General features: G+C 47.9%; 1 protein-coding gene across 1 annotated transcript; it reads left to right on the top strand.

Moving 5' to 3' along the window:
• The first annotated feature begins 66,093 nt into the window (after positions 1-66,093).
• Positions 66,094-135,969, top strand: TRAM2 (translocation associated membrane protein 2). The gene is made up of 11 exons (XM_065885537.1): positions 66,094-66,213; positions 104,485-104,548; positions 122,207-122,316; positions 122,791-122,907; positions 128,817-128,875; positions 130,024-130,108; positions 130,633-130,703; positions 133,224-133,328; positions 133,525-133,668; positions 134,434-134,597; positions 135,713-135,969. Exons 1-11 carry the CDS (start codon positions 66,094-66,096, stop codon positions 135,784-135,786), a joined length of 1,113 nt encoding a protein of 370 aa, XP_065741609.1. The 3' UTR covers positions 135,787-135,969.
• Positions 135,970-143,364: the final 7,395 nt, after the last annotated feature.

The following is a 143,364-nucleotide window of genomic DNA, read 5'->3' as shown; positions in this document are numbered from 1 at the left end:
CCAAGCCTGAGTTGTACACTATCCCTGGGATGGGGGTGGTGGGAGGCACTGCCAATGCCACAAAACCACAGGGGATGGAGGTGGGGAGGGGTGGTTCCCCACGAACATGGGAGGTTGTTACTGAAAACGGAGTGAATGGAGAAGGGCTGGCCAGGAAGCCACACACGTCCACCACGAGGATCTCGGTTCCCACATCTGTATTCCGTGAGGTCCTCGCACGGCCCAGGGTGCTGGTGTCAGAAGCCACATTCATCAGACTGCCCTCCAGATGGAGCCTGGGTTGGGCTTGGGGAGGAAGGAATCCTTCTTCTATTTAGGATGACTAAACTCATCCCCTTCAACAGCTCCGATGGAAAGGCTGTCCCTCCTGGCACAGCAGCCCAGCTTCTCGTTTCTCTTTGAGAGTGCCATCCACACCACACATCTGCTGGCCCCACCCCTCTGTTCACTGCCTTCTCCCTGTCAGCCTCCCTCTGTCCCCCAGCCTCCTCTCTCGACACATGTGTCTCTCTTTCTTTCTCCCTTCACCCCTGACCCCCTCTGTCTCCTGTTTGGTCTTCTCTGCTGCCTGTCTCTGTTTCTCTCTCTCTATTGCTGACTGGCTGCCTCTGTCTGTCTATCTGTCTGTCTCCCTGTCTCTATATATATATGTCTAGCTCTCTCTGAGCTCCTGTCTCTGTTTCTCTCCATCCTCTCTTGCTGGGATTCTGACTGTCTCTGTCTCATTCGTTCTTTCTTATACTGTCTGTTCTTATCTATCTCTGTCTATTTAAGTACCTTCCTGTCACTTTCTCCACCTGCCCGTTTCATTCTTTGTGTCTACTTCCTTTTCTCATCTGCCTTTGTCTCACATTTTTCTTTCTTTCTGAAATAGTTCCCACTGCTCTAGACATGACTCTAAAATGTTCACAATCCATGCTTACTCCAAATGTTTCTTAGCCAACAGACAAAGAGTTTATAAGGATGGAGCAAAGACCGTGAAGGGAGGGAAATTTAGAAAGAAAAAGGAAGCATTAATGGGGCACCTGAGGCATAGCACTGTGAATAAGAGGTTATTCAAGCCAAGAAATACACAGCACACACACACATTAAAGTCACAGGCCACCTTCAGGCAGGCATTGAGCTTCTCCACCACAGTTAGAGTTGAGTTTGGTTGAAGTCTTGTTTTTCTTAGTTTACTTTTTCTTAACGGAATAGTTGCTCCCTGGGTCTCTAAGCGGTCTGGATGTCCATAACTGATACACAGTCTCAGCCTTACAGCCAGCTAGTTTACAACAGGGGCAATGAATGTGACCTGACTCTGCTATAGGGCACCTTTGTGAGTCCCATCCTGTGGACAGCTCAGCCCTGATTTTCTTTGTGGTGGCCACCCAGGTCCTGCTCCTCAATGGCTAAATACACCTCTGATGCCCAACTCAGCAAGGGCTGACATTGGGCCCTTCTAACAATCTGCAATTTCCAATTCAGTAGGAGACATTGCTGGGTTTTGAAAAATAGAATGTTTTTCAAACATTAGAAGGAAATATCTATCCAATAGGCTTGGCACCCAGATTTTATTTCCATATACGTTTAAAAACTGGCTTCACATAGCATCCCGAGGACTGTCCTGATCTTCAGTGAGTTAGTCTTCATTGACTCATGTCTACATTTTCAAAGGTCAGACATTGGCTTCTGCAGTCACTAGCATATTTTTTAACTACTATGATGTAAATGGAAAAAAGAGTGTAAGGTCATAGGATCTTTTATTCTTTCCTTTCCAACTTCAACACTTAGCTGCTCTATCATGGTAAGCAAATCAACCTCTGTGAGTCTCAATTTCCATGTTAGTAAAATAAAAGATAACAAGTGCCCAGCACAGTGCCTGGTACTTAATTGGTACTGAGTAAAAATGTGTTTTCATGTAAGAGAATGATGCTCAGCTTTGGCTGCCCATTAGAATCTCCTGGGAAGCTTTTTAAAGCCTGAAGCCCAGGCTGTAGATTAGACCCATTATACAGTGTATAAGACTGGGTCTGAGACCTGGCAGCAGTATTTTTTTAAAAATCCTAGCACTCATTCCTACCCCAGGTAATTATAATTTACAGCCAAGCCTGATAACCACGAATTTAAGAGGAGGTTGACCTTAGGTTTGTGATTGTTTTGTGCTTAATAAAGGGTCAAAGGCCTCTTTTTTTCTTCTTCTTTTTTTTTTTTTTTTTTTTTTTTGCGGTACGCGGGCCTCTCACTGCCGTGGCCTCTCCCGCCGCGGAGCACAGGCTCTGGAGGCGCAGGCTCAGCGGCCATGGCTCACGGGCCCAGCCACTCCACGGCATGTGAGATCTCCCCGGACCGGGGCAAGAACCCACGTGCCCTGCATCGGCAGGCGGACTCTCAACCACTGTGCCAGCAGGGAAGCCCCAAAGGCCTCTTTTTAAAAAGTGTGTTCCTGGACCATAGTCCTAACGAATCAATTTCCCCAATTTCCAAAGATCGCCTGTTCCTATAAGCTTGTCTACAATAAAAAAAAAATGACCCCTGGGCTTCCCTGCTGGTGCAGTGGTTGAGAGTCCGCCTGCCGATGCAGGGGACATGGGTTCGTGCCCCGGTCGGGGAGGATCCCGCATGCCGCGAAGCGGCTGGGCCCGTGAGCTGTCCCGGTGAGAGGCCTGCGTACTGCAAAAAAAAAAAAAAAAAAGACCCCTAAAAGTTTCTCTTTGGTCAAGGGGAAGTACATGTTAAACACTCAGTTCAACAACTCACACTGAATATTTTCCAGGTACTGAGAATTGTGCTAAACCAAAAGCCTCTATCTTCAGAAAATAAAATCCATAACTTCAAAAGGCCCACCATAAGTAAAAAGCAATGTTTTGTAAAACAAGGCAAAATAAAACAAAAACTTCCTTTCCTTAGAACTTGATGCCTTTAAGCACACACCCTGCCAAGTTAATTTTCTGCTGAATATCAGCTCTCCTGCTGCCTGTAATGAGGGGCCTAAGAAGAGGAACAGGAAGTTTACACTGATGTGGGAGGTTTACTGGAAAATTCTGTGCTAAGAAAATAATTTCAGTGGTCAACATTGCTAACAAAAATACATTGGGCTGACCAAAAAAAAAAAAAAAATCAAACAAGCTTTTACTTGGTGAGACACTGTTTTTAATCGAAAAAAATTATATGTACATTTATGAATTTCTCCCTCATTTTGATGATACTTTTGACACTCTCTGGAAATGATATGTGTTTCTGTTTTCTTCGTTCTTCACTCTGCATTGGTTGTTCTCAGCCCAGAAAAGAGGTATAATCTCAGAAGGGAAATAAATATATGAAAGGAGATCCAATTCAAGAGAGTCCATCAGAAGCTCCTCTCATCTAGCGCTGAAGCCCTTGCTGTGGTGTTTGTGTGCAGCATCTCACATCTGCTGCCTATGTCTCCAACTTTCCCCTCACTCTCTGGATCCCCAGATTCATAGTCTAGTCTGGGCTAATTTTCCGCTGGCCAGTCAATAATAACTACTCTCAAAAGATTTCAAACTGTCATCTAGCATTCATGGACCATCTAGTGGGAAAAGATTTGGAGCCAGGAGGCCAGGGTTCTAGGCCTCGTTTTCTTCCTTACCACGTGTATGACACCAAGCAAACACACAACTTCTTTGAGCCTGTGTTTCCTTGTTTAGAAAATGAGTGATACATTACCAACCTCGCAGAATTGTTGTTAAGGTTTAGTCAACTATAGGTTCATTTGTACATGCAGTACAAATGTCCAGTGCTGTTTTGTAACACTATTTTCCCAGGTTTGGAAACATTTCACCCTTAATATGAAAAATTTATAAATGACGACTTAAATGAACCAACTGAACTTTTTCTACGAACGTTAGCCTGCAAACTCCCCAGCACACACCTTAGTGCAACCCTGCCCTTTTGGAACAGGTAACCCTGAATGCACCAGGAAGAAAATCAGATTTCTAAACACGTTACTTTGTCCTTTTCCCTTTTCTCAGGTAATTTATTACAGAGATCTGGTTCGGCTTCAGAGATCTGGTGGCTCTGCAGGGGGTGACAAAGGCAGAAATGGATCTTGTCTTTAAACAAAAAGGAAGGAAGGGTAGAGAGACCTCTACACGCCTGCCCTCCCTGACACACACTGGGGAGCATCGTTCAGGGTCTGAGACTCATCTTGGTAGCCTGTGCTGACGTGTCCCCACTACCAGTTCATGGGAAAGCTGGCCTCCCACACACCAGCTGGGTCCCAGATCAATGCTTTCTAGGGAGAACAACAACAAGAAATGGCTTTCCAAGTACACTTTCATCGAGAAGAATAGAAACTGCAGACAATATTTTCATCATTAGTTATTGTAAAATGTTTATGATGTTCTAGGGAGATAAAGGGCGAGGATTGCACAGCCCTCCCACTCCCACCTGCCTCGATCCACCTATAGCCACCTCACCTGTAAAACAGTTCAAACTGGGCTTGTATAAATTCCCCAAAGAAGGTCCAGATTTCAGAGTGTACCTACCTCTGAAATATGGAGGAAGGAACATTCTTCACTCTTGTCCTCTGCTAAGGAGTTAAGGGAAGGCAGTAATATTTACTGAGCTCCTGGCAGATGTCCAGGCATTTTCTCAGATGATATTTAATCTTCATTATGGCACTTTGAGGTACATATTCTTAGGCCTATTGATGAGGAGACTGAGGGTCAGAAAGATGAAGAAATTTATTCAAGATCACATAACAAATATTGTTAATTGGTAAAAACAGCATTCTAACCCCAGTCTACCTCATTCCTTTTATTAATTCATCTTCTAAAATATGAATGGAGAGAAGTACGGCATAAATTACCATTGTAGTTCTTCAGTTGGTGAAATAGAAAAAAATATTGACCTTATTTTAAAATCAGTCAATCAATCCTGGTTGTTTCCTCCTAAAGGCAATCTTGACCAGTTAAAAAAAAAAACCTAAAAAATGAAACCTCTCTGGTATTTGAAAATGACCACATTTTTTCAATAGATGTCAATGGGTCAAATTCTGACATTCCATTGAAATCCCTGAGAAGGCTAGAAAATTCTACCTTTCTAAAATTCTAGAAATTTCTCAAACCGTGAGACCTGACAAGGGAGGAAAAAGCCTTTCATTAGAAAGTCAACACACAGTCATTCTTGGCTCATGAACAAGTGGGGAATTAGTTGTGGTGTGTGTCTAAGCAATTTGTTGCCAGTAACAGAAGTTAGCAAATCATTACTCAATTATAATGGAGTACTCATAAAAGTATACTTTCTACTGTTTTGTATGTTTGAAATTTACCTTAACAAAAAGATTTGTTTGTTTTTAATTTTCCCCATTTTTATTGAAGTATAACTCATGTACAGTAAAAAGGACGGCTCTTTTTGATTTTTATAAATTTATTTATTTTATTCACTTATTTTTGGCTGCATCGGGTCTTCATTGTTGCACGCGGGCTTTCTCTAGTTGCGGCGAGCGGGGGCTACTCTTCGTTGCGGTGCGCGGGCTTCTCATTGCGGTGGCTTCTCTTGTTGCGGAGCACGGGCTCTAGGCGCGCGGGCTTCAGTGGTTGTGGCGCACAGGCTCAGTAGTTGTGGCTCACGGGCTCTAGAGCTCAGGCTCAGTAGTTGTGGCACATGGGCTTAGTTGCTCCACGGCATGTGGGATCTTCCCGGACCAGGGCTGGAACCCGTGTCTCCTGCATTGGCAGGTGGATTCTTAACCACTGCGCCACCAGGGAAGCCAGAGATGACAGGTCTTAAGTGTACAGTTCTGAGTTTCAGCAGTCACATCTGTCTGTGTAATGCACACCCATCACGATACAGAATACTGCCATAACCCCCCAGATATCCCTCAGGCCCCATCCCTGTCAACCCCTCCCAGCCCACCCCACTCCACAGGGAACCACTCCCCTGATTTCTTTTGCCACAGGTTGGTTTTGCCTATTTCAGAAGGTCATATAAATGGAATCAGTATGTATCTTTTTGTACCTGGCTTCTTTCACTCAGCATAAGGATATTGAGGCCCATCCATATGTTGTGTGTATCAGAAATGATTTTCTTTTGTTATTTTTTTTTTTTTTTATTGCTGAATAGTATTTGTTTGTATGGAAGGACCTGTTTTGTTTATTCATGCTCCTACCAGTGGACATTTGAGTTGTTTCTAGTTTGTGCTATTCTAGTTTTGAAGCCAGGGCTAGGAAAAGAAAAGAGAGAAAGGTAAAATTTTTTGAAATCTAATTTTCTTACTGGAACATTCTGTGTTAGGAATGAAACTGCTATGAATGTTCATGCACAAGTCTTTTCTGTATCCAATGTTTTCATTTCTCCTGGGTAAATACCTAGAGGTGTATTTTCTGGGTCATAGGGTAGGTGCATGTTTAACTTTACGAGAAACGGCCAGACCAGTTTTCAAAGTGGTTGTACAGTTTTACTTTCCCGCCAGTAACATATGAGGTTCTGTTGCTCTACATCTTGGCCCACACTTGGTGCTGTCAGTCGTGGCATCACCTGGTGACTGTAATTTGCATTTCCTTGATGACTAAGCATCGGTTTTCACGTGCTAATTGGCCGATCCTCATTTGTGAAGTGTCTGTTACAGTCTTTTGCCCACTTTATTGGTTTTTTAACTTAAAAATCATGTAATCTCAACACCCATAGATAACCATCATTAACATTTGAGGCTTTTTTCTATACATTTATTTATTTACACAAATATATTCTTTACAAAATTGGGTCCATATTATATAAACTGTTCTGTAACCTATTTTTTTTCATTTAACAATTGGTCATGAACATTTTCCCCTATCAATAAATACACTTCTATGTCATTTCTTTTTCCATGAATGATCCTTGCAGTTTTATTCACACTAATGGCCCAAATAGGATACAACCCAAATGTCTTTCAGCTGGTGAGTGGATAAACAAAATGTGGTGTATATCTGTACAGTAGAATACTACTCAACAATAAAAAGGAACAAACTACAGGTAAATACGACACACATGCAAAACCATATGCTGAGTGAAAAAAGCCAAACCCAAAAGTATAAATACAAACTATAGTGAAAATGCAAATTTAGTGACCAAAAAACACTTGGGGCTGAGAGATGGACTGCCAAGAAGGAAGATGAAACTTTTGAGGGTGATGAAAATGTTCTATATCTTGATTGCAGTTATAATTTCTTTGGTATATGCATGCATCACAACTTACCAGGTTATGCATTTAAAATGGGTGCATATTGAAGCAAATTATGGCTCACTAAAATTGATGTTGAGGGGATGCAATATAGGATACAGGCTAAGCACTGAAGAAAGTGGGGTAAGCATGACTGACACAGTTAAAGAAAGGAGCAGAATTAACTTGAGATAAGAAAGTAGAGTTTTGATCTCAGAAAAAAAAATAGTTTTAAGTTGAATTAGGGCTCTTTGTTAAACCCCATTAAAGTTTAGGCTAGAAGGGTGATTTATTCCTCACAGCATACAAAAAAAGATGGAACAGCTGGAACCAGACCCAAGGCTGTCCCTTTTGGTCCTTTGGCTAGAGCCAGCAGGCTTTTCTAGAGCACGTGTGTGTGTGTGTGTGTGTGTGTGTGTGTGTGTGCGCACAGCCATTGGCATTTCCAGATTGCTGGCTTCTCCAGCACCCAGTCTGGGATATATGAGGCAAAAAGAAAACCCAGGGAACTTACCACCTTGTTCCTCAATTCCTGTGGTCTAGCTGGTCTGCCTTTTCCCCACCTTTCGGAGTGTTCTTATCTTTGCTTTATATAGAATGTCCAGAGTTTTTAGCTGTACTTAGCAGGAGGAGTATGGGAAAAGTATGTCTACTCCATCTTTCTGAAAGTAGAAATCTTCTTGACTACTTTTAAAAAATTGGTTTGTTCATCTTTTAATTATTGAGTCATAAGAGTTGTTCATATATTCTGGATACAAGTTCTTTGTCAGATATGTATGTTGTGAATATTTTCTCCCACATATAGTTTGCTTATCCAATGCCCTTTTTTTTGGCCTCGCTGCACGGCTTGTGGGATTTCAGTTCCCTGACTCCCTGACCAGGGACTGAACCCGGGCCATGGCAGTGAAAGCCCAGAATCCTAACCACTAGGCCACCAAGGAACTCTCGTCAGTGTCTTAACAGGGTCTTTTGATGAACAGAAGTTTTAAATTTCGATTAAGTCAATTTTCTCAATTTGTTTCTTTTATGATTAGTGCTTTGTGGGTCCTGACAAAGAAATATTTGCAAAGATAACCCCCTGTGTTTTTTTCTAGAAGCTTTATGGTTTCTGCTTTTATATTAAAAGCTATGATCCATCTCAAACTATTTTTTGTGTTTGGTGTGAGGTATGAGTTGCAATTGATTTTTTTTTTTTTCCCTAGATAGCCAGTTGTTTCAGCACCATTTGATAGAAGTAGTTTTTTCCCTTATTCAGCTTCTTTAGTACCTTGGTCAAAAATTAATACATATGGTTTTACTCTTATACAATGTTCTGATCCAGTGATCTGTTTGTCTGCCTTTATGCTAATACCACACTGTCCTGATTACCATAGGATTTTAGCAATCTTGAAATAGTGTATATCCTCCAACTTTTTTTTTCAGAATTGCTTCATCTCTTTCAGACCCTTAAAATTTCCATAAAAATTTTATAGTCTATTTGTTAATTTCTACCAAAAAAAGTCTTCTGGGATTCTGATTACAGTTGTGTCAAATCTTTAGGTCACTTTTGGGGAATTGACATCTTAACAAGAGACAGTAAATATTTCTCTCCATTTGTTTTTGTCTTCTTTGATTCTCTTAGCAATATTTTGTAGTTTTCATGGTATATATCTTACATATGTTTTATTAAGGACATATCTGACTTTGGGTTTTTTTTGTTATTCTAAATGGCATTATTTTAAGCTTAATTTTTCAAATGTTTATTAGCTAATATATAGAAATACAACCGAGTTTTGTATATTGATCTTGTATTCTGAAACTTTCCTAAATTCACTTAATAGTTCTAGTAGCTTTTGTTAAGTTGTCTAAGGTTTTCTATGTATAGGATGATGTCATCTGCAAAGATAGTTTTACTGCTTCCTTTATAGTTTTATGCCGTTTTTTCCTTGTCTTATTACACTGTTGAAGACCTCTACTAGGAGTGGTGAGAGTGGAATACTTGTCCTGATCTTAATCTTGGGGGAAAAAGTTTTAATCTTTCACTAGTATGTTGCTAGTTGTAGATGTCCTCTATTGGGTTAAGAAAGTTTCCTATTATTCTGTGTTTTCTGAGAGGTTTTATCATGAATGAGTGTTATATTTTGTCAAATACTTTTCCTGCGTCCATGGAGATGATCACATGATTTTTCTTCTTTATTCTGTTATTGTATCAATTTGTATTCAAATGTTAAACTAGTGTTGCATTCCCAGAATAAACCCCATTTGATCATGATAATTATTCTTTTTCCATGTTGCTGGGCTCAATTTGCTAAAATTTTGTTAAGGACTTTTTAATCTATGTTCTTGATAATATTGGTCAGCAGTTTTTGGGGGTTTTTTTGTAATGTCTTTTTTTGGTTTTGATATAAGAGTAACTCTGATCTCATAAAACAAGTTTGTAAGTGTTCCCCCCTCCTCTATTTTCTAAAAAGGATTGTGTAGGATTAGTATTATTTTCTCTTTAAATGTTTGAGATAATTCATCAGTCAAGTTTTTTGTGTGTATACGTAACTTACCTTGTTTGTTTCCCTTCTTTCAGGAATTACAGTCCTCCCAGACTATTGTCCAGTGTCTATTTTATATACTGTACCTAGTTTTGTGGTTGTTTATAGTAAGAGGGCTGTGTGGTACCAGTTTCTCCATCATGGCTAGGTCAGAGGTATCTAGTAAGAAGCTTGTCTAAATTGATGTTATTATTAGGGAAATTCTAAATTCAGTAGATTCAGTATATTGCCCCAGTATTGAACCTCCCGCGATAGATTGTCGTAAATGCATTTCTATTGAATCTATCCCCAAATTAAATATTAATGTAATTAGTATAATTCAATATTAGCAAAGATTAGTACAATGAACAGAAGTCTAGATTCAATATTAATAACATTGCTTTTACTTACTTCAATATTGATATGCTTTCTTGTAAGGAGTGCAAAGTAGCAAAGTTATAGGTACAGTTATTTTGTATAACTCTGATATGCTTCAGGAGAGTGTTTTGCATTCCATCTATTATGCTTATTAATAGGAGATTAAAAGTTTGAAAGCCATTATTTAGAGACTTACATGTTTCAGACAGGTTATTGCTTAAATGTGCTAAACTTTTCTAATAAAAAAGTGTGTATAATTCTGGTATCTTAGCAGAAACAAGGTGTTTCCCAGTAGAGAACTTTGCCATTACATCTTCTGTGTGGCTTTGTTCCTGCTGCTTCTCATCACGGGATTAGACCATGTAGAAAACATTTTACAAAATGATACATAATATTTAGGTTAAGTGGATTTTTTAGGCTCATATCTCTCTGCATAAGGAACCATGCTGGAAAATGAACACTTTGCTTATGAGGCCTATTTTGGGCCTAAATCTACCTTCTTAGACAATCAAATTACTTCATCTTCCTTTTTGGAATTAAGTGGCAACATTAAACAAATGATAAAGTAAAATTAAAAACTACTTGGCGATTGTGGTTCTTGCCTTCAGTTAGGATAGGTGAAATAGTTTAGCCTGTGCTTGCTTAAAGCACCCCACCCTTTGGACAGCCCCAGGGTCTGAAGTCTGCATCCCACTTTTGGGTCCAAAGGGAAATCCTCAGGACTAGGAGTCACCATAGCTATTCCAGTGGGAACTTAGAAGCAGGAGTAGATTAAAAAAATAAAACCCTGACATTACAGATCGTACACATTGTTATAGTGACACTGTAATTAAGGGTAATGTTACATCCTTTGAAAAATCTTCTATGATATTGCAACAGGGAGAACATGTAAGAACAGCCAACTGATTAGCACTGGGGAAAACTGTTTTTTAAAAAGCACATTATAATGAATTGAAACAATATATCTTTTTGTTGATAGCACTGGTGAATTCTGACACTGGTAAATTTTAGCTACCATTACTCTAGACCTTTTCCTACCATCTGTCCCCATCAAAATTACCACTAGAGCCATGGAAGTTCAAAGAGTCTTGTTAATCTCTGCCAACAAATTCACAAAAAAAAAAAAGACTGATGGTTTATTTAATGCAGTGGATTACAAACCGCTGGTGCTTCAGAATCACCAGGGTGCCTTTAAAATTTTAAATGCCCTGGTCTCATGCCCAGATATTTGGATTTGATTGATCTGACTAGAGACTAGTCATCAGTATTTTTTCATAGAATTTTTGGAGATATAATTTCCATACCATAAAATTCACACTCTCAAAGTATGGAACTGAGTGGTTCTTAGGGTCTTCCCAAAGTTGTGCAACCATCACTACTCCCTAATTCCAGAACATTTTCATCTCCCCCAGAAGAAACTTGTACCTATTGACTCCCCATTCCTTCGTCCTTCTAAATCCTGGCCACCACTAATTTACTTTCTGTCTCTATGGATTTGCCTATTCTGGACATTTCATAAAAATGGAATCATACAGTATGTGGCCTTTGGTGACTGACTTTTTTCACCTAGCATCATATTTTCAAGGTCATACTTAACTGTAGCATGAATCCCTACATCATTCCTTTTTATGACCAAATAATATTCTATTGTATAGCTGTACCACCTTTTGTTTATCCATTCATCAGTTGATGGACATTTGGATTGTTTCCATTTTGGCTATTATGAATACTGCTGCTATGAGCATTCGTGTACAAGTTTTTGTGTGGATATATGTTTTCAGTTCTCTTGGGTATACATTTAGGAGTCAAATTACTGGGTCAGATAGTTACACTATGTTTAGCTTTTTGAAGAACTGCCAAACTGTTTTCTAAAGTGGCTGCATTATTTTACATTCCCACTAGCAGTGTATGAGGGTAATAGTTTCCCCACTTTCTCCTCAGTAACACTTGATATTATCTGTGTTTTCAATTATAGTTTCCTAGTGGGTATGAAGAAGTAGTATCTCATTGTGGTTTTGATTTGCATTTCCCTTGTGACTAATAATGTCAAACTTCTTTTCATGTGTTTATTGTGCATTTGTATATCTTCTTCTGAGAAATGTCTATCCAGATTTCTCATTCACTTTTCTATTGAGTTATATGTCTTTTTATTGTTGAGTTGTAAGAGTCTTTATATATTCTGGATACCAGAGTATAGATTTGTTGATATATAATATCTAATATATGATTTGCAGATATATGATATACAAATATTTTCTCCCAGTTTTTGGTGGGTTGGCTTTTCATTTTATAGTGCTCTTTGAGGCACAAAAGTTTTTATTTTTATTTATTTATTTTCTGGCCGTGCTGCATGGCATGTGAGATCTTAGTTCCCTGACTAAGAATCAAACCGTGCCTCCTACATTGGAAGCACAGGGTCTTAACCATTGGACCGCCAGGGAAGTCCCAAAAGTTTTAATTTTGATGAAGTCCAATTTATCTGGTTTTTCCTTATTGGTTGTGCTTTTGGTATCAAATCTAAGAAACCATTACCCAGTTCAAAATCATGAAGATTTACACCTATGTTTTCTTTTATAGTTTTACCTCTTACATTTATGTCTCTGATGTATTGGGGGTTAATTTTTTATTTATTTATTTAATTTATTTATTTTTGGCTGCGTTGGGTCTTTGTTGCTGCGCATGGGCTTTCTCTAGTTGTGGCGAGCGGAGGCTACTCTTCGTTGTGGTGCACGGGCTTCTCATTGCGGTGGCTTCTCTTGTTGCAGAGCATGGGCTCTAGGCGCAGGCTTCAGTAGTTGTGGCTCGTGGGCTCTAGAGCGCAGGCTCAGTAGTTGTGATGCAGGGGCTTAGTTGCTCCGCAGCATGGGGGATCTTCCCAGACCAGGGCTTGAACCCGTGTCCCCTGCACTGGCAGGCGGATTCTTAACCACTGGGCCACCAGGGAAGTCCTGGGGTTAATTTTTGTATGTGGAATGAGGTAGGAGTCCAACTTCATTCTTCTGTGTGTGGATGTCCAATCATCTTAAAATTCTGATTCTGGTCTTACTTTTGATCACCAACTACAATTCTGCACCTAATTCCAGTGTGTGAGTTTCCCCCCTATGTCACCAAGCAATTCTCTGACACCAACTGGGTGTCCTACAATTCAACTCAATATCAGACCCACAAGTTAAGGGCTCAGTCCCCTAAGACTGCCCCCTCCCTAATTTCAGATGCTAATAGCATGTCCGGATTATCACCTGGGCTCTGGCTATACATCAGAGATTCCCACAACGCCTGCTTGAGTTCTAGTAATTGCTGGAGAAGGTCACAGAACTCAGGAGGACATTTGCTTACTAGGTTACTGGTTTATTATAAAAGAATATGATAATGAAAAATAAAGTCCTCTCCATCTGGTTCTACAAGAATTAAATCACTAGCCACTGTAGTCACTGACCTTTAACACACCCTGAAAGGAGTTCAGGATGGAGATCAGAAATGAGGCACTCTTTGCTCTGGAAAAACTGGCAGAACGGGCCTTTAGATAGTTAGGTATTTTCAGAAGGAAGTTTTATGAACCCAATTTTTGCATCTTCTCGTATCAAGAAAAGCACTAAAATCACTAACAGAGACATCTGCTCCTTGTTACTAGCAGCAGCCTTCCACCGAGATCTGTGCTTGATGGCATGTACCCCCTTCACCAAATCATGAATATACTGACCTCCAACCCTACCTCTTTGGAGCAGTTCCTCAGAGGCATCTGAGAGGCTGTCTCCATGGCTGTAGTCCTCATTTTGCCCCAAATAAAACTGAACTCACAGCTCTTGAGTTGTGCACTCTTTTTTCAGTCAACAGATATAATTCAGGAATAGCCAGATGGAAGAGATGCCTAGGGCAGGATACAAGTGGAAAAGGGCATGGAAATTCTGTGCCCTCCAGGCGTGCCACCCTCCCTGCTCTCTGGATTGATCCCTTGATCATCATGTAGTGTCCTTCTTGGTCTCTTGTAACAGTCTTTATTTTTAATTCCATTTTGTCTGGTATAAGTATTGCTACTCTGGCTTTCTTTTGATTTCCATTTTCATGGAATACCTTTTTCCATCCCCTTACTTTCAGTCTGTGTGCCTTTAGATCTGAAGTGAGTACCCTGTAGGCAGCATATATACGGGTCTTGTTTTTGTATCCATTCAGCCACTTTGTGTCTTTCGATTGGAGCATTTAGTTCACTTACATTTAGGTGATTATTGGTATCTATGTTCTTATTGCCATTTTGTTAATTGTTTGGGGATTGTTTTTGTAGACCTGTATTTTTTCCTTTCTTCTTCATTTGTTCTCTTCTCTTGTAATTTGATGACTATCTTTAGTGTTACGTTTGGATTCCTTTTTTCTTTTTTGTGTATATCTATTAATAGATTTTTGGTTTGTGGTTACCATGAAGTTTTTATAGAGTAATCTATATATATATATATATAGGTGACTGTTTTAATTTCAAATGCATTTTTAAAACCCTGCATTTGATTTGTATTCTCCTCCCCTCACACTTACTGTTTGATAATCATATTTTTCATCTAATTGTTTTACCCCTTACCTGCTTATTGTGGATATAGATGATTTTACTACTTTTGTCCTTTAACCTTCCTACTAGCTTTGTGCATGGATTATTTCCTACCCCGTCTGCATGTTTGCCTTTACCAGTGAGCTCTTCCATTTCATAATTTTCTTGTATTTAGTTGTGGCCTTCTTTTTTGCCTAGAGAAGTTTCTTAACATTTGTTGGTTTAGTGAATTCTTTTAGTTTTTTTCTTAACATTTGCTGGTTTAGTGAATTCTTTTAGTTTTTGCTTGTGTGTAAGGCTTTTGATCTCCCATCAAATCTGAACAAGAGCCTTGCTGAGTAGAGATTCTTGAGTGTAGGTTTTTCCCTTTCATCACTTTAAATATATGGTGCCATTCCCTTCTGGCCTGCAGAGTTTCTGCTGAAAAATCAGCTGATAGTCTTATGGGAGTTCTCTTGTATGTTATTTGTTGCTTTTCCCTTGCTGCTTTTGATAGTCTCTCTTTATCTTTAATTTTTGTCATTTTGATTACAGTGTGTTGTGGTGTATTCCTCTTTGGGTTAATCCTGTATGGGACTCTCTGTGCTTCCTGGACTTGGGTGACTGTTTCCTTTCCCAGATTAGGGAAGTTTTCAGCTCTTATGTCTTCAGATATGTTCTCAGTCCCTTCCTCTCTCTCTTCTCCTTCTGGGACCCCTATAATGCAAATATTACTGCCCTGGATGTTGTCCCAGAGGTCTCTTAAACTGTCCTCATTTCTTTTCATTCTCTTTTCTTTTTTCTGTTCAGCGGCAGTGATTTCCACTACTCTGTCTTCCAACTCACTTATCTGTTCCTCTGTGTCATTTAGTCTACTACTGATTCCTTCTAGTGTGTTTTTTCATTTCAGTTATTGTATTCTTCATCTCTGGCTTTTCTTATATTTTCTAACTCTTTGTTAAAAACGTCTAAATTCTTGCTTGTGCATCCATTCTCCTCCCAAGTTCTTTGATCATCTTTATAATCATTACCCCGAACAGTTTCTCTGGTAGATTGCCTATCTCCACTTCACTTAGTTCTTCTGAGGCTTTATCTTGTTCCTTTGTCTGGAACATGTTCCTCTGCCACCTCGTTTTGCCTACGCTGCTGTTTGCATTTTTATGTATCTGGTAGGTTAGTTACGTTTCCCAACCTTGGAGAAGTGGCCCTCTGTAGGAGACATCCTATGTGTCCTAGCAGTGCACTCCTCTCTCGTCCCCCAAGATATATGCTCTCAGCGTTCCCCCAGGAGGGCTGCGTGGGTCCATCTGTTGTGGCAGGCTGACTATGTGGGCAGTCTGGTAGGCTTGGTTGGCCACTAGTCTGGTTGGTTACGAGGCCCTGCCTTGTGCAGAGGCTGCTGGCTGCTGGGTGGCGGGACCAGGTCATGAGGTGGCTGACTGCAGAACCTCTGGGGCTAGTGCTGGCTCACTGGTGGGTGGATTCAGGGTCTAGAAGACTCCAGGACAGTTTCCCACCCACTGGTGGGTAAAACCAGGTCCTGGGATTAGTGCCAGACTACTAGCAGGCAGAGCCAGGTCCTGGAGTCTGGCTGCAGGGCCCAGGGATTCCAGAGCTGGTGTCAGATCTCTGGTGTGGGGGGCTGATTCCTGACACAGTTGGGTGTGGAGTCCAGGGTGTCCCAAAGCTCGAGATCATGGCCCAGCTGGTGGCAGGGCAGGGTCTGGCCTGCTATGGGCAGGCTGGGTCAGCAGGCTGTGGGACTGTGGTTTTCTTGTGGTTTGTGTCTACCTCCTCGTGGGCGAAGCTGGTCCAGGGGCTAGGGCAGGCTTCCTGGTGGGTAGGGCCATATCTAGAGGCATATCTAGTCGTTGCTGTGGGCTCAGGAAGCCTTTGGCAGCCTGGATGCTGATGTGGGGTGGGCTGTGTCCCCTCCCAATTAGTTGTTTGGCCTGAGGCATCGCAGCACTGATGCCTGCATGCAGTTGGGTGGGGCCAGGTCTTGGTGCTAATGAGTATTTCACAGTGGCGCCTGCCAGCACCAGTGTCCATGCTGTAAAAGAAGCTCCCAAGATGGCTGCTGCCAGTGTCCATGTCTCCAGGGTGAGCCACAGCCGCCTACTGCCTCTCCGAAGACTCTCCAATACCAGCAGGTAGGTCTGGCCCAGGCTCCTATCACATTACTGCTTTTGCCCTGGGTCCTGGAGAGTGTGAAATTTTGTGTGTGCCCTTTAAGAATGAAGTCTCTGTTTCCCCCAGTCCTTTGGGACTCCCAAAATTAAGCCCCACTGGCCTTTAAAGCCAAATACTCTGGGGGCTCATCTTCCAAGTGCAGGACCTTCAGGCTGGGGAACCCGACATGGGGCTCAGAACTCTCACTCCTGGGGGACAGCCTCTGTAATATAATTATTCTCCAGTTTGTGGGTCACCCACCTGGGAGTATAAGACTTGATTATATCATGAGTATGCCTCTCCTACCCATCTCGTGGTTCCTTCTTTATGTCTTTAGCTGTAGAAGATCTTTTCTGGTAGGTTCTGGTCATTTTCATTGATGGTTGTTCTGCAAATAGTTGCGATTGTGGTGCGCTCGTGAGAACAGGTGAGCTCATGGTCTGTCTACTCCTCCATCTTGGCCCCATCTTTGCTCTCTGAATCCTGTCCTTTGGGGGTTTTATGGAGGCTTCATTGCTTAGACATGATGGATTAAATCACTGGCTATGGGCAATCGATTCAACCTCCCTGGAGTTCAGGGGAGTGGGACTGAAAGTTCCAACATTCAAATCACAGGGTTGATTCTCCTGGCAACAGCCACCATCCTTAGGTGCTTTCCCAAAGTCTCATTAACATAACAAAAAACCTTTATGGCTCTCATCACTTAGGAAATTCCCAGTGTTTTGGGAGTTCTGTTTTGTCCAGCAAATTATTCTCAGAGACTGAGATTGTCTTTGCCAATAATTTGTTTAACACAGGTTCAAGGCAGTAATATAATTTATAATAGTAATACTTCACAAGCCAATAGCATATAGGATAATGTCTCAATAAGCCAATAAAGAGATTTCGTACTTCAAACCAATGATAGATGAATTACACTACTGCCCCAGGCAGAGGGGAGGTGAAAGAAGTAAGTCCCAATTTAGTTGAGGTGTACCTTTCTACAAGCTGGTTCTCGGCAGAGTCAGCTTAGTCACCCAAGAGCAGGTATCCAGCTGCCAGCGCAAACAGAAAGTCCCTTTTGTTGCTAGAGCTCAGTGCTAGTGGAGTGAAGGTGCCAGTGTTGGCCAGTAAGGTGGGCTGCCCCGGGGACCCTTACACAGCTTGCACCAGTCCTCTGAGGAGTAGCCTCGCCAAGGCAGGAACAGATGTCCCTTCTTTTCCGGAGACTGCTGCATGGTTTAACACCACTGCTGACCAGGAGTGGCCATGGCAGGAGCCAGTGTCTTAAGCTGTTCGGAGAGCTATTTTGTTCAGCAAAGAATAGCCTTGCACAGACTGAATCCTCTCGGTAAACCTTCACAGATACTCGGTATTTAAAGTGTAAATGTCCATCACGTGTTAGCCACTCTTCCACATGTTCTGATCCATCAGCCCCTCAGTGACACCTCTCAATAGCTGAACTACTGCATGCTGATCCACAGCAGACGTCAATGACATCATCTTGGCACAGCTTCCTCAAGATAAACAAAGTCACCCTTAGATCAAACGACTTCACTTAAGTCATAAACAAGTGGATTTGAAATCATAACCAATCCACAAGTTTTGTGCCAGAAGTGGGGATGAAGACCAAACATATCTTAGTGTGAATCACAATATCACACGTCCTATCACCATTTGTTGAAAAGACTATTCTTTGCCCACTGAATGTCTTGGCAGTCTTGTCAGCCGACCATAGACACGTGGGTTTATTTCTGGACTCTCAATTCTATCCCATTGATTTATATGTCTAACCTTATGCCAGTACCCAACAGTCTTGATTTCTGTAGCTTTGTAGTAAGTTTGAAATTGAGAAGTGTGAGTCCTACAACTTTATTGTTCCTTTTCAAGATTGTTTTGACTATTTTGGGTCCCCTGAATTTCCATATGAATTTTAGGATAAGCTTACCACTTCTGTAAAATAGCCAGACTGGATTTTGATAGGAATTGCATTGACTCTGTATATAAATTTGAAGACTATTACCATCTTAACAGTGTTAAGCCATCCAAACCATTAACATGAAATGTTTCCATTTATTTACGTCTTCTGTAATTTCTTTCAATGGTGTTTTATAGTTTTCAGTGTACTGAAAGTTTTGCAGCATCAATTTTTTTAAAGCTCTTCAGATAGTTATAATATGCAGCCAGTGTTAAGGATCATTGTTTAATGTCCTGAAGATTATCCCCCCAAATCACGAATCTTAGGTTATATGTCCATGTGTGGCTGTGTTAGGCATAAGGAAGTGGGGTTTACTTTGACCAGGATGATCCACTTCTGAGAGATGTCCGTTTCATGACATTCCATAGGAAAAATGTGGTGGTAAAATTTTATTACACCCTATAGAGAATGATAGAGTTGCAAAATCTTAAGAGGCCTGAGAATTAATTTGTATTGGCCAAGTGGAGTGAGATTCTATCCTGTTTTAATGTCTGCTGAGAACAAATGTCCTTTGAACAATCTTCATCAATATAACCCATTCCAATGTTAACTAACTCTCTCCTCTGAAAATCTTACCCACTTCCCTATTTATCACTAGATTTTTAATCCCCTGGGCTCTCTATCGCATCTGTACCAAAATTATGATATGTCTAAATTCTGATTGTTAAAACTTAAGGCCATTTCTCAGTGATCTGAGGAAAAATCTGTTCACCGTCTCTAGTACAAAGACTAGAAGGACTTTGTTGCTTGTTTTTGTGTTGTTGGTTTGTTTGTTTGGTTTAGTTTTGTTTTTTCCTTTTGGCTCTTGATTGTCACCCTTCTGACACACACTGCCTTCTAGGCTTGACAAAATCACCATGAGATCTAAAGGGAATGAAGTGACCTCTCACTTTAATCCTACAGCTTATGATCCCATCAGTGGCTGAGTTAAGCTGTGTATAGCTGGAGGTTGTGGACTTAAAATGCTTTCCTGACAAATGGTCAGTCTATCTCTGGGGAAACTGGAACAAGTCAACACATCGACTTACTTGTGACTGTCATCTATTCCTGACTCCACACCTCTCTCCTTCCCATCACTCAGCCTCAGGGTCCCTCCAGGTCCTGACACCATCTGCACTTCCGAAAGTCCAGTCCACGTGAACTGCCTGGAGATTGAGGATCACTCTGGATTTCTGGGATACCGATGTAGAGATGATCTCTTCAGATGGGACTGAAATACAGGCCCAAGGTTCTCGTCTTTTTCCTACTGCAACATGAATGATGGGTGATGTTCACAACCATGCCGCTCTTTCATGATCTATCCAGATATTGAAAAATATCTGAAAATATTTTACAGAAAAAAAATAAGAAAGTAGTACTACTGACTTTTTCTTCTTGATTTGACATTAATACAATTTTATCCATCTGATAAATCAGTCATTTGGATTTTTAAAAATTATAATACAACATAGAAAACCACAGCGTTTGTCTAATTTTTAAACTTTATCTACAATGCAAGATGAGTTGTTTTTCAGCTCATTTCTTTACATGTATATTAACATGGCAAGGAAATCATACAACTGAAGAATAAGCTTCGATAAAACTTATCTTAATATGCCATATGTTGATTTTTTTAATTAGCATTAATATAAATAACATGAGGGACTTCCCTGGTGGCACAGTGGTTGAGAATCTGCCTGCCAATGCAGGGGACACGGGTTCGAGCCCTGGTCCAGGAAAATCCCACATGCCGCGGAGCAACTAAGCCCTTAGTAGAGCAACTAAGCTCTACTGAGCCTGCGCTCTAGAGCCCATGAGCCACAACTACTGAAGCCTGTGCTCCTAGAGCCCATGCTCCACAACAAGAGAAGCCACCGCAATGAGAAGCCTGCACACCACAAAGAAGAGTAGCCCCTGCTTGCCGCAACTAGAGAAAGCCCTCACAGAGCAACGAAGACCTAACACAGCCAAAAATAAAAATAAATAAATAAATTTATTTATTTAAAAAATTTTTAAATAAAAAAATGGACCAAAGACCTTAACAGACACCTCACCAAAGGACATACACAAATGTCAAGTAAGCAAATAAAAAGATATTCCAGGGCTTCCCTGGTGGCGCAGTGGTTGGGAGTCTGCCTGCCGATGCAGGGGACGTGGGTTCGTGCCCCGGTCCGGGAGGATCCCACATGCCGCGGAGCGGCTGGGCCCGTGAGCCATGGCCGCTGAGCCTGCGCATCCGGAGCCTGTGCTCCGCAGCGGGAGAGGCCGCCACAGTGGGAGGCCCGCGTACCGCAAAAAAAAAAAAAAAAAAAAGATATTCCACATCATATGTCATCAGGGAAGTGCAAATTAAAATAACAGTGACATACCCCTTCACAGCTATCAGAATGGCCAGATTCAAAACACTGACACCACCAAATGCTGGTGAGGATGTGGAGCATCAGGAACTCTCATTCATTGCTGGTGGGAATGTAAAATGATACAGCCACTTGGGAAGGCAATTGGCAGTTTCTGAGAAAACTAAACATACTTGTACCATATGAGCTAGCAATCATGCTCCTTGGTATTTACCCAAAGGAGTTGAAAACTTCTGTTCAACAAAATTCTGCATACAGATGTTTTTGGCAGCTTTATTCATAATTGCCAAAACTTGGAAGCAACCAAGATGTCCTTCAGTAGATGAATGGATTTGTAAACTGTGATACATACAGGTAATGAAATATTATTCATCATTAAAAGGAAATAAACTATCAAGCTATGAAAAAACATGGAGAAAGCTTAAATGCATGTTGCTAAGTGAAAGAAGAAAATCTGTAAAGGCTACATACTGTATGATTCCAACTATAAGACATTCTGGAAAAGGTAAAACTATGGAGACAGTGAAAAGATAAGTGGTTGCCAGGGTTGGAGGGTGGAGGGAGGGATGAATAGGCAGAGCATATAAGATGTTTAGGGTAGTGAAAATTCTCTGTATGATACTATAATGTTGGATACATATGGTTAGACATTTGTCCAAACTCATAGAATGTGCAACACCAAGAATGAACCCTAATGTAAACTATGGACTTTGGGTGATAATGATGCATCAGTGGAGGTTCATCAGTTATAACAAATGTGCCACTCTGGTGGGGGATGCTGATAATGGGGAGGCTGTGCATGTGTGGGAACAGAGGTATGTGAGAAATCTCTGTACTTTTCTCTTAATTTTGCTGTGAACTTAAACCTGCTTTAAAAAATAAAGTCTTTAAAATTAAAAAAAAAAAAGTAAAGCACACTACCTGTATAAGAACTGAATCTGCTCTGATTTTTAAAAATCCCAATCTGACTTTTTTTTGCACATACCCCTACCATTAAAAATGTGAGCATGAACATCCCATATGTGTATGTATATTTATTTTAAAAGTACATTCATGTACCACTGTGCTGATGTAGCCTGTACACAGGGGGAATAGAAATTTTTAAAAGGTGACATGAAAGTAAATACAAATCAAAACTCTAATATGTTCTTGCTCCATCTATATGGTTTGTGTTGCACAAACCTTGGCAAGGTTTCAGTAAAAATAAAGCAGAGAGAGAGAGTTATTTACGGATCCACCAGGGAATACAGGCCTTAAATTTTGCTCTTTGGTAAAGAACTTGCAAACTACTAAAGAGCAGGTCAGATGTTTGTTTCTTCTGTGTCATCTGTGTTCTGTGGGTGTCAGGAGGACTTTGGGTCCCATCCAGAAGCTTCCAGATTGGATTGGTTTTGACATCTCTTGTGAACTCTGGAAAGAAGATGAAAATGAGTCATTATAGAGACTTGGGATTTTTCTTTTATTTCCGCCTTTCTTTCCATTATAGGAATAGCACAGAATTTTATGTAGCTTTCACAGTCTTTTCCTTTTGACAAAACATTGAAATGATGAGCCTTTGTCAATTGTCTATAACACAAGGTGTGTCATGGGATTCTTCATAGATGTCTGCATTTGACTTTGATCTATCTGTACTTTGTTGTTTTTGTTATTTATGTCTCCATTGTAAATGATATGGGAATTGCAGTTATTTCATCCTCAAAGGAACCGAACCAATGATATTTGTTTACTTTCCTAACTTACTTTTTCTGATTATAGATATCATAAGATATATCTATATATCTACATATGTCTTTTTATATATATTCTCTACGTATATAATCGTGATTATAAAAAATTTGGAAAACATAAGAAGTAAAAGAACAAAATTAAAATTTCCTATATGTTTATCAGCTAGAGATAATACCAAGCTAGTTTTTTTTATTAATGTTTTTCAAAATTAGTATCATGTTGAATTTCCCATTTTATTTCATCCTTATTAATACCTAATGATTATGAGTATTTTTTCATGTAATAAATTTGTTAAAAACCTAATTTTTAATGATTGCAAACTATTTCATCAAGTATATATGTTAATATCTAACCATTCCCTTGTGATGATTACTTAGGCTATTTCTAGTTTTTTGTGTGTGCTTTATTTTTTCTCTGGCTTTATTGAGAAATAATTGACAAATGTAATTGTATATATTTAAATTATACAACATGATGATTTGATATACATTTACATCTTGGAATGATTACCAAGATCAAAATAATTAACACATCCATCACCTTACATAGTTAACTTTTAAAATTTTTTTTGTAGGGAGAATGTTTTGTTTAAGATCCACTCTCAACAATCTTAAGTATACGGTACTGTATGAATAACTGTAGTCACTATGCTGTACATTAGATCCTCAGAACTTATTCTTCTATAGCTGAAAATTTGTACTCTTTGACTTATATCTTTGCAATTTCTAATTTATTGAAAACATTTTTGCAGTAATGAGCATCCTTATATGTATATGTTTTATTAAATCTCATATTATTTGCTTAGGATAGACTCCAGGAAATTCAATTCCTTCCTTAGTAAAGAAATTTAAGAATTATGAATACTTTGGATAATATTATAAAATTGCCTTATAGAAAGCATCCACTAATTACACTCCTATTAATGATGTACAGAAGTGCGTGTCACACAACATAATTACAAGTATCGAGTATCAGCTCCAAAACATTCTCAAGAGGGATTGAGTGGGAAGGGAGCATGAGAGAGTCTGCCACGGTTTTGGAAGTGGTCTGTATCTTGATTTGTGTGGTTTCACTGTGTGTGTGTGTGTGTGTGTGCGTGTTTGTGTGTGTGTATGTGTTGCACATAGGGGTCAAAATTCATTGACTATTACATTCAAGATTTTGCCCTTTCCTGTATGTATATTATTTCTCAATATGTTTTTTTTACATTGTATTTATGTTTTAAATTTGAAAACTTGATGGGAATAGTATGTTTGTTTGTTTGTTTGTTTGATCTTACTAAGTGGGTCATTATGCCTGAAAGAGGCATCACCAAATTTCTTTGATTATCAATACATTTTTTTTTAACAATTAGAATTTCCCACTCTGGCCAGTTAGTGAAAGTCTTATTTGTATTGTATCTGCAAATCAACATTAAATCTCCTTGGTGGATGCTACTTTTGAACGTTGTAATTCATTGTCTCTTTCCATCTTATTCATTGCTTTGTTCAAACGTTGTTTTGTTATATTCTCCAGACCACATCTATAAAATAATTTTTAAGGGTATCAAAGCTTTGAAACTCTAGGTACAATTTCAGGGTTTTTAGAATGTAGAAGAATGCAACTCAAACTTGAATGCATGTACAAATCCACGTGGGTTTTTGTTTTCTGTTTTTGTTTTTCATAAAAGACATATAAAATTTACCATCTTAACCATTTTTAAGTGTACAGTTCAGTAGTGTTAAATATATTCATATTGGACAGCAAATCTCTATAACTTTTTAATCTTGTGAAACTGAAACCCTAAACCCATTGAACAATAACTTCCCATTTCCCCCTCCCCCTAGCTCCTGGCAACCACCATTCTACTTTCTGATTCCGTGAGTTTGACTATTTTAGATACCTCATATAAATAGAATAATACAGTATTTGTCTTTTTTGTGGCTGGCTTATTTCATTTAGCATAATGTCCTCAAGGTTCACCCATGTTTTATCATGTGACAGGATTTCCTTTTTATTTTGGCTGAATAATATTCTATTGTGTGTATATACCACATTTTGTTTATCCATTCACCTGTTGATGAACACTTTGGTTGCTTCCATCTCTTGGCTATTGTGAATAATACTGTAATGAACATTGGTGTGCAAGTAATTCTTTTGGATATATTATCAGTAATGGGATTGCTGGATCATAAAGTAATTCTATTTTTAATTTTTTGAGGTACCTCCATACTATTGTCCATAGTAGCTCCACCATTTCGCATTCCCACCAACAGTGCACAAATGTTCCAATTTCTCCACATTCTCACTAACACTTGATATTTTCTGGTTTTTTGATAGTGTCCATCCTAATGGGTGTGAGGTATGGTTTTGATTTGCATTTCTTTGATTAGTGATGCTGAGCATCTTTTCATATGCTTGTTGGTTGTTTGTATAGCTTTGAAGAAATGTATATTCAAGTCCTTTGGCTATTTTTTAATTGGGTTATTTGTTTTTTTGTTGTCGAGTTGTAGAAGTTCTTTATATATACTGGGTATCAACTCCTTATCAGATACATAATTTGCAAATATCTTCTCCCATTTTGTATGTTGCTTTATCATTATGAGAATTGTTTCCTTTGATGTGCGGAAGTTTTTAAGTTTGATGTAATCCCATTTGTCTATTTTTGCTCTTATTGCCTATGCTTTCAGTGCCATATCCAAGAAATCATTGCTATATCTAAAGTCACGAAGGTTTTCCCCTGTTTTCTTCTAGGAGTTTTATAGTTTTAGGTCTTACACTTAGGTTTTTTATCCATTTGGGTTGATTTTTGTATATGGGGTAAAGTAAGCATCAAACTTTATTATTTTGCCTGTGGATTCCCAATTTTCCCAAAGCCATGTTGAAAGGACAGTCCTTTCCTCTTTGAAGGGTCTTGGCATCCTTGTGAAAAATTCCTTGACCATATATGTGAGGGTTTATTTCTGGGCTCTCTGTTCTATTACATTGGTCTTCATATCTGTCTTTATGTCATTCCCATATTGTTTTGATTACTGTAACTTTGTAATAAGTTTTAAATTCATGAAATATAAGACCTCCAACTTTGTTGTTTTTTTCAAGATTTTTTTGGCTATTAGGGGTCCCTTGAGATTTCCTATGAATTTTAGGATGGATTTTTCTATTTCTGTAAAACACACCATTGAAATTTTAATAGAATTGCATTAAATGTATATATCGCTTTTGGATAGTACTAACACATTAACACTATTAAGTCTTCCAATCCATGAATGTGGGTATCTTTCCAGGCTTTCTCCCTTTTAAGAATAGTTTTTTTCATAGCCCCTGCCTTTTCCAGGCAGTGTTAATATCTTTCATTTTTCAGTGTTATTGAACTCTTTATATATTCAGAACATTAACCTTTTGTCATATTGTGACAAATATTTTGCCCAGCAGTATACTAATTTAGACTAAATTTGGGCTATAAATGAGGTCAAATCCTCTTTAAAATGTATTGGACAGTGGTATTTCCTTTTTTGCAAATTATGTTTGTATCATTTTCATTTTTAAGTTAGGGGGTGGCATTTTAAATAATTGATCTGAAAGAGTTAATTTTATATTGTAGCAGACACCTGTTAGCTTGTCTGCATAACACATCTCGTTAGGAATTGCCCTCTCCTCTGCCCATACGGTTGCAACAGGGAAGCCATGATTTCACGTGAACTTCTGACCCACCTCAGTCAATTGGTCACCTGGCCACAGTCAGTTGGTCCTGGGATAGACATCAATCCAACCAAGTTAATCACAGCCTTCCCCAGGGAGTTGGAATAGAACCAAGAGAGTCAGGTCATCTTCTCCCCAAGTAGCTGGACAAGTTATGGTAAAACTTGGGTGCTTCTGGGGGCTCTTTGACCACAATGTGCTCTGGGAAACAGAGATGGAGACCTGCAGGGAAACGTAAGTATGAAGCAGAAGAGAGAGAAAGAGAGCAGTCTCAGATTCTGAAAATGTTCTCATGCTGGTTCTAGTAACTGAGGTCTAGCTGCCTTCCCACCCTTAGTCAATTTTAACTTAAGGTAGCTCAAATGGTTCTCTGTTGATTGTAATAAAAGTACTAATTAATTAGTATATTTATTCTGAGTACTATATGCAGATACTGTTTGAGATGCTGGAAATAGAGACGTGATCAAAGTAGACACAACACCTGCCCTCACAGAGGGTATGTTCAAGAGGCATGTAGACAGAAAACAGAAGAACAAGTAAATATGTGGAATGTCAGTGAGGACTGGTGCCATGGAAGAAAATAAAGCAAGCCCCCAAGGAGGGGTAACCATTTTTAAAGTGACATAGGGGTCTGAAAAAAATGAGGGAGAGAGGCTTAGACAAAGGGAACAGCAAGAGCAAAGGCCAGGGAGTGGGACTGTGCTTGGTGGGTTCAGGGTACAAGATGGCCAGTATGGTTGGAGTGAGAAATAGAGGGAAAGAGTGGGAGGAGATGAAGACAGAGGTGGCACAGCCTTGAGGCCTCTGGAAGACTTTGGTCTCTGCTTGGAATGAGATGGAGTTCTTGGAAGGATTGAAAAGAGGGAGGTGGTCTCCTATGCTGTAAAAAGATCACTCCATCTGAATCACTTTGTCACGTATGTTGAAGAAGTGCTTTTCAGTTCTGCCTTCATTTCATTTGGATGGTGGTGGTTTGATATGCAGAAGCAAGGCTGTGGGGCTGGGCAAGCTCCAGCAGTCACCATTCCTCGTTAATCATGTAACTCAGAAGCCCCGTAAAAGTTTTACTTTTTTCTATGCTCAAAACATAATCTTTCCTCTTATGACCTCTTTTTTGTTTATGTTTAGAATGTCCTTCTCTCTAAATATCAATTATATCTTAATCTACATTTTCAAATAAAAATTGTATGTCTTATGGTTATATGGAAATTTTGAGGCCAAAATTTCTGGAATTAGGCTTGGCTTTATCATTCTTTTCATATAACCAATTAAAAATATATATCATCTGTTGAATAATCTTTCCTTTTGTCATTGGATTGTGATATTTATCTCACATACATATATTGATAGAACTGTTTCAGGACAGAAGTTCTATTCTGTTGTATTAATTCTTCTTTTCTTACAACAATACCACAACATTTTAAAAACTGACATTCTGTGTTATACTTTAATATGTAGTGGAACAAGAAAAAATCTTAATTTTTCTCATCATTCTGTTCTTTCAAGTGAATTTTAGAATCATGTCCTCAAATTCCAACAACAAAACAAAATTCCATTGGGATTTTTTGATGGGATTGGCTTAATCTTGTAAGTTAATTTGAGAAGGATTTGTTCATCCTTTCCAACAGTTTGTTTTTTTTTTTCACCCAGCAACATAATCTACCTCTCCATTTACATATTTCTTAATAAAGTTTTGGTCATATCATGCCTGTGTATTCTAGGATGCCTTATGCTCTGTTGCTGCTATTATGAACATAATTTTTTTCATTAGTGTCCTCCAATCAATAATTAATCGTATATTGGAAAACTAAGTGTAGCTCTGGATAATTTACTCAATTTCACTTTATTCTATGGGGGGGTGGTTCTTACTTACTTCTAAGTTTACTCATTAAGTATGTCCCAGTAATAAAGGTTTTCAGAAAGAAAGTCTTAACAGTTTCATTTGGTTACCTGTTTTGTAGTCTCAAAACACCAACTACTGGAAAACATGGTTTCTTAGTCTCAATAACACCAGTGGAAATTCTTCCTTGAGAAGTCTAAATTTCCTTAAAAATTTTTTGTTTTCTTTTTCCTACATGAATTTGGCAGATAGCTAAGTGAGATCCTCATATTAGTAACCCTAAAGCCTGTTCTCTTTCAAGTGAACTTATGATATATTTTATAATTAATACTAATTTATAATTATACAACAAATGCATGAATATATCTGCTTATAAAAACATTATAGGGCTTCTCTGTTGGCGCAGTGGTTGAGAGTCTGCCTGCCGATGCGGGGGACACGGGTTCGTGCCCCGGTCCGGGAGGATCCCGCGTGCCGCAGAGCGGCTGGGCCCGTGCACCATGGCCGCTGAGCCTGCGCGTCTGGAGCCTGTGCTCCGCAACGGGAGAGGCCACAACAGTGAGAGGCCCGCGTACCACAAAAAAAACCCCAAAAAAACATTATAAATAAAACTGAAGACCCCACTTTGCCCTCACCCCCTATCCTGTTCTCCTCTCCAGAAGCGATCACTCATCCATTTGCTATGTATCTTTCCAGAACTTTTTCCAATACATCTACTCTCAGAAAAGATATAGCATTACTCAAAGTTAGTTTTACTTTCTCTTTTTTAATACTTAAAGGTTGTCAAACTGTCCATATTATCCTGCAATTATCTTTTTCCACTCAACTGACAAGGAGACTTAGCCCCCTGAGTACTTATTAGTACCCATTAGTACTTCCTTTTCCTCTTTGTATGATATTCCACAACATGACCCATGATTAAAGGGTCTTCTCCCGTTAATGGATATTTAGGTTGTTTTCTGGGTTTTTTCCAATCACAAGCAATGTTGTGGTAAGCATCTGTGCGCTTGCTTCCTAGGGCAGATAGTAAGTAGCGGGATATCAACTGAAATATTGACTTCTCATTGAGTTGCTAACCTATTTTCAAGGTCTTGGATCATTTTCATTGTTTTTTCCATTGTTAAATAGTTAAACAATGTTGAAGCCCAGAGTTATCTTCTCAGACTGGAATTGGTTAACAAGCAGATTGGGCCGTTGTTTTCTTTATTGGGCAGGGTGATTCCTGGAAACCTCTGGAAGCAAGCTGCTGCTGTTTGTTTTTTACCCTGGGCAGTTTGACTTGGAACATTTCTGAAGTTGTTCAGTTCCTGCACATCTAAATGAACGGCTGTTTCTGGGTACAGGTTGGTTGGTGGTTTTTAAAACCTGGACATGGGCCTCTGTGTTTGGAGGACTCCGTTCTGTGTACTTGTGTTCCTCCATACAAGGGAGCCTTATGTAAGGAGCCATTCATCACGCCTCCCAAATGGGCCATAGGAGAGAAGCAATTTCCCTCCAACCAACTGGTTATTACTATAAGGTGTGGGCCTGAGTTGAAGTCAGTGGGGGAAGCATTAGTCCTCCTCATTTTGCATGGTTTAAATTCCGCTCACCTGTATCTCATCAGTACAAATCACCCCAAAACACCCCCACCCTCTTCCCTGTTCATCCTTCCTTTACTTGTTTCTTCATCCAACGCCATGTGTATCTGTTATATACCTACCAATCTAGGCAAAGCATAGAGCAGCCTATACACCTGGACATATGAGGAAGGGTGACAGAGAGGAAATATCCTAAAACATCTTTGATTAATACAGAGTAAATTTCAACTAAACAGACCTTAAAATTACCTGTTCTAGTTCTGGGTTCAAATTCCAGCTTTCTTTGTTCATAATAAACAAATATTTACAATCAACCCTAAGACCTCGACCCAGTTGCTTAAACTGAATCACTTTTCTCATCACTAAAATGGATGTAGTAGTAGGTATCTCACTCAATGTCATGTGAGTGTATGAGTTTGTAGTGAGCACTCAACCAGCGATAGCTATTATCTCTATGGCAAGAGTTTGATAGGAAATACCACCAGGTGATAGACTAGTCTCTGTATTCATTTAGGCAAATCTCCTATGTTATTCTCTTAAGGCCCTATAAGAGCTTGGATTCTCAAAGACTGACTCAGTTGGATTTCTCATACTTTTAGGACTAATGCAGGGAAATTGATCAAACATCTTAACAAGATCATTAACAATAATCCTAGAAAGGAAGACCTTACTTAACGCTCCCAAGCACTCCACTTCGGATTTTTGGGACTCGGGTACAGCATTCTCTAGATGAATCTGCTGCTTCAAACCCATCCAGCCTAAACCTGTTAGCCTCATTGATGAGATCTCCAGTGATCTGGGCTTGCTTCCCTCTTCAGCCTCTCTTGCAATTTCCCTACACACACCACACACACCACACACACACTTGTTTCATATTCCATTCTGATTCACATTCTCTAAGTTACTCAAACCCAACCTGTTCTCATCACCAGGCCATTGAACACACTGCGTTTTCTGTCTGGTACACACTTTCTTCAACTTCTTGCCTAACTGCTCACTTTAGATGTCATTTTCTCTGAGTGATGTTCCTTGACTTCTGCAATGCTGGATTAGCCGTGGTTCTGTGCTCCCGTGACATCCAGTGCTTAATTCCATCCAGTGTTCCTTCTGTCATTGTCATGGTCAATTCATTTGGCTGTATCCTTGTCTAAAGAATAAGCTCTTTGAGTGCAGAAACTGTACACCATCCTTTATCATAGCACTGCCACACAAAAGATATCCAATTCATTCTTGACTAGATGAATAAATAGACTGGACATAGAATTTTAGCATAATAATCTGACCAATTTGTCTGAGCAGAAAATTTATAATGAGGAGTTGTGGGAAGAAAGATCAGAAAGTAAGTTAATTCCAAATTTAGAAGCTCTTGAACTTGAGTTAAATTAAGAGTTTGATCTTTATCCTGTAAGCAGTGAAGAGCTATGGGAAAGTTTTAACTCCATGAAATGACATGATTAAAATGTTTATTTAGGAATCTTATTTTGGCCAGTGGAATGCTTGATAGAGAAAGTAGATGAGATTTCAGGCAGGAGATTCAAATTGGACCTTTAGTTTCTCACATGTGAGGAAAATACCTGAGAAATATTTGATAACTGTGACCCTTCAGAAGCTTTGTAAACGTCTTAATGGCGAGAACCAATTCTTCTTATTTCTATCCACTTCTTAGTCTTATTTTTATCCACTGCAACCAATACAATGGTTTGGATTTCACTGATGCTTAGTAATTGTCACTAAGTAAATGAATGAAGTGTATAAAAAAGGACAGATGCACAGGCTTTGGAAAGGAAGACTTGATAAGACTTGACTGATTGCCTCTGGAAAGGTGTCAAGTAGAAAATGGTCCCTTTGCTAGAAACAGAGGAGACGGGAAGAGGATCCAGTTTATGGAAAAAGTGAGTCCAGAAATGCACACTTTTTGTGGATCTTTTTTCTAGAAGGGATGGACATAAAGCACTACATTCTCATAATATCCTTAGGCCTGAGAAGCCATTCGTAATATCCTCACTCTCCTTCTCACCTTTAATGGCAGGAAGAAAGTTGCCAGATGGTTGAGTGAGTCACCCACAATCATAAAGCCAGGAGAGGCTGTCCTCAGAACAGAAGCACGTTATCCAGGGCGGAGACCATGCCGTCTCCTTGCTTGCACTAAAAAGCAAATTCCGTCTTTAAATAAGCACATCGTCATACTCTGGTTGTGTTACCTGCTCTTCAATTTTTCACCAAGGTTCAAGGAGATGAAACTCTTAACTGCCTGCCATCTTAGTAAATGGCAAAAGTTGGAAGGAAAAGGAAATAAAACCGCTCACTGCTCTTAGCAGAATCCTCTGGTGGGCTGTTTTCAGGAAATGCTTTCTAGGGTAAAGAAGTGAAATGTGGTAAAAATAGCTAACTTATAACTAAAGGAAAGGGTGCAAGTGAAGCCTGGTGATGTGTAGTCCAAACTGGGATTAAGTAAATGGCAATCACCCTCGATATAGGTTCAATTAGGGGCGTTTCTTTTACTTACTTTCTTTTTTTTTTTTTTTGAGGCATAAAGATGTTAATTTTCACATGTATTTGACCAGGGGTCTGTGGACGTTGCCTGCCAGCTGTGAACCACCTGCAGCCCTCCCAGACTGCCTCCTTTCCTCACAAATGCCCCGGCTGGGTCCCCTCATGTCAGGGAAACTGGCTGCGTAATACACAGGGCAGGCCATGGTTATTCATTCACACACAAATATTTATAGAGTGCCTACTTGCCTGACACTGTGCTGAGTCTAGTGGAGACGGCAAAGAGCCATAACTTCCAATATGGGGAAAGCATTCCCTTGAGCCTGAAAGGAGCTTACCATCTACTCCCGTAGTCAAAGGCATCCCCTGAGAAAAAAAACAGCATAAAATTGTAATCAGCATTATAAAAACAAGATAAGAGGTGTAGGTGTCCCAAGAGAATATGCTAGGACCTTACAATGTGTGGAAAAATCCAAAGGTAGTTTGAGTTTGTAGGACAAAGACAGAGCTTATTTTTCTGTTGGAAGGAAGATCTTGGGAGGAGGAGAGAGTTGAGCTGGACTCTTTTGCTGTTATTGCCCAAACCTGGCCTGAGGCTAAGCTAAAGATGTATGAGTCACCAGAGATAAAACAATTAAACAACAGACTGCCTGGCTTGCACAACCCAGCATCCGGTCCTGCAGGCTTTTCCTCTGAATGGCCAGCTGTTCTGATATCGCATAGCCTCAGCATACTGAGGCTATGCAATATGCAATGCCTATTGCATCCTTTACTATTTTAAGACTTTAAATTTACTGAATTTACTGTTTTAGGACTGGTACGAGCTTTTAGTTGTTGTTAGGAATGATTAGTCAAATCTCTGCGTAATTACTTAGCAAATGGAAGCCAGCTCTCCCTAGAATTCTGGACTGTCAAGGCCCATCAGGGAGAACCCCAGAAGCCAACAGAACATGCTCGACCTGATGAGTGACCCCAGTCTAAGACTCTGACAGCAGACAGGAGGTCCACTGCCCCTTCTGAAAGGGCCTTGGTTGGGAAGAAATGCTCTAAGGTGGGATACCCAGTGTTCCCTGCTCAGTCCCTCTACTGAGAAGTTTGGAAAGACAGTTTGGGGTCTTCAGCTGTGTAAAGTTGCTCAACTTCTATCTCAATCCAGGAGCTGTGTGAAATTAAAACCCAATATGAACTTACACCATGGTTGTTATAGGACCTGGGAGCTCACTCAAGGCCTTTCTACTGCAAGCCTAGGGCTCTTGTTTTAGCCTACTGAGAGGGGGTACCCCATGTAGATGGTGAGATCTGAGAGGTACGGGGGAAGGGAGTGATTTCAAGGGCAAATCCTCAGAGACAGGTATTGCCAGGCCTCTTGTTCACCTGCAAACTCCTCTTCACTCAAGCTTCATCTACTCCTGAAGTCTTTTCTGCGTGTGTCCCCTTTGAGCCACCGTGGTTCCCTGCCTTACCCTCTGTAATTGCACATCACATGTAATGCAATGCGATGAGTCACTCACCCACGTGAATCCCTCCTTAGTGAGTTCACGGAGGGAGGAGACTGTCTTAATCACCTTCCTTCATATGCTCAGTGCCTCCCTCATGCCTGATACACTGTAAGGGTTCAGTAAAGGTTTATTGAAAGAATGAGTCCTTGGGAATAATATTTGGCAAAGTTGTGCTGAAGGACATGTTTCTCCAACTAGGATTGTCAGAGTCCCAGAGCCCCAGAGAGGTGTCTTGGGAACCCTTGTGGGAATGTGGGGAAAGGTGTTCCCAAGGGCACCTTCTCCTCCTGTAACTGTCTGTGATCTGAGTGGTTCTGCTTTTGTCTGTTTTACATATTAGGGGTCTACACCTGGTTTTGCTTGAAAACCTCTAGAAAAATCCTATAGGTGGGAGGAGGAAGAGCTTTTGGGTCTATATGGTACGATATCAGTAGGATATCATCATGAGATAAAGAGGAATGAGGCACTCAGGTGCATCTGAGCATGGTCACAGCCTCAAGACTGACTGCAGGCCAGTAGAGAGAAGACCTCAGGAAGAGAAAAGTGGCCAAAGGGGTCTTCAGGTCACTTCTCAAGGGCCTCCTTGAGAAGGTCACTGGCCATGGGCCAGAATCCTTAAGACAGCAGACAAGGCCTCACTTCCTTCTCTTGCTGTTCCTGTTCTCTCGACACCGCAGCCACTCTTCCCTCAAATACAACACAGTCTTTCCTGCCTCAGGATCTTTGCACAGGATGTTTCCTCTCCCTGGTAAACTTCCTTCCTTCTCTGTCCTGGGCCAGTCCTTCTTTAAGTCTCCATTGAAATGTCCCTGCCTGACATCCTACCTCCCTCAACCTAGACTGGATTGGAGCTTTTATTCCCTGTATTTCTAACTTAGTGTGTTTATCACCAATTGCAATAATCTATTGAATGTCTGTTCCCTTTCCCCCAGATAGGTTGTGAGTTGTGATGAGAGAAGGGTGGTCGTCACTGTATCCCCGGCACCTGGCACAGGGTCATGAAGCTAAGAGGAGCTCAACAAATTCTTAACACATGTGATTGGCAGCCTCTGAGATGGCCCCCAAATATCCCCACCTGCTAGTACTCACAGCCTTGTGTATTCTCCTTACCTTGAGAAACTTGCTTCTAGACCATGGGATATGGCAATGTTGAGGGTATCTCACTTCCATTATAAAAAAGAGTGTAACTTCCATCTTGCTAGTTACCTTCTCAGCTTACATGCTTTGATGAAGCAAGCTGCCATGTTGGAAATGGTCATGTCGCATGGAACTGAGGGAGGCCTCAGGAGGAGCTGAGGTCCAGTCCAACATCCTGCAAGGAACTGAATCCTCCCCACAACCACACGAGCTTGGAAGTGGATGCTTCCTGACTGGAGACTCCCAGCCCTGGCTGACGCCTTGATTACAGCCTTGTGGGGAGACCTTGAAGCAGAGGACCCAGCTAAGCCACGCCAGACTCTTGACCCTCAGAAATCAAGAGGTAATAAATGCGTGTAGTTTTAAGCTACTAAGTCTCAGGGCGTAATCTGTTACACAGCAGTAAATAACTAATAAGACAAATAAATGAATAAATCAGTACATGAATGTATGAAACTGAAGACCTCACCAAAAAAAGGGGAACTTCAGACTTGGGGGAATGAACTGAGGTGCTAAGTCAAAGACAATTGCTAATGCTTCCTGTTTGTTTGCTAATGTTTCCTGTTTGTTTCTCCCGGCTACAGAATCTGAAGGTGGGATTTGGGGGAAAACTCTTCCAGAGTTTTCAGAATCAGAAATTCACCAGGTCAATGGACATCTTATATGCCCAGATCCTATCTGACATCACTCACAAGAATTTGTGTTTGTAGATGCATACCAGAAATACATCCTCAGTGATGCCAGTTTGGATCCAATTTATGTCAAAATGAACAGTCTGGCTTGGAAGGCCTTTATTGTAAATGGTTGTATTTTAAATCTTGATCCAAGTGACCCTCTCAAAGCATCTCTGTCTCATGTGTATTTGGCTGCAAGAAGAGTCTTGTGTGACTTTGAAAATGGAAATAGCACTAATTACCTGGAATGGATTAGTGGGCGTTGATTGTGTATATAGTCTAGATGTAAATAATATAAAATCCTTGATGGAGCTATAAATACCAGCTTTATCAATAGCTCTCATAGTTTATAATTTCCCAATGCATTTCAAGATGCCAACTCTCACCTTTTCCCTAGATTGATTTCCTTGCTTCAAAGTAATAAAAGGATGCAAAAATAAATAATAATAATAAAATAATGATGTACTTTAAAGTGCATTTGGGTTCCAACATCTGATTTTAATAGAGATGTACAAAGAAGTTCCTTTTCCACCTTCTTAAATCTCATATTTTTTCCTGCTCAGTTTCACATGGAAAATATAATTGCCTATTGAGTTTCCCTGGGTTAAGCTTATTTCAATAGGAACTACTAATTACTTGATCACCCTGGCACTGTAACATGCAACATTTAAAGTTTCTTTGCCCTTGGCCTTCCGTGGTGGCGCAATGGTTAAGAATCCGCCTGCCAGAAAGATAGATCAATGGAACAGGATAGAAAGCCCAGAGATAAACCCATGCACATATGGTCACCTTATCTTTGATAAAGGAGGCAGGAATGTACAGTGGAGAAAGGACAGCCTCTTTAATAAGTGGTGCTGGGAAAACTGGACAGCTACATGTAAAAGTATGAGATTAGATCACTCCCTAGCACCATACACAAAAATAAGCTCAAAATGGATTAAAGACCTAAATGTAAGGCCAGAAACTATCAAACTCTTAGAGGAAAACATAGACAGGACACTCTATGACATAAATCACAGCAAGATCCTTTCTGACCCACCTCCTAGAGAAATGGAAATAAACCAAAAATAAACAAATGGGACCTAATGAAACTTAAAAGCTTTTGCACAGCAAAGGAAACCATAAACAAGACCAAAAGACAACCCTCAGAATGGGAGAAAAATATTTGCCAATGAAGCAACTGACAAAGGATTAATCTCCAAAATTTATAAGCAGCTCATGCAGCTCAATAACAAAAAAAACAAACAACCCAATCCAAATATGGGCAGAAGACCTAAATAGACATTTCTCTAAAGAAGATATACAGAATGCCAACAAACACATGAAAGAATGCTCAACATCACTAATCATTAGAGAAATGCAAATCAAAACTACGAGATATCATCTCACACCAGTCAGAATGGCCATCATCAAAAAATCTAGAAACAATAAATGCTGGAGAGGGTGTGGAGAAAAGGGAACACTCTTGCACTGCTGATGGGAATGTGAATTGGTACAGCCACTGTGAAGAACAGTATGGAGGTTCCTTAAAAAACTACAAATAGAACTACCATATGACCCCGCAATCCCACTACTGGGCATATACCCTGAGAAAACCATAATTCAAAAAGAGTCATGTACCAAAATGTTCATTGCAGCTCTATTTACAATAGCCCGGAGATGGAAACAACCTAAGTGTCCATCATTGGATGAATGGATAAAGAAGATGTGGCACATATATACAATGGAATATTACTCAGCCATAAAAAGAAATGAAATTGAGCTATTTGTAATGAGGTGGATGGACCTAGAGTCTGTCATACAGAGTGAAGTAAGTCAAAGAGAAAGACAAATACCGTATGCTAACACATATATATGGAATCTAAGAAAAGAAAAACTGTCATGAAGAACCTAGGGGTAAGACAGGAATAAAGACACAGACCTACTAGAGAATGGACTTGAGGATATGGGGAGGGGGAAGGGTAAGCTGTGACGAAGCGAGAGAGTGGCATTGACATATATACACTACCAAACGTAAAATAGATAGCTAGTGGGAAGCAGCCGCATAGCACAGGGAGATCAGCTCGGTGCTTTGTGACCACCTAGAGGGGCGGGATAGGGAGGGTGGGAGGGAGTGAGATGCAAGAGGGAAGAGATATGGGGACATATGTATATGTATAACTGATTCACTTTGTTATAAAGCAGAAACTAACACACCATTGTAAAGCAATTATACTCCAATAAAGATGTAAAAATAATATTAAAAAAAATTTTTTTTAAAAACAACAAAAAAGAATCCGCCTGCCAATGCAGGGGACATGGGTTCGAGCCCTGGTCCGGGAAGATCCCACATGCCGTGGAGCAACTAAGCCCATGCACCACAACTGCTGAGCCCGCATGCCGCAACTACTGAAGCCCGTGCACCTAGAGCCCGTGCTCCACAACAAGAGAAGCCACAGCAATAAGCCCGTGCACCGCAACAAAGAGTAGCCCCTGCTTGCTGCAACTAGAGAAAGCCCGCGTGCGGTGACGAAGACCCAATGCAGCCAAAAATAAATAAAATTAAATAAATAAGTTGAAAAAAATGAAGTTTATTTGCTCTCAAGTAAAGGACATTTGTTTTTCCTGTTATTTATAATCATTTTCTTAATCTCCTAGCAGCCAAATCCCATTTCAATTGCTCATTATGAAAAACTCATATTGCTTTGTGAAATGCCGAAATGCATCTAAAGGCATGATGTACCTTTGTGTGTATCCAAAGAGAAAGGGAGAGGGCTCATTGAAGAAATATGGATGGTGAAATCCTGAACTTAAAGACAGGTTACAGACTGCCTATTTGAGTAACAAACTTTTTATTTATTTATTTATTTATTTTTGGCTGCATTGGGTCTTCGTCGCTGCGTGCGGGCTTTCTCTAGTTGCGGCGAGCAGGGGCTAGTCTTCGTTGCGGTGCGCGGGCTTCTCATTGTGGTGGCTTCTCTTGTAGAGCACAGGCTCTAGGCCCGTGGGCTTCAGTAGTTGTGGCTCGCGGGCTCTAGAGCGCAGGCTCAGTAGTTGTGGCACACGGGCTTAGTTGCTGCACTGCATGTGGGATCTCCCCGGACCAGGGCTCGAACCCATGTCCCCTGCATTGGCAGGTGGATTCTTAACCACTGCACCACCAGGGAAGCCCTGAGTAACAAACTTTTAAAAATCACTATTTGCAGAGGAATGAGTTGCACTATTGGACTATGGTTGCGAGACCATGATTCTTAAAGCTGCAGTTTTAGAGGCTACTGTCAAGAGGTAATAGATCAGAAATTAAGATAAAGTGGCTGTGAAGTTGTAATGGGAGTGCACTGGGGCTGGAGATTTATACACATTATGCTCAAGTTAGCTGAGAAAACAACTTTTGACTTCCTCTCAAGCTCTTGCCTACTGACTCACCTTAGTCTGCTGTAATAATTCAAACAATAATTGAAGGAAAATGCTTAGGCTTTCCGATTTTGTTGCCCTCACCTTTGTTTCCCCGAGATGGGATTGCGGGGAGGGATGTGCTGACTGAGTCATCATGGGACTAGGGTAGAGGGGTTCTACAATCCAGAAGTGTCCCTGGTGCTCGATCCCCACCATTGCCCATCGTCCCTCCCTGCTGACCTTTGCATACAGCCAAGTGGACTGCAGATGCACTCAACATATGGCCTCTTGGCCAGGGTTTGGGACTGATTCCTGGCTGCCTGGCTTCTGCAGCCTCTTGTTGGTGTTAAACCCTCCAAGCTGTGTCCTCTGTCCAGCCCCTGATCAGGAGATTAGCCCATGATCCCTGCTCTAGGGTCACCTCCCCTGGTCACAGTGGGCCACTCTTAACTCAGCTGCTTCTTCTCCTTCCCCTCCACAAGGGGACTTCTGGGGCCCCTCCATGCCACATGGGAACTGAAAGAGTTGTGGTGCTACCAGGCTTACTGAGGAGTGGTTACCTCCAAGGTTTGGGGCAGGGAGGTTGCAAGGCGACCTCATCCTGGTGTCCAAGCCATGAATTGAAACAAAGAAATGAAATGCCCCTGCTCTTGGCATTCCTCTCCACAGCTCCCCAGACCTCCCCTAAAATGGAGAGATGGAGAGCCATGTGACTCACTTCCTGCCTCACATGACTCTCTCCTCCTCCCTTTATCCATTCAGGTAAGAAGGGGAACTTGTACTTCCCCTTTCTGAATACCTGAGATCTCCTTGCCAACCCCAGACTCAAGGCTGAGACTTAATGACTGATAGGCAGTGTATGAGAAAGACCCACTTGCCCATAAAGGAACTACTCGGGAGGCATTTGAGAAAATCGTACCTCTTCTATAAGTCAATGGGAAACATATCATCTGATTTGGAATGAAAATTGTATTTTGGTTCTTTAAATCTACTTAGAAATGTATTAGATGTCAAGTATATGCCAGCCTTTAAACATGATGAGTTTTCTCCTACATACTGTATGGTTCCATTTATATGACATTCAGGAAAAGGCAAAACTATAGGGACAGAAAACAGATCAGTGGTTGCCTGGGGTTAGGGGTGGGGAGAGGAGGTGATGACAAAGGGGCACAGAGGAACTTTTGGGGGTGATGCATCTTGATTGTGGTGGTGGTTACATGATTGTATGTGCTTGTTAAAACTCATAGAAATGTACACCAAATGGGGCAATTATCGTACATAAATTAGACTTAAATAAACTTGACTTTTACCAAACATGATGAGCTTTCACATTCCCAGGATTATAGTTGACATGTACTGAACATTTATTAAATAGTGGACCGTTCTACCACTTTGACTGCATTAGCTCATTCAGCCCTCAGAATGACTCTATTTGGAGGGTACTCTTGTTATCATCATCTCCATCTTACTGATGAGGGAACTGAGACCTAGAAAAGTTAAGTAACTTGCCCAAGACCACACAGTGAGTATAGCTGGAATTCACATTCAGATCTGTCTGATGCCAAAACCTGTCAGTTTCACCGCTATGTTATATATGGCCTCTCCAGATAAGCAAGTTTGGGAACTTCTCTGGTGGTCCCGTGGTTGAGACTCCGAGCTCCTGATGCAGGGGACCCAGGGAACTAGATCCCACGTGCTGCAACTAAGAGCCCACACGCCGCAACTAAAAGATCCCACATGAGGCAACTAAGACCCAGCACAGCCAAATAAATAAATAAATATTAAAAAAAAAGTTTAGGCTGATAAATATTTAAGAAGTAAACTGGCAATGTTTATGTTTGCCTGTAACTTGCCTTACCTAGAGCCTTTTTCGGTTCAATCACATTTGCTCTCAGATCAGAAAGTAAGTGGTAAGCCCCATCCCCAACACACATACACACACACACAGACACACACACACACACACACCAGGAATGTATTGATATTTCTCCAGTTGCCCCAATCCAACATCCTCAGTTAGACTGAGAGACCCATTACTGACAGTGAGCTAAGAATGTGTCAGGGGCTTCCCTGGTGCTGCAGTGGTTAAGAATCTGCCTGCCAATGCAGGGGACACGGGTTCGAGCCCTGGTCTGGGAAGATCCCACATGCCGTGGAGCAACTAAGCCCGTGTGCCACAACTACTGAGACTGCACTCTAGAGCCCGTGAGCCACAACTACTGAGCCCATGTGCCACAACTACTGAAGCCTGCGTGCCTAGAACCTGTGTTCCGCAACGAGAGAAGCCACCACAATGAGAAGCCTGCGACCGCAACAAAGAGCCAATGCAGCCATAAATTAATTAATTAAAAAAGAAAAGAAAGAATGTGTCACACTGGGGGACTGTTGGTGAGGAAGATCCCCTGGAAAGTTCCAGGGTCTGTGTGGCCCACCATAGCTCAGACTCCTGACCAGGCCTCCAACCTATACTCTCAACTGGGGGTCTTGCAGTTCCAACCCAGATACCACCGCAGCCTGGTGTAGCAACAGTGGCAGACTTCTCCTCTGCTTATAAGAGTTTCCTTCTCAAGTTCTTATTTGCTTGACTTGGGTCTGAGAACTCCAGCCCATGCTGCCTCTGACAGCAGATGACAGTAACTGTTCTCATTAGCTGCTGGTGCTAGCACAGTGGGATTTCTGAGAGTCTTCCCATCTGCTTTTCTCTACTGCAGAGTGCTTTCCATAATAAATTATGGAGCTCGATGTAGGACAGTGGTAAGATATGGCAAACTGTGGGAACTCGGGGCTGGTTCTTGCCAGGGGAAAGGGGCACCTGGGCCCACATCTGGTCTTCTGGTTCTCCCGGCCTGGTACGTATGGTGCAGAGCCCAGTTACCATTAGCAAGGCGGTCAGGGAGTGTACATCATTGTGACAGAGGCTTTGGGCATGTGCTGAATCCACTGCAGGGAGAATCTAACTGGTCCTATATCAATTCACTTATCCAGGGACCTTGGATCAGAAGTAGACAGTTCAAACATGCTGAAAGAGCAATGATTCACCCCAGCAAATACCACCTTGTGTTTCTTCTTATCTGCTTTACTTAGGGAGCGAGTTGGCCCTCTGACGCTCCTGGTGAGTCACCGATGTCCATAGGGCCAGAGGAAGGTGCTGTGCAACTGAGGGAGTATCACGTAGGCCCCAGCTTCACTTATCTGTCATCAATCTTTATGGGGCCTGTGGACCCAATGGCAGGGTTGCTTACATTGGGTGATTTGAAGGTCTATCATCTCAAAAATGCACTTGTCTTTAATTCTCACTAGTAAGGGGCCTGTTGGTACATTTGGTCAACTTATGACAAAGATGCTGAAGGCTGGGGCAAGGTTGGGTGAGTTCAGATAGGATGGTGAGAGGGGGAGAGGTATGGGGGTCAGGGTGAGTCTGCAGGTCGGGAGCCTTCCCTGAGGCAATAGAGAGCCTCAGAGATGTGCTCTGGAGGCCAGAGACACCCTGACACTAAAAACAGAGGATCAAAAATAGTCAAGGAGAGCCTTAGGAGACAAATTGGTCTGCTCAGAGTTTGGCCTGGAATGCAGCCTCTCTGGGCTACTCTAAACTTATCAGTTGTTCGTACCTGCCTATAAAGGAGTTTTTCCTTTTTCTAGAGGAAGCCATGAAAATAAGAGACAACTGATTGGCAGGGTCGTGGGTCTAGGTCAACAAAGGACCCAGAGGAATGAAGACTGGAGACAAAAGAGCAAATGTCACTTATATTGACCTTTGCAGGATGAAGGGTATTCAAATCTGAGTAGGCCTGGCAAGAAAGCAGCAGAGAGATCGGCCAAGTTGGTAACAGAAGGCCAGTCTTCATTCCTGAACAGAGGGTTCAGGGACCTGAGAAGGCAGCCCTCCTATAATTTTATTTTCTCAAACATTAGAAATTACATGCGTGAAACCTATAAAGCCATCTTATATGTGTAAACATAAAAGAACATTGCTACATTTTAGAGCCAGCTCTTTTCCCGTTTTGTAGCAATCCGTTTTGTTTTTTCAGACCTCCTAAATCTCGTCTCTTCAATATTCTTTTATTCTGTTTAACAACTAGGTATTGGTGACTGTGTATGCAAACCTCTTTGCAAAGCTTGTTGCTACCAGTGGGAAAAGATGGCAATTTCCTAAAATTGCTCTGTGCTTTATGCTCAGACCATTATGAAAGAAACATTAGGGTATTTTTAAAAAATGAGTGTCTACTGTATACAAAGCACCCTGCTGATAAGGAGAGGACTGTGTTTATCCAGAGTTACGCGCACTATCTCTTCCAAAGATTGGGAATCCCTGAAGGAAAGGAAATGCCTTGGAAGGGAAACTGAGTTATGAAGGCTCCATTTCCATGATTAATTCTACCCTCTCCAACCTCCCTACCCCAACCTGCCTTTTCTCATCTATAAGATGCTCACGATCGCAGTTCATTGATTTTGGTAGTCTGCTCATTGATTTGTAAACGTGGATCAAAATGCCAGACCATCATTTATGCAAACTGGCCTTGCTCACAGACGTAGAAACTAAAATAAATCAGACCTTGGGCCACAAGCAGTCAGCATGACCTCAGGCGGCAGAGGCTGGGTGCTCCCCACGCGCTGTCTCCCTCCCTCCCTCCTTCAATGCCAAATGGTGACTCAACGCCAACCTGCCTTGCCAGCTTGATCTCCTCAACACCAGAAGATCCTAGCCCTCCCTCCATCCCCAAAGGTTCAGTTATCTGCAGAATGTACCTGTCTAGACAGTATCAGCTCTTGAATGTAAAAGCTTCCATTCTAGTTCCCAGTACCAGGGAAAAGGCCTGTGCACTTCCACAGTCCAGAATGTTTCAAGCGTAGCCTTTAAAAAAAAAAAAGAAAGCAACATACATTCGTTTGTAGAAGATTTGGGAAATACAGAAAAGCACAAAGAAGAAAATTTGCCTTTAACCATGTTTTCTAGTCGTTGTTATGCTTATATATCAGTCCAAGCCACCTTTAAGAATGTATTTTAGAGCAAAATCTGGTAGTTTTAATACTGTTGTTTCTGTTTTTTCTTTAAGATTGCTGGAGACTGTCCATGAAATCGTCTTCATCCTTTGCGCTACCCTCTGACCTGCTCTAGTGTAAGACCATTCTTGGTGGGCGGGGGCAGAGGGGACAGTTAAAACCCTAAATACCGTACGGCCGTCCTTTCCCAGTTATTTGGGGTCATGTAAGACACTTCCAGGAAATGCAATTCCCCGGTTTTATTTTAGGTTTTTGGCGGGGGTGGTGTGTGTGGAGGAGAATGCCAGGACGGTACAGGAGTATTTCTTAATCCAGAGGACAAGCCTCAGGGACACGTCGGAAACACAGACTCCCGGGCCCCACCCCAGACCTGCTGGTTGAGAATCTGCATTTCCACGAGATTCCCAGCTGTTTCCAAACTGTGCCTCTGAACTTTGAGAAGCAGTGACCTGTGCAACCCCTTTCTGGCCTTCCTCAGGTGGTATTGATTGTCAGGATTTGTATGTAACGTTCACACCTCCTTGATGTTGAAACTAGCAATAAAAATCCCACCTCCAAGGGAGTAAACACCTTTTGCTAAGGCCACAGCCCACATTCTTCTGGGAAAACTCCAAGTGTGTTGCCTTCTCGATGCCCTGGAGAGTTGCGGAGTGCTCCAAATGGAAATCGAAGGAGGCGGCCAACCTTTTATTTTGCCATCCCCTCAAAGTCCATTCCAGGGTCAGAGCTGTCATGGTAAATCATTCACCCAGGGGGGCAAGAGAGATTCAGGACAGCGCTCTTTAAATTCTGTTGGAAAAAAATCCACCGTACCCCGCCTTCCCCTCTGCACCACTACAGCTGCCCTATTTTCGGCCTCCACTGGTTCCTTTAACCTTGATGCATCCACCAGGGGGCCCCAGGAGGCACAGGCAGGGCCCAGGGATTGTGACGACCCTAATCAGGCCAACTGGGATCAAGGACTTTGAGTGCAATGCTGCTGATAGAGGGAGAAGAAGAAACGACAAAAGCCCAAACAGTCGTGTCTGTCTGCGTCACCAGACACAACCACGTGTGTGCATCAGGATGTGTGTCAGCCCAGCCTGGGCAAAGCCCCCATGGGGCTGCTTCCATTAGGTCTCTGCCTGACATCCCCAACCAGGAAGGTGTTCCCGGGTGGCCATCTGAGCAGCATCCCCGCTCCCCCAGGACTACCTGCACCCAAGTGAAGTGTCATTCTTCTCTCTCCTCACAGACATGAAAGGTGTCACGAAGCCTTTGTGCCCGGGCCCTGCAGTTCCCTCTGGGTTCTGGCATCGGGTTCTCTATCTGTTCAGCAGCATCAGACAATCTCGCCGGCACCCGGCCCTGGCCTTGGCCATAACGCTCTCATCGGGCGTCTCTCCTCTCCCAGGGTTGGCTTCCTAAGCTCTGGTGTCAGATCTGCAAATCCTTCCGTGGGAGCACATGGGACACTTAGGATGAAGGATGGTTAGGAATGGCTTCTTCCTGAGCTTACAAATATCACCTAATCCATCCTGGCAACACCTGGTTTATAAAGCAAGCAACTACAGCGGTCATCTTCTTTCCAGAGGTTATGGTACATAAAGGGTCGAAAACTCAGGCCCTGTTGCTGCAGAGGCCTGCACTCAAATCCTGGCTTCCCATCACCTAGCTCTAAAATGGGGATCCCAAGACCTCACACGAGGATTAAATGAGATGCTGGATGGAAAGCACTTAGCACAGTGCCCGGCAATTAGTGAGTGCTCAGTGAAAGGTAGCTGTCGTTATTATTACCTAAAAGGGACAGCAAGTCAGGCCAGATAACCCAATGAGTCTGTGCTGTAACCCACAAGGCCTGGGTTTCCATTCTGGATCTGCCTAGAATCACTCTTGTGTGCCTCAGTTTCCTCATCTGTAAGATGGGGATGACGCCGTCTGGTGTTCTGATCTTGCTGTAGCTAAGGCTTATCCATGCGAACCGTGTACCAGGCACTGTTGTAAGCGCTTCTCGTGTTAATTCTTTTGATTCTCGGCACATCCCTGTTTGACAGACGAGGAGACCGCGGCAAAGAGGTCCCGTGCCCAGGGTCAAGCAGCTGGTAACAAATGGAGCTGAGATTCCAACCCGGGCGGTCTGGCCCCAGAGCCTGCATTTCTACCTTTCTTACTGTGGGGAATCAAATGATATATTGATTATGGAAGTGCTTTGGGCGTGGGAAGTATGGTACAAACACGAGATTAATTCAAGTCTCTCGGTGTTTGGTCTTCATCTGGAATCCTTACTCTTTCCTGGCAGGGCATAGAGTTGGGGGCTACTTGAGGTTTTCCTGAAGCCTTTTAATCACTGGATGTTACGAGTTGAATTATGTCCTTCTCAAAAAATATACGTATTGAAGTTCTAGCCCCTAGTACCTCAGAATATGACCATGTTTGCAAATAGAGTCTTGACAGAGGTCATCAAGTTAAAACGAGGTGATTAGGATGAGCCCTAATCAATATGCCTGGTGTCCTTATAAGAAAGGAAAATTTGTGCACAGAGGGACGGCCATGTGAGGTCACGGGAGAACGCCACGTGCAGATGGAGGACCGGAGTGATTATCCCCAAGTCAGGGATCACTGAGGCCACCAGAAGCTAGGAGAGAGGCATATAAAAGATCCTTCGGTGGCTGCAGAGGGAGCGTGGCCCTGCCAGCACCTTGATCTTGAACTCCTAGCCTCCAGAATTGTGAAGTGAAAATTTTCTGTTGTTCTAAACCATCCGGTCTGTGGTACTTTGTATGGCAGCCCTAGGAGACAAATAACACTAAGATCAAGGGGGAGGAGGTGAGGCGAGAATGAAGATGAATGGGAAAGTCAAGGCTGACGATGGGTGATGAGAGGCTGCTGAGAGGGGCTCGACACTCCCACGTGTGCCTGTGTGTGTGTGAGCACAGGCGTGTGTACACTTTGACTGAAATCTGATCTGTGGGCTCACCAAGCCTGCAGAACTTTCCTCTACAAGATCACAGGTGAGGCAAAGCAAACATTAAATCTATTCCACCTCCACTGAAGCAGGTAGGAAGAGGAGTCTTCTCTGGGAGAGCATTTCATCGAATCCCACCCCTTTGTTCTGCAGTGGAGGATGTGAGAAGTGGGGAGCTGGGTTCCCAAGACCCTTTCAGCGGTGAGCAGCAGCAGTGGGGTCAGAGCCAGTGTCGCTCTACGCGTTGGGCCGCACTGACCCTCAGGGCTTATTTTTGGTTGGCACAGAGGAATTCACTGTTTTGCTGTTACAAGTTACTTCATAAGATTACATTCTGGTTTGTGTGAGTGTGTGTGTGTGTCTGTGTGTGTGTGTTTGTGTGTGTGTGTTTAAAGCAAAAGAAGGTTTATTTAGGGAGATACACACTCCATAGAGTGTGGGCCATCTTGGAAGGCCTGGTTTTTGTGGTTTTTTTAATGAAACTTTTGAATGAAATATTACAGACATGTCATAGATCCTAAGTGGACATCTCAGTGTGTCTCCATCTGTGTAAGCAGCACCCAGACAAAGAATGAGTATATCACTCGCACCCCGAAGCCCTCCTGCCCCTCCCAGGCACTAACGCCAACAAAGGAACCACTATCCCGAGTTCTAGCAACACAGATGGATTTGCCTGTTTTCGAGCTGATATGAATGGGATTCACAGCCCTCCTTTGTGTCTGCTTTCTTTCTCTCTACCTTATGTTTGTGAGGTTTCTCTGCATCTCGCATATGGAGCAGTTCATTCTCACTGCCAGAGAGTAATTCATGCTTCTTGTCTTTTAAATCAAATCAAGAGGTGCACAGAGAGAGAAGTGTCCTGAAATAATTCAAACTGGTCCTTTAAGAAAAAAGTTAAAGCCATCCAATTGCTGAAACAACAGCAAAACAAATTAATTAATCTTTACAAATTGGATCCAATTTATTGGCCATTTATTAAAAGCCACTTTCCCAGATCACTTCCAACCCACCCTTTCCTTTCCCCTTTCCCTGGATTCCCAAGGCCCAGTTGTGTCACCCTGGGCTGACCCAGTCTGGACCTACGGGATGAGGTTGTGGGTTCACTAGCTGGGGTTTACCTGGGTGAACCCATCTTGACCCCAGAGTAACTGGGAGCCTGGACTGTTACTGAGTGCACCGTGGCCGAGAGTCACTCCCACAGCTTGCTCAGGCTCTGGCCTGCTCCCAAGAGCAGCTTGGCTGGAAAGGGGCGGCACCCCCTTCCCTCCTCGGTCCACGCCAGACCACAGTTGGCCCGATTTCTTTATGCTGACAAGCCTTACTGGGGTCTTCCCTTTTGCTGGTAGCAATGACCTAATCCCAAAATGCAATTTTCAGGGAGCCCCAATGCAAATCAGCGGGACTGCCGTCCTGAGCCTGAGTCCATATATGGTGCAATCTCTGAACCGGGACAGGGATAGCGCTGAGTGCAATGCAGCACAGCTGATTCTCCAGCTGGCCCTCTCCCTCCCTAAGCTGTGCCTGCCCACTCCAGTTTCCAGTGATGTCAGCGCTATACCCATAAGGAAACCTTAAGACAGTCCCAGCGCAGCACTTCTTTGTGCCTTTGGGAGGAGGAATATAGTTACTTCTTTTTAGGCTCCCCAGTTCCTGGGGGGGGGCTGTACTTTCTGGAATGTGATAGAATAACAAGATGACTGGTGCTTTTTCTTCAGTACTGCTCTGGCTGTGGGTGTAGTCGGAGAGAGGACAGTTGCTCAAACCCAGTTGCCAGGACTGTTTTGAACTGGAAGCAGTCACAAGGCCCCACCCTGGCACTGGGCAGAGATCAGTTTTCACAGACCTTAGTTGGAGCCTTGGCTTTTCTTTGGTCTCCACCCTCAGCTAATTTTTATTTGTTTGGCCTTCTGTGTGAGCAGCGGAACTAAGGCATTCTCAGACATGGGAAAGAATGTTGAAGTCTGGTTACCAGCTCTATTCCAAACTCATTAGTGGATGAGCGTGTTCACTTTATTAGCATACCCACCACCATTCTAGAACCAATTAAAAGCAAAGCCCCGGACTAGACTCCAGCAGTGGCACACTGGAGCCGGCTCTAACCAGTTAGGAACCTAATTGTTAAGTTTCCAGGAAATTTGCAAGCCGATTGTTAAACACAACAATTTTAAAGATTAAGTTACATAAAATTAAAATAGAAGCAACGGGATTTAAAACAAAGGTAATAAATGATCAAAACTCATTCACTTCCTAATGATTTTTACTACATTTTGCTGTTATCTGTGCTCTCTTTTTTAAAGCTATTAATTTTTTAAAATTTATTTATTTTTGGCTGCGTTGGGTCTTTGTTGCTGTGCGTGGGCTTTCTCTAGTTGCAGCGAGCGGGGGCTACTCTTTGTTGCGGTGCACGGGCTTCTCATTGCAGTGGCTTCTCTTGTTGTGGAGCACGGGCTCTAGGTGTGCGGGGTTCAGTAGTTGTGGCACACAGGCTCAGTAGTTGTGGCACACGGGCTTAGTTGCTCCACGGCATGTGGGATCTTCCCGGACCAGGGCTTGAACCATGTCCCCTGCATTGGCAGGCAGATTCTTAACCACTGCACCACCAGGGAAGTCCCTATCTGTGCACTTGAGGTTACTCACATCTGTTGTATATCTGTACGGTGGAAACATCCTATAACACTGTGCACTGTTCACTCTTCCCAGCTCCTGGTTCAGTAAGGTCACATTGGGACATTGACATCAGCCACTATGGGGTATTTACCCCATGGAAAACACTACAAATCAGGGCTCCCACCTCCAACCCCCAAGCCAGTTTATGACCTTGACCTGCACACCACTGACTCTGGGGGTCAATAAGGAATGACTCACTCCTTGCCCTCAGGGTGTTTATAATACATAGAAGGGGATAAGTCCTTTATGACTTGAGTTGGGCAGTGTCTTCTCTAAAATGTCAAATGGGGGAGTCAGAGGACACGGACATTGAAGTCAGAGAGACCTACATCAGCATCCCAGTTCTGCCACTTGCTGACCACATCCCCTTAAATACGTTACCTAATGTTTTTGAATCATTTGCCAGATGGGAATAATAGCATCACAAGATGGTCACGAGGATTTAATGGTGAAAATATGAGAGTGTTGAAAGAGCATTTCCAGTTGAGGGACCAGCATGAAGGAACAGCGTAGAAGCAGGAAAGTGGAAGGACTATTCAGAGAATGGCCAGCAGTCTAGGATGTTTGGATATTACGATGCACCAGAAGCATCAAAGTGGGAAGAGCACAGGTAGGATGTGACCCTGGAAATGCAGGATTAACAGGAAGGAAAGAGCTGAGACTCCTTGGGGCAGGGCTGGGGAGACTGAGCCACTGGGAGGGCAGCCAGCAGTCCAAGCCACCAAGTTTGAAGGATACAGCAAGTTCAGGCATAATTCAGACAATCCTCTCAACCAGGAGGTGCAGTCTAGCAGGGAGCATCAGGCACTATGGGCAGTCTGTTCCTCTAAGACGAATCCCCAGCCGTAACTGGAAGTACAGGGTCCTCCTCCAGCCCTAAAGAGGGGGCCAGTAGGAGCTAGGTTAAATATGCTAGGTTGGTTCTGTGGCTCAGCACTGTCATCGAAAGGCCAAGCACTCTCTTTTCACTCTGATATTCCCACTACTATTCTCTGTGTGTCAGCTTTTATTCTTGGTGTTGATGCCTAGTGTGGCACAATGATTGCCATAGCTCATAGCCCCTCAATCAAAGCAGGTAAGAGTGCGGCAAGCCTCAGAATCGTTATATCAGGGAGCGAAATCTTTCCCCAAGCCCCAGCAGATTTCCCCTTGTATCTCATCGGCCAGAGTGGGTCACATGCAGTAGCAGGCAGACAATGGCCTATAAAGACCCTCACACTCTTGTCCCCTGGAGGCCGTGAATTTCTTACCTTACATGACCACAGGGACTTTGTAGATTAAAGGTAGGCTCTCAGGGGCTTCCCTGGTGGCGCAGTGGTTGAGAATCTGCCTGCTAATGCAGGGGACACGGGTTCGAGCCCTGGTCTGGGAGGATCCCACATGCTGTGGAGCAACTAGGCCCATGAGCCACAACTACCGAGCCTGCACGTCTGGAGCCTGTGCTCCGCAACAAGAGAGGCCGAGATAGTGAGAGGCCAGCGCACCGTGATGAAGAGTGGCCCCCGCTTGCCGCAACTAGAGAAAGCCCTCGCACAGAAACGAAGACCCAACACAGCAAAAATAAATAAATTAATTAATAAACTCCTACCCCAACATCTTCTTTAAAAAAAAAAAAAAGGTAGAGTCTCTCTCTTTTTCATTTTATTTATTTATTTATTTATTTTTTGGCTGCGTTGGGTCCTCGTTGCTGCATGCGGGCTTTCTCTAGTTGCAGTGCGTGGGCTTCTCATTGTGGTGGCTTCCCTTGTTGCGGAGCACGGGCTCTAGGCGCGGGCTTCGGTAGTTGCAGCGCGCAGACTCAGTAGTTGTGGCTTGCAGGCTCTAGAGCGCAGGCTCAGTAGTTGTGCCGCTCGGGCTTATTGGCTCCGCGGCATGTGGGATCTTCCTGGACCAGGGCATGAACCCGTGTCCCCTGCATTGGCAGGCGGACTCTCAACCACTGCACCACCAGGGAAGTCCCAGTCCCCACTTTTAAAAATATATTTATTTATTTAGCTGTACAGGGTCTTAGTTGCTTCGTTACGGCAGGCGGGATCTTTAGTTGTGGCGTGCGGGTTCTTAGTTGCAGCATTTGGGATCTAGTTCCCTGAACAGGGATTGAACCCGGGCCCCCTTCACTGGGAGTGCTGAGCCTTAACCACTGGACCACCAGGGAAGTCCCAAAGGAAGACTCTTGAGATGGGGAGTTCAACATAATCACATATGGGACTTACCGGTGGTCCAGTGGTTAGGACTCAGAGCTTCCAGTGCAGGGGGCATGGGTTCAATCTCTGGTCGGGAAACTAAGATCCCTCAAGCTACGTGTAGTGGCCAAAAAAAACCCCCAACAAAACAAAAAAAACAAACCATAATCACATAAACCCAGCTGAGTGACGGAGATGGCCGCAGGAGGGGGATTTGTCGCTGGTTCTGAGAGTGAGGGGGCTATGTGTAAGACCTGGAGAGAGGCCACAAGACACTAATAGAGGCCCCCTGCTGACAGCCAGCACCCTCACTCTTACAGCCGCAAGAAACTAAATTCTACCAATACCTAAAGAGCAAGGAAACAAGTTCTTCCCCGGAGGCTCCAGAAGGGAACTCAGCCCTACAGACACCTTGATTTTAGCTCAGTGAGATATGTACCGGACTTCTGTCTTACACAACCATAAGATAATAAATTTGTGTTGTTTTATGCTCATTTGTTACAGCAGCAAGACTAAACTAATATACATGTCCATCCCTTAAGCCAGTAAAGGCAAAGGAGACTGAGATAACTATGCCTGGCTTAATCCAGCTGGGGATTTCCCCCTGGGCCTGGGTGACAGGCCACGTTCCCTGAGGGTGCAGGCAACGGTCCATAAAATCAGGAAAGAGTACCACAGCCAGGGTGGGGATCAAGTAAGCTCCAGGACAGACATGCCAGTGGTTTTCAGCCTTCTGTTTTGATTGGCCTAGTCATTAAACATTTTAAGTATCACCCGTGGTTGCAACCAGAGATCCATAAAGGCCCCCAGAAATCACCCCCATTACACCAGGACCCAGGTCTGATTGGGGGAAAAAGATGCAGAGAATGGGCAAGCAGCTTCCCAGGCTCCGGCCAAGCTTCCAGAGCTCAACTCTGGAAAATGCTACTTACCATACTTCGTCAAACCCGAGATGCCTTCATTTGTAAGCTACGTCGTTATTCCAATGAACCAACAAAAGAAAACAGTGCTGCCAGATAAACAACAACATGCCATCGATTGCATGATCAGTGTTAAATGAGTAAGATGTTAAAATGAGAAAAAGGGTGCATCTTAGAATCAACCAAATAGGATGCTACAAATCTGCCACCAACAGTAATAGTTAATTCTTTTTTTTTTTAAAATGAGACCTCTCTATTTTTATTCATTTTTACAAATTTATTTATTTATTTGTTTATTTTGGCCGCACTGGGTCTTCGTTGAGGCGTGCAGGCTTTCTCTAGTTGCAGGGCACAGGCTCTAGAGCTTGCGGGCTCAATAGTTGTGGCGCGTGGGTTTAGTTGTGCTATGTGGGATCTTAGTTCCCTGACCGGGGTCGAACCCGGGCCCCCTGCATTGGGAGCACGGAGTCTTATCCGCTGGACCACCAGGGAAGTCCCAAGAGTTAACTCTTATGATGCTGCCAGCTCAGTCAAAATTGGCAGGGGTGGTACTTATGAGTTTCTAGGGAAGATGGAGGCCAAGGTGGGAGGGTGAGAGCGTGCCTATGGTGTTCCTTGAAGCCAAGACAAAGGATGCGGGCTTCCCCCTGTAGGCAGTGGGCAGTCACTGAGGGGCTTCTGGCAGGAAGTAGGGGAGTAGGACAGCTCTGGTCACACGGCCCCTAGTTTCTGAAACGGTATTTACAACTCCATCTCAGCAGAGCATGAGAGACCATTCCCCTTTCGCCCAAGAGACTTGGCCTAGAGCAACCTCTAAGCTCACCTTTGACTAGCACTGGTCACCCCTGGCACAAGTGAGGACGCATTCAAAGGATAGCTCTTTTTTAATAAAGAGCTTGGGTGTACCCATCCTGATGTGCATGGTCTGTGTGTCCTCTGAGTTATTAGGTGACGGACAAACCCTCTTTTCCCCCACCCCAGGACTCTGGGGCCTGGAGGGGTAGGAGGGACTGCACCAGAGGCCTGGTCTGGACAAAGGGCAACATTGCAGACGGAGCCCTGAGGGATCACCAGGCATCAGTCTTGCTACATACTCCATCCCTTTACCTGGGGTTGGCCCCGAATCCAGGAAGTTTGGAGATCTTTCTGACTACCGTTATTTTATTTTAACTTTTTATTTCATACTGGAGTGTAGTTGATTAACAGTCCTGTGATAGTCTGAGGTATACAGCAAAGTGATTCAGTCATACATATGCATGTATCTATTCTTTTTCAAATTCTTTTCCCATTTAGGTTGTTAAGTAATATTGAGCAGAGTTCCCTGTGCTATACCTGACTACCTTTATAATTAGGAAAAAAAAAAATCACAGCGTTACCACCTGAAAGTGCCCCCAAGAAATCACCTCATTCTCTTAATTTTTCTGATTGGGAAAGAGTGCAGCTGGCCTGAGGTCACCCACCTGCAGAGTGGCAGAACCAGGCTGGAATCCAAATCTCCTGCCACCCCCAGGGCACGTCTGGAGAGGCAGGGATGGGGACAGGAGTGCCATCCCCAGGCACACCCTGCTCTGCCTCCTACTGGCCTGGGGCCTTGGGCCTGTTACTTAATATCTCTGGGCTTCTATTTCCTCGTATGCAAGTTGGGGCTACCAGCAGTACCTGTAGCCGAGGTTGTTGTGAGGATTAAGTTTAGAAGTTCGTGAGAGGGCAGAGACAATTGCCTGCCAGCTAGTAATTGCTCCACCCAGAGCGATCGCTGTTGCTGTTATTTTTCTGTGCTATCTCAGGCCGCCTCCATCACTTAACTCCTGCTATCAAACTGGAGGTCTGAACTTTGAGACTTTAGAACTGAGGCATCCGTGGAATTTGCTCCCCTTGCTAATCTGGCAAAGTCAACAAACCCTTTCTGTCCAACCTGACAGGAGCCTCTTGGAGATGTTAGGTCATGGCATGGAAGAGTTTGGTGTGAGGGCCCAGGGAGCTGGGCGGAGGGAGAGTGGGCAGCCCCACTGGGGGAAAGAGGAGGCTTTCCAGGGGCTGGGGGAGACCAGCTGAGGGTGCAGGAGCCAACAAGCGCTGGGTGGGGCACTTGGCATGTGAACTGAGTGTGGAAGGCCAGGAAGGGGGGTGTGATTGGGCCTTCACGCTAGAAAGGAAGGGGACTGGAGTCGATGAAAAGAAGCATTTTCTGTGGCGCTCAGGAAGGGCCTCTCACTGGGGATTTCCTACCCCGGGCCGCAGGCCTTGGCCGCCTTCCCGGGGAAGGTGGCGCTGGTCATGAGGAGTTTGCACACTGCGAGGCTTCCGTCTAGGGACGGAGGGTGTCCACTCCTGTCTCTGGCGCTGCCGGGCTCCCTGGGCCTTGTTCAGCTGGGAACAAAAGGCTCTTTGCTTGAACCGCACACTTCAGACGTCTCCATGCAAGACAGGGACACTGAGGTCCAGGCGGAAGTGGAAGAGGGGACTGGAGACGATGAATAGTGGGGAGTAGGGGAGGTCAGGGCCTCGCAGGGCGTGCCTTGCAGGCTGAGCAGAGGGGCTGTTTCCAAGGAACAGGGCTTGGCACAGGGTCTAGCGTGGCCCTAAGACTGCAGGCCAGCCCCAGACCACTGGTCATACCGACGTGGCTGGTCCAAGGAGCTCGATGTGGTCTAAGGCGAAACCTCCTTGGAGAAAAGAATTTCAAAATTTAAAAAAAAAAAAAGAAAGCACAATCAACTCCCTTTTTCTCTTTTTCCCAACTGCAGTCAAAAAGTACTGTATCTGCTATTGAAAAATCACATCTCAGAAGCAGCACCACTTGCCGACAGCATCTGCCAAGATTTCCGATGAGGCTGATGGAAACTCGTTCCATTTTCATGCTGTATAATGAGTAGACAGAGTCCTCGCACATCTGTTCAGGCGAGATAATGATGATATTATTACTAGAACCATTGTGCTGTAAAGAGAATCTATTTTTTTCCTCTCTCCTACCCCCTGCCTATATCTAGCCTCACTTTCTTTCCACTCTTCTCTCTTTACTGTCCTGTGTCTCTCCGCTTCTCGTGTTTATTTTCTTGCTCTCTCTCTTCCTCTTCTTTCTTTCTTTCCTCACCTCAGTGCCCCACCCAGCTTGTGGAAACCCAGGGGACAAAGTGAGGAATTCTTCTCCTATGGAGGAGGGGCCGCTGAGAAGGCGCTGGGGCCAGGGGCTGGCTGCCGAGATCAGGGGAGAGGGGTCTTGGGTCCCTCCTCCGAACCCTGGGGCCGCCTGCATTGGAGGGCCCTCTCCCAATCCCCAGCAAGAGCCCTTCTGCCCCGTCAGAGAAACCTCTGGGCTTGCCCTGTGCCCAACCTCATCAGCAAAGAATCAAGCGAGACAGCAGTGTGACCAGCTCACTTCTGCCAGAGAGACAACAGATGGAAAGGGCTTAATGTATTTAGCATCCAGGAATATTTTGCATCATAACTGGACACTTTCTGGATGTGTGACTGATTTACAAAGGGATGAAATTTTCACGTTGGAATATAGTAACAAAAAAATCAGAATGTGGGGGTGAGTATCAGGGTCAGGGGGAGCCTTCCTTGTGTTTCTCAAATCATTCATTCATTCGTTTTTGTCCACAGACAGTCTATCAGCACCTATTCTGCAGTAGGGAATGAGCTGGTTGCTAAGGCACACAGACGGAAAGCTATGGTTCCCGTCTCCCAGGGCCTTAAATCTACCCCATGGCTAAATTCTACCCAACCCAGATATATCTTTGTTCTGAACATGCCTCCTGTGTGGAAGCAGGATCCCCTTGGGACCCCTTCACTATGCAGTTACCTCGGGCACCAGTATAAAGATGGAGTGGTATGAATTCCCTCACATTGATCCACTAATCCGTCCGTCCATTTGCTCATCTACCTACCCATCCAACCATACACCCTTCCACCCATGCATCCATGCATCCACCCACCCTTCCACCCATGCATCCATCCATCCACCCACCCTTCCACCCATCCATCCATCCATCCACCCACCCTTCCACCCATCCATTCATGCACCCACCCTTCCACCCATCCATCCATCCATCCACCCACCCTTCCACCCATCCATCCATCCATCCACCCACCCTTCCACCCATCCATCCATCCACCCATCCATCCATCCATCCACCCACACTTCCACTCATCCATCATCCTTCCAAGCATGTAGTAGGAGGTCAATTAACAGCTCAGTGGGGAGCGGGGCACCCCTAAACCATTATTGTGGTTGGGAGCTAGGCAAAGACACACCCAGTAGTTGCATGTAGTGTTCATGATTGACAACTCGCAAGTGAATGGTTCCTGAATCCTGGGCTGTGATGTGAGAAAGAGAGATGGGATGAATTTCAAGGACTGATTACAAAGGTTCACAAGGAGCTGCTTAAATTTAATCAGAACAGTGTCTGCCTTTCTCCCCAGACTGGGCGAGAGCTGCTCGGGGAAGGCAGAGGTTCGTGTAAACTGTCCTTCCACAGAGTTCTTGCTATGGAGCTTTTCCTCGCAGTGATGCCCACTGCATCACAGAGGTGCCATTCTGATAGTTCTTGCTTTCTTCTTAAACAAACTAAAGCTAAGTTCCCCAGAGAGTTTCCATTGAAAGATGCCCCCCAAATTGGAGAACTCGGTGGAAATCAAGATCTGAAATCATTCCTTTGCTCCCTAAATGTTGTATTCCAGTATTTTCCTGGTTGCAGGAATTCTGACTGAAATGTACTCATTTCTTTTCTTTTCTTTGTTTTTGGCCGAGCCGTGTAGCACGTGGGACCTTAGTTCCCCAACCAGGGATCAAACCCACACCCCCTGCATTGGAAGCACGGAGTCTTAACCACTGCATCGCCAGGGAAGTCCCCAGAAATGTACTCATTTCTAATGTTAATTTGAGTTGTGTCTCTTTTTAAAAATGCCCCCCACTTCCCTTCTGAATGTCAGGTGGCACACTCATTAGTCGTCTGGAATAAGTCTGTCTCCAGCTGAATGAGACTTGGAAAGAGGAAATAGGGGGCAGTGGTTAGAGCCCTGAGAGGTCAGGAGTCCTGGTTCCCATGTCTTACTCCGCCACTGAGTCACTTGCTGCCACTGGACAAGCGACTTGGTTTTTCTGAGTTACCGCCTAACTGCCGAAGGTGAGTGAGTGTGGGAAGCAGGCATTTTGTACTCTGTTACTGTTGTCTAACTGCTTTACATTTTAAACAAAAATAAGAGCTGCCAGTGGCCACAAAGAATGACAGAATTAAAGTAACAAGTTCTGTTTCTTCATCTATAAAATCACTGTTATCATTGTTTGTTTCCAATTTGTGGTTCAAACCCAAGCTTCTGTCACACTGGAGACCTGGCTGTGCTGGAAACGAGCTAGGCTGATTCCAGATGGGTATGAACTTACTGGAAACAAATATGTGCATCTGAGACCCTGTGTATTAGGAGTCGGCTGTATATATGAGAGTTACTAGAATTAACTTTCATGTAGGATGCAGTGTTTATTAAAAGATAAATAGTAAAAATAGGCAAGGTCGAAATTTACATACTTATTATTAAAACTCAACAGCAACAACAATTGTTTAGAATTTAGACCAAAAGATTTGGGGAAGTATTTTTACCTCTAACATTGTTTAGAATTGCCATGGTGGTAATTAAAAAACAAAGAATTTTAGTCACTTTTGTCATTTAAAATTTGTTTCTAACTTTGAAATAATTTTGGATTTACGTGAGAGTTGCAAAATTATTATGGAGAGTCCTCATAAACCTTTCACTCAGCTTATGTAACCACGGTACATTTTTCAAAACACAGAAATTAACATTGGTACCATACTATTAACCAAACTACAGACTTTGTTGGGATTTCAGCCATGTTTTCACTAATGTCCTTTTTCTGTTCCAGGGTTAAATCCAGGATACCACATTGCCTTTAGAGGTTTATCATTGTTTTAAAATTCTTTATAGATCGTGCAACGCCTTCATGCGTGCCCCCAGGGCTGACTGCTTCCACTGCCCTGACCTTAGTATACCACTGATTCCACTAAACCGCTGTGGTATCAGAGGCAAGAATGTTGTGCCTGATATGACATGCTGGACCGTCGGAGCACCAACACTACACTTTGTCAAGCTGCAGCTGCATCAGCGAGACACTTCAACAGTGACTGGTAGGTGTGTGCCATTTGCAAAGCTCATGTGTCTACTGTACGGAAACCAGAAAGCAAGACTCATTTTGGGCAAGAGTGCCATGAGTCCCTTGAGGAAAAGAGGTGAAAATATATAGAGTAAAAAGCCCTGACAGAAATTATGGTGCAGGTGCTCTGGATGCCTGCTCCATACTAGTTCCCCACCTTTTTTCTTGCCAGGACCTAGTCAGGATCTTCAAAGCAGGCTGAAAGTCTCCTCAGCTCCTCTGAGGATGCCTTCCTGGTGAGGTTAATCTAGTCATGTCAGTTCCACTCACCTTGCCAATGACTGGTTTAGGAATGGGCATGTGATGCATTTCTGGCCAATGAGGCATGAGGGGAAAGTCTGGGATTTCTGGGAAAGTTTTCTTCACTCTTCAAAATGCCCCCCTCTTTCTTGTCTGAATTTTGGGTCTTGTTGTATGAAAGATAGAATGCCTGGAGCTGTTGCAGCCCCTTTGTAACCATGAGGGACAAGTCTGAGACAAAAGCAAACACAGAGTGGCAAAGTGGCAGGACAGTGAGAATGCAGGTTTGGATGAATCACTTACCCCTGGGAATGAACTAATTCAGGACTTCTTGTTATATGAGAAAAGACATTTTCCATTTCCTGGGGTTAGTGGTCACTCTTATACCGGCCATGGCAACAGCATCTCTCTTTCAATCATTTATTCACTAAAACAACACTCAGTGAGAACACACCACGTGGGATTATTGTGTTTGGTGCTGATGGAATATGAGAGCGAATGGCTAGATTCCTGCCCTAAAAGGTGACACCATCCGAAGGGTGTGTAAAACTCATAGAAAAATCCACTGATTGCAGGAGAACTTGCTGCTACCTGAGAGGTGTGCCCAGGTGCTATGTGACCCCTCCAGCCTAAGTGCCCTGAAGACAGCTTTGTGAAGGAAGAGGTACACACCCTTTATCTTCAAGGATAGTTACCTTATAGGCAAAGGGACATAGCACAAGGGCCTTGTGAGAGGAACAAAGACACAGAGATTGGAAACTGCAGGGTCTGTTCTGGAAAGGGGGACTACTCCAATTTAGTTAAGCATTGGTTTCAGAATTATCAGCTGCCATGATGGGACAGGTGGGGAGAGACAGATGGTGCTTACTTGATCAGTGCCATGCTCTAGGAAGCCTGAAAGGCTCCAGTTTGGGTGGGCAGAGGGGACCCTGTGCGGATCTCTAGTCTGAGTCCTGTTTCAGCTACCTGCTAATTATGTGGCCCTTTGTCTTTCATGAGTCTCAGAACAGCTATAAGAAGGGGTTGGTAATCACTGTCTTTCCTCCCTCACAGGGTAACTGTAAAGCACAATATAAACATGAAAGGTTATTATCTCCTCCACGTCCAGACCTAACTATAGATTCACCCACCTTAGGTTGTTGCCCCAGCCTCAGAGGAGTGACCCTCATGCCTCCTCCTTGGTTTCATCCATGATCTCCCATATTTCTAGTATTTTAAGTATTTCCCTCTCTCTCTCCTGAGTGTTTTTTCTCTGTCTCCAAATATGCTCTGATCTTAAAAAATAAAGATCCTTCCTTGGATCTTCTGTATCTCCTAAGACACTATCCATTTCCCTTGTTCTCACCAAACTTCTTAAAAGAATAGACTATTTTCTCACCTTTTCTCATCCTCTACCCACTGTTAACTATGCCTCCTCCAATGTCCAATTAAGAGTGGGCCCTCAGAACTCTCCTACAGTGTTGGTGGGAATGTAAATTGATACAGCCACTGTGGAGAACAGTATGGAGGTTCCTTAAAAAACTGGAAATAGAGTTACCATATGATCCAGCAATCCCACCCCTGGGCATATATCTGGAGAAAAACATGGTTGGAAAGGATACATACACCCCAATGTTCATTGCAGTGCTGTTTACAATAGCCAAGACGTGGAAGCAGCCTAAATGTCCATCGACAGATGAATGGATAAAGAAGATGTTGTATATACACACAATGGAATATTACTCAGTCATAAAAAAGAATGAAATAATGCCACTTGCGGCAACATGAATGGACCTAGAGATTATCATACTGAGTGAAGGAAGTCAGACAGAGAAAGACAAATATCATATGATATCACTTATATGTGGAATCTAAAAAAATGATACAAATGAACTTCTTTACAAAACAGAAATAGACTCACAGACATAGAAACAAACTTACGGTTACTGAAGGGGAAAGGGGGAGCAGGGATATATTAGGGATGTGGGATTAACAGATACATGCTACTATATATAAAATAGATAAAAAACAAGGCCCTACTGTATGGGACAGGGAACTATATTCAATGTCGTGTAATAACCTATGATGGAAAAGAATCTGAAAAAGTATATATGTATATATATATATAACTGAATCACTTTGCTGTATGCCTGAAACATTGTAAATCAACTATACTTCAATTAAAAAAATTTTTTTTAAAAGAGTGGGCCCTCAAAGGCCGTAATGCCAGCACCTAGGGGCTTCATCCTCTTATCCTGCCTGGTTTAACCTGCCCTGGTGAAATGCTTGCGTTATGGCTTCCTCAACCCGCCCCCCTTTCCTTTTCCTTCTCCCCCCTTCTCGGAGTTGGGGGTCCCTCAGATTCTGCTGACCTCGGGCTTTTCCTCACTCAGCACACTCTCCTGGGAACACTTAGTTAACCTCATGGCTTCCACAGTCCCCTTGCAGATGAAGCACAAATACCTTTTTTTTTTTTTTTTCCACAAATACCTTTAATTCTGACTTTCTCTCCCTTAATCCAGTCCAGTGGTTTCCAACTGACCTGTCAAAGCGTCGATTTGAACATCCTGAGACTCCTCAGGCTCAGCTTGTGCAAAGCTGAGGCCAGCTTCTCCTCGCTTATGACTGTTCTTTCTCTGTTGTTCCATATACGTGTTTTTTTTTTAAATTTTATTTATTTATTTATTTATTTATTTATGGCTGTGTTGGGTCTTCATTGCCACACGTGAGCTTTTTCTAGTTGTGGAGAGCAGGGGCTACCCTTTGTGTGGTGCGCGGGCTTCTCATTGCGGTGGCTTCTCTTGTTGCGGAGCACGGGCTCTAGGCACGAGGGCTTCACTAGTTGTGGCTTGCGGGCTGTAGAGCGCAGGCTCAGTAGCTGTGGCACACGGGCTTAGTTGCCCCATGGCATGTGGGATCTTCCCAGACCAGGGCTCGAACCCATGTCTCCTGCATTGGCAGGCAGATTCTTAACCGCTGTGCCACCAGGGAAGTCCCCATATATGTTTTTTAATGGTCCCACCATCATTTATGTCATTGTAGCCTAAAGTTTTGACTCCTCCAACTCCTATACATCATATATTAAAGCAATCGCCAAATCCAATTAATTAACCCGTACAATTGTCCCTGAAATAATTCACCTCTCTTTTATTCTTATCGCCACTATTCTTTGAGAAGGGGTTTGTTTTGTTTTGCTTTGTTTTTAACTGGGCTGTTCTAATAGTTTCTCAAATGGTCTTCCTGATACCACTCTTTTTACTTTTTTTTTTTCTGCGGTACGCGGGCCTCTCACTGTTGTGGCCTCTCCCGTTGCGGAGCACAGGCTCCAGACGCGCAGGCTCAGCGGCCATGGCTCACGGGCCCAGCTGCTCCGCGGCATGTGGGATCTTCCCGGACCGGGGCACAAACCAGCGTCCCCTGCATCGGCAGGTGGACTCTCAACCACTGCGCCACCAGGGAAGCCCAAGATACTACTCTTTTTAAATCAAAACAATCTTTCACATTCCTGATGGTTCTCTCTTTAAAGACAGATTTGGTCCTGCTTAAAAAATTCCCATTGTTTGCAGAATAAAGTCACAATTCTTTAAAAATTTTTTTCAGCTTTATTGAGGTATAATTGACAAATAAAATTGTAAGGTATTTATGATACACTGAAAGTCACAGTTCTTTATCATGGCATTTGAAACCTGTTACAACCTAGCTCCATCTTAAGCCTCCAAAATTCATCTCCCACCCCGCTCCTGCATTCTCTATCAGTAAGATCCTACCAGATAAAGGTCCAGCCCAAATGTCCTCTTCCCATTACCCCAGACGGAATTAAGTTACCTTTTCTTTGCACTCATAGGGTATGTATTTCAAGTTGTTCTTAGAGTCACCATCATCACACTGAATTGTAATGATGTCTCTGTCTCTTCTAATAGATTGTAAGCTCCAGCATACCTCTTGCTGCATAACCAGTGACAACAAGATTCAGTGACTTAAAACAGCAGATATTTATTAGCTCACAGCTGCTGTGTGTCAGGAATTTGGGAGTGGCTACCTGCCTGGCTCTGGCTAGGGGGTCTCTCATGAGGTTGCAGTCGAGAGGTCAGCAGGGCTGTGGTCATCTGAAAGCTTGACCGGGGCTGGAGGATCTGCTTCCAAAATGGCTCATGCAGAAGCCTGGCAAGTTAGCACTGGCTGTTGGCTGGAGGTCCTGGTTCCTGTCCATGTGGACCTCTCCCTAAAGCTGCTTGAGTATCCTCGCAACATGGCAGCCCACTTTCCCCAGAGCAAGTGATCAAGACAAGAGAGAAAGGAGAAAAACAAAATGCCTTTATGACCTAGTCTTGGAAGTCACACACCATAACTTATTCTATTTGTTAAAAGTGAGCCACTAAATCCAGCCCATGCTCAAGGGGAAGAGGGGAATTAATTGCTATCTCTTGAAGGTTGGAATATCAAAGAACTTGAGGACATATTTTAAAACCACCAACAGGGGTTGTCCTATCTTTGTCTTCAGTAACTAGCACAGCATCTGGCACTTAGTAGGTGCTCAGTAGATGTTTCTAATGGAAAGATGTGTCGAAGGGGGGGAGATACTGGAGGCAGTGTAACCATGGGTAATTTGTGTGGGCCCTGTGAAGAGTGGTGGAGGTGAGAGTTGGTGGGAGAGATTCTGAGGTAAGAATTCATGGGACTCCATGACCGATTGCATGAGAGGGGTTGGGAAGAGATCCATTTGGGGTTGAAGGTCTTGAAACTAGGACTTAAGAGGTGGTTGCGATGGATGAAGTAGGCATCTAGGACTTCCTCCTTGGGGTTTCAAGGTAATGAAATATTAAATCATACAGCTAAGAACCCCGTGTCTAGTTGTTCAATTATATTTGGAAGGGTCTGGAGCTGGCAGTCATCAGTATGAGCCCTAAGTCATCCCCTTTATTTCATGTTTCTCATTTATAAATGTGGAGGTTCTAGTACATAACTATGTCCCAGGACTTCCCAACTAAACTCTTAATGTTAAGGGGATAGCAACATCCCACCTTTTTCTTTTTTTTTTAGCATCCCACCTTTGCAAGAAATTCCCACCACCACATCCTCTACAAATGGTCATGTGGAAACACAAGGGGACTATTAGGTTGAACCATCTGAAATGCTGGTGTTCTGGTTTTGACCTATAAAGAAGTCAGTTTCATAGGGTTCAACCTAATAGATATGGCTGCAGTTTGAAGATTTGAACACCTTTTCACAGATGGAAAATTGAGATGTTCCAGAGTTCTGGATCTTTCTATTCCTCACGAGATTAAGGTCCAACTTTAAGAAAGGTCAGTCTTGAAGTTAAATTAGCTTTAGTCCGATATAGGCATTACTTTCTCATTTCCTTATGTCAGATAAAGGAATTAGAGACCAAAGACTAAATACTGGAGTCAAGAAACTTAAGATGGAAAATTTATCTCAGAACTCCAGATAAGTCCAGACTCAATCACATTTCATACACTGTGCCATTTCTAAGAAATTGTATTTACTTAGAAGTGAAATAGCTGTGGACCTAATAAAAAAGGAACTAGGAATTAAATAGTTCTTTTCTCATTTTGTACCTCTGGAAAGTGATTAGTTGACTCCTTCATTACTGGTAGGACTAAATCCAATATTTGCCAATTTAATTTATGAAAAATACCTTTTGTCCTCCATGAGTAGTTTTTTTTTTTTTTAATTTTATTTATTTTAGGCTACATTGGATCTTCGTCGCTGTGCACGGGCTTTCTCCAGTTGCGGAGAGTGGGGGCCACTCTTCGTTCGGGCACTCAGGTCCCTCACTGCGGTGCCTTCTCTTGTTGCGGAGCACAGGCTCCAGGCTCCCGGGCTTCAGTAGTCGTGGCTTGGGAGCTCCAGAGTGCAGGCTCAGCAGCCGTGACGCACGGGCCCAGGGCCCAGCTGTTCCGCGGGATCTTCCGGGACCAGGGCTCGAACCTGCGTCCCCTGAATTGGCAGGCGAATTCTCAACCGCTGCACCACCAGGGAAGCCCTCCACGAGTACTTTTAAAACTTAATATTAAACAGAAACTTTCAATGAGAAAGTTCTTTTCTTCTTCAGTGTTTATTCTTCCACTTTTTCGGATCAATTAACATCGAAGGTAGACTTTGGGTAAAACGTGTAAAACTAATTTATAGTAGCACAAAGTTCTCAAAAGTTAAGAGAGCACAACTGCACCGATCCATCCATTCCCGCCCATTGGAAAGCAAGCTCCCCGAGGGCAGGGTCTTTGCTGCATATTCCCAGCAATCTGAACCGTGCCTAACCCTCTCTAGTTCTCAGTGAATACTTGGTTAACCGTCCATTCATTATCATCCATGCAGGCCGCTGTGGCCAACGAGGATGCCGGCCAGCACCGAACCTGAGCGGCTCTCAGCCCCCCAAGGCCACGGCCCGCACCTCCGGAAGCACCGAGCTGAGCTGCCCAGCCCGCGGCCAGCCCGCGGCCTCCGCGGCCCTTCCCTTCCCGCAGAGGAAGGAGCGGCCGCCGAGGAGTGGGAAACCCGGGGCCACTTCCTGTCCGGGTAGGGCCGTGCGTCCTTAAGCCCCTCTGCCAGCTCCCGGCCGGGAGAACGCGGCGGGGCGCGAGCGCCGGGCAAGGGGAGCCCAGGCTGGCGCACCGCCCTCCGGCCCCGCCCCGGCCCCGCCCCGGCCCCGGCCCCGGCCCCGCCCCCTCGCCTCCCCGGCGGCGAAAGGGTTAAGCGCGCGGGGGCGGGGCCCGAGCGAGCCAGGCGCACCGAGTGCGGGCCGCGGGCGGCGAGGGGGCTGCGCCGGGGGCGGTCCCGGACGGCGGGGGCGGGGGCGGGCGGAGGAAGGGGGCGGGCCCCAGAAGTTGTTGGGCGCTGGGCCGGCGGCGGGAGGGCGAGAGGGCGGCGGGCCGGCGGGCGGAGTGGGCCTGGGCTCGAGAAGTTTGCGCGGCGGCTGGTGAGCGCCGGGTGCGGGCCCCGCCGGCCGTGCGCGCCCGCTGCCATGGCTTTCCGCCGGAGGACGAAAAGTTACCCGCTCTTCAGCCAGGAGTTCGTCATCCACAACCATGCGGACATCGGCTTCTGCCTGGTGCTCTGCGTCCTCATCGGGCTTATGTTCGAGGTGAGCGACAGCGGGGCGGTGAGCGCCCCTCTCGCGCGCCGCCCGGCGTCCCCCTGCGGGTCTCCGGGGTCCGCGTCTGCGCCTAGGCGCCCGGCCGCCGTGTCGGTCCCCCGCACCCCCGGCTTTGTGCACTGTGCGCCCCTCGGCCTCCTAGTCAGCCCAGACACCGCCGCCAGCTCCGCGCCGTGCCCGCCTGCCCTGCCGCCCTTTTGGGCACCTACCGTACCCTGCAGCTCTCCCTGCAGCCCCGAATCCTCAGCCTGGCCTCGAACCAACCGCAGAGCTGCCACCCGGCCCGCCCAGCGCGGGTTCCTTTTTGGTGTCCGGGAGCCAAGCCCGGAGACTTCCAGACCCGCAGTCATTGCACAACTCCCCTTCCCAAGCCGTGGCTGCTAGCTCCTCTGGGCTTTTCCAGTGGGAGGGACCCCGGCCCTTTTCCTCCTCCCACTTGATTTTCGGGGTCTTTTGCATCCTCCGCTCTGGGCCAGACTCGGGGTGTTCACGTGTGGCCCTGGCCCCATCCCAGCAGTGCACTTCTGCCGTCCTCCCGCCACCCTCCCCACCCCCCCTTTTTTTTTTTTAACTCTTGCCCAAAAGGCCAGTTTTCATAAACCCTGTTTCACTCTGTGAACTGTTCATTCAGATCCATCTGTGGTGGACCCAGAGCTTCTCCTGTGACAGGAGCAAGGCGCGGGCCAGGGATACCCTCTGCTTTTAGGGGAAAGGTGATTCTCTAAAAGCTATTCGGGTAGGGGGAGATGACGGGGTCCTGCTCAGGACAGCTGGGGCAGGCCTCATAGAGCAGGGAGTTTTAGTAAGCCCGAATGGGGTCAGAATCCAAGGGGGCTGATGGGAAGGATTCCCTACTCCCGACAGCCAGAAAAATGTGATATTCACAAGTAGGGAGAACTGGCAAACGCTGAGTATAGGACTTGCTGTGGTCTGTCTTGTCTCAAGGGTCAGATATGTGAGTGACACTTCGTGGGCAGCTTATCTGCATTCTCAGGAATGGGTTAGGAAGCTGTAACTCTCTATAAATTGCCTTGAAGATGGAAGATTCCTGGCGTGGCTAATTACCTCTTCTGTGTCCCTCAGTCTCTGGGTTCCCTATCTCCTCTCTAAGGATGACAAGGGCCCTGCTTGGTCAGTGAAGCTGCCCTCAAGCTGGGGACATTCTTGTGGTGGCCGAATCAGCGTTGGATGTCTGCATGTGTCCTTGGCTGGGCTTCAGGGTCTGCAGGCCTCCTTTACTCCTTCCACCCACCCCGACAGCTCTCGTGATGTATCGGCGGCGAGGGCTTTGTCAAGCCATGGTAGTCCCGGTGTCACGGTCCCTGCTCTGTCACTAATTTGACGAAATAAAAAACAGATGCAGCCTCAGTTTCCCCATCATTACAGATGAGTAAAAACTGTCTTCCTTACAGCGTTATTGTGAGGTTTAACTGAGATCATGTGAGCAGCAAAAGCCATAACAGGTTCTACCAATGTGAAATCAGGTCGTTTGCTCCTGAAACCCTGTTATTGTTGATCATAATAGCTTAGCGGGATAGGAGAAAATTTGTTTGGTCCAGCCAGTGCTCTCAGTGTCTCCTTGCTGTCCTCCATTCTAAGAGGCCTCCCAGTGCCTTGTCACCAGACTTGGAGGGTGTGGTTGGAAAGACACGTGACAGCTGTAGCCCTCACAGCCAGCGACGTCTCTTGCATAGCCTGGTGGGTCTCTCTGCTGTGTGTCTGGCATTCATTAAGGATGGCGGCTCTACCTGCTTTTACCTTTGCTCAAAAAGAGCTGCCGAGTATTTGAGCTCGGTACCTCCTTCCCTCGCTGCCTCTGGTCTGGTGGAAAGTCCTGTTGGTTAAACCTGGCCGTCCATGGGAGGTGGAAAGTGCTAGGAGCCCTTAATTCCAGTACATGACAAGAGGAAGGCCCAGGGTGGGAAAAAAAACCCTGAAAAAACTGCCCTGCCCTCCTCCCCCTTTTGGGATTGGACTGGGGAGTGTTGAAACGGCCAGGGCTGAAATGCCTGCCTCACGGCTCCCTGTCCCACCACCCTCTTCTGGTAGAACCTTCGCCCCGCGGCATCTGTACGTACAGGACAGGTTGTCTCCTCAGGAAGGTGCACTGGAGGTACGTTGTGGGTCGGTGCAGGCTGGTCTGGGAGGAGGAGGGCCGTGTCCAGACCTCCCTTATGAATCACGTGTGTTCTGCACTAGGCACACAGTAGGTCTTCATTGTCTGTACCTACCAACTGACTCTCCAAAGAGACAGGTATCTGCCGGGGGGACTCAGATTTCTGGAACTCTGCTCTCCCTACCAGATGAGAGCAGGACCTCAGAGAAACACATGTGGGCATCCTCATCGTTGGGGTAAACCAGCCAGGGACTTACAAGCTATCACTCAGGGCCATCTGGGTTCTTCCCTGGAGGGGTGGTGTGTATGTGTGTGTGTATATAGGGATGCAGATGGTGGGGGGCAGGCCAGCACTTAACACGACTCACTTTTTCTTAGGAGTGAGGACGGAAGGAGATGGAAAGGGGAGGGGAAGGCAGGGAGAGAGGACGGCAGGCTTTTGGGTTTCTAACTTGGGCAGGGCTAGGATGCCTTCATTCAGAAGCTGAATCAGGAAAACTCAATTATAATTCTTCCCACAAAGAGCGAGTCTCCTGGCTACTTCTCCCTCTGGGGTCCCCTGCCCAGCCTCTGCCAATGAGCTGGGGCCCTCTTCCCCCACCCCAGCCAGCCACAGCCTGGCCCTTGCATCTTAACTGGTCTCCACTTCTTCCCTGCCTCGCCCCTTCCCCAACTCACTGGTCAGCTTACCAGCGTTCAGAGGGGCTTTCGTTCCCCCGCAGGAACCCCAGGACTTTAGTTCTGTCCCCTGGGAGATGATGACTCCAAGTTCCTTCCCTTGGGATCACTTCCTTTGGGGAACACACATGAAAGGGTTGCCCTCCCACCTCTGTTTGGTTCAGTTTTGAACCCTCCTGAGGTCCCTTCTCCCATTTCCGAGGCCAGGGGCAGGCTCTTCCCCCTGAGCCCAGGTTTTCTTTCCATCCTGCGGGCTGTTTGGAATAGAGCTGTTCTGTGCAGCCACAGCACTTGGCTAAAAAATGTCAGGAATGTGGAGCTTTATTTTCCCCCCTCCTTCCCTTCCAGCTTTCTCTTTCTTGACTCTGCTGGGGAGAGGTGGTGCAAGGGGGATTTCTACTCCACGCTTTGGTCCTTCAGGCCTGTCTGAGGTGGAGCCCGGCCGGAGCGGCCTTCAGGGTGTGGGCAGCCAGTGGGGTGTGTGTCAGATTTGAAAGCCGCCTCCCCTCTCCTTTCCCTTTCCAATGTCCTGTTCCTTTGGTGCCACAGTGCCACGTTTCAAACTGAAACAGGCAGGGGGAAGAGAGAGGAAAAGGCGCTCATTAGCGAGAACAGAGAATGAGAACAAGGGGGCACATCCAGCAGAGAGGAAGCCACTTGTACATTACCTACAAAATGTCATTTCGAGACAGACTTCTTCTGTTTGTTGCAAAGCTCATTTGCAGGCGCTGCTGGCTCTGCGGCACGGAAATGGTTCTGAAATTCTGGGCCCGTCATTTGGAGGTTGGGTTCCTGTTTGGTCTGTGATGACGTTAAGAATTCAGGGCCCAGAAAACTTTGGGGGTGTTGGTTGGTTTTTGCTTTTTAATTGTTCTGGAGGCAGATGTGGTGGAGCCGCCTTTTCTCCAGGAACTGCCTTCTTCCCGGTTGCTGACACCACGGTCAGCTTGTCGGGGTGATGTGTTTGCAGCGTGCACAGTGGGAGCCCGTTGTGTCACGACCTGGCAGGACACGGGTTCCGTGGCACCAGTGCCCATCCTCCCAGGCATCCCTGCAGACATCACAACCTGAAGGGAGGCTGCTGGTCCTGCCCCTTAGCATTAGTGCTATAAGACAGCTCTGCTTACATTCTGTTATTACAAAGAGCCGTGCACGTGGCACAGATGTACATCTGAGGGCAGATGTCGCTTTTATTTTAATTCCTGATCGCTTTTGAAGATGTTCTTCTGCCAGCTGTTACAGTTCCTGACTTACGCATCTTCCTCTCCAGCCTCTGACGTGGCTCATCAGTGGCGTTCTGGAGAAATGAGTCAGGGGAAGCCGAGAAGGGCCACTTAGTCTCTTAGGTGCCCTTGTTCTGTGGTTGGATTTTTACCCGCATTTCAGTGATCTGAACAAAAGAGCAGAGATTTGGAACTAGTGTACCTCCTGGTCCAGCCTCAAGTGTAAGTAACCCTGTCCTGTGGGATGTAAGGGCACCTCGGTGATCCCCGTTTCTTCTTCTGGCAAAAATGCGACATCCAGAAAGGTGGTGTTTATCAGTGAGTGAGTTTTTAACCCTCACAGCACGATGAAGGTACAGATGTCCCGCACTGGGCCTGGCCCACGGGCGCTTAATTGACGGTCTCAGCCACGCTGGTGGCCCCTGTTATTGGCGTCATGGCTGGGTGTGTGAGAACACCTTCCGCTATCAGCCTGGCTTGAATTTCAGTTTAGATAGGACCTGTTTTTTCCATGAGACCTTTCCCCCAAGTTCTCCAGTGCCAGCTGTCTGCTCCAAAGCGGGCGATCACTCTGCCCTGGGTGCCTCTTTCCCCTGCTCCCCACAGAGAACATCTGTTGTCCCTCTGCCATCCGTCTTATTGGAAGGTGGGCTGGGGGTGCTGGAGGGTCTCACAGCTGCCGCTGTCAGGTGCCCCGCCAGCTCCGTCGGTGCCACTTTCCTCTTGCTCCCTCTGTTGTCTGCACCCTCGGCCGCTGCTTCCTGGGGGCACTGTCCGGCCCGGTCTAGTCCTGCCTGTTTGCAGAGTCGCATGTGTTGCTATGGAGAAAACTTCACTCTGGCAGGCATGAGCTCCTTTCTGATCTGCTTCTTCGTGGGCAGGGGCCCCAGAAATCAGTCTGTGGCAGAGCTGATATATCTCCCGTTCCCACCCTGATACATGCCTAAGCTGGAGGGTTGATAAGAGCGGATTAGAGTTCCCAAACTACAGAAGTGCTTTCTAATCAGCCAGAGTGCTATTAGCAAGCTTTGGTGGGAAACTTTACTGATACGATCTCTTAACCTTTTCATCCAGCACTGTGTATCTGGTGTCCATTGGTACCTAATGGTTAAAGAAAAGGGGGCAAAAAAAGGGAAAAGAAAACAGTAAAGCTACTGCCACGGCTCCTGACACAGCCCGTCTCATTTCCCGAGCAGACCTTTGTCTCTCACACAGCCTGTTGCTTTGCCTTGACTTACCTCAATGTCTCACGTGTCCCCAGTGGAAGGAAACCCAGCCCAGCTTAGTCACCACTGGTTAACATTGGGAGTTGACGTTGCAGTTTGAAGAGCTCTGCAGGCAGGTCTCCTGGACAGTGTAGGTTCACACAGCTTTCCTGCGTGAAGGAACGGAGCCCGATTGTGAGTGGGGGACTGGGAGGCCCCTGGAGGGAATTTGGGGGCACGCAGGGTTAGGTGAGCCGCTGCTCTGTGGCTCTCTGCCCGAGCCACGTTGCCTCTTGACAGCTCCCCTCATCTGTCTCGAGGGGTTGGCAGCATTTTGCGTCTGTGAAATGCTTTACTAGCCTCACCCTGTAATCTGGATGGTTTATGGGGGTTGTCATACCCATCCAGAGCCTGGCTTCTAGAGGAGAGACTTGGCCAAGGACCATCCGCTCCGAGTTAGAGTTGGAGCCAAAACAAGAAGTCAGCCACGTCTGGCTCATATTTAGAGCTCAGCCCCGATGCTTCCACCAATGGGGTGTCTAGAGAATGTAGCCACAGGCCGCTTTATTTTTCTCTGTCTGAGTGGAATCTGTTTATTACCTGGAAGTAATGTCTGCGGGTCACTGTTCCACTTGGAGGCTTTTCTGTCTGGAAGAGTCGTTGCCATTTGCAGTGACTCCCTGAAAGACTCCAGAGAGTGACCCAAATGTGTGTATCACGTGTGACCGTGGGCGAGTGGGCAGAGGCTTTACCTCCTGTTAAAGTTACTGTCTGCTGTTAGCCCACATCTGCGTGAGAGTGGCTGCTTCTGGCTGCTATATCTTCACGGCCTGTATCATCAAGTGAATATCATGGCCGTAGCTCAAGGGCACATCTTCACGTTTTACAAGTCTAAGGGCTAAAGGGAAACCTAGACTATCATCTACTATGTTTACAGAAAAGGAAAATAAGACCCCAGAGGTTGGGTGATTTGCCCAGGACAGCAGAGTGAATTTCTGGTAAACTTGGGGCTTGAACCCACGTCATCTGACTCAAGACCAGTGCATTTTTACGCATCTGCTCACTGGCTTTCCCGACGCTGCCTTTGAATGTCATTGTGTGTGCAGAAGCCTTGAAATGGACAGATCCTTCCTAAATGTGCTGCGTTCGTTTAGTCGGCAGCTGTTTGCGGACTGGGTGCCTGCCGTGTGCTTGTGTGGAGCTCTGGGAATGCAATGCAGATGAACCAGGTGGGGTCCCTGTCTTCAAGGAGGTCACGATGTGGTAGCTTAAAGCTGATCGACTGTTTGTGGATAGAAGTGAGGTCTTGAACTTGATGAAAGTGGCAGGTGCAACTTACAGATCATTGGGCCTCACCCTCAAGCCATTGCCGTTGGTGGAGGGGGGAGTTTATTGACTAGAGACCCAACACCCTGAGTGGTCAGCAGGCAGAAGACAAGCATGGCGGTGACTCCTGGGCATCTCATGTGTCACAGCCTTGCGGATGAGTGAACTGACCAAAGGCAGCGAGTGTGTATGTGTGTGCAAGGTGTGATTTCTGGCACTCGGAGGCCTTCATTGATTGGAACCTTGCTTGAGGTTCAGAGAACTCTTCCGTAGGGTTTCTTAAGATTTCCAACATCAAATCCCAGCGGGATCTGTGATGTGCCTTTTGGGTTAGTGGGGGTGAGAGTCGCACCTGAGGTGAGAAAGGACATCATCCTCAGAGCCTCAGTTGTCCTGCCTTTGAAGAGGGTTTCTTAATAAAGCTCCTTAAGTTTTACAGACAGAGTATCATTAGTTTAATCAGTTTGTTCTTTCGTCTTTATCATAAAGGTGCAGATACGCTCTGTTTTCACGGAGAACTTTAAAAAGAGACTTTTTAATGATGACTTCCGTGGCTCCCTGCTCTGTTAACCTCTGCCCCCTTGCTTTGAGGAAAGCCCGCGACCTCACTGGTTAGTTAACAGGTGTTTCTGGTCTGTTGTGCATGCCCAAGCGCAGTGCTGGCATCTTCGAAAAGATAGCATTGAGAGTCAGTGAGAACATGGCTTTGGGGTGAGAGGTGACAGGGGATGTATTATCAGCTCCTTTCCTGAGGGTTAAGGGCAGTCTGGGGGCTCCTGACCTGGAGGAGCGATCCCAGGATAGGCAGGCCTTCGCTCCGTGATTCCCGGAGTCCTGCGGGAAGTCGCGGCGTCCCTTCACGATGCCCTGCAGAGAAGGATCTCCTCTCCGAGGAACTTCTTCCTCGGGACTTGGGACGGGATGGGGCTTTTCAGACCCAACACTTCTGGAGTTCAGAGTGTTTGGTTTGCTCTCCGACTTTGTACTGGGTCAGCTTTTGACCTCGATGGGCAGGGAATAACTTGTTTGTATGGATTTGGTGACTGCTGTTTGGAAGAGGGGGTGGAGGTGGAAAGGAATGAGGGATCGCTGATTTTTTCTTTTCTGTAATTGCAGTTTGGTCTCTGGTTTGGCGTGACGTGCGGGCACGAGCTCCTCTTCCAGGGTCCCCGCGACAGAGCCCGGGCAGGGAGCTGTGCAGTGGAGGGGTGAGGACTGGGCCCCGGGGCCTCTGCCCCTAAGTAGCTGTGCGGCCCCTTCTCCAGTCTGGGCCCCGCTGCTTCCTGCAAGTGTCAGTTGCTCTGCGTCTCAGTCATGCCTTCCTGAGATGCTGATGCAGAACAGGGCCGGGACATACGGGTAACACTCCAGTTGAAGGAGCACCTTCCCCACAGCCACACGGATTCAGGGTTAATGAGAAAAACGTTGCCCTCCACTACCTTCTGAAGTTGAGGTAGTGGTCTCAACTTCTGCTTTTGGTTTCATTCCTTATTTGAGTTGAAGTCTAGCCTGAATTTGGGTTTGACATGTCATGGAGCTTAGTGGAACCAGTGGTGAGGGAGGAGAAAACCCATATGTTAGAAAGGAATCACCTGGGATGGGAGAGGGGGTGGGCTCTGTCTGTGACTTCGGAGTCAGAGGCCGTGTGGCCCCTCCCAGGCTGACAGGGGACCCGGGAAGAGCTAGAAGAGGTCTCTGTCCTGGGCAGCACGGCCAGCGCCTGCCCTGCCCGCTCAGCGTTCGTCGCGCTGGTGCTCAGGGTGGTCCGGGGCCCTGGCTGGAGCGTGTGTGCACGTTCAGGGACCCGCTCGTTCCCGCCACCCCTTGCGCCCCTAGGGGCCGGTTTATTTCGGTCAGTAGGGTGAGCCTAGAGTGTGAAACACCCCCCAACCCCACACCTACAGCAGCGTGCTTATGGCATTGCCCAGCCAGCTGATAACACTCCCACTCCATCTGCAAGGCCTGCAGCTCCTCTACCCACGAGCATGCTTTCTGCCTCGAAATTATGAGAGGGAATTAACACCAGTACTGGAGGGGGAGAGATGTTGTGAGGAGATGCATCAGCACTTAGTGACATCCTCCCGAAGCCTAGTTTCAAGTAGGGATTATCTGCTATGGTTAACGTTTGAAATGTCACAGTTTTGGACTCACCAAATGTAGGCCTCACCTGTGCCATCCAGTAGGCAGCCACAAGCCACACCTGGCTATTTATTTATTTAGATTAATTAATTTTTGGCTGCACTGGGTCTTCGTTGCGGCGAGCAGGGGCTACTCTTCATTGCAGTGCACGGGCTTCTCATTGCAGTGGCTTCTCTTATTGCGGAGCATGGGCTCTAGGCATGCGGGCTTCAGTAGCTGTGGCGCACGGGCTTAGTTGCTCCGCAGCATGTGGGATCTTCCCGGACCAGGGCTTGAGCCCCTGTCCCCTACATCACCAGGCGGATTCTTAACCACTGCGCCACCAGGGAAGCCCACACCTGGCTATTTAAACATAAGCCCGTCAAGACGAAATGAAACGAAAGATTCAGTTCCTCAGTCACACCGACCACATTTCAAGTCCCCAGTAGCGCTGAGATGGAACATTTTGATCATCACAGAAAGTACTGTTGGACAGCACTGGTCTCCACGTCGCTTCCTGAGGGTTTGGTTTTTGTTTGTGTAGTAATAAGTCATGAGGGGTCCTTGTGGTGTGGTTCTGTTAGGGACTGTTAGAGGCATGGATTATAGGGCCGAGGTCGTGGGCCTGGAGCCACATGGCCTGGGTCTGAATTCTGGTTTTCCATGTCCTAGCAGTGTCATCTTGGTAAATTATTTAATCCCTCTGTGCCCCTGTTTCCTCATCAGTAAAATGGGGATAATACTATGTCTGAGAGGCGTTGGGAGGATTAGAAACATCAACACAAAATACGAAATGTTAATACAGACACAGCGCTCAGAAGAGGGCCTGTTGCAGGGTGAGAGCCCAGTGCGTGTTCCCCATCGTTCCTGTTACACTCGGGAGGTGTTGGAGCGATGCCTCGACCGTGTGGGGCTCCCTCAGCATTTGGAACGCAGCTGGGAACGGGATGCATGGAGAGGTCAGCCCTGTGCCCTGTCCTGTGACCTCCACACCGGACGAGTCACTCAGGCCCTTGCTGACAGCCACCTGCACTCACTTTACATACAGTTACAGGAAGCTTGGGTATCTGGTCCAAGGTTACAGAAGAAAGAATACGTTAAGATGGGAGCAGTGGCTGGGGCAGGTGGATGGTGGTGGCCGACAGCTTGAGACTTTCTCCCGGAGGCAATGGGGGTCTTTGAAGAGCTTCGGGAGTACAGTGATGTGAGGCTGTGTCCCCTGTTCCGGAGATACATGGAGGTGAGATTGGAGGTGAGTCTGGTGAGGAGACTGTGGCACTGACCCCCAGGAGAACTCCCCCAAACCCCCAACACAATTTCAGTCTCCACCCCAACTGAGAAGTATGCCCCGGGACCCACACACCTGAACTCCCTGGTGTCCACTCGGTGTGGCAGGCACGCTGTATGACCCGGCAGTTGTGAGGGTCAGACTAGGGCGGGGGGGGGGGGCAGGGAGGGAGGAGGGCTCCGCCTGGGAGCCGCTGCAGCCCCGAGGCTGCCCGTTGCGGGGCTGTCCTTGAACTCCGGTGTCTCTGTGCCACTGTGTGGTGCCGGCTTCGCGTGACTTTATCACCAAAGTGTCCTTCAGACTTATTCAAACAGTGTGTTTTGCATCTAATGTGATTTCTGATTTTTTAAGAAGTCGGGGCTCAGCCAGGTGGAACATCTCCCCCCCGCCCCCCGCTTTTTTCTTTCGGCTGCATAAGCTGTGAAGAGGCTTACGCTCAAGTATGGCGGCCTGACCCGAGGAAGCCGGGTTTGTTCCAGTGTCAGAGGAGGTGGAGGGCGGGGGGGCTCCTCTGGGGAGGTTTCCTAGGGATGGGCGGGAATGGGGCTGCAGGGGGTTGACTGGGGACAGAGGAGGGAGGCCTGGCCTGTGTGCAGCTTCCTTCACAGAGTTGCTGCCTTCACTGTACGTGAGGGGCCGCCCGCGCTCTGCCAGGCGGTGCTGACAGGTGTCAGTCGTCATTCTTTGACGTGTGCTGGACAAGGTGAGGGCTGCCTGATCTGCCATGTGCCTTCCATCTCTGAGCTGGTGCCAGGCCCCTGGGAACAGAAGGAGGAGATTTGCCCCTTGTCTGATTTCTCGCCCCCTGGTGGAACCCTGGGAGGCTTCTTCCCGAGGCCTGTGGGTGATCACCCACGATATTATTAAATCCCCCTGACCCCCAGTGCCTGTAGTTTACGTGGTGTGCAGAGGAGGGAAATGCTTTAAAGCAAGTGCATGTGTCAGAGCAGACCCCCGCGGTCACTGCTCCCTTGGCCTCGCCCCCGCGTCTGGTCACTAAGTCCCACCAGCTTGACCTTCTGTGCTGCTCTGTGTACCCGCTCGAGCTCTGCTATTCGGCCTTGGCTCAGACCCTGGGCCTCTCTCACCTGAACAGTGACAGTGAGTCCTACCTTGGTCCTCAGCCTGTTGTCTGGCCTCCCCTCTGGCCCCTCCTCCACGGAGCTTCCGCTGATGTCCTCAGACTCAGAGCTGGGCCTGGGTCTCCCTCCCTTACAGCCCTTTGGTGGTGCCCACCCGAAGTCTGGGCTGCTCGGCATGGCATTCAAGGCTCCCCTGGAGTCTGACCAGCCTTTGTCCTCCACACTCGGCCCGCCCCTACCCTGACCCCTCGTCACAAACCATCTAGTGGTTCCTGAACACTTTTCTTTCATGCCTCCCGTTTGTTTATGCACCTTCCCCCATCTTCCCTCTCCCCCTTTCATTGGACTGACTCACGCTTCTCCCTTGATACCTCCTGTATCGCACTGGCAGCACCTGCTCAGAACGCTCTCCCTGGCCCCCAGCAGAGTTCACACCTCCTTGCCACCTGCCTCTGTATTTTTCTCGTTTATTCATTGAGCCCGACTCGCATTGAGCATTTGCTCTCTGCCATGCACTGTTCTTGGGGCCAGGGTCACAGATGACGAGGCAAAGATGCTACCGTCACAGAGCCCGGAGTCCTCTGAGAGGGGGCGGTGTCGTCGGTGCTCTCATGTGCACGGGTACAGTGTGAGTCAGAGGAGGGCGCAGAAGCCCCCGGAGGGTTGGGGACAGTTCACTGTAGACAGGAGAAGTTTGCGCTGGGCCTGGAGGCCTGAGGGATGCTGGCCGGGCAGATAGGCCGGGGAGAGGGTGTTCCAGGCAGAGGAGGGACCTGTGTAAAGGCCCGAGAGGTAAGGGGGTGGAAAGTGGCTCTGTGTTGCCAAAGCTGGGGAGGTGCTTCAGGAAGGAAGTTATGGAAGATGCGTCTGGACTGGCAGGCAGGGCCGCGGAGGCCCAAAGTTTGGATTTGCTCCCCAGCTTAGGTAATAGGGAGCCACTGCAGATTCCTGAGCACGGGAGTGACTCCATCAGAGTTGTACCAGGAGAGTCACAGGCAGAAGGGACAAGGCTGGCTCCTTGCACTTGCTATGAGTGCCCCCCGGAAGGAAGGGTTGCTTCACATTTTCTCGGTGTCCCCCACCCCTCTGTGCCTGACACGTAGCTGGTGTGAAACGATCAAGGCTGGGCCAGCGCACACACAGGGGAGTGCGTCTTGAGCTGCCTTTCTGCTGCTGCTGGTGGTCGTTTGCAGCCTTTCCATCCACGCTTTCTTCTCTGGGTTCTCAGCTGCTTCTGGGCTCACTAGGAATGCTGGCTACTTTAGCGTGTGCGTACAGACGGAGAACCTAGAATCCTGGCCTTTTAAAGCTTAAAAAAAGAATGTTTTTGAATAGGTGATATTTGGCAATACAGTCACATTGTTCAAAAATCAAAAACATGTAAGAAGAATAGATTGAGAAATGTCCCTCCCCTACCTCTTCCCATCCAGCTCCCTTCCCCTGCCCCCAGGTAACCACTTTTATTAATTTTTGCATATCCTTCTTAGGTTTTCTGGAAAGCCCCCTTTGCCCTGGGCGGGGTAGTTGCTGCTGCCTCAGCGCTCCAGCCCCTGTGCCCCCCCCATCTCAGCCCTTACTGCCCCACCTCCACCGTCTGGGCCAAGCAGCTATAAATATATGATAGATTTTCCACATACACACATGTATATATGTATGTGTGTTATATGTGTATGTATGTATATGTGTGTATACACATACATACGTATATATATAGAGAGGTATATGTATACTTATTCCTGCCTCCTTTCTTACATGCCTTGCCTTTTTCTGCTTGCACAATATCCCTGAGATCTTTCCATGTCAGCACACAGAGAATTTCCTCATTTGTGTCCAGGGTTGCTTAGTCTTCCATTGTATAGATTCTCTGTACTTCATTTAACCAGTCCCCTTTAGATGGACACTTGGGTGGTTTCCAGTCTTTTGCTCTTATAAACAATGCTGCAGTGAATATCTTAGTACGCACATCATTTGGTACCTATACAGGCATATCTTGTAGCATATTTTCCCGGAAGTGGCATGATTGGTTCCAAGCATAAGTTCATTTGTATTTTTGATAGATATTGACAGATTTGTCCTTGTCCTTTTAAAATACCATGTTCAAACCAAGGAATCAGTTAGCCGTGGCCTATTTATCCTGTAGCCGTGAAAATACACGTTATATACTAAAAGCTGTGCCAGTGTCTGCATAGATCTGGTTCCCTGTTGTATTCTCAGCATCTAGCCCGATGCCTGGTACGTAACAGGAGTCAAGTACTTGTTGGATCTTTAAATTACATCATTTGGCACGTTTGAGTAACGAGGCCCTTCCCTATTGGTTATCTTTCAGCCCCGCTGTGAGGTTTCTCTCGCCTCTGTCCCTTCATACAAATTCTTCCCTTAGGACACTCTGGCTTTGCATTTTGGTCAGCTGGTCCTCGATCCTCAGGCCACAGCCCCCTTTTTGTGGAAAGCCTCCCCTTTGCCCTGGGCAGGGTCGTTGCTTCTGCCTCAGTGGTTCGTCCCCTGCGCCCCCCCATCTCGGCCCTTACTGCCCCATCTCCACCGTATGGGACCTCATCACTAGGGCGGGAGAAGGGCTTGCTCACCGCGTGTCTCCAGCACCCGGCCCAGCACTTGGCGTTCCAGTGGTTTCCACGTCGTATTCTTTCAGTAAAGAAGTGGTAAAGTAGAATCACCTACTGATAACCAGTTTTGAAAGAATCTTTTTTGCATATTTAATGGACATATAATTTGTATACTATAAAATTCAGCATTTTAAAGTGTGTAGTTCAGTGTTTTTTTTGGTATATTCACCATGTTTTGCAACGATCACCGTTATCTAATTCTACGTTTCCATCAGCCCCCAAACAAAGCAGTTAGCAGTCACTTCCCATTGGTCTTACCCCAGCCGTGAATCTACTTTCTGTCTCTTTGGATTTGCCTGTTCTGGACGTTTCATGTAAGTGGAATCATATAACATGTAGCCCGTGACTGCCTTCTTCCACTTAGCCTAACGTTTTCAGGGTTCATCCATGTAGTAATGTGTATCAGAGCTCATTCTTTTTGACGGCTGAGTAATATTCCACTGTGTGCAAATGCTGCATTTCCTTTATCTCTTCATCAGTTGGTGGACATTTGGGCTGTTTGCATCACACCACATGAATAATGCTGCCATGGACATTTGTGTACAAGTTTTTGTGTGGACATAATATTTTCAGTCTTCTTGGGTATACACCTAGGAGTGGAATTGCTGGGTCATCAAATAATTTTAATATGGGAAAGCAGCCGGCATGGAAACTATATTGAACTATTTGTCTTTTTGGTCTGAGAGTTAAATCTCAGGGCCAGCACTGCAAATATTGCCCACTACTATCCAGGCTTCACACAGCAGTGCTGGCTTTTGAAATTTATATTAGGTGGACTGCATCCCAGTGACCATCTGTGACCCAGAGGCAAATACTTTTGGAGTTTACACAGTAGGATTTACTGAATTCTCACCATGTGCACAGTGCCACCTCTTTGAAGATGCCGAAATAGAGGGCACAGATCTTGCCCTAAAGTCATCATTCATTTGAAACAACCTAAGTATCCATTTATATTGAACCAGTTAAGTAAATTATAGTATAGCCATATGCTGGAATACTCTATAGCTGTTTAAGAGAGAATAAGGTCAATCTTTATGTATTGACATGGACTGATATCTGAGGAAAAAAATAGATTAGTATACAGAGCATGAGTCCATTTTAATAAAGAAATTATGTTTATATATGCAAAATCTGGAAAGATCACAGCAGACTGTCAATACTGATTGTCTCCAGGAGGTAGTTTATGGAAGACTTTAGCTTTCAATGTTATATCTTTCCCTTACAAAATGTTTTTTACAGTAGGTAAAAAAGTAGCTTTTACTTATTTTTATTTAAAATTTATTTATTTTATTTTTTACTGCATTGGGTCTTTGTTGCTGCGCGCGGGCTTTCTCAAGTTGCGGCGAGCGGGGGCTACTCTTCATTGCGGTGCGTGGGCTTCTCGTTGCGGTAGCTTCTCTTGTTGTGGAGCACGGGCTCTAGGCCCGCGGGCTTCAGTAGTTGTGGCTCGCAGGCTCTTGAGCGCAGGTTCAGTAGTTGTGGCTCACGGGCTTTAGAGCATGGGCTCAGTAGCTGTGGTGCACGGGCTTAGTTGCTCCGCGGCACGTGGGATCTTCCTGGACCAGGGCTCGAACCTGTATCCCCTGCATTGGCAGGCAGATTCTTAACCACTGCGCCACCAGGGAAGCCCCGTTTGTAGCTTTTAAATTCATTTAACCCCCCCACCCCGTTATGTTTTGGAAAAAAAGGAACTTGACATAAGATTTCTTCTATCTGAATCACTAGATACCAATGTAGGATATAATACTAGACATCAGTGTATGACTAAACGCCAGATACATTTGTGGTGAATATAGTGGTCTTCCACGCCGCGTAAGCCTGGAGGTGAGAACGCTTTTAGATTCCCGCAGGGGAAGCTTCATAAGAGAAGAGTGGGACTTGGCTTGGGCCCTATAGGATGCTGACATTCATATAGCACTTTACAGTTTTTAGGGTCAAAGAATGGAGTGTGTCGAGTGCTGACCTTGTGCCGAGCACTGCAGTGAGCCCTTTCCCTGTATCCTGTCATCCCACCCTCACTGTCAGCCTTGGGGTGGGTACCGTGACTGCTCCCATAGTACAGTGAGAACTGAGGTCTAGAAAGACCAGGGAACCTGACCAAGCTTCCATTGGTCAAGAGGCCAGAGACAGAATTCACAGCCCACTTGTCTGATTTCAGAGCCCGAGTCCTTACTCCATTCTAAAGGGAAAAAGACTGAGGCTGAGAGAATTCAAATAACTGCTGGCCATCACACAGGTAGTAAACCGGGGAGCCAGGTCTGCACTTAATGCTATTCTGAATAATCCGTCACGTCTGTGACACTGATGTTTCCTGTTATGAGTTCCAGGCTGTTGAAATCCCCGGGGGGGGGGTAACAGGAGGCTGTAAGGTTCTGGGTCACAGAGGTACGTGAAACTTTTCCTTCCAGGCCTCCTTCCTTGGAGATTCATACACCACATATACTTATTAAAGAAGCAGAACATCTCAGACCTATTGGCCATCTCTTTCCAGTAGGATTTAGTAACATCCACAGATCTGCTCTGTGGAACGCCACCCTACCATCCTATAAGGAGATGGGAGTGAGGGAGGTTTGTGGACAGCTTTCTCTCTCTCCCGTAACAGGTGAGAGTGCCACCTCTAAGGTCTGCGGTTGGCAGGCTGTGGGGAAGAGTCCAAATTCTTGGGTGGATTTGGGGCCTCCTCTCTAATGCTTTAGGACACCAGGAAGGACCTACTGAGTGTCGTATTTGACATCTGTTTGTGACATTTTGTTGCAATGACTCGTGATTCACCATTGATAACAGTTACCTAATTAAACCCACCCCATACTTCTTAAACTCCAATTATTCAACCCACACAATGCCAGATTTCATACAATGAGTATTAGAAGTATCTGAGTGCCACCACCGGTTTTTTTCTGTAACACATGCTATTATCGTTTTCTTTAAATTGTGGTAAAATATATATAACATAAAAGTGTCTTACCATTTTAAAAAGTTTTAATTATATTTAATTGAATGAAAGATTCTTTAAATTCTGTAGTGCTTTACAATATTCAGAAGTTTCACACTCATGCCCTAGAGCCACGCGGCCTGGACGGGGTGGGTGGGGGAAGGGCACTGCCGCCCAAGCCAGAGCTCTACCAAACCCCCAGTCAACGGTTTGCCCAAATACCGTATCCTAGCCCTTCCACCCGGCACGTTTAAGTTAAATAGACTGTGTTTCAGCTTGCAAGCTCTGCTGCCTCCAGGAATGACTTCTGTGATTAGTCACGAGTGCCTTCGCTCCACTTTACCGCTAAAAAATGACCATGGTGACGTGGCCAAAGTCCCAGACGAGGGGCACGTGTAAACTAAACTAAATAGATCGGAGAGGACTGGCTCTAGGGCGCATCTGGGTCTGTGCATTTCCATGGTGACCTCCTGTGGTGGATTTCTTGTGTAGGTTTATTATGATGGTTCGCTCCCAGGCTCTCCTCCCCCTGGAAAACAGACTGCAGGTGTGAGGCTTGGCTGCCCTCGACGTCTGGGTGGGCACCCCGATTCCCAGTGTCACGTTGCTAGATCGTGCCGGGCTTGTAAATACCATGAAGTGTGTACAGGTTGGGGGTGCAGGCTTTGCATTCACATTGCCTGGTTCTTTACCAGCTCCCACACTTTGCTAGATAATTTAAGTTACTCAACTGTACCCCATTTTTTTGGTCCGTAAAATGGGAATGAAAGTAATTGTGCCTACCTCATTGAGTTTTTGGAAGGATCAAGTGAGCAAATAGTGCCTGTACCTACAGTGTTTTTTACAGAGCTTGATATCAAGTAAGGACTCCATCGATGATTGTTATTCGTGAATATTAATTAATTCCATGACCATTGCAGCCGTCATTAGGCAGCTACTTTTCTGTGCCTCTCATTTTCATGTTACAGTTATATATAGTCCTGGTGCATCCATGCCACACCAGACACGCCATGTGCGCTCAAACGCTGCTTCCTGGGCCACCAAGACTGCTAAGAAATGCGGAAGTGGAGTCCATTCGCTGAGGGTTTCTCCTTGGTGGGCTCTGAGCCCCCAGCCCGTGGTTCAGTGGGCTCCCTCAAGTGCTCAAGCCTCAGAATTACCCCTCACCTCTTCCCCTTCTTCTCAAAGATCATACGGCTTCAGACCACTGTCTCCTTTTCCCCTTGGGAAGAAAACTGTGAGGTCCAATGAAGTGGAGATCAGCTGCTTGAAATATTTTATACTAAGGCGTGACCTATCATAGCATTTTTTAAGATAATGAGGCGTTTGCGTTTTACGAGTTATTTTTGTTGAACGACTTTCTTTGCTGTTTGAATACCACTTTTATAAACAGATTTCTCCGCGCTCTCCCACTTAGCACAGTTGGTTTAATTATGCCTGGACACTATGGTTTTTCATGATTGTAATAAAAATGCACAGACCAAATTCTGACTTTTCCCCCACTCAATGGTATATCCAAATATTTTGAGACGTTAGCATTTTTAAAAGATGAGCTTGTTCCTAAATGCCTACCAGCAAGGGATTGGTTAGATCAGTTGAAAATGGTGACATAAATCTATATGCAGTGTCACAGAAGGATTTCCATAACGTATGGGTGTGCGGGTTGTTTTGGTTTTGCCTTTTTTTTAAGCAGGTTATAGAATGTCATGTCAGTGTGGTCCTCTCTAAAAGTTTGGATTTGTTTTATTTTTATAAAAAGACAGCTGTAAGGATAATGATCAAAATATAGTCAGTGGTAGAATTTCAAGTAATTTAAATTTTTTTCCCATGCTCGTATCTATCATACATGTATATATTTTCAACGAAATATATATCATTTTGCTAATCAGAAAAGGCACATTAAGGCTGTTATCATTTTGTAGATGGAAAGAAGGAAAGTTTGGATTGGTGCAGAGCCTGTTGCTTGGAGAGCAGGAAAGGCGAATGGAGAAATGGGAGAGAGGCTGGAGGTGGAACTGGGGTGTGTGTGGGGGGGGGAAGCTGGAGGAGGGTGTCCGCAGAGTAGCCAGGGGATGCTGTAAAGATACGCTCGTGCCTGGATCTTAGAGATGACATTCCCACCTGCTATAAATAAAAGTCTGCTTTTCAGAAGCCTTTTGAAGAGTGGCTCAGAGGGTGAAATGGGGGTATTTTAAACCATTCAGAGAAGCATCTACAAACGCATTAAGAAAAACACAAGTTGGGATTGACCAGAAGTGGAAATGAAACTTCTCAGTTCCAGTTATTAACTGAACAAGTCACATGAATGAAAAGGCCTGTGGTGAAAATTTAAGCTTTTAAAAACAGCAGTTGAAAAGTTCAAGTTTAAACCCTAACCCGCACGGCAGCCCATTGTTGCCCAGCGTGGGCCTGTGGAAGGGGCCGCCCGGTCCACTTTTTGGGTGAGACGCACTCGCTTTGGTTTCCCGAGAGCCTCCCCACCCTTCCAGGGTTGCAGAAGGTGGACAGGTGGTGGGGCGCAGGGCAGGATAGTAATGCCTCGGGGGAGGGGTTCTGGGAAGTTATGGGACTTGACTGCCTTGTAGATTCTTTGGACAGCCTCTCCTCAGTGCTCATAGCCCGGGGCTCCTGAGTCCTCTTTCCTGCCCAGGGGTGCGCTCACCTGCTACCTGGTGGAAGGGGAGCTGTTGGTGGTGGTGGCCTTATCAACACATTATTTGTTAAACCTGATTATGTAGAGGGGGTGGTGGGAGAAGCCTTGGGGCTTTCAGTGGTTTCCCATGGAAAAGACGCACAGAAAATGATAAATGACAAAGCATTGATAACAAATTAGAAGAAAAATGGCTAATTGTTACTTAGTGAATGTGTCGTGTGCCTGGCCTTGTGCTAGATCTGACCTTCTAATTGCACTAATCCCCGTAACAGTTCTCTTTAATAGATCCTGTTATCTCCGTCTACACAGAGCAAGCCGAACAGCTCCATCTGAGTTGCTGAGGGCAGAGCTGGGATTTAACACAGTCTCTCTGAATTCAGAGCCCAGGCTCTTCACTAGGCCTGGCAGTGCGGGCTTCCGGGGTGACGGAAGGAAGCAGCACGGACGGCAGGGTGGGCAGAAGGCTTCCAGAGGAGGTGAGGCAAGAGCTGGCCCTCAAAGGGAAGTTGAGGCAGAGACACAAATGGAAGGCAGAACAGAGAGGACTGGCGTTATGGGCAAGAGAAGGCGTTCAGGGAACCGAAAAAGCAGTTAGATAGAGGAAATGCTACAAAAGTTCCTGGGGCCGGGTAGTTTTGGGAAATGTGAGGCTAAACAGATTTGTTTACCGCAGGACTTGTCAGAGCCTTTAATGTAGTAGTAAGCAGTAAGGAGTCTTGTATACCTGCACCAAACATATTTGTTGACCTTGGAGAGCATTTCATGGAGTAATATTCTAGAATATTTTTTAGGACATCGGGGCTGTTGTACTGAGTTTGGGGAGTTGTGATAATCAAGGGTGGAAAGGGAAGGAGGTTCAGGATTGTCAGATTGAAGGGCTAGACATTATCTTGAGAGCAGAAGGGAGCTTGGAAGGGGGTTTATATTGTTCATATTATATATAGCGTGGCTGTTCTATCTAGGATGGTGGGAGGAGAGGGAGGAAGGTTGAGTCCTAAGGGAGAGAATCTAGTTAGAAGCCTCTTCTGTAGGCTGGTGAGAGATGAGGGTGTGACTGGAAAGAATGGATTTAATAACATAATAAAGGAAAAAGCCAGCAGGTGGCCGTAAGGACGGTGGGACTCCTTGCCTGCAGCCTGGGACATGGGCAGATATAGAGATGTCTCTTGGGTACCAGCTTTTGGAATAAAGATGCATAGTTTGATTTTTGGCATGCCGAATGGAGTTGATGGTGTGATGTTTAGGTAAAGATGTGGGAACGTCCCCCAGCAGAAGATCTGAGTAGGAAAAGTAGATTTGAGTGTCACTGGAATAGAGGTGGTCACTGGGGCAGAATTTCTAAGGGAGAAGGGCGAAGCCTTGAACCCTGTACCTTGGGGTGGAGGGGTGAATCTCTGTCCTGGAAGCATCTGTGTGTGAAGGAATCTGAGGGAGCAAAGGGACTTCAGAGAACACCCTTTAAAAGAGGAGATGGGGCTTCCCTGGTGGCGCAGTGGTTGAGAGTCCGCCTGCCGATGCAGGGGACACGGGTTCGTGCCTCGGTCCGGGAAGATCCCACATGCCACGGAGCGGCTGGGCCCGTGAGCCATGGCCGCTGAGCCTGTGCGTCCGGAGCCTGCGCTCCACAACGGGAGAGGCCACAACAGTGAGAGGCCCGCGTACTGCAAAAAAAAAAAAAAAAAAAAGGAGACCCCCCCCCCCAAGGCCTTGTGAGTGGGGTAGTAGCCTGAGGCTCACATCTGGTTTGTGGCTGAGCTCCTAAGAACAGCCCCCCTCCCTGTGCTGTTTTCCTTCTGTTCTGCAGGGCCACCTGCTTCCTCTTCTTGGTGGTATGTATTGCGTTGTGGTGACATGTTTGCAGGTGCTTCAGGAGGGCTGCGGGTGGCTTCCTTGCAGGTGTGGCCACCAGTACCCACCAGGACTTTGGACTTGGGTCACTTCTTGTCCCCCGCACGCTCCCCCTGGGCAGCAGAAGGGCGTGAGGGTCTGGTGGGCTTGTGGTCTCGTCCAGTGGCCCGTCTCCTCCAAATCCTTGTCTTCTGGACTTCGCATGGGGGAGGCTGAAGCCTCTGTCTTTAAGGCTGGAGATGGGCTGGCCACTGAGACTGCGGACTCTCTGTGCTCTGCCTGCCTGGCCTCGGGCTGGGGCCCAGTGTGGCCCGGGGCCTGCTTGTCAGCACGTGGCTTGGGTTTCCGCGTTAACGTTCCCACGTGGGGATCGCAGAGGATCGAGTGTCGAGCTGGCTGATAGCGCTGAGCCTTCTGGAGCAACCAGCTGTGGAACTTCCAAAGGGCTGTGTGTAACCGGCTTGGGAGATGTGGTGGGTGCCAGGGGCACCGAGATGGGGACAAAGAAGCCAGTTTGTAGAAGGAAAAAAATAAATGAGCATAACAGTCTTGGGCCGTTTGGATGGGGCACGGCGCTTGGGCACCTTGGAACCCCTTTCCTCTTCCCTTCGGATTTTTCCACTTCCAGAGCCCCCTTTGGCCAGTGACCCCTGCAGACCCCCTCTGGGTAAATACAGCCCCTGTCTCCCACCGCCTCGCTCATTACGCATTCCTTTAATCTGGCCCATCTCCAGGTCGCCAGCTGGCAGAGACTCAGCAGATTCCAAACCCCAGCTGGTGCCAGAGTGCTTACACGGGGAAGCTTGGCAGACAACTTGCCCCCAGGGTGCTCAGCTGGAGGAAGAGGTAGAAGGACGTCCCAGAGCTGAGGGCCAGTTTGTTTGCAGACTTTCCCTCCTCCCTCTCTCCCCCTCCCCTCTCCCCCACCCTCCTTCAAGGCACACTCTGTCCCCACAAAGGAAAAAGGAAAAGAATCCCCTGTGTCTGAGGAGGTGCTGGGCTGGGGATTCCCCGGCTCACCCCTTCCACCCACTTCCGTGCAGCGCTTGGAGCACATGCAAGCCGAGAGCCTTTTACTTCCTGACTGGAGCAGATTGGATTATTGAGACCTTATTTGTCAGTGTAAAGTCAGACCCCAGAGTGGGTGTGACTTTCCAAAATCAGGGCTAGAAGCTCTGTGGTCGAAATACCTGTGGCCTGGGATTCCTTCCTGCAGCCTGAGGGCAGTGGTGTCCTCAGTAAAGGCCCCTGAACATGCAGGCGGGTGGTTGCTGGTCCACAGCCGGGGGCTTGTCTTGATGGGAGTTTGTGAGAAGCCAGTCCCAAGGCTTCCTGCACAAAGAAAGCGGTTTCTCTTGGTTGTCAGCATCGTTGGTAATTGGGAACTCAGAGAGTGACTGTGCCTGCCTCCCACTAGTTTCCCAGGTAATATTCCCAGCATGTGTGGATGGGAGAGCATTTTGCTGATTTGAAGTGCCCTGTTGCCAGAGGTTGTATTGATGAGGTTAATGATTATCAGGTGGTGCTAGTATTAAGCCTTTTATTTGAGGAGCCAATCGGCTTCCATCAGGGTCCCACAGGAAACAGATGGGGTGATTGAAGGTTATTGAAGGCATTCTTAACAAGGGTGGGGATGGGATGAAGCAAGACAGATTAGGGATGGTAAACCCCCAGGGCTTGCAATCGTGGAAGATAGCCCTAAACCTGAAGAGAACGGGGATGGAGTGGATGCAGAACTTGTTGAGATGTAAAGGAGAGTGAGAGGGAGAGGTCATGGCCACGGGAGCTGTGGCTGCAGAAGGGGGGCTGGACCTTTGGTACTGGATCTAGCCACTGCCACATCGCCCAGTGGGGAGGGAGCCAGGCAGTGACCCGCTCCTGGTGCCCTCTCACCTCCTGTGGATTCAGGCGAAGCCAGGGGTCCAGGAAGCCCATTGCTGCACTCCATAAAGGTCATCCGCCCTCTGCTCTGGGCCCTGGGGCAGGATGGAGACTCGCAGCCCAGGAGCAGTTGCCGATTCTCTTCCATCTCCTGTTTGAGTCCTGCCTCCTTTATGCCCACGGGCAGTCAGAAACGGGGGAGGGGCGGGCGGCGGCGAAGCGAGACCGGTGCTCCTGAAATACTGCAAACGCTGACAACAGCCCTTTGGGGCAGATGTTTCCTAATTGCAATAAGGCAAACCATGTAACGTGTTTGCTTTAAGCTACCTATTACCCTGATCTCTGGTGAGACCAGAATTGTCCTGGCTTCTGAAAAGTGGCAGCGCGTCAAATGCTTCCGCATCCCTCTTTTGCCCCAGTTCAGACAATACTCAAGTACCACTTAAACCCATTTCCTTCTCAGCCAGTGAGTGCTCTGTACTCCTGGCCCTCTGGGACCAAGAGGAGGTTCCAGGGGAGCATAAATAGGATTCTGATCATGTGTCCCATTACCACTAGTCTTGGAATATCTGTATCCATTGGGAAATTACTTCCCTGACAGTTTCAAGTGGGGGAGCTCAGACTCACTAGACCATCAGGTAACTGATAAAATTAATTGGTAAATTATGAAATGCGGGACAGCCCGTAGAGTGTTGTGGCTGGAAATGGAGTTTGAATTTTTATGTGACAGTGTTGCCTCCCTAATTGAAGGAAGCAGTTGTTTTTTCATCTGGGCTTGGCTATTTGGGGAAGCAAGATGTTGAAATGCCCAGGATGCTGGAATGGACAGCATCCCATTGATGAACTCAGTAGGCAAAAAGTTGACTTTGGAGCCCGGTAGCTTTTAGAATGAATGGATGCATGCAAGCTCCAAGGGGTCTGAGGGCCAGATTTCCTTTCCGCTTCCCAGTTTAGACTAGCTTGTTTGAAACACAAGGGGATCTCAGCTGTTCTGAAGTTGGCCCATGCAGTAGATGGCCCCCCAAAGCCGCCATGATGCACTAAGCCAGCTGGTTCTATGTGGAGGCCTCCTGCACTTTCCCAGCACAATCGTGATTCTTCTCACCCTCCCCCCTCCCCTCTACCACAGTCTTGTACATCTTCCTGGCTCAGCTCACCTCGTCCCAGAAGTCTTTCCTGAGGAGATCCATAGATCTCCATACCCAGAGCACTTACTGATATTTACTGAGACCCTCCTTTGTGCCAAGGACCCTAGGGGTGCAAAGATGAATGAAGCCATGGTCTCTGCCTTGGGAAAGTGAAAGAGCCCCGACTTGTCCTTTGTGTATTCATGTCCTGATTCATGACATCTTTTCTTGTTGTCTTACAAATAATTCTTCACTCGGCAAAGTCTCCATCATTAGTTTTCAGGCCCATTGTTCAGGGGTGCACGTGGTTAGGAGTCCACAGGTCGCAGTCCGGTGAATCTTGGGTTCCAGTCCCACTTGTGGGGCTTATTAGCTGTGTGCCTTTGGGCAAGCTTCCTAAGCTTTTTGAGCTTTGATTGTTCTGTATAACAGTGCTTCTGGGAGGATTAAATGAGAGAGTTTCTGTTAAGTGTTTACAGTGATTCCTGGCACATAGTAGGAGCACGATAAATAGTAGTAGTGGCGGCCGTGATAGTAGCAGTAGTAGTTTCTCTTAGAGCTGGAGGTTAAATGAGGTGAAGCTGTTTGGTGTTTAGCACGGGCCCCACATTTAATGAGATCTCACACATTCAATGTTGTTCCTTACAGACTTGTTGAGGTAATCACATAAAATGCCTCAACCTGTCCTGACTTGCAGTAAATGTTCAGTAAAGGGCGGTCAGTGTTGTCACCTCTGAAATTGAGGAGTTGCGCTAGATTGATAGCTTCGCTTCTGATTTTGGTCTCTGAGCCTTTGAGGGAAGGAAGTGGGTCTTAGAATGTTTTTCATCTCCAGTGGCATTGTGCCTTGCCCAGGGCATGCACTCAGTAAATATTCTGTGATTGATGGGTTGATTTTACATTTTTAAAAGTTTTTAAAATTCTTTAATTTTTCAGTTCTAACCAAAGGTACGTTTCTGGGGTGTGAAAGTGTCTTACCAGCCTGCTTTGCGTGCACACGTGTGCGCGTACACGCACACTTCTAATGCTTTCTTGGACACATCCGTTAGAAACCCCGGTGGGACCATTGGCAGATCCAGGAGAAGGCCCCAGGAGGCCCCTCTGTAGCAGTAGTGACAGGCACTGCAGGCCTCAGAACGAGGACCCTGGCCCTCGGCCAGATGCTTATCTGCGTGTCTGAGGGCTCTGATTCTGAACCCCATCAGCCCGGCTAGAGATGGTGAAGGCTGACGGAGGGATGGGAAGCCGGAGGCCTCCTGTGGCCAGCACCCTCACGATCCCCCCGGAACCCGCAGAACAGCCATCGTCCTGTGAGTCCATCCAGGTGGCCCTGCCTCTCCCTCTCGGGCCATGACTGAAGGTGAAGCGATGGGCTCGGACAGGGGCAGAGGAAGCGATTGACGAGACAGAGATGGTGCCCAGCCCTGTAGCGCCGGCCGGGGAGGGGGTGTTAGTTTTGGTTTTGCCTCTCCCACCACGTCCTCCACAGCGCTTTGACTTCCTGTTTCCCCCCTCTGAATTACATCAATTCAGGCGTGCTGATGGAGCCTCTTCTCTGGGTCTAGACTAGTGTCAGAACTTCAGAGGGGGCAGGGATCTCGGGGAGCGGGTCCTGAGGGGGGAGCTGCCCAGGGCCGGTGTTCCCCTCGGCCATCCCTCTCTTGTGGTCCTGGAGCTCATTCCCTGAAGACAGCCCCCTTGAGTAGATGTATTCCTTGCAGCTCTCCCGTTTCCTGCATATCCAGTCCCTTTTCCTCCAGCGGTCTCTCTCCTCACCACACGGAGGTTCGGAGGTTTGAGCTCTTGCATCCCTCCCTGGCCTCCCGACCGCTGGAACAGGCGGTGCAGGCTCATTTCCCCTTCTCTCTCCCCTTCACACTCACCCCGTGCACCAGCTTCTGCCCCCTCCTTCTCTGCAACATTTATTCAGCAAGGTCCCTGATGACCTTCCCATCCCCAGATCGGATAGACTCTTCATGTACTCTTTCATTCCACAAATATTTATTGGGCTTTCGCTGTTCCAGCTGCTCTGGATCCATCAGAAAAAAAAAAAAAAATTAAGACCCCTGCCGCCTGCAGCAAGCATCTCAGCGCCAGGCTGACTGGACCTCCCCGGAGCCCGGACTCCTTCCGTCGCTCTCCTCCCCTGGCTGCTGGGCCCCTTCTGCTTCCTCCTGCCTCTGTTGACTGGTCCTCCTCAGCCCACTCTCTCCCTCCCCTCCCGCTCCCAGCCCTGGACCACAGCTGTTTTCCCTCTCAGTTGATGATCCCACCATGCGCAAGGTTCGGAATAGTCATACTAACGCCAAGCACGTCTCACTGAAGCTATAGGTTTCTACGACCGTTTCCTGAGCAAGACGAGAGCACTGCTCCTGGCTACTCCCCGCCTGAACTTACTGTGCCATCGAGCCCTCGGAGAACGACCCCACGCTGCCTGTGTGTGTGGCCGTCACCTTCATGCAGGCCTGTGTTATCCTTCCTTCCTACTGGCTTCCTGCCCCCACGCTTCCCCAGCCCGTCCTCTGCGCCCGGAGCGGCACGAGCTCTCTGCAGTGGAGACCTCATCGTGCTATGCCTTGCTTAAAGCCCCCTGCAAGTCGGATAAAGCCCAGTTTTTATACCTGCCATAAAGGGCCCTTCACAGGACCTGGTTCTTGCCAGCCTTCCCGCCTCATCACCTTCCTCACACAGACCATCTCCCGGGAGTCCTGTTTCTTCTACTTCTCTGCCTGCCTGCACGCAGCCCCTTCCTGGCTTCTTTCAGCCTGTCCATCCCTTTAGGATACAGATTGGTCAGAACCTCCTGGCTGAAGTTCTCCACGTCAGGTGGGACCCCCCTCTGGCCTCCCGAGCTGCTGTAAGGTACCCTCTAATAATGACGATGTTGTGTTGCAAATGAGCTTTTCCATACTGATTTGTCTGGCTGGGCTCCAAATTTGGGTGGTGCCTTTCCTGCCTGGGTTGGTGTTTGGGGCGGGGGCATTCCTGTGTCTGGGAGTTGAAGGGGCAAAGCTTAGAAAACTGAGGTTGGGTAGCTGTGGAGTCCTGGGTTCCAGGCAGGGGTCCTGATTCCTTTGTAGGCACCACGGAGTCATGGAGGACTGCAGCGGGGCCTGTGGTATTTTAGGAAGGCAGATCTGTGGTCTTTCTCAGTCAGGGAGGCGGCGAAACAGTACCCAGGGTGGTTCCCCTCTGCAGGCCACGGCCTTGGTTCCTACCTTAGGGTGTGGGTACAGAGCAGTGGCTGAAGAGCTGTGCCCCCTCCCAGGCCTCGGCAGGGAGGAGTCCCCCGCCCCCTTGTGTGTGCCTGTGTGCTGCGTCCTCCCCTCCTGCCTCTTGCTGTGTGGTTGTCTTGCAAGGAGATCATCTGTGCTTCTCGGCCAAAGCTTAAGGTCACTGGTGGCCCTGGTGGTTCCTGTTCCTTCTTGTGTCCCCCTGGAATAGAGTGGGGCACACCTGGCCCCTGACTCTTGCTCCAAGGCCTGGCTTCACCAGCAGGTGCGGACGGGGCGTTGCACACCGAGCGTCGGGTGAGGGTGCCTGCAGCCTCCCGTCAACCTCTGAGGACCCACTGTGAGTTCAGACTCCGTCCAGCCTCTCCCTCTGCGGTGTGGTTTTCTTCCTGGGCTGCCTTCGCCTGTGTGAGGCCACAGGCAGCCACCTGGGGTGCTGAGAGGCTGTGATGGAGGCTGGCCTCCGGGGCAGAGAAGAAACACCACACATTTTTAGCTGTCATTTAAAATACCACTTTCAGTTAGTAAAATGAGATTTTGTACTAACATATATAGCTTTATCTGAGTGTGCGTATGTGTGTGAGTGTGAGAGAAAGTATCTTAGAATACAGCATGTAACCTAGATATCAGCGTTTGCCTGGGCTTTATTCATTCAGTTGAGGGGTATGGAGGGACTCTTGCTGCAAAGTGTGGGTAGTGTTTACCTCAAGCAATGCCTTTGGGGTTCGATTTGTACTTTCTGTTTATCTGTAGCGCATTTTTCTGGGAACTCTTGCCTTTCGTGTTGTTATTTTCCTTCTCCACTTCGAAGACGATTTGGAACATCCCCTTGTGAATATTATTGGCTGCAAACAGGGCTGTTTGAGTGCTGGGTGTTTTTTATTCACCTTGATGGCCTTGATTTAATTCACCTGAATCGAATCATCATCCATTAAGTTCTCTCAGGTGCTCTCCTGCAGGGGGTCTTTGACTGGTCTTTGTAGACTCAGGCAAAATAGGCTGGATGCCCGCCCAGGGCGGGGTTATAAGGCACATCCCGCGAGAGCGGGAAAGAGGCAGTTCAGAATAGGATGCGCAGAGCAGAGCTCCCGGCCTGGCCTCAGGTTCCTGCGAGGGTGGAAGGTAAGGCTGGTATGAGGTGGCACCCCAGAGGCCGTTGCTGGGGCCTGTCACCTAAATCCCTCACCCCTCAGTGGGGTAGGGCTGTGCAGATACGGGACGGCAGAGATCACACATCCTCAATGCCAGAGGAATGGCGTATTGTCGAAACTCGCTTATTTGCCGTAGTTTGCTCAGTTTGAGCGTGGGCAGAGGTGGACAGCCTGGGTCAGGGCCCTCCCTTCATGTGCCCGACACAAGCCAGAGAGGAATCCGAGGGTTCCCGTGGGAATCAGCCTCTGCCCCGCTGATGGGCCTGGTTGGTGGCCCCTGGAGACGCTTCTTTGCTGTCTCAAGTTCGTTTTTCTAGCAAGCGCCGCTCCCCACGCCTGGCTCTTCCGTCAGAACTTGGGGATGGACGTGCTGATGTTCTGAGTAGGAAACTTTCCAGACGGTGGAGCATAATTAAATATGGTGGCCGTCGGTCACTGTCTGCCTGCTCTTTTCCTCCTAAATTGTAAATAAGCAAATGAAGGCAAATCCACCTGGGCTCCGCCTGGTCCAGCTACCTGGCTCTTCAGAGCTCCTGGATAATCCTTTCGCTTCCCCCATGCCGGGTAGCCTCCCTTGACAGTTGCCAATGATGAGTGCCTGGCCGTTGCAGACACATCTGTGCTGGTTAGAATTACCCCACTCCTTGTGCTGATGGAGTTAAAGCTTCTTTAGAAACTGAAACTCAGACAACCTGTGATGTATTGGTGCCGTGGTTCCTTTTCTGCAATGAAATCTAAAATGTTACTTAATCGGAACCCTCCAAAAATCACTTGGAGCCTGAAATTCTACACTCCAAAACTCTTCCTTTTTTCTTTGTTGATTTTTAATTTATTTTAAAGATCATATTGCATCTGAACAGGTGGCTTTTGCCCAAAAGGTAAAGATATTTTGTCCTGACCCATGTGGGTGTTTTAGGAATATCCACAAAGAATCTGAACTCTGCTATGTGGTGCAAGAGAAGCACATTTTAAGAACACTGACATTCTAAAAAGTTATTTTGTGTGAACACTTCCTTATTTTGTTGTTATTTAAAAAATTTTAATGACCAAGCGCTTCTTTATTTTTATTTAGGTTTTAGCTTCTGTGAGGAATGGTTTATGAGTATATGCTGACCCACCCAAACAAGCGGAAAGCTCCTGGGGTTGGGGGTGAAATATATAATCAAGTAAGAGTATTTGAAATATTGACCCAGGGCTCTTCTTTGAGGGAGCAGACGAGAGTGTATATATCTTAAGGCCTCCAGAGAAGAAGTATATTTATTACATGGAATGTAGGTATTTTATCTAAGGCTATCGGTAAGGCACATAGTAGGTCAAGTTCAATAGGACTCGGAGCTTTCACTGCCGAGGGCCCAGGTTCGATCCCTGGTGGGGAACTAAGATCCCACGGCGAGGCCAAAAAAAAAAAAAAAAAAAATTAAAAGCTCAACTTCAGAGATTTTTAAAACTCTATAAGTGACCCTTTCTAAATTCCTCTTGATCCCAAAATAAAGTTTAGACCTTGGAACCAATGAATGTCCTAAAGCAGGCACTATCATTGCATTGCGGCTGCTCCGATGATACAGGTTTTTCTCATAAATATACAGTGTCGTTTTTTAATCCGATACAAAACTGCAGTCGTGACCGTTAGTAGGGAGTCTTCTCAGCCTGGTTAACACAGGCTTGTAGAGAATCTGTTTTGTGTGTTTGGGTAGCTTTGCCTAGTTCTTGCATTAAGGCAGTTTTTCAAGTGAGAAAACTGAATCTCCAAACGTTGCTAAAAGCCACCCAGAAGGTCCTGTCAGCATCCTGCCCCTGGCTGCAGGCACTCGGCCCTCCCCGCCAGCCCCTGGTCATCCAGACGGAAAATTTCAGAAAGCAAGCATGAAAAGCATCTTTGTCTCAGCTGTATCTGCCTTTTATTGAGTGACAGTGGGGCTGCAAACCTCATACCTCAAGTACTGGCCCTAAAAAGGTGTGTGCAGGTGACCAGCCCAACTCATAAAGCCAATACTTCAGGAGAGAAGGGCTAAAAGACTCTTTTATTAAAAAGAAAAAAGAAAAAACAAGCCAAAAAAACCCTTCCTTGTCAATTGGGCATGACTTTTATTTATTTTTTTTTAACTTTTTTTCTTTTTCTTTTTTTGCAGTTTTTTAAAATTGAAGTATAGTTGGTGTACAATATTATATGTTACAGGTGTACAGTATAGTGATTCACAATTTTTAAAGGTTATACTCCATTTATAGTTATTATAAAATATTGGCTATATTCCCCATGTTGTACAATATATCCTTGTAGCTTATTTTATACATAATAGTCTGTACCTCTTAATCCCCTACTCCTGTGTTGCCCCTCCCCCCTTCCTTCTCCCTGCTGGTAACCACTAGTTTGTTCTCTATACCTGTGAGAGGCGTGACTTTTTTTTTTTTGCACGGTACGCGGGCCTCTCACTGTTGTGGCCTCTCCTGTTGCAACGTGCAGGCCCAGCGACCATGGCTCACGGGCCCAGCCGCTCCGCGGCACGTGGGATCCTCCCGGACGGGGGCGCGAACCCGCGTCCCCTGCATCAGCAGATGGACTCCCAACCACTGCGCCACCAGGGAAACCTGAGAGGCATGACTTTTAAATGTTCTTCTGTCCGACTGAAATTTTTCTATCCACCGCCTGGGCAGAAAGATGCAAAATCAATTTTGGGAAATTCTGAGTGGGGGTCGTTTGGCTTCCTGAGAGCAGGCTGGGCCGGGAGAGGGGGACAGGTCACTTGGCTCTACTTGTGCCCCTGAGGACCAGACCATGAGCATCTCTCAGTCAGAGGGGTTCCGGGTCAGCCGCTTGGACTGTGTTTCAGCCCCGGGGTAAGAGAGGCATTGTTCATGGTGCCGAGCAGTGTGGGGAAGGGCTGCCTTGAACAGGGGTCCTCCTCCCCTCTCCTGTCCTCGGTGGCTCGTCTCGCAGCGCAGCCCCTTGCAAGGACCAGTGCGTGAATGTGGCCAAGAAATAAACAATAAGCCAAACCAAAGGTCAAATACTGCTTACCAGGAAAACCATGAGCCTGCCTTCATGACATCTTTCCTTTCTTATCTTTGGTGCCCAGATATCAGCTTGCAGTGTAAAAGGGCAGATTGGGGTATTGGGAAGCCCAGGTGTGTCCGGTATCTGGGGCTTGCGGGCTGGCAGGCTGACTTGAGAGGCCTTGTTTTCTCGCTGTTGTATACAGATGACACCTGGGCCTCATCTTCACAACCTGCAGAAGCAGGAACATATTTGAAACTTGTGGGAAGACCTCTCAGCAGGCTGTCGGCGTGAGGCTGTGTTTTTGGCATTGACAGGGAGTGGAACCAGGAAATGATAGCCTTTTGGAGCTGAAGGTGGAGAGGACCTTTAAGGACATCCGTTCTGACCACCTGCTCCTGTCTATGCTTATCTGTAAAATGGGAATGTTACGAGTGTCTGCCTCTAGGGTGGTTGTGAGAACCGCCTCAGAAGTAATTTCTGTAAAGCACTTAGAAACGTGCGTGGCACTGAGTAAACCCTCGATAACATTCACTGCCATTATTTTTGTTGTTCATGGATGAGAAGACTGGGGTCCAGAGAGGTAAAATGCCTTGCCTGAGGTCTCCCGGCTGCCGCCCCAGCAGAGCTGGGACTGGAGTCCAAGTCCACTCTGCTCTTCTGGCAGCAGCTGTTTACTGGCATCCTTGGTCTAGCAGCAACTGAGAGCTCAGATTCATGTGCCCCTAATAGAACATGGCATGTGGAACGGTTTTGGTTTTGTTATGGCTACACAAGCATGCTCGGTGTCACTGGCTTTGTGCTTGATGCCCTGTTTGAGTTAAAAGTTCAGTGAGGCTTCCTCTGTGTGTGTGTGCGTGCGTGTATGTGTGTGTGCGTGCGTGTATGTGTGTGTGCATGCATGTGTGGTGGCCCCTGCTACATAATTTAGTGTTTTCCTTTGCATTAGTGTATTAGCATGTTTCCACTTTTAACCTTTCACCCACTGATCCAGGCATTTAAAATGCTATTAAACTCAATAATGTTTCCATCAATAGCCTTAGAGGTATGGGAAATAATTGGAATGACATTTTTAACGGGCTCCTGTTTCTCAGCCCTCTGTGTTACACAAACCCAGCCAGCGCTGGCAGAGGGGGGGCTTGTTGGCCGTTTCGTCCCTGGTCTGAGGTTGGGAAGAGTTGGGAGTGAAGTTTCGGGGTGCCAGAGGACCTTTTAAAGCACAGAGAATGGTTTTTGTGCTGGAAAGGTAGAGTTGCTTTTTTAGGGCAGTCTTTCTTGTTTTCTTATTAATGGACGAGGTGAATCCAGGAGCTGATCCCTCCTGCCTCCTTCTGATGGCTTCGAGAAAGCTTAGGGCCAAATTTCTGGGGACCTTTAGCCAACAACTTGGACTTTCTGGAATGAGGTTGTGTGGATCAGCCTCATTCCGGCTCCTTTGCCTTCAATATATATTTTTGGTTGTCCTCTCCTGCTTCTGTTTTAGGTCACCGTTCTATTTTATGTGCTGTATTGTGTGTCTCCGAAATTTGTTTTTGGAACACAGTTTTAAAAAATCAAATTGAATGTTGTCTTTTCTGTTTGTAAAGTTGTGAGGTCCTGCTGGGGAGGGGACCTCTCTGTGCCCAGGTTTAGCCTCTTCATCGATAAAACGGGGAAATGGACATTATCTTAATGAGATGTGTAACGTGGGAGTGAGCACAGCTGCCTGAAAGAAGGTTGCACGGTTTGGAATGGTTTCACCTGCTACGATGAGGGGCGTAGGGATGGAAAAATGCTGGAATCTCAAACTTTTTGCTTTAATCGGAGTCCCAGGTCCTATTCTCTTAGAATCATGTTCGGAGAGCATTTGTTAAGCATTCATCTGCGGTTATTAAATATTATAGCTGCTTGCAGTATTCGCTCTTCAAATAGGCATTTATGAGAGACCTACAACGTGCCCAGCACTGGGACGGACCCCAGGGAGAGGGGACATGCACAGGGGAGTGAATGAGGGCAGAGGACAAGCTGAGGGTCAGGTGACAGTGCAATACTGGCTCCCCTGCTTAATCATGTCTGCATTTATCAAGTGCTTGCCGAGCACGGGCCGTTTCTGGGCACTGTTGCAGGCAGTGGGTTGAAGTTAATCAAGATGAGTGAGATCCCCACTTTCTTAGAACTTACATTCCAGTGAAGGGAGAGTTTAAAAACGAGGAAAGACAAACCCCATAAAGCTGTCTACTTACCAAGGGTGAATTTTATGGTGTGTAAATTACATCTCAATAAAGGTTAAAAAAGAAAAAACCTCGGCCCTCATTGGCCTTTGAGTTTGCCGCAGGGCAGCTGACCCTCACTCGCCCGCACCTCTTGGGTGTGCACTGGGGCTGCTCGCTGACATGTATATGTGACCTCAGAACCTGATCTCCGGGTTTTGCGGTATCTGTGGACGTGCCCAGGGCGGTGAGATGTGTGGCTCACCCAACGAGATGTCCCCGGATGAAGGGGGACCCAGCGACACTCTGCCTTCCTGGTCCAGCTCCTTCTGTGCGCAAGTGGCTTTTTGCCGTCTGTTTAGTGCCACGTTCTTGCATCTTGTGCCTTTTGTCAGTGACTTGGCTGCTTATAAAATGGACCTCACGCGTGGTGCTGGGCCACCGCCTCGGGGTCCTGAGCATGGGGAGGCCGTGAGGGGCCTGGCGGAGAACATAAGCGTGTTAGAAGGGCTTCCTTCAGGTGCGAGCCACAGGTTCAGTGTTCACACTTCAACAGCCTGCGTTCCATACAGCGTCTTTCAACAGGAACACACATAAACCAAGGTTACATGTTGATTGGTTGATGGAAATGGACCAGAGGCCTTTAGGAACCTAACCCCTAGGAGCAGGGTCCTTTGTCGCTGGGATCACGGTAACTTCCAGAACAGAACGACTGGGAGTAACAAGAATTGACTGGATATGCAGGGCCAGGCCAAGGGCATCTGTCCAGCCCATATGCCAAACGGCTGTCCTCATTAAAAAAAAGGGGGATTATTCTTCCAGCAGTTACAGGCTGATGCTCTGTTGTGTTAACTCCTGTGTCAATAGCTGTTTCCCTTAATTCAGGGTACAACTTCTTGTGTAGGACAGCATTACTTCACATACCATTTTTGTGGGTGTTATATATCTGACTTGGGGCTAATTGAGACAACAACACAGCTGCATTGTGGTCTTTGTTGCTGCGCACGGGCTTTTCTCTAGTTGTGGCGAGCGGGGGCTTCATTGTGGTGCGCGGTGTGGTGCGGTGGCTTCTCTTGTTGCGGAGCACGGGCTCTAGGCGCATGGGCTTCAGTAGCTGTGGCTCGAGGGCTCTAGAGCGCAGGCTCAGTAGTTGTGGCGCATGGGCTTAGTTGCTCTGCGGCATGTGAGATCTTCCCGGACTAGGGCTTGAACCCGTGTCCCCTGCATTGGCAGGCGGATTCTCAACCACTGCGCCACCAGGGGAGCCCACAGCTTTTTTTGAAATTGAAGTGTAGTTGATTTACAATGTTGTGTTTCAGGTGTACAGCAAAGTGATTCAGTTATACATATATATCTATTCTTTTTCAGATTCTTTTCCATTATAGGTTATTACAAGATATTGAGTATATTTCCTGTGCTGTACAGTAGGTCCTTGTTGTTGATCTGTTTTATATATAGTAGTATGTATCTGCTAATCCCAAACTCCTAATTTATACCCCTCTCCCTGGCTTTCCCCTTTGGTAACCATAAGTTTGTTTTCTAGGTCTAGAAACACAGCTTTTTAATTTGTTTAAAACAGACTTTCTGCCTGTTGCATTTTGTGCTTTTAACCAATTGAAGAAGCCAGTGGCATTCTTAGTTTTATCTTGTCTATGTTTGCCACTAGTATATCCCTGTGATTTTTTTTGTGCCCTTTATTAACTGCCATCTTCTAAAATCTTTTTCAATAAAAAGAAAGGATGCAAAAAAAAAAAAACAAAAAGGCCACACATCTGTATACACTTTCGCCGTGAGCCCGTTTTATTTGGCCGAGCTTTTCGGTGTTAAACATTAGGGGTAACCCTGTGGGAAACAGTAATGAAAAGCACTAGTATGTTTAGGAAGTTTTTATTATATAACCACTTATCTCTACATTGACATCAGTAAACGAAAGGTTGACCTACATGTTTTCTGTGTCACTATACTCTGAATACTTTCATGTACTCTGAATATTTTTGTGCCTTGGTCTTTATGTTCCTGTAACAACCATTAGATTAACAGAGCTAAGAAAGTGATTTAAATAGTATTTAATAAGTTGTAGCCCTTATACTAAATAAGTCAGAAGGAGAAAGACTAATACCATATAGTATTGCTTATATGTGGAATCTACAATATACAAGTGAACTTATTTACAAAACAGAAACAGACTCACAGACATAGGAAACAAATTTATGGTTACCAAAGGGGATATATTAGGAGTTTGGGATTAGCTGATACGAACTACTTTGTATAAAATAGATAAACAACAAGGTGCTACTATAGAGCACAGGTAACTATATTCAATATCCTGTAATAAACTATAATGGAAAAGAATTTGAAAAAGTATATATGTGAATGTATATGTTTATATATGTGTATATGTATATATATATCGCTGAATCACTTTGCTGTACACCAGAAACTAATACAACATTGTAAATCAACTATACTTCAATTAAAAAAAAATTAGAAAAGAAAGTTGTAGCTCTTGTCAAGTGGCATAAACACAATCCAAGTTATAATGTCAGAGTAAAATGAAATAAATTCCAAGTGTAGAAATGCATGGGAAAAGCTCTCAGAGAACTGACCCCATATATGTGGAGAGAGGAAAACCAAGACCGTAGAGTGAATATTTGGTTTTTAACTTTACGTATTTCTGAATTGTTTCACTTTTTAAAAAGTATGTTTCTCTTGAAGTTAAAATAAAAATTGACCTAAAACATAAGTTGATTAAATGAAATGAATTCTCTGGAGGACACAGACAGTGACTAGCCAGAGAGGCCTGCTTTGTGAGGCTGGTGAGGGTGGGGCTCCCATGAGGGGCTCCCAGGCTGGGCTACGTGTGGGCTGCTCTGGGGAGCTTGGCGGCTCCCTGATGCCCCCGAGGGGCAGGGTTAATTGGCTGGGGCAGCCCAGGCATCGAGATTCTAGAAGCTCCCCCAGGGGTTCGGATGTGTTCTATGCACGGGATTCTGATGTCTCTTAGGAATGGACTCTGGCCAACTTCAGGAGGCCGTCTGGGGGTTCATACAGGTGACGGGGTCTGTGCTCCAGGGCAAGGCTGTGGGAACCCCAGCAGAAAAGTCTGGAAGGCACTCAGGGCTAACCAGCTCTTCTTCCATCCCCGCTCAAGATTCAGAGCCCAGGAGAGGGGGTCTGATGGGCTGGGGAGAGGGTCTGCTCCCTGTATCCTCCTGGGAGGGCCGTGGTCACCACAGTGACACCGTCACAACACACAGCTGGGAGAGGTGTCTCCTCTGGAAGTCCTGGTATGTTGGGAAGGGGCAAAGGGGTACTGTTCAGCCAGAACCCCACAGAGGTCTGCTTCAGCCCACCAGCTTAAAAGACGAGTGTGTTTCCTGAATAAAACTGAAGGAGAGATTGTGCCTTGAGCGTGGTTCAGCGTTTGGTGAAGGGGCTGGAAGGCATCATTCAACCATTTCTCTGCTGCTTCTGCCACAGTCCAGTGCGTTTCCTCCACACCCACAGTGCACCCTTCACATCTTTTTGTTTAGAGGAGAACCAGTAACGCTACGGTTGAGGTGTCCCCAGGGGCCTCCCAGAAAAGACCTGAGGTCTGGCCGCCCCTCACCTGGCCTCCGCACCTGCTCCAGAACCGTGTGGGGGCGCTTCTCAGCCCCGGCTGCACGTCAGAAACATCTGGGGAGCTTTAAACAATGCTAACGGCTGGGCCATCGCCACCCAGGCCAGCTGGAGTACCACAAATATCCCGCCTTTAGAGACACGGGAAGTGAGGCTCCAGGTGTAAGATCACGGCTCCTGGTTGCGAGGTGGGCAAATGCAGAGGCGCTGTCTGAACCCAGGCAGTCGGTTCTTGAGTCCAAGCTTCGAATCCTGCACCTTGTAGTCTCCCCCCTGCAGGCTGAACTGCAAGAGGACTGAGCTGGCCACTAATAACCAAGCGACGACCTCAGTTCTTCCACAGCACAACCGAGATTTGAAAGGCAGCTTTCGAAATAAACAGACCAACGGAGTGGAGTGTTATGTTCTGCCCCCCAATAGGGCGTATGTGAAATTAGCAGCCGGAATTCTCTGTTTCTGAGGCTCAGGTTTACACTTTGCGGGCTGCCGCCCATGGTGCAGTTAGCCAGCGTGCTGGGGAACCTCGGCTAGGTCCTAATAAGTTCCGGAAATCTCTGGAAGGCTGTGACCTTATCTTCTGTTAGTTTCTGACTTCGCCAATGCTGGGGACTTAGAACCAACGTGATAAACACTTGAATGAATGGCAGGCAGATTTGTACCCTTTGCTGGCGAGCTCTCGGCCGGCTGAGCACACCTTGTTGTGTTCCATCTGCAGCGAGTGCAAGTCTAGATGCCATCCAGGACTTGGGATTGTTTCTTTTGCTTTTAGTGCAGGTATTGGGAGGGATGTCATTCAAGAAAATGGGAAAAAAACAAATGGTGCTAACTTGTGCTCTAGGTGAAACCCTTCATTGGAGAGGCCTGTGGGTCTGAGACGTGAGAGGCGTGGCCCGAGGGCTGGTAGCAGGCTTTGCTTGTTTCTTTTGATGTGGACAAGAAGCTAACATGGAACTTTTTCCCTCTATTTCACAGGTCACTGCCAAGACTGCCTTCCTATTTATTTTACCTCAGTATAATGTTAGCGTGCCTACAGCAGGTAAGAAAAGCACTGGTCTCTATCTTTCCCGGGCCCTGGTAACCCCACAGTTCTTGGAAAACTTCCTTTTCCTGTGTATGTGTATATGATCATTTTAGATATTTAGACTCAGCTTCCAACTCCCTGTTGCTGTGAAGATGCAGCTTCAGGCCACGTCTGGCCCTCAGCCCGAGGCTCTGCAAGCTTGAGGTTCTCGGGTCCACCTCCAGGAACTGGGCATCGCCGGTGCCCTCGTGGTGAATAAAGGTGGAATGTTCTTCACTGAATCCAGCCCTCCCCTCTTCATTCTGCAGTGGACAGGCGAGTTGTCTGGACTTGGAGGTCAGATTCCTTTCCTGGCCTGGCTCCACCAGCGGCTAACTGAAGGTCGCTGGGGGCAAATCCCTCAACCCGTGGTCTCTGCAGGACGTGGCCGGAGTCTTTCCTGTGCTCTCCTGCCCCTGCAGTCCCTGTAGCCAGGCTCTGGGGGAAGTCACCCCTCTGGGACAGCCAACTTGGCCCTTCATCTAGAATCAGAGCGAGGGATGCTGGCAGGAGAGGGACAAAACTCCACGCTCGTGAAGGAAGAGACAGGAAATGCCATGGCCAGCGCCGTAGTCGGGAGACTAGGCAACACCAGCTCATCCCCAGGCACACGCCAGCCTGGCAGGCACACAGACTGTCTTGTTTGATGCTGTGTGGTCCAAGGTCAAATTCAGCCTTCTCTACTCCTGTCTCTTGAAAAATCCTAATAACTAGGACACCTCTAGACCCAGCTGTACTTATGATTTATGGATGTAAATTTTTCTTTAAGTTTTTTTGGTTTAAAAAAAAATTGGGGTAAAATACACGTACCATTTACTATCTTAGTCATTCTTAAGTGTACAGTTCCGTGACACTGAAGTACCTTCCCTGCGTTGGGCTGCCATCACCACCACCCATCTCTAGAACTGTCTCCACCTTGCAGAACTGAACTCGACCTCTTAAACGATAACCCCCCTCTCTCCCCTCCCCCACCCACTGGCAACTACCATTCTACGTTGTCTCTATAAATTTGACTCTTCTAGGGCCTCATATAAGTGGAATCATATAGTATTTGTCCTTTTGTGACTGGTTGCCGTTTATTTTTAAATAAACATTTTCCAAAGTATATTTATGACTCTCACAGGAAATTTATAAAATACAGCTAAACATGAGAAGATAAAAATCACACATGACCCCATCACCCAAAAACTACAGTTAGCCTTTTGGAATCTTGAGTCATAACCAGTTTTTTTGCTGTTAGCAGATGATGAACCCTTTTACCATGTCCTTCAGTATTCTTCCATTCAATAAGACATTTTGAAAAGCTACAGAGTATTTATTAATAGGGATTACTACAGTTACTTATTCAATCCCATACTGTTGGATATTTCTAGCTTTTATAGTGCTACAGTAAACATTCTTGTGACTTCCTGCATTCATGATTATTTTTTAGGATAAATTCCCATTACTGGAATTTCTGGGTCGAGTAGTGTGTACATTTTAAAGGTTTTATATACGTGTTGCCAAAATACCCTCGGTCATCTAATTCTTATGACCCATAAATCCTGTTTTTTGGTAAATATAAAATGCATAGACTTCTTTCTTTAATGCCAAAATGCCAGTTTATTAATTGATAAAGAGAGAGCCACCTATCAAAGGTTGTGCTCGTATTTTCATTACATTTCTGCCCAAAGTCAATTTCCTTTTTTTCATTTTTAAAATTAAAAAAAATTTTTTGGCCACGCCATGTGGCACCTGGGATCCTAGTTTCCTGACCAGGGATCGAACTCATGCCCCCTGCAGTAGAAGCGCGGAGTCGTAACCCACTGGACCGCCAGGGAAGTCCCTGGATTTAGAGGGGATGCCAGATCATAGCCCAGCACTGCTTTGTTAGCTACCAGGAGGAAGTGTTGTCCTGGGGACCATGGCAGTTGAAGTACATGTGAGCGGGACGTGCCTTTATTGTAGGGAGGGCCTGTTTGTAAAGCCAGATCATGACCAGAGGGTTGATTTTTTTTTTTTTAGTTTGAAAAAAGACTTTCCCAGAGAAATTGGGAGACAAGTGATATCCTAAACGCTTCCCTCTCATGTAACGTGAAACAAAGGCTTCACGTGAAGCTCCAGGGCTGCGCCCAAAGCTTCTGAGCAGGAGTGCCCCCCAAGTTCCTATCATGCCCTCCATTTGTTTGTTTTAACTAATTAATTAATTGATTAATCCAGACAAATATTTCTGTGCCTGCTGTGTGTCAGGCCCGGACTATAAAGTAATTATAAAACATGTCTGATCTGCGACTCGCAGAACTTACTGTTTATTAGGGAGAGAATAGATAATACACAGCAAACAATAAATAATTATAGTCGTGATAAGCGTAGTGAAGGAAATATACAAGGTTGTGTGATAAGGAAAAATCAAAGGGTGATGACCAGGTGTTTCTGGGACACTGCCTTTTGAACCGAGCGTCTGTGCAGGTGGTGTGGGGGGGTTAGGGAGGGGGTCTGGGCGGAAGAAAGAACGTTCCAGGCACAGGGATGGGCGTGTGCAAAGGCTTCAAGTGAGGCACGGACAGCTTGGTGTATGCTAGTCACTGAAGGAAGGCCAGTGTGACGGGAGCCTGCAAGGTTCGGCGTTTTTCTAGGGTGGGGCTATGCAAGTCTACCCCTAGAATCCTCCTCCCGGCCAGAAGAAGGCCTGGGTAGAGGTGAAGGGGCATAAAATCCATACTGAAAGAGAGGATCGACCACTGCTAAATAGCCTGACTTTTATTTAAATCTTGCCATTAGGGGCTGTTTGAAATAGGACAAGCAAATCATCCAGAGAGACGGTGCCATCAGAGTAGCCTGTTTAATTTTGTTTTGAGCTCCTTGATCACCAAACCCAGGGTGGTGATGTTTGGTTTATAAGTTGCAGAGGAGGGCAGATTTCTCACGGGAAAGAAGCAGTTCATAACCGAGGCCTGCTGAGGTTGCGAATTTAAAGCCCTCGCCCCACAGATCGCTTTAAGGCCGCAGGTGCTTGGGAATGGATCCTATTTGTGTAACCAGAGTCAATTCTGATTTCTAAGGTTTCTTCTTTAAGTGGCCTGTAACTCGTTCAACTCAGTGTTTAAAATGTGCATTCTAGGAGAGCAGTCACGGTTTTCGTACAGCGTGATCTACTGTTTCTAAATCCCTCATCCTCCCTCAGCAGAGGTTTTCAAGTTCTATAGAAAATAGCCAGTGGGAATGCTGATGAGGTTTTTTACCTGTTTCCTTTCCTCCCTTTCCTTCTCTCCTGTCTTCTTCCCGGCTCCCAGCATGTGCTTGTAGGCCAGTGGTGACAAACATACCACAAGGTGAGTGGCTTAAACAACAGAGATGTAACGTATTGTACGCATCCAAGATCAAGGTGTCAGCAGGGCCATGCTCCCTGGCTTGTGGCAGCGGAACACCAGTCTTTACCCTGTGTCCATGGTAGCCTCTGCGTCCCGTTTCCCCTTTCTAAAGGGACACCAGTCATATTGGATTAGGACCCATTCTACTCTACTATGGCCTCATCTTAACTCTTTACATCTGCAATAACCCTGACTCCAAGTAAGCTCACATTCTGAAGTGCTGGGGGTTAGGAATTCATGGGAGTTTTGTGGGGACATGGTTCAACTCATAGTACTAGCTGTAAATATATGATTCTCTCACATTATAATAGCTAGTTAAGAAGATTAAGCTCCGTTCAGAGAGATGAACTCAAAGAGGAGATGGGCACAGTTGTTGCGGTCAGAAGTTGTGCATCTCGGGGCAGTGCCGGCGTCCTTGGGGTTTTCTTTAAGGTCAACGGCGATGAAGCAGGAAATGTTTTTTTTTTAATTTATAAATTTTAATTGATTAATTTATTTTTGGCTGCGTTGGGTCTTCGTTGCCGTGCGCGGGCTTTCTCTAGCTGCGGCGAGTGGGGGCTACTCTTTGTTGCGGTGCGCGGGCTTCTCATTGTGGTGGCTTCTCTTGTTCTGGAGCACGGGCTCTAGGTGCGCGGGCTTCAGTAGTTGTGGCACGCGGGCCCAGTAGTTGTGGCTCACGGGCTCTAGAGCACAGGCTCAGTAGTTGTGGTGCACGGGCTTAGTTGCTCCGCGGCATGTGGGATCTTCCTGGACCAGGGCTCGAACCCGTGTCCCCTGCACTGGCAGGCGGATTCTTAACCACTGCACCACCAGGAAAGGTCCCTGAGCAGGAAATGTTCTTGTCACCACATCCTGTCTCTCATTCCCATCTGTTAGGGTTGCCAGACTTAGCAAATAAAAAATCCAAGACCACCTGTTAAATTGGCATTTCAGATAAACAGCAGGTACTTTTTTTAGTGTAAGTATATCTCAAAGTATATGTGGGGCATAATTATACTAGAAAAGTATTCTCTGTTTGTCTGGAATTCAAGGTTCACTGACCGTCCTGTATTTTATCTGCAACCATACACCCAGCCCAGCTCCGGCAAGGAATAAAATGTCATGTGTCTGGTCTTGCCATTAGACACTCCAAGTCTTTCTGATTCAAATACCACAGAGTATCTGCTGTTACGGCCAGAAGTATATAGACTGTAAAAGGTCAGCAAAGAATAGAGGCTTGAGTCTTCCCACAGACAGACTAATGGCCTGCTGGCTCCCCTTCTGATGTAGAACAGGTGACCCCAGACAGGCTAAAATGTACCAGGTTCTTTTGAGTTGTGCCACTAGTTTGCTGAATTGTCTTGGGCAAACTATGTAGCGTCTGGGTCTCCATCCCCACCTGTCAAATCGAGGGTGAAGGTCGCTGTGTCAACCCCAGCGATTCCTTAAGACAGGAATCCAGGAGGCACTTGCTACTCAGGTTGTCCACAGACCAGCATCACCTGGGAACTTGTTAGAAACACTCCAGGCCCCACCTCAGACCTTCTGCACCGGAACCTTCATGGTAACGAGATCCCCAGGTATTTGAAGTGCTGCTGCCCTGGGTGAAAAGCTCTAAGTAGACTTGCGGATGACCCTGTGCTTCCAACCCCAAAGGTAAGAGAGGGAAACCCCGTAAATCCAGTAACTCATTTGCATCTTTCTGTTCTCGTCCAGTTTTGGTTTTGCTATAACTTGCGTCTAGGAGCGGGGGAGGGGGTGCCGTCACTGGGTGGATTTGGTTTCCAGCTGAGCCGCTGCTGCCCAGAAGTCATGGGCACCTAGAGCGAGACGGCTGGGCGCGAGGGGCCTCTTGGAGAGAAGGGTTGGTTTCACAGTAAGCAAAGGGGACAAGGACCCATCCCCTGGCTCTGTTGGTCCCGGTGGTTTTATCACCACCAGCTGCTGTGTAGCATTTAGCAGCTGGAGATGAAAAGCCCGGGACCCTCCCACACCATAGCGTGGCCCTTTTTCTCACAGCCTTTCCAAGATGAGACACACGGCCCCATCAAAACAACCTCAGACAGATGATTTTTGGTTTTTTGGTTTTTTTTTTTTTTTTTTTTGCGGTACGCGGGCCTCTCACTGTTGTGGCCTCTCCCGTTGCGGAGCACAGGCTCTGGACGCGCAGGCTCAGCGGCCATGGCTCACGGGCCCAGCCGCTCCGCGGCATGTGGGATCTTCCCGGACCGGGGCACGAACCCGTGTCCCCTGCATTGGCAGGTGTATTCTCAACCACTGCGCCACCAGGGAAGCCCAGACAGATGGCTTTAAAGCCTCATTCAGGGAAGGCCTTTGTCCAGGGCTCAGAGTGTGTTTTGTTCCCTTGCTAGCTGGTAGGAGTTAGTCTTGTCTTGTGCTTTTATCATGTACTCGGAAGATTGGCATCACATATCAAACCGAGCCCCTGTTTGTAAGATGAGCTTGTGGGGGACAAAAAGGAAAGAGACAGGTGGACGACAGGGGCTCCGGAGGAGGACACCTGACTTGATTACAGCCGAAAGCTGCCCAACCCGGACCTGTGGTCTGTCCAGCTACAGGAGGCTTGAGACTCAAAGAGCCTGGCCTTGTCCTTTTATACCAAGGGAGAGAGCTGCTGGACATTCCCAAGGATACAGCAGTAAGGGCAGAGGAGGGGCTGGGCCCCTCACACCCCGTGCAGCACCAGGGCCCAGGGGAGCTGTGGGAAGGTTGGGTTGCCAAACGGGCTGGTGGGCATGGCCCAGGGGACCCAACGAGGAAGGCAGAGATCTGGGTCCATCCTGGGCCCTCGGGCCAAACAGCTGCCAAGATCCCCTTTGGCCCTAAGGTCCTGTCTATATGGATAAGAGAAAATAAACCAGAGTCTTCACTGCCATCACTGTATTGGTTGGCATCTGAGGAAGAGTGGGGCTTATAGCCAGACCTGGACTTGATCTTTTATTTTATCAGTAAGCAGAAACTACTTATTAAACTTCCTTAGTCTGTTCAGGCTGCTATAACAAAATACTGCAGACTGGGTGGCTTATAAACAACAGAAATTTACTTCTCACAGTCCTGGAGGCTGGACATCTGAGATCAGGGTGCAGCCTGGTCAGGTGAGGACCCTCTTCCAGGTCACAGACTTCTTGCTGTGACCTCACGTGGTGGGCGGGTAAGGGAGCTCTCTGGAGCCTCTTTTTTTCTTCTTTGCGGTACGCGGGCCTCTCACTGTTGTGGCCTCTCCTGTTGCGGAGCACAGGCTCCGGACGCGCGGGCTCAGCGGCCATGGCTTACGGGCCCAGCTGCTCCGCGGCATGTGGGATTTTCCTGGACCGGGGCACGAACCCGTTTCCCCTGCATCGGCAGGCGGACTCTCAACCACTGCGCCACCAGGGAAGCCCTGGAGGCTCTTTTATAAGGGCACTAATTCCATGCATGAGGGCTCGCTCCATGCTTATGGTTTATAAACACCTCCCCAAAGGCCCCACCCACTAATACCATCATCTTTGGGGGTTAGGATTCCAACATGTGAACTTGGCAGGGGACACAAACATTCAGACCATAGCAGTTATTATTTAAGTATAACAGTCATGCGGGAAAGTGGAGGGACCGTAAGAAGTCACCTCCAGGTAACAGCACCTCGGAAGTATGTCCCCTTCCTGCCTAGACTTGATTTTTGTCCAATCCCCTGTTACAGCCCGGAGAATTTATCCCACGCGGAGCTTCTAGAGGTTTAAGCAAGAACCACTGAGTTGAGTCACTGTGGCTAATTGTTAACCAGCCTGAAGCTGACCAAGCCGGTAGCATCTTTGAACGGCTGCCTCCCCTCCCCCGCACTCCCATTTCTCCTGATCAAATCTTTTCTTCTCCTGTCTAGCCAGGATCATGTTTTTTTCTTACTCAGTTGTTCTTACTGAAATAATTTTTTGTCCTTAATTTAACAATGAACTTGTTGATGTTATTTTTATCCAAGTTAAAAAAAAAAAGGCTGTGACTTTAGACATTTATTGGTATGTGATCTCGAGGAGCTGTTTCCTCTTTACGGCTCTCAGTGAATTAACAAAAAGTTCACACCTTCCGCCTCGCAGGTGCTCTTCACGCGCTGCATGTTTTCTGCCCAGGCCGGTTGTAAGTAGAAGCCTCGGACTTAGAAACAGCCATGGGGCTGAGTGTAGGCCTGGCACCAGGAGTTACTGAGATATTTCTTTCTTGAAGGCCACAGGCCGGGTTATATTAGCCTTATAAAAAGGAATGGTACATCAGGAAAACTACGTAGAGGCTGGACACTTTTATTTCCAAATTCTCTTTAGTGCATCTCTCATTTTTGCTACATCTCTCATTTTTTGCTACATTTTTACATCATAAAAATATCCTTGTCTTCCTACCTTCTATAAAACTGGAGAAAATAGACTACAAATCATGCAGTCTGGGGTTAAAATGGTAGCTCTGCAGATTCTTTAATTCTCCGGGCAGTCTGGGAGAGGGAGGGAAGGAGGGAGGGAGTGTGTGTGTGTGTCTTAGTTTGCTAGGGCTGCCATGATAAAGTACCACAGACTAGGCGGTTTATACGATAGTAAAGCACACACGTTCTTAAGGGAACAGTGTGATGAATTTTTACATCTGTGCGCACCAGGTGGGGAGACAGCGCTCCCGACCTTCTCACGCCCCTCCCGTCAACACCCCCTCCCAAAGCAACCGCTCTTCTGTTGTCACGTTTCCTGCTTAGTTTTACCTGTTCTTGCCCTTCATTCCTCCCTGATTTTTAAAAATGGCTCCACTGTTTATATCAGTACGTGTGTCAGAATCCCCTGCGGAATTTAAGCACAGATCCCTGGGTCATGCCCAAGTTTCTGATTCACTGGTCCTGGGGTGGACATACATGCAGCAGTGTGCACCCCTGGGATCCACGGAGAGGCTGGCACTGTGGTCCACAGCCACAGCTTGTTACAGCTGTGTGTTATAAGCCCCCGTGTTTATAACTCTGGTCTGTTTACCCGGTCCTCCCTAGATGAAAACTTCCTGGGTTTCCATCAGTTTATTGTCAGAAACCACGCTGCTGTGCGCAACCTTGCGCATGTGTCATTTTGAACGTGGCAGGTACGGCTGTGTGATAAATTCCCAGAAGTGGAATTGCCACATCCAAGGGCTGATGTGTTTGTAATCGCGATGGGAATTACCAAATTGCCCTTCCGAAGAGGTGGTCCATCTTGCATCCCACCAGCGGTGTGAGAGAGAGCCTGTTCCCCGCAGCCTCGGCGAGTGTGCACCAAGCTTTGGATTGCTGCCAGTCTGATAGGGATGACGTGGTAGCTCATTGTACTTGTAGCTCATTTCTCTTCTTTTTCTTTTTTTTTTAAACAGAATGTTACTGAGAAGAGTGGCTTTTTTCTTTAATGTTTATTTATTTATGGCTGCGTTGGGTCTTCGTTGCTGTGCGCGGGCTTTCTCTAGCTGCGGAGAGCAGGGGCTACTCGCTGCGGTGGCTTCTCTTGTTGTGGAGCATGGGCTCTAGGCACACGCGCTTCTGTAGTTGTGGCACGTGGGCTCAGTAGTTGCGTTGCACGGGCTTAGTTGCTCCGCACATGTGGGATCTTCCCCGACCAGGGCTCGAACCCGCACCCCCTGCATTGGCAGGAGGATTCTTAACCACTCTGCCACCGGGGAAGTCAGGCATATTTTTTTTTAATATTTATTTTATTTTATTTATTATTTTTGGCTGCCTCGGGTCTTAGTTGCGGCACACGGGTTTCTCTCTAGTTGTGGTGTGCAGGCTCCATAGCATGTGGGCTCTGTAGTTTGAGGTACGCAGGCTCTCTAGTTGAGGCATGTGGGCTCTAGAGCGCAGGCTCAGTAGTTGTGGTGCACGGGCTTAGTTGCTCCGCAGCATGTGGGATCTTCCTGGACCAGGGCTAGAATCTGTGTCCCCTGCACTGGCAGGTGGATTCTTTTTTTTTTTTAAAACATCTTTATTGGAGTATAATTGCTCTACACTGGTGTGTTAGTTTCTGCTTTATAACAAAGTGAATCAGCCATACATATACATATATCCCCATATCTCTTCCCTCTTGCATCTCCCTCCCACCCTCCCTATCCCACCCCTCTAGGTGGTCACAAAGCACCGAGCTGATCTCCCTGTGCTATGTGGCTGCTTCCCACTAGCTATTGATTTTACATTTGGTAGTGTATATATGTCCATGCCACTCTCTTACTTCATCTCAGCTTACCCCCACTGTGCTACCGGGGAAGTCTGGCATATTTTAAAAAAATATTTATTTGTTTGTTTGTTTATTATTTTTGGCTTCATTGGGTCTTAGTTGTGGCACGTGGGATCTTCATTGCGGCATGTGGTGTCTTTCATTGTGGCACGTGGAATCTTTCGTTGCAGCATGTGGGCTCTTTGTTGCGGCATGTAGGCTTCTCTCTAGTTGTGTTGTGTGGGTTTTCTCTCTCTAGTTGCAGTGCGTGGGCTCCAGAGCTCATGGGTTCTGTAGTTGTGGCACGTGGGCTCCAGAGCATGTGGGCTCTGTAGGTTGAGGTATGCAGGCTCTCTAGTTGAGGCGTGCAGGCTCAGTAGTTGTGGCGTGCGAGCTTAGTTGCTCCGCTGCATGTGGGATCTTAGTTCCCGGACCAGATATCGAACCCCCGTCCCCTGCATTGGAAGGTGGATTCTTTACCACTGGACCACCAGGGAAGTCCCTTCATTTCTCTTCTGTGTGAGGTTGAGCATCCTTTTAAATGTATAAGGGCCATCTGTGTTTCTTTTCTCTCTGAACTGTCCGTTCATACCCTTTGCCCATTCTTCTGTTGCGTTTGTTATCTTTTCATGCTTAGGTTCTAGGTGCTCTTCATACATTAGCAAGATTAGCCTTTGTTTATGATCCGAATTGTAAACATTTTCCCCTTGGTCATCACTTGCCTTTTGATTTTGTTTATGGTATTTTTTCATACCTAAGTTCTGGATTTATATATATTGTAAAAGATTCAAAATAATGGGAAAACAGAGTTGGCCAAAAGCACAAAAACCAATAGAAAGTAACTTTTACAAATCCAGGTTTGCAGGGCTTAGGAAGAAAGCCGGGAGAGAAAGGAGGCATCCACGTTGTGCAGTGATGCTCTTTAAGCCACCAGGTTTTCGGACAAAGGCAGAAGCCTCGTTGGCAGGTGACCAGACTTTAAGGGGATGTAAAGAGCAGATGGAGCGTCAGCCACAGGTGGCCACAGGCCAGCTGAGGTCCCGGGGAGGAGGTCAGAGATTGCACAGCTGTATCCGGACAAGACGGGACCTGTGAAGGCATGTGGGAGAAGCTGCTTACAGGTGACACCAGGGGAAACAAGAAAATGTCTATTAGTCATAGGAAACAAAACAGGAGGCCAGTAAGAGCGCTGCTCCTAAAGGGCCAGCTCCACCTGAGGTTGTCAGGACAGCCAGGCCCTTATTGATCACGTTGACTCTCTTTTTAAACTTTGATCAGAGATAAACAAAGCAAGTGTCACTTTTGAATGAAGACAGGATAACATCCACAGAGGGTGGGTCGTTATTGAAGGTGCTCCTTCCAGGGTGAGGTTAACCCTTCGGGGGAATATACTGACCTACTCCATGATGTTGCATAGGAAAGAGGGCTCACAGAATATGGGTGTTGGGAGGTGTCAGGGGTCATCTGGGCTAGGGATTGCAAATTGGTGGCCTGTGGTCAGAGTTGGCTTGTGTATTTTCCTTAGCCAGTTTGGTGTTGGCCCATAAAGTGTTTTTACAATTTTGGAATTAGTCACCGGCATTTTAAAATCAGATGATTCACGTAGGGATTTCTCTCTTTGCTTTTGAAATATGGGGCCACGCCCCTCCCAGCACCTTCCCCACTCCTTCCTTCACCCTTTAGGACATGCACTCTGCACTTTGCCACAGTCTCCACTCCTCTCTAATGTCTTCCCGACATTAAGACTGCCTGGCAGCCACCATGTATCCCAGTTTGAATTGTTGTTTTTCTTTAAGTAAGGTTGAAATGGAAGTGGATCTTAAACTTGTTTCTCTCTCAAAGTGGAAATGTGGAAGACAGACCAAGAGGGCCCTAGAGCTAAGGAAAAACAGTGGGGAGCATATTGTGGCACTGAAGACCATTCCCTGTTTAGTGGAGCGGCCTCTGTGCTGAAAGGATTTATCTTAAGAGGCGCGGACCACTTTGCTCCTTGCATTCCCCACCTGGTCTCTGTGGGCGTTTTGCTGTGACTCAGGGCCAGAATCGCTTCTCTGGTCTAAGAGCTCAGAGATGTGCTGAAACATACTCTTCTAAAAAAATCACAGTCGCTCACTGCCAGACCATCGCCGTTCTTTTTGAGAGCTCATGCAGGATAGGGGCACTGCTTAAAGGGTCAGAGCTCTAACTTGGGGAGTGAAAGGATTTTTATAAGAATTAGTGAGCAGCCAAAAATTTAAAAAGAAAAAACCCCCCAAAATATCCATTTGTTTATAGCCTCTTGGAAAAACACAAAGTTTCAACCTCCACAGCTCTGGCAAGCAGAAGGGGCCAAAGCAATCTACTTTCCTGCCCTGTTGAAAAGCAGGAAGGCAGCAGACAAGGGGCAAGCAGTAGAGGTAATCTGCATGAATCAGAGCACAGCTTGTGAGTATCTGGATACCATGCTGCTTGTTCTGTTGCAGGGAGAGAGAGATCAAAGCAGCAGCTTCTTACCAGCAGGGGGGCGGGGGATGTGAGGTGGCTTTGGGGGCGGGGCTGGGCCACTGGACACTGGGAGATCTGAGAAATGGCCCCTGTCCCTTTACCCTGTGAACCCTGTTTTTTCATCCCCTCTGCCCGCACCGTGGGTGGTTACAGGGATCAAATGAGACAGCACGCTGAAGCATTCTGAAAGCACGGGGGCTACAGAGGGCAGACAGATGCCAGAGGGAACTTTAGGGTCTTTCTCCACGGCCAGTCTGCCAGCTGGTCCTTTTGGTTCCATCACCCACACCTCTCCCAACTTGTCTTCTCCACCACACTGCTGCCATCTGAGTGCAGGGCGCTCCTGCCCCCCAGCCTGGGCTCCTGTGAGTGCCTCCTGACTGCCCTCCCGGCCCCATTCCGGCCCCCCAGCCCATCCACCTGGCAGGAAGAGCGCATCCGTGACTCAGTCCTCCAGAACCTTCCCTTGCCTTTGGAAGCGTGACTAACCACCACCTGTCGGGGGAGCCCCCCGTGGCGTGGCTTGCCCACCCCTGCTCTGCAGGTCACGCCAATCCTCTGTCCAGCAGGACCTTCCCCGGATGCCTCCGCCCGGACCACTCCAGCCTCACCAGCTCTCTGGCCTGCGTTCAGTGACCCTTCCTCCCCAGGGCCCTGCCCCTCCTCATTTCCTGCCAGGGCACAGCACTGATCACACCTGGCCTGGTGTTTTTTTTTAATTATAGTGAAATACACATACCGTGAAATGGACCATCTTAATCATCTCTGAGTGTGTGGTTCACTAGCGTTAAGTACATTCACGCTGTTGTGCAATCTCCAGAGCTCTTCATTGCAAAACCCAGACTTTGTATCCGTTAAACAGCAACTCCCCATCCTCCCTGCCCCCAGCCCCTGCCAACCACCGTTCTTTCTGTCTCTGTGAATTTTCCTCCTCTGGGAGGCTCCTGTGATGGAATCATACGGTATTCGTCTTTTGGTGACGGCTTATTTCCCTTAGCGTTATGTCCTTTAGGTTCATCTCTGTGTAGCACGTAACAGGATTTCCTTCCTTTTTAAGGCTGAATAATGTTCTGTTGTACGTATAGACCACATTTTGTCTTTCCATTCATCTGTTGATAGACACTTGGGTAGTTTCTACCTTTGGCTGTTGTGAATAGTGCTATGAACATGGGTGTACAGATATTTCATCAAGATCCTGCTTCCAGTTCTTTCCAGTCTGTATCCAGAAGTAGGATTGCTGGACCATCAGGTAGTTCTATTTTTAGTTTTCTAAGGAATCACCATGCTGTTTCTGATAGTGACTGTACCATTTTACATTTTCACAAACAATGCACAAAGGTTCCAATTTGTCCACACCCTCGTCAACACTTGTTATTTTCTGTTTTTTGTTTGTTTGGTTATTTTTGTTTTAAATTGTGGCCATTCTCATGGGTTTGAGATGGTATCTCATTGCGGTTTTGATCTACATTTCCCTAATGATAGTACCCCCACCCCCCCCCACCCGGCGCCCGCTGTACAGTAGGACCTTGTTGTTTATTTTATCTATAGTAGTTTGTATTTGCTAATCCCAAACTCCTAATTTATCCCTCCTCTCCCTCTCCACTTTGGTAACCATAAGTTTGTTCTCTGTGTCTGTGAGTCTGTTTTTGTTTTGTACGTAAGTTCATTTGTATCATATTTTATTTTATTATTATTTTTTTTTGCGGTACGCGGGCCTTTCAATGTTGTGGTCTCTCTCATTGCGGAGCACAGGCTCCGGACGCGCAGGCTCAGCGGCCATGGCTCACGGGCCCAGCCGCTCCGCGGCATGTGGGATCTTCCCAGACCAGGGCACGAACCCGTGTCCCCTGCATCGGCAGGCGGACTCTCAACCACTGCGCCACCAGGGAGGCCCCTGTATCATATTTTAGATTCCACATATAAGTGATATCACATGATATTTGTCTTTCTCTGTCTGTCTGACTCACTTCACTTAGTATGATAATCTCTAGGTCAATCCATATTGCTGCAAATCTTTGCCCATTTTTCAATCTGGTTGTTTTTTGTTTTTGTTGTTGCTGTTGTTACTGGCCTCTGGTTTTTAGGTGTAGAGAATTTGGTGTGCACTGGCTAAGCTCTGAGAGGGCAGGGCCATGCCCTCGTACCCTGCTGTCCCCCAGCACGGGGCCCTGCACGTGGTTTATTAGTAGATGAATAAACATGCAAGGAGCTCTCATCAGCAAAGGAAAAAAGAATGTATTAGTCTATCCATCCATTCTTGTTTCAAGAAGGTTTTAAGGCTCTGGTTACATCTCTTTGGAACCATAGTATATGGGGTGACGAATGGAGGTGACTTGAAGAGGCTTTAAGATGGATAATCCAAAGTCTTGACACACGTCATTTAACTACTTTTGGACCATGCTTGTTTGATGGAGCATAAATCCTATTTTGCCTCATAAGGCTGGTCTCGATGGTGAAACTTTGCATGTGTTTAGTTATTTTATAGTTTCAAAATATGCTGCCATCTAATTAGTCTCCTTTGATCCTCCCTTATGAAGAAGGCAGGGCAAGGGTAATGCCAGCCCTATGATGGAAGGGCAGGAAGGAGAGGCTGACCCATACGCCCATCTCTTCCCTTCCTCGCATGTTTCCTCCTCGGTCCTCGGTGCTGATTCCCCTCCCTGATCTCAGTCTCTTCCCGGGTCAGTCACCTAGTCTTACCAGGTCTCTGCCACTGATGGCCCTCCTCCCTCCCTGTTCCCTTTTCCCCTTTAATTCAGGTCCCTGTGGTTCCTTACCTGCATCACTGGTGTCTGCCTCCAGGCACGATGCTGTTTACTGCTGCCAGAGTAAACTTTCTGAAGCCCAGGTTTGCTCATTTTCCTATTGAGTTTGAATTCTTTGATGTTTCCACATTGCCTTCAGGATAAAGTCCACACCCCTTGACGTGCGTGGTACCCTGGCTGCCTGCAGCACTGCATCCTCCTTGCCTGCATCCTTAGCAGATGCTGCGTCCTCTGCCCAGGATGCCCTCCTCCCCACACCTGACTACCCCAGCTTGTTCTCAAGTTTCTGTATCTTCCTGTTTACCCTGAGGGGCTGCCCCAGCTGGAGTCGGCCCTCCATTGCCTTGGCTCCCTGCGTGGCTGTGTTTCCCTCTTGGCAACATGTGGCTGTCTGCCTGTCTGTAGGTCATTGTACATTTATTTGTCAGTCTCCCCACTGGTCTGTGCTCTCTGAAGCCAGGGCAGCGTCTTTTATCTCCGTGTTTCAATAATTAGCCCAGTGGCTCTCACAGAGCAGGGGCTTTGTGGAAGGTAGGAGGGAGAGGAAAAGGGGAAGCTTGTCTGATCTCAAAGTTCATGCTCTCCGTGTCTTTACTGCCCCCTCCCACCCCACCACCACCCCCCGACCACCAGTGCATTCTCCCAGTCCAGGGTGGCGGGGTCATGGGTTGACTCCCAGAGTGACCCAGTCAGCTCTGCTTCGCTCTGCAGCCACCCTGAAACTCACCCACCCTGGCCTGCCTTCTGGTAAACGCGTCCCGGCAAAGAGAGAGGACTCGTGTATGACTCAGCACTAAGGCAGCACAGCTGGAAAGGGGGCCGGTGTGTCTGCTTGGGGGAGGGCGGGCCACAGAGCACGAGGGATCCAGGCCTGCCAACTGGAGCGAAGGCACGAATCCTCCTCTGTCCGCGGAGAGAGAGGCTGTAGTAGCAGAGCTTTACAAAACTTAGATACCTGGGATTCCATCTAATTTATCACTACTGAGTAATATTTTATTAAACTACTATTTAGTGCATGCTACCATGGTTATAGGCACTGATAAGCATCTTGCATACAGATTATCTCGTTTAATCCTCACAATAGCCCAACAGCAACAAAAATAATAGCAAATACGTGTATAGCACTTACTATGCACCAGACACTATTCTAAGTAAGCACTTTGCACTTCTGAAGTCACCTCATTCTCACAGTAACCCTGCAGTACAGGAACTGCTGTTATCCTCATCTTACAGATGAGGAGTGAGGCACAGAAAGGTCAGAGGTGCTCCAGAGTCACACAGGAAATCAATGACATCTTCTTTATCCATTCGTCTGTTGATGACACTTAGGTTGCTTCCATGTCTTGGCTCTTGTAAATAGAGCTGCTGTGAACATTGGGGTGCATGGATCCTTTTGAATTAAAGTGTTCATCCTTTTTTTTTTCTGGATAAAGAAGATGTTTTATACACGCACACACAGTGGAGTATCACTCAGCCATAAAAAAGAATGAAATAATGCCATTTGCAGCAACATGGATGGACCTAGAGATTATCATACTAAGTGAAGTAAGTCAGACAGACAAATATGGTATCACTCGTATGTGGAATCTAAAAAATGATACAATAAATCTGTTTACAAAACAGAAACAGACATAGAAAACAAGCTTATAGTTAGTTACCAGAGGGGAAGGTGCTGGGAGGGATAAATTAGGAGTATGGGATTAATAGAGGCACACGACTATATATAAAATAGACAAGCAACAAGCATTTAATGGATAGCACAGGGGACTATATTCAATATCTTGTAATAAACCTATAATGGAACATAATCTAAAATATATATATATAGCTGAACCATTTTGCTGTACACCTGTAACTGACACAATATTAGAAATCAACTATACTTCAATGTTTTTGAAAAAGAGGGAGGTGTGGGTTCCCTGGTGGCCTAGTGGTTACGATTCCGGGCTTTCACTGCCGTGACCTGGGTTCAATCTCTGGTCCAGGAACTGAGATCCCACAAGCTGCGTGGTTTGGCAAAAAAAAAAAAATCATCAATATCAAAAAAATAAAAACAAAGAGGGAGGAAATAAATGGCAGAGCTTTGATACAAGCTCAGGTTTCTGAGTCCACACTTTTTTTTTTTAATTATTTTTATTTTTGGCTGCGTCGGGTCTTCATTGCTGCGCGCTTTCTCTAGTTGTGGAGAGCAGGGGCTACTCTTTGTTGTGGTGCGTGGGCTTCTCATTGCGGTGGCTTCTCTTTGTTGCAGAGCACGGGCTCTAGGTGCGCAGGCTTCGGTAGTTGTGGCTCGTGGGCTCTAGAGCACAGGCTCTGTAGCTGTGGCACACGGGCTTAGTTAGTCCGCGGCATGTGGGATCTTCCTGGACCAGGGATCAAACCCATGTCCCCTGCATTGGCAGGCGGATTCTTAACCACTGTGCCACCAGGGAAGTCCCGAGTCCACACTCTTAACCCTGCATCATGCTTCCTCGATGAAGTATAACTGCAATCCCATTTTTACAGGGAAGGCGATTACGGCTCAGAGAGGTTGGTCACTTTTCTATAGTCACACAGCCAGGGAATGATGGAGGTTGGTGGTCTCCAATTGCTGGCTGCAGCCACTGTGCCTTCCTGCCCAGATCAGGAGACATCGTCATGATATGCCGTGTGCTGGCTTCTCCTTTCCCCTCTGCCCTGGTGCTCCCAAGGGCCAAGTCCAGAGGGTGGGTGGGATTCTCGGGAAGAAAATCTTCTAAGTCTGGGGTTACAGCCAAAGGGAAGCATTTGATGACACATTCCGCTCCAGATCTCCTTTCAGTTTTGGGTCCCAGAGCACTTCCTCACCCAGGGATGCTGACGTGGCTCTCGTTGCCTCCACAGATGGTGAGATGGTGCACTACCACTACGGGCCGAAGGACCTGGTCACAGTCTTGTTCTACATCTTCATCACCATCATCCTGCACGCTGTGGTGCAGGAGTACATCTTAGACGTGAGCGACGTGTCTGGATTCCGAGATGGGAAGCTGGGGGGATTCGGCGGGTGGAGCGGCTGCAGCTGTGGGGCCTCCGCTTTGTTTGGAGGCCCTGGTTGGTCCTATAGCAACTGGATCTCCTGCACCACAGTTTGGTCTCCGTCCCCCTCAAAGCCTTCCTAGCACGTGGGACCACAGTGTTCATTACAAGGGAGGGAGCTGCCTGACGTGTGACGACACGGTGTCCTCAGGGGTCGAACACAGCAACCCTTGGGGGATGTTTTCTTTACATCTCAGCTAACGACATTCATCTCGCTGCTTTCTCAATTGCTTGCCTTAAACTAAACACTATGCACACACGAGGCTTCCATGAAATAACTTGGATGAGGCTGGCTTCAAACTTCAGCCCTTTTGTGGGGAGAAAACAGGAGTTTGAAACCTGCCGTTACCTATACACTCATGTTAATATGCAGGATTCTCTTTATTCTTTAGAAAATCAGCAAACGGCTTCATCTCTCCAAGGTCAAGCACAGCAAGTTCAACGAATCCGGACAGCTGGTCGTCTTTCACCTCAGCTCGGTGATCTGGTGCTTCTACGTGGTGGTGACGGTGAGTGGTCCTAGGGACTGCTGATGGCTGGGGCCCGGGCTGCCATGTTATCGCCATGAGAGAGGGGTCAGTGGTTTAGGTGCTATTTAGTAGCTGGGGAGCGTCCTCTGGTCCAAAAGTAAACACTTGTTATCGTTATGATGTGATGTCACGGTGATGACAGCGTATAGCTCCATAGCTCTGTGTTCCGTCCTGGGGCCCTCGCACGGTGCTGTCCCCTGAGCTGAGTTTTATGTTCATTCCGGTACCTGTGTTATGGATTGAAGAAATCCAAGCTCAGATTTCGCAGTGGCCCCATGGTCACGTGGTTCTGAAGTGGCCAGGCCTTGGACTTGAGGGTCTGGTTCTGTTGCACCACACTGGCCTCCCCCTGCATGCACGTCAGGTCCCGTGAGAGTCAGTGCTGTTTCTACGAATGCCTGGAGGACCAGACAGTTGACTCACCTCCCCTTTTGCACAAGAATACTTATTTCAAGCAACCTTTGATACAGCAAAATTCCTTCGTACAAAGGAATGTGGACAGCCCTCCGGGGTCCTTTGTAACAAGCCTGTCGTCCTAGGAAGTGTTTAATCCCCTCCATCCCCCCCAACCTGGAGCACCTCCTGTCTGTAACCAGGTCTCTTCCTCAGGAGCTAGAATTGTCCTGTGAGAAATCCAGGGCCGGGGCTTGGAAAATTCAGCAACCCTGTGACCTCTTAGAAGCTTCCTTCCCTGCCTCCCCTGACCTCTCACCCCCTTCCCCTTCCTTAGCAACAGTGATGAGCTTTCCGGTCCTCGAGACCAGCCGAACGCTGAATCCATATTCTCAAAGCCGAACGCTGAATCCATATTCTCAAAGCGGGACTCAGCATGCCCTTTTGTATATTACGTTTATCTCTATTGTCATTAATCACAGAACAATAGGAATTCTAAATGCGGGGCCCAAGGCCTCTGTGCTCTGGAGCAGGCCTGCCACATTATACTGCCCCGGGGCAGACTTTGTGTGTGGCCTGTGTGAGTAGCGCCCCCTGCCTTTCTGCAGCACACGTGGGCCGGGAGGTCTAGGTACGGCTGGGCTCAGGCCTCTCCCAGCCACTGGGTGTTTGGTTTACGCGGCCTCTGGAGACCCCGAGCTGCCTTGAAGCAGAACAGCCCTCGGGTCCCACGGACATTTAACTGCTCTTGCAGGAGAAGCGTTGCCTCATCTCTGAATCACTTTTGCCCTTTCTGCCTCAACCCACCGTCCACCCCAGCTGTGACCCAGTTTCACCAGATTCGCAGGCCAACAGCCAAGGGACTTCCCCCCAGTTCCAGAGTGTGCAAGGCTCCTGGGCCGTCCAGGGCTTAGAAATGATGCTCGTTAGTCTGGAGCTGCCACGCTTTTCTGGGGACGTGTATAACAGGCTTTTACCATGGTGATAGCCAGGTCTCCACTCAGCATCTCCAGAAGGAGAATAGAGACCAAGGGAGCCTGGAAAGTTCCAGTGACCCCAGGTCCTGATACCGTGTGGCTCTCAGACCTCACCTGCTCCCTCCAGGCCATTCTGCACGGAGTGAAGGTGACTGAAGAAGAGAGGGTCGTTTTGTAAAAGGAGTGAAAACAGCTAGTTTTTTAAATCCTGTGTTTCTGTTACGATGAACTTTTTCTCGATTCTCCTCTCTCGCTCTCCGGTCAGTCCCTCGGCAGGTTCCGCCACCCACTGCCACCAGCACATGGAGCGTCTGTCGCCTGCTCTCTGCCTACACCTCTGCCCCCGGGCCCATGGGTCTCTCCAGGGGATGCTGGACAGTACGCTGCCAGCATCTAGTGGGTCGAGGCCAGCGACGCAGCAGAATGTCCTGTAGTGCCCAGGGCAGTCCCCACAGCAAAGACAGTCTGGCCCCAGGTGTCACTAGTGCCACGGTCAGGAGGCCCTGAGCTGCATCTCTTGCTGGACCGCTTCTGGAAGGAGGCCGTTTCCACTCCCGTGTCCGCTCACCCCAATCCATCGTCTGCCCAGCCAGACAGATCTTTTTAGAACATAAACCAGATCACGCATCCCCTGCTTCAAATGCCCTGTCGCGCTCGTGCTGAAGTGGTTCTCCCTCCTCACTCCTGTGCTCTGGGTGCTGCTGGCCTTATCCGTCTGGCTCGCTGGCCCCAGCCCCACTGTTCCTCTGACTCTCCTAGCTCTCCTGCCTCCTGCGCTTTGCAGGGGTGCTTCCTCTGCTGCAGTGCTCCGTCCCCTGGCACCCCGTGCCATCCAGGTCTCCACCTACCCGTAACCTCCGCACAGAACTCTCCGCACAGAACTCCCCGCACACTTGCGTCGCTGCACCACGCCTGTTGCTGTGGCGTTTTCTTGAGCTGTGTGTTCTCTGCTGCCTGCCTCTCCCTCATACTAGCCCCCGAGCTGCTGGGAGCCGGCACCGTGCTCACTGCTATCCCCCAAGCGCACTTCCTGGTGCACACTAGGTGCTCACTCGGTGTTGTCGTGAGAGGGAGTAAGTCGACTGCGACTGCCTCTTCTCGTTCCAACCTTCGACAGTTTTTAAAGTAATGAATTGCTTGTTTTTATGAACATCACAGACGATCATTTAAAAAAAAACAGGCCACACATAAAAGTTTGAAAAAGAAAGTAAAAATTGACCCTAAATCCCTCCCCCCCACGAAATAACCAGCTTGATCTTGGTGTTGAATTCAGACATTTCTCTCTGCATTGATCCAGGCAGGGTGATGGGGTCGTAGATGGGCCAACTGATAATTTTTTTTTTTTTTTTTTTTTTTATTAATTTATTTTTGCCTGCGTTGGGTCCTCGTTGCTGCGCGCGGGCCTTCTTTTTAGTTGCGGTGAGCGGGGGCTACTCTTCATCGCCGTGCGCGGGCCTCTTATTGCGGTGGCCTCTGTCACCTTGGAGCACCAGCTCTAGGTGCGCAGGCTCTAGAGCGCAGGCTCAGTAGTTGTGGCACACGGGCCTAGCTGCTCTGCAGCATGTGGGATCTTCCCGGACCAGGGCTCGAACCCGTGTCCCCTGCACTGGCAGGCGGATTCCCAACCACTGCGCCACCTGGGAAGCCCCCAACTGATAATTTAATAAGAATGTCGACCTCCTACCTTTAGTCTAGCTCTCAGCTACTGTTCATCGTTCAGGGGAAGCAAAACGCTGTACTGGGAAAGCAGGGTGGGAGGCTGCCTGGCTTCCCAGGGTGCCTCCCTTCACGGTTTAAACCTGCAGCCCAGCGCTCAGCGGGAGCGCCTCTGAGGCAGGGGCCCAGGTAAGGGCTGCCTCCTGACACACAGACTGCCTGCAGCAGGACCGCAGCAGTGGGTGTTCCTGAAGGACCACTGGGTCCGGGCAGCAGCTGGCTGTGTCAGGACCCGATGCTGCTCTCTCTTCCTGTGGTGCTTTTTGTTCACCCACTGGAAAGGAAGGCTGCAGGGGAGGGGAGGGGGTGTGCCAGCCCGCTGAGGCCTCCCTTGCTCCTGGTTGATTTGTAGAATCAGGAGAGAACAGAGGATCTTAAAGGCCGCCCCCCCAGACGGCAGGCCCACTGGTGGGTGGGATCTGGGGGCGAGCCCACACTCGGTGTGCTGTGCTGAGCTCCGAGGGGCCCCGGCCCAGCCTCCCTGGGCGGTTGCCTGGCCCGAGGTCTGGAAAAGACTGTTCTCAGTGAGTCATTCTTCCTCTGGCTGCCCTGCTCGCCTCCCTCCGCCCGGGACTGCCCCTCACAGGCCGGCAGCATTGTTCTGGGGCGTTTTCTCTGCTGGTTGGCTTCACAGTTCTGATTTCTTTGTCTCCTAAGTAAAGCGCCAAGCTGGGGAGGGTCCCTGTTTAAAATCACAGGATCGTCTGGGCTTTTTGAGCTCTTAGATTTCTGTCAGGGCTGCTTTTCTTGGCCAGTCTTTGTTTGGCGGAAATTCTTCTCCCACTTCGATCCCAGAAGTACCATTTTCATCCTTAAATAATACTGGTGTTTCCTCTAGGAAGGAATGGCCTCCCCACTTCAGTTTCCCTGGAAAGGGGGTAGGGAGGGCAGAAGGCCGTGAACCTGTGTGCCTGGGGCCGGCATCTGATGCAGGCGGCGTGTGGGGGGCAGAGAGGGGTGGCCCCAGTGTGGGTGCGGAAAAGCCCTCTCCTCCCACCCCCGCGCGCCCCAGAGCCTCCCACCTCTGCCGGACTCTGAGGGGGAGATGGAATGTGGCCAGGAGGGTCTGGTGGGGAGACCCTTTCCTTCAAACCTAAGTTACTGTGACTGCCCTGGGGCCTGCACCTGACGGGACCCATCCGTTGAGTCATTGTGCTAATGAGGCCCTGGTCGTATCTGAAATGTCCAGGGGCACTTAGCGACTCAGGGTCTGGGTGGGAGTACGACTGAGGCTCCAGTAGTCACCTGGAGGCTCCTCTGGGAACTGCTGGGCCTCCTCCCTGCCCAGGGCAGCCCCGTCCTCAGTCCCGGTGGGAACATCTGAGGCCCTGGGCCTCCTCATCAAAGCCACCAGTCGCCTGGTTTATTTCTGACTCACCAGGACAGCCAGGCCTGGGGCGCTTGGACCAGGAGGCTTGAGACGCAGCTCAGAATTCAGTCGTGCTGCCGAGAAGCCACCTTGTTTTGGGAACTCCCTCCTTTCCCTGTTTCTAAAAGGAGGTCAGGCTGGCGTCACCTCCTCCGCCCTCTCTGAGCGTCGCGTGGCGTCAGCCTCCTTTTGCTCGTGGTGGGCCGTTTCCTCGTATGTTCTGTAATCTTGGATTATAAACTCATCTTTAGCAAGGTTGTGTGTGTGAGAACCCTGTACGTTCTCGGATGAAAGTACGTCCCGATGGCTTCACCGGCCCACAAATACTGTTAATACCACGTTCTTAGAGTGAGGGCGCCTAGACACACAGGTGATGTCCATTTGAGCTCCAAACCCACGTGAAAGCGAATCTGAAGTTACAGATTTTCTGGGGGTCATATTTTTGTTTCCATCCTGAGCCCCGGGTGAGCAGACATGGTCCTCTTCTCCCTGCCTTGCTCGTCGGACCCTTCCTAGTCTCCCTTTTCTCTGGGGTGCTGGCCCTTTAAGGGTCTCCTGTTCCCACGCAGGCGCGAAAGCTCTGGCCCTACAGCCTCACTGGCTTGGGCTTTTAGCTCCCTACCCTCTTGGGCCCTCGGGTTTTCCCTTTCTTATTGTGAGCTCAGCTTTGCATTGAAAAGAACATTTGTTAGACTGCATCCAGCATGTCCAGATGTTTTGTAACAGGAGGGTTTTCAGGTCACCAACCCCTACTCTGTAAGAGGACCTGGGCTAGATACTGGAGATGCAAGGAGGCGCCAGAAAAAGAAGCCAGAAAAGAAGGCATGAGCAGAGCCCTGGCGGCCCGGCAGTGATGGTGCTATGTGATAAGTGTCACACGTGAGGCCCGTTGGGGAGGCCTGTGGGGTCCGGCCATGCTTTTTATTTGTGGTGGTGTGAAAAGCCAAAGTAGGCTTTTCGTTTTTCCAGGGGACGGTGGCTCTGGAGTCCATTTGCTCATTCACTCTACAAGCATTTCCTGAGTGCCTGCACGCCAGGCATAACACTCGACGCTGTCACATAAACGTAAACTGTCACATTTATTTCTAACAATAACTCTGGGAGGGTATTTTTATCCTCATTTTACAGATGAGCCAGCTGAAGCTCAGGGAGACTAACTCGCTCAGAGGATGCAGCTGATCAGTGTCAGACCCACAGTCAGACTCGGGTCCTCTGACCCCAGAGCAGGGCTCTTCCTCCTACATCACGGCTCTCTTCTGTAGTAAAGAGACGGGCCAAGTGCCAGAGGGGTTCCATGTTCACGTTTCCTGTTCCTTCCTCATTCTGGCAGCTGGGGACTAGGTGCGACCCTGACCCTGACCCCTGACCCCTGGGCCCGCCCAGCAGGCCTCACGTTCACATTTCTAAACGCTGTCTCTTCCCGTCCACTACAGGAAGGATATTTAACAAACCCAAGGAGCCTCTGGGAAGACTATCCGCACGTGCACCTCCCGTGAGTATTGTCACCCTCGGTCCCCAGGGAGGAGCGGGCTGGTGCACTGGCTTCTCGCCCCACAATGTGGGCAGAACACAGGCCGGTGAGCCCGAGGACCAGAGCGCCCCCAAGCCTGGCAGGGCCCAGTGTCGTGAAGGCAGACGTCTGGGAGCTGCTTCCTCCCCGTGTTCTTATGGGCAATTCCTGAAATGACACGTCAACTGCAGGAGCCCGGGCACAGGGTCCTGTCTCTGCCCAGGCTGCCATCACAGAGCACCGCAGGTGGCGGGGTTCCCAGGGGCTTATAAACAGCAGACGTCCCTTCCTCACAGTTCTGGAGGCTGGCAGACCCAGTGTCTGGTGAGGCCGCTTCCTGCTTCATGGATGACATCTTCTGTGTCCTCACGTGCAGAAGCAGAGAGGGGCCTCTTTCACAAGGGCACTAATCCCACTCTGGGGGGCTCCAGCCCCGTGACCTAATCACCTCCCAGAGGCCCCACGTCCCGGTACCATCACCGTCGGGGTTAGGATTTCAACGTGTGAATTTCGAGGGGGTGCAAACATTGGGTCTGTAGCAGGTTCCTACAGCGCCTGGGAGGGACGGGGAAGCAGAGCCTCTGCACGGAGCTTTCTGGGCTGTGCCCTCCTGGCACCTGCACACGTCCGCACACATCTCCCCTCAGGCCTCCATGGGAGGCAGTGCCCCTCCTCTCCTGCGCCGACAGGACACCGGGAGGGCAGAGCTGGGGTCGCGTCCCCCAGAGACCACGGCCCTTAGAACAGCAGCACTGGAGACTGAGCAGAGTTAGGTCCTCCCTCTGCTGCTGAGACCCCTTTATTCCTCAGCTCATTCCTGCCACCTGCCATCTCCTGCCCCGACAGCGCTCTGGATTCGGCCCCCTCCTCAGCCTTCTCTCTGCTCTCTCTTCATCCTTCTTGTGTCCTTTCGTGGACTTCCCATGTCCCTCCACGTGCATGGTCTTGTGTGTGGAGCAGTGTCCTGGGCTCAGGGGCGTGGAGCTCACCATCCCCCCGCCTCTCCATTCCTTCCTCTCGGCCCAGCTCCTCACACCGCCTGGCCCTTGCCCCCACCCCACCCCGTGCTTGGCGAGCACCTGTAGGGGCTTCTCTCCATCCCTCTGGGTGACTGGCCCCCTTGTCTCCAGCTTCCAGGTGAAGTTCTTCTACCTGTGCCAGCTGGCCTACTGGCTGCACGCACTTCCTGAGCTCTACTTCCAGAAGGTACGGAAGGTGAGTACTGGTGGCCCCTCTGATGCTGCTGGCCCTCCCTCTGGCCGCCCACGTGTCGGGGTGGACACGGGGGTGTGTTGGCGGGTTGAGTGAGATGCTGAGCCAGTGCCTGTTGGAATCTCCCTGATGACCTCCAGGAGGGGGGCTGCTTTGTCAGACTCCCGCCTCCCACACGAGACGTGTGGCTTTGGGGGGCCTGACTCATCTTCGGGGGAGCGGATGGAGAGTTCTTTGCCTTTCCTACAGTTGTTTTTTTTTTAAAGCTTCTCTCTGGCTGATTTCCTAAAGCCCTGTTCCCCAGTCCCTGTCTCTTCTTTCTCAACCTAGTCCCGCCCCCTGACCACTGAGTCGCCTTCAGACTTTGTGCAGCCAGGTGCGCGTGTCCCCGGTGGGACCTGGGGCTGTCTGGCAGCCCCGCTCCGCAGGCCTGCCATGTCCTTCTGCACTCTCCCTGTTCCTCTACCTCCCCCTGCATCTCCAGTTAGGGAATGAGCACATGTCCTGTTTGCCTCTCTCGTCTGCAGGAGGAGATTCCCCGGCAGCTCCAGTACATCTGCCTGTACCTGGTCCATATTGCGGGCGCGTACCTCTTAAAGTGAGTGACACCCGGAGCGGGCCAGATCTCCCTGCCTTTCATGTCTGTGCCTCTCTCCGCACAGTCATTTAATCAGGAGGCATTTCTTAGACACTTACTGTGTGCCAAGCACCATGCTAAGACCTGGGAATACACAGATGGATAATGGAGGGTTCCTTTATGTTTACTGGATTATTCTCTGCTGGGCAGGAGAGACAGTTACAGACAAAGGTAAAGGCGGTTAGTGGGATGAGCACTGTGCTACCGTATGGACCACCTGCCGTGGGAACCCAGAGGAGCGACTGCCTCAACCCGAGACAGGGCCAGGGAAGGATCCCAGGGACGCGGGCCGTGAACCAGGGCTTTGCAGGTTGAGGGCAGCCTGAGCGGGGCTCCTGCCCCATGCGTCCAGCCGGCGGCGCTGTCAGAGCTCGTGGCCCCGGACTCCCCTTCCCTTCGATTTGTAATGAAGGGTAGAGTCGTCACTGCTTGATTGTCCTCATGTCAGCAGAGTTGCTGTTGCCTTGAGTGTCTCTGTTGTGAAGAGAATCACTGCTGAGCAGGACCTGTCCTTCTATTTGGACTTTTCTTGGGCTTGGCTTTTGCGGTATAGGAGAGCACGCGCTGTATAACCTGCTCAGGTGCCCGGGGTCTTCTGGGTCCGCATGGCAGGCATCCCGTGAGAATGACTGACCCGGGGGACCAGAGCCGGGTCTGCTCTGTGGTCTCTGGAGGCCGAGACTGGCTGGGCCTGTGAGGGGCAGAGGCCGTGTGGGTGCAGCTCTGCTCTTGTGTCGCAGGCTCCTGTACGGGTGGGCGGGTGGGTGTGAGGAAGCCGTGCCGCGAGGATGGGGACGGAGAGGAGCAGGGCAGGGTCTGACCCTGTTTGGGCCGAGTTCTTGTTCTGGAAAGAGGCTAGAACAGAAGGCGGAGCAGCCGGTCCTTCGCAATCACGCTGGCCCGGCCCCAGCGAGGTTGGCCCAGCTCAAGGTGCGGCCGCCTCTCTCCACTCCTTTTTTTTTTTTTTTTTTTGCGGTACACGGGCCTCTCACTGTCGTGGCCTCTCCCGTTGCGGAGCACAGGCTCCGGATGCACAGGCTCAGCGGCCACGGCTCACGGGCCCTGCCGCTCCGTGGCACGTGGGGTCCTCCCGGACTGGGGCATGAACCCGTGTCCCCTGCATCGGCAGGCGGACTCTCAACCACTGCGCCACCAGGGAAGCCCCTCTCCACTCCTTTTAATCTAGTTTTCAGAAGTGAGTGAGTGTGGGGAAAGGAGAGACCCTCGGCTGCAGGATTTCCCAAGGAAGACAGACCTTTGAAGTGGCCAGCGATGTGGGGTCTTGTTTGGGAAGAGCTGGGCCCTGGGGGTCTTCACTCACCCGTGGGCCCAGACCTGCTTCAGGAGGGGCTAGTTCCATCTGGGTGAAGGCAGACAAGGCCCTGCTCTCCTGGGCTGTCTGTTCTAGTGGGGCCAGGGGGTGGACCATAAATAAGGAAATGAGAGAGTTTCCCCAGGTGGTTAAGTGTGAGGAGGAAAGTAACGCAGGGTGATGGGACGGCTGACTCATCCACTTGGCCCCCTGTGGTGAGAAGAGCTCTCTGAGGAGGGGACTCGGGTAGGGGCGCGAGTGACAGAGCCAGGCAGGTGGATACCTGGGCGGAGCTGTGCAGGAGAGGGGACCACAGGGTCAGGGCCCTGAGGTGGGAGCAGAGCTGGGCGGTAAGGCTTGAGATGGTCAAGGGCAGGATCCTGCTGGGCACCTTCGGCTGTGTGGAGACACTGGGTTTTCACATCATTCTCTTGACCGTTCTCAGGATCCAGTGACTTTCCTGAATGACTCCACACTTCTTTGGTCCCCCTGGGTGGAATCACAGGGTCCCTCTTCAGCACGGCCCGCGGGTTTTCCACCCAGCCCCCCAGTATCTCCCTGACTTCCCAAGGCCCTGCCTGCTCAGCAGCTCCTGGAACTTCACTGTGCAGCCTTCTTGCGTCTGTTTGCACCGCAGCCGACCAGGCTGCCTGGGAAAGCCAGTAAGAGCATCGTGACCGAAGTGAGCAGGGGGCATGGGAATGGGGGCTCGTGTTTGAAGAGGCTGGTTCACTAGCACATATTTTGATGTTGTGTTGAGTTTTGCTTCTTCGTATACCTCTTGGCTGTGAAGACTTGGATGACAAAAAAAAATCAGACGGTAGGAATCCCCTCCCGCCAATCCCTCATATTTCTACCCGCAAAGCTCGGCAATTTGTTCTGGGCACCTTTTCTGTGCGGGGTCCCGTGCCAGGTGATGAACACAGAGTGACAGGTGCTGCGAAGGCAGCCAGGGCCACAGTGGGAGCCGGAGGGGCGCTGGGCCCAGACGGGACAGGTGCCATATCGGTATTAAGGAAGATTCTTGAAGGTGTGGCAGCAGCTCTGAATCCTGAAGGCTGAGGCAGGGCTCGCAGGGAGGGTGGGAGTGGAGAGAGGAGCCCAGGCCCCTTGCCCCCGGCTCTCGCGGTGCCTCGTGGGGACTGTGAGGCTTGTCTGTGTCTCCGCAGCCTGAGCCGCCTGGGCCTGGTCCTGCTCCTGCTGCAGTACTCGGCCGAGTTCCTCTTCCACACGGCTCGGCTCTGCTACTTTGCCGACGAGAACAACGAGAAGCTGTGAGTGATGTGGACGGGCTGAGGCCCGGCGAAGGGGAGGGCCGCGCGCTGGCGGTAGGCAGGGCCCCGGGGGTATTTTTTCCTGGAGCGTCTTACTCTGGACACCTCATCCCTCAAGCACCCTCCTCGGCCACCCTCGGACCCTCTCCCCGCTTGCTGCCTGAAGGCTGATGTACGTCCCCCGCTCCTCGGGCAGGTTTAACGCCTGGGCTGCTGCATTTGGAGTCACCCGCCTCTTCATCCTCACCCTTGCCGTGCTGGCCATTGGCTTTGGCCTCGCTCGCGTGGAAAACCAGGCCTTTGACCCCGAGAAAGGGAACTTCAACACGTTACTTTGCAGGTGAGTTGGGCAGGAGCCTCCCGAACTCGGCACAACTTCTGCCGAAGGTCAGGAGGCCGCAGACCGCTGGGTCTCCCGCACCGTGATGTTTGGGGGGCGGATCTCAGACATCTGACCCGAGGGGAGAAGAGATGCCAGTCTCCTGCTTCCATCACATCCGTCTTCCCTCCCTGGCCCCGGTCCGTCAGGCTGCAGGCCTGGTGCTGGTGCCGCTGGGAGCTCCTCCCCTGGCCCGCGCCTCACTGGGGGTGCCGGGTTCACGTCCAGCCTCTCAGTTGGCCGTTACAACCATGCGTGGGCTCTTTACAGCGTGTTCTCAACAGTGTGGCCAGTGGCCTCGCACAGCGGCCAGGAGGGCGGCGAGGAGGCCACGGTCTCCGTGACACCCGGGGCCCAGCGGGGGTCAGAGGTTTGTCCAGGTTGCTCAGCTTCTATGTGGCTCGCCGGGTGAGAAGCCGCACTTCTAGAATTATTTCTGCTGCATCGTAGTTCAGTTCACTTGAATCCTTCTGACGTACACGGGGCTTACGTGGGCCGTGCTCTGCGCTGTGGGTCCAGCAGGCGTGGGGTGGTGTGACAGGAGCTGGACCCGCATCTGTCACCTCCTCCCGCTGGTCCCTCCGCCCGCCCTGAGGCACCTGGAGCGGAGCCCGGCACGGGCCACGCTCTTCCCGGAGGTGGTGGTGGGCCGGGCACCGCGGGGTCCTGGCCTGCCCCCTACCCAGGGCACGTGCAGCCGGAGCCCACCAAGCCCTCTGCCCACAGGCTGTGCATGCTGCTCCTGGTGTGCGCCGCCCAGGCCTGGCTCATGTGGCGCTTCATCCACTCCCAGCTGCGGCACTGGCGCGAGCACTGGAGCGAGCAGAGCGCCAAGCGCAGAGTGCCCGCCGCGCCCAGGCTGGCAGCCAGGCTCATCAAGAGGGAGTCGGGTGAGTGCTGGGTCCGTGCGGGGTGGGGCGGGGCGGGTGGGGACCCCCCCCAGGGCCCTGGACCGGGCCTGCCCCTGCCCCGTCCCACCTCCTCCCAGGCCCCGGGCTCCTCAGCTCGTGCCAGGGCCTGACTGGCACGTGGCCGGGCGCACACGGCTTGTGGGTGGGGCTGGCCGACGTGGCGGGGGCCCTCACGGCCGCTGTGGGCAGGGCGGCGGCTGGGTGGGGAGCTCTGGCTGGAAGCATGTCCACAGGGTGGCCTCGGGGACCCTATCAAGGGCGGCTGATGTTCTCTGGGTCCTCACCCGCCCCCATGCTCCGCATCTCTGCCTGGCCGTCTCCCAGGATGCTGGCTCTGCCTCTCTCTTCAGGGGTGGCCTGAGGGGACACAGTGCTCGGGGGGCAGCGTTCGGGAGACAGCCGCTTCTCCTCTGGCCCCCGCCAGGTCCTGGGGCGCTCGCTGCCAGCCCCGCGCTCTCTGTCCAGCCTGGGGGCCTGTCTGCACCAGGCTCTGTTTCCTGAGTCGCCGGCCTCTCTCCAGGTGTGGCCTGCTGGGCAAGGGCGCGTGCGCGGCTGCGTGTGACAAGGAGTCAGGCCCGGCTGGCGGTGGGGCGGGTACGGGGTGGGGGGGGCTGCAGCCAGGTGTGCCTGACTTTGAGCAAGCAAACGCGGGTGTTTAGGGCAACAATGAAAAGCACGCTTTTGCTGTCAGAGGAGCGCCAGGTGAAGAGTAAGGCCTTGTCCCTGCAGCCTCTCTACCTCCTCCTGACCGTTCCGCGTCCTGGTACCTTTGCTGAAGGGGGCTGGTGCCCCGCAGGGGCCCGAGAGGAGCTGAGGCCTAGGCTCTGGCCCCGCCTCAGGCCCGGGTGGGCGGCGGGCGGGCCTCTGCCTGTTCCCTGGTGGCTGCGTGTCATCCAGCCCCTCCCGCGGAAGGACAGTCGGAGACCACCCACCTCAAGTGAAGCAAGACCCTGGGGGGGCAGGAGCCCCTGGGAGCCGCCTGCTGGTGCCCTGTGCCGTGGGGGCTACAGCCTGGGTCCCCTCGGCTCATCCTGTGCCCAGCCTCCTGCCCCTGCCCCAGCCGAAACACCGCGTTTGTCTCCCTTCTTTCCCAGGTTACCACGAAAACGGAGTGGTGAAAGCAGAGAACGGAACCTCTACACGGACTAAGAAACTCAAGTCTCCTTAGGGCCGCAGTGCTGAGAACAGCAATGCTCTCACGGGCCCAGCAGGGAGGCCCCCCTCCTGCTCTGATGCCCCATCTCACACAGCAGAAACCTGTCTTCACACAGGGCCTTTTCCTCTTCCTTACGTCTTGGCTTTCTCCTCTTCTTTCTCTGTGAACCATTCTCAATAAAACCAAAAATCTTCCTCTTTCCCTCCCTCCAGCCACCTCACATCCTCACCTCTGTCCTGTGTCGGGTTTTCTAGAAGCCTGGCCTCTCACGGTTACCTTTCTGCTGGCCTCCTCTTTCTCTTCCTTCACAGCTGTTTCCTTCTCTTTTTACTTGTTAATTTACCTTACTGTGCAATTTTTCTGTGTCTGATTTTTACAACGAGAGGAGGCGAAGCCTGTAGTGCTGGCCGTCCCCCACCCAGTCCCCAGGACCTGTCTGGGTCGGCAGCCTCGTGCCGGGGAGCCTCCACCAGGGCCGGCGGCAGATCCCCGTGCAGATGGGCAGCAGAAAGGGAGACTGGCCGTCCTGGATCGTCGTCTCCTAGGTGCTGAGGAACTGACGAGAGTATGATTCCACTCCTGCGTGCACCATCTTGAGGCCCCGTGGGGCCGCTGCTAGTTCGAAGTGCCAAGGCATTTGGCTTTGGGACATGATGACTCGGTCCAGAAGGATGGTGCTGACTGTCTTGGGTCCCATGACTCGGGAGAGCTCACCAGTGGCCGGTCCTGGACACCAGCCCGCTCTCTCTGTCGGGGACGCGCTGAAGGAGGACGAGTCTTCCCACTCTGCAGCAACGGCAAAGCGACCAGAGCGGCGGGCTCTTCTGGAAAGGTAACGCGGCAGAAATGACGGAGGCGCCAACCTAGCCTTTCTTTGGCAGGTCCAGCTGCATTGCTCTTCCCACTGTTCACCAGCATCCAAAACCAAACCAAGCAGCCTGGCCGGGGACGTGCTGGTGCTAAACCCCAGGCCCAGCAGCCCAGTTGGGCGCCGGCCTTGCACCTGACTTCATCTCTCTCGCGGCAGGAACACTACGCCCCCCCGTGGCCCCTGGTGCCCCAGGGTTGGTCACCTGGGCCCCTTGTCCTCTGGCCTCGCTGAGTGTCCTTTGGAATTGTCGTTGTCCTCTGCTGCCGTTGGCTGAGCGCACCCACAGCGTTTTAGATGGTTTGAAACCAGGCTGACTCAGAATCGCTCTGCTGGTTAGATGGGCAGACACAGCCATGCCGATGTGCATCTTTTGGCCCCCTTCCTGCACATGTTCTCCCCCTCTCCCCAAAGACAAGGCCTCCAGCAAGGAGCTAGGCTCTCAGCAAGGAGGCCTGAATGCTGTGGGCACAAGAATGTTAGTGTCATTTGATGTGCTGGTCCTCTTCCTGACATCACAGCAGAAACCAAACTGGATTATTACCCAGAAGGCGAGGAAGTGGGTCTTTTTATCAAGGCAGCTCCCTTCTCCAGATCACTTGCATCAGAGAGAAGTTTTAATCTACTAGTGCTTGGGGACTTGCTTCCTGACACCCTGGTAGACCCTCATCTCTCTGTTCAGGATTAGGCCGGGGAGATGGGAAGATCTTCTCTTATTTTGATTACCCTTAGGAGAGGGACAGCGCTTTTGAAAATGCGAATTCCTCCCATCTTTCCTTCTCCTTCCCTGACAGTTATCTAGGCTGCAAAGCAGAATATTGGTGAAAGGGCGGCTTGTACCAACCCCGCAGGCCCAGTCTGGAACTCCTCAGCCATTCAGTCAAATGGTCCTCCCTCCCCGCTCGTGGCTGTGGCTGTGGCTGTGACTGAGCCAGTGTTCCTACTTGGCCTAGGGATGCTGTGCAGCCCACGTCAGCCTGCAGCCTCCTAAGCCTGGCCCAGTCCTCTCCAGGCTGTGTCCCTGGCCTTGGCACTGCTCCTGCTGTGTGCAGGAGGCCGCGCCCCCACCAGGGAGCCCTGCTGAGTCATGCCTTCAGCGGGTACCTGGCCTCCTTGCTGTGGGCTCGGGAGGTGGGAGCTGCAGCCGAGGTCCTGCCATCGGGCAGTGACTCTTCTCACATTCAGAGGTGATCGCCGCCAGAGCCCACGTACTTGGTGTGCCCTTGGTCTCCTGTAAGTTGGCCCCTCGTACCGTGTGCCTCCTCAAGGTAGTACCACCAGCCCAGGCTAACTCTCGCCACCTCCTAAAGGACGGGGTTGGGTCCCTGATTGAGAGTTGGGAAAATCTTTCCTGCTGCGTGAAACCCCTGAGACCATGTGTGAGGCTAGCATCCCACCGGCCAGTTTCAGGAATGGTTTGAGGAGAGGGTGAGAGGAAAACTGTAGGTGTTCTGTCACCCCAGGCGTGCCTGGCATGTTTGCTTCAGAGCAGAGCCAAGCCATGGCAGGCTGGCTCGAAGCATGTTACCAGGGGCCGAAAGAACTCACTTCCAGTCTGTCCTGAGAGCCTGTTGGGTTGGCTTGTCCTGATTTGGCCGTTCTATGTTGTTCAGTCTTAAACACTCTCTGTGAAGGCCCGGCCAGACCCCCGAGTTTGAGAGGCCACTCAGTGCCATCCGCCAGGAGTAGAGCAGATGCTAACCTACCTCAGCAGCCCCCGCCCTCCCAGCATCCCTGGCTGGCACGCGTGCAGGGGCGCCGGGCAGGGTGGTGTGGGAGAGGCTGGGGGATGGACGGGTGGTCCCAGCTGCCAGTGCCCCTCCTTGGAGGCTCTGTGATGGGAAGTTATTTTTATCCTCCAGGCTCTGATAGCTACACTATAGTAGGTTACAGGTGACCCTTCTGAAGGCAGGGCAGGTTCTGGGGGAAGGAGAAGCAGGCCGAGCCAGACCTGCATCTTGGCGGAGAACCTTTTCCCTTCCTGTCCCAAGGTGGAGCTACCAACGTTTCAGAAACCAGACTCGACACCTGTGCTCTGGCCACCTCTGCAGACGCTCCTCTTGACTTGAAGGCCTTGGCGCTGGGCGGGCTGTTCTGGCATGCATGTGGCTGCGTTTGCTGTGGGGACCTTCTTTCTCCGTACCTTTGACTTTCTCCTAAGTGCTGAGTAAGAGGTATAGGGGCGGAGAGTGCGCCCCCTCCCGATTCCACACAGAATTCTAGTCCCTGGGAGCCTTTTTAAATTCAAAGTGGTGCAAAGCCCCCCCCCCCCCACCACTTAGGGTTTCCTTCGGGCTTCAGCCTCCTTGGTGGTCTGTGCTAGGCCTGAGGGCCAGGGAGGTTGGCACGGGACTCACTCCCCTGTTGGGGCGTCAGCGTCCCAGTGAACAGAACCATTCCTGGTGGCCGGGGCCTCTGCTTCTGTGGGGAGTGGCCTTCCCCCCCACCCCCCCACCCCCCCACCCCCGGCTGCCATCCTAGCTCACAGCCCAGCTCCTCAGGAGGGCCTGGGCGGGACTGGAGAACTGGGTCTTGACAGATCACTTGGAACTCAGGCCGAGTCTCCGACCCACGAGGAGCCTTCACCAGCTCCCTCCTGGAGCCTAGTTCTCTCGTGAACAGTGACTCCTCTCAAAAGGCTAAGGGTGACTGCCAGTCCCCTGCCCCCTTCCCCCCAGCGGCTCGCTCTCTTTACGGAGGGCCCCGAGAAGCACGGGGATTCCGGCTCTGTGCAGCCCCTTTTTGCCCTGAGCTGATCCTGTATCTTTTTGTGTCAGAAGTGCCTTATGTGCCATGGTCTCCTGGCCTCCACTTGCACTGTGTGGCCAGCCCCCCGGGCCCTGGCACAGTTACATGTTAAAGGGACACGGATTGTGAGTTTCACCTCATTCGTCGTAGCCTCACCGCCACCCCCGCCACTGTCCGGGTCTGGTGGTGTCCGGTTTCTCCCTTGTGTCTGGTGGCTGTGAGGGCCCCTTCAAGGGCACCTGCCTGTCAGAGAAGCTCGGGGCTCCCAGGGGCACCAGACTTCCGCGCCTCGGCCCACGTGGTAAGCCTTGCTCATCCAGCTCCCCTTGCACGTGAAAGAGGAGGCACCCTGGCTCTAGCCTCTTCTCATCCATACTGCTTCCCGTTCAACCCCGCGTTTCTGCGGTAAGGTGTTTACTCTCACTTCCCGGTCACAAGCGGCGCTCACAGGTGCCCGTCTGACGTGGGTCCGGGGGGACTGTTGCAGGGCACCCCTCCCCCCCACACGGTGTGCCCGCCCCTCGCCTTTGCTCTTCCGGGTTGTGCAATACCTCTCCTAGCCAGTGGTCTTTCCCACAGGCCGTCTGTCCCTTCCAGTGCCTGGCCACTGGGGTGGACAGGACCCACGGGAGGGTGGTCGTCATCCCCACAGAAGAAACAGTAGCCACGCTCCCTCTGTTGCTGTCATTCTTGTGACCCTGGTGGCACTCTAAGTGGAACACTGTAGCATCATCTTTGAAGTCCATATAGTTTTAAAACTGTTGAAAAGGAAAAACATCCTCCTCATGATGGGGCATTAGTAAGTCAGCATCTGGGAATAAGATCCGTGTGACACCTGAGGCATCACCATCAGTTCGCTGTAAGGGTTCTAGAGTTTCTTGTTCGTGTGGAGAGGAAGGAGGTTTTCCTGGGAATCGGCCACACATGGACAGCCCTGGTCATCTGATCAGATCTGACTGGTTGTAAGTACCACCCTTTCCTTGGGTACTGATTCAAGTGTTTATGTAATGAGACTACACACCTCATTTTTTCGGTTCCTCTTGTTTAACAAACATCTGAAGGATGAGCTGAGGCTGCCGGTGCCCTGAGCAACTCATAATGCAAATGTGGACAAAGCGTTTTTTTGTTTTTCTACTTTAGCCTGTTCATGTTATGGACCAAATTTCAACAAGGAACTCAAGGAAAATTTGTACCTGCCATATTTATGCTTTCATGTAAAAGGGTTTTTTTTGGGGGGGGGGGCTCTTTTTACTTTCAGTGAACATTTTTCCAAATCCTTTTTTTTTTCTGTCTGGTTTTAAAACAAATTACGGTTTTGTATGGATTTTTTTAAACGTACATTTTGAAACAAATGATCGACAAATATTTTTGAAATAACTGAATAAAAGGCCTTGAATTATTCGCCTGCTTGTCTCGGGTATAATTCCTTCTATTCCTTTTTATCTGGATGCTCACATTTGCTTTTTTAAGTTGCAAGCATTATTTTATTCCACCTCTTAGATGGCTATCTGGGAATTGATTAGAGTGTTTCTCCCCTGAAGACTGAAAAGGATAAGAGCGCTTTAAAATAATATCGCTGACAACTTTATTTTTGCAAGACTTTGCCTCAACTAGTCTTGTTTGCATTGCTCACATTTGCTTTTATATGAAGAACAAGTTCGCATCAATTTCAGCCTCGTTTCTAACATTTTTCACTGTCATTTCTTGCATATCTTTTGAGATACGTATTTGTTCGTTGTGGTCATGTGAGTTAGGGAGTTGGAATTAAGGACGGAGAAGGAGTCAGTTACATTGAGTGGTGGGTAGTAATAAGCCTCATTTTTATTGGTGTCTGTAACAGGGAAGTGTGAACGTGGAAAGGCGTGTGGTGACACGGGCTGTGTGGGCAGGAAGCGCCACAAGGAGGCGCACTGTGCCTGATGCCTGCTGTACGGCTGCCCCCATCATCCATGGGAATATGTTCCGAGACCCCCCCAGTGGATGCCTGAAACCCCAGAGAGTTCTGGGCCCTAAATATGCTATGTTTTTTCCTACACATACCTACCTATGGTGAAGTCTATAAATTAGGCACAGTAAGAGATTAACAATGCTAATAAAATAGAACAATTATAACCATATACCATAATGAAAGTTATGTGAATGTGGTCTCTAAAAACATCTTCCTGAGCGGCACTCACCCTTCTTCTCACGATGTGAGGTGACTGAGTGCCCGAGTGACAAGGTGGCGTGAGCTGGATGATGCAGACCCTGTGGTGGAGCGCTGGGCTCTACTGGCCTTCTGACGACGCGTCAGGAGAGGATCACTTGCTCCAGGTGACCGTGGATCACTGAGCCCTGACAATGCCGACAGCTGGGGATCCCCAGAGGGACAAAGTGGGAGGGCGCAAGATCTCATCACGCTACTCAGAATGGCACACAGTTTAAAACTTAATTATTTCTGGAGCGTTCCATTTAATATTTCCAGACCATGGCTGACCATGTTTAACTAAAACTGGAAAGTGAAAGTGTGGATAAGGGGGATGACTGTGTTATGGTGTCACTTGGCTAGGAGAGGATGGGGCTAAGTCTGTGTGTAAAAGCCACCAGATGTCAGTGTAGGTGCTGAATAGTTGCTGTCTGAGTGTTGGTACCAGCAGTGGCACAGGACACTGCTGGCATCAGATGGCCTGTTGCCCATGGCTGTCTGCTGTTTTTCCAGAACCATCTCCAGAGAGAGCTCAGGAGATGAGTGCAGTTAGTTGAGGACAGGCATGGGCTATGAGGACCCAACAGGAGCCATGTACCTGGGGCAAAGGCACGGTGCCAGCGGAGAGCGAGCGGCTCAGCCGGAGAAGCTGGTGACCGTTGCCCTTTCTGAGCCTGCCTGCTCATCTGGGCTCAGCATTTTGGGGGGTGTCGGCTGGCTGGTTTGCTTGTTTTCGCAGGGGATGGTGGGGGTAAGGTTTAGGGCTAGTAAATGCTAAGCTCAGGGGTCAAATAAAGCACTCACTTTCTCACAGGAACATGCTCCTGCTCCTACACCAGCAGGCTAGTCACTCACCCAAGTGACCCTTGATTTTCTGGAAACATCTAGAGACGTCTTCTCAGGTACCCCTAAAGCCTACAGCTACGGGCTTGATACACTCTAATTAGATGGTATTTTCAGGCCCCTGGTGGTACAGACGGAGTACAGGTAGGAAGGAATCAGAGACAGCATTTATAAAGATGAAGTTGGTGGCTGACTTCAGCTAAGGAGCAGCCCTGCTTCTGAAAAGTCCATCAGAGCTCAGTCGATAACCAGTAGCTGCTACTGGTCTTTTCTGCCTATCTTGAGGCCAGCCTCTCTAAAAGCAGTAAATTTTTTTTTTTTTAACTACAGCCCACATAAAGAAATGTTTTACATCATGACCCAGTAAATACACACTCATTTGAAACAAAAGTTTCATGAAACAAATCAGTGTATCACACTGTGATATTTCCTATTATCACAGTGTCTGCTTGCCAATGCAGGGGACATGGGTTCGAGCCCTGGTCCGGGAACATCCCACATGCCGCAAAGCAACTAAGCCCGTGCACCACAACTACTGAGCCTGCGCTCTAGAGCCTGTGAGCCACAACTACTGAGCCCGCGTGCCTAGAGCCCGTGCTCCGCAACAAGAGAAGCCACTGCAGTGAGAAGCTCACGCACCACAACGAAGAGTAGCCCCCGCTCGCCGCAACTAGAGAAAGCCCGCACGCAGCAACAAAGACCCAACACAGCCAAAAATAAATTTAAATAAGTAAATAATAAAATGAAATAAAATGCAGGTCTACTAATGGGCCTAGAACTGCAATTGGAAAACATGACGTCTACTTCCCGGCGGGGTGGGGCGGGGCGGGCAGTACTGTCTGCAGCACCACACCAGACCTGATGTCTGTCTGAGCAAATTCTATGCATCCTCCTCCTGCATTAGTCAGGGTTCTTTCTCCAGAGAAGCAGAACCGATTAGGCTGTA

Source organism: Phocoena phocoena, chromosome 10, assembly GCF_963924675.1.
Source record: "Phocoena phocoena chromosome 10, mPhoPho1.1, whole genome shotgun sequence".
Lineage (NCBI taxonomy): Eukaryota > Metazoa > Chordata > Mammalia > Artiodactyla > Phocoenidae > Phocoena > Phocoena phocoena.
The sequence above is the reverse complement of the archived record's forward strand: the minus strand, read 5'-3'. Positions and strand labels throughout refer to the sequence as shown.

Bases quoted from the DNA above. Each gene is read 5' to 3' on its own strand.
- TRAM2 (XM_065885537.1), top strand. From the start codon at position 66,094: ATGGCTTTCCGCCGGAGGACGAAAAGTTACCCGCTCTTCAGCCAGGAG. The intron at 130,704-133,223 runs GTGAGTGACACC...GTGTCTCCGCAG, and splicing joins GCGGGCGCGTACCTCTTAAA to CCTGAGCCGCCTGGGCCTGG. The intron at 134,598-135,712 runs GTGAGTGCTGGG...CTTCTTTCCCAG, and splicing joins GCTCATCAAGAGGGAGTCGG to GTTACCACGAAAACGGAGTG.